Source organism: Salmo salar, chromosome ssa02, assembly GCF_905237065.1.
Source record: "Salmo salar chromosome ssa02, Ssal_v3.1, whole genome shotgun sequence".
Lineage (NCBI taxonomy): Eukaryota > Metazoa > Chordata > Actinopteri > Salmoniformes > Salmonidae > Salmo > Salmo salar.
The window spans coordinates 54466197-54609659 of record NC_059443.1 but is presented as its reverse complement, the minus strand read 5'-3'; the positions used below and the strand labels follow the sequence as shown (position 1 = coordinate 54609659).

The 143463-nt window shown below is 44.1% G+C and overlaps 7 protein-coding genes, 2 long non-coding RNA genes and 1 pseudogene across 13 annotated transcripts in view; 6 read left to right on the top strand and 4 right to left on the bottom strand.

Annotated features, from left to right (window-relative positions):
• The window catches only part of LOC106588356 (zinc finger protein 382), an 8908-nt gene extending 3686 nt beyond the window's left edge, over positions 1-5222 (top strand). Inside the window, exon 2 of the mRNA XM_014177249.2 lies at positions 3814-5222. Coding sequence (XP_014032724.1) covers positions 3814-4829 — 1016 coding nt within the window. The 3' untranslated portion in view covers positions 4830-5222. The remainder of the gene's footprint in view (positions 1-3813) is intronic.
• A 6673-nt stretch (positions 5223-11895) lies between these two features.
• On the top strand, positions 11896-16573 carry LOC106588359 (Krueppel homolog 1-like). Its single transcript, XM_014177262.2, has 2 exons — positions 11896-12183; positions 14273-16573. Exons 1-2 carry the CDS (start codon positions 12018-12020, stop codon positions 15223-15225), a joined length of 1119 nt encoding a protein of 372 aa, XP_014032737.2. The 5' UTR covers positions 11896-12017; the 3' UTR covers positions 15226-16573.
• Positions 16574-25319: 8746 nt separating this feature from the next.
• On the top strand, positions 25320-29020 carry LOC106588572 (zinc finger protein 613). The gene is made up of 2 exons (XM_014177715.2): positions 25320-25628; positions 27873-29020. Exons 1-2 carry the CDS (start codon positions 25463-25465, stop codon positions 28802-28804), a joined length of 1098 nt encoding a protein of 365 aa, XP_014033190.2. The 5' UTR covers positions 25320-25462; the 3' UTR covers positions 28805-29020.
• A 1013-nt stretch (positions 29021-30033) lies between these two features.
• Positions 30034-75571, bottom strand: LOC106588372 (nascent polypeptide-associated complex subunit alpha, muscle-specific form). The gene is made up of 6 exons (XM_014177285.2): positions 75170-75571; positions 58602-59329; positions 58214-58295; positions 39778-39935; positions 37069-39609; positions 30034-34267 (listed from the first exon to the last, which is right to left on the bottom strand). Exons 2-6 carry the CDS (start codon positions 59236-59238, stop codon positions 33315-33317), a joined length of 4371 nt encoding a protein of 1456 aa, XP_014032760.2. The 5' UTR covers positions 59239-59329; positions 75170-75571; the 3' UTR covers positions 30034-33314.
• Positions 75572-77678: 2107 nt separating this feature from the next.
• Positions 77679-101605, bottom strand: LOC106588379 (mucolipin-1). Of its 2 annotated transcripts, XM_045706086.1 has the most exons (15): positions 101324-101590; positions 101100-101135; positions 90020-90291; positions 89531-89698; positions 88916-89072; positions 88095-88176; positions 87646-87742; positions 85669-85768; positions 85036-85142; positions 84441-84590; positions 84149-84250; positions 83950-84072; positions 83294-83500; positions 82367-82497; positions 77679-82054 (listed from the first exon to the last, which is right to left on the bottom strand). In XM_045706086.1, the coding sequence occupies exons 2-15, from the start codon at positions 101101-101103 to the stop codon at positions 82018-82020; spliced, it is 1737 nt and encodes a 578-aa protein (XP_045562042.1). In that variant the 5' UTR covers positions 101104-101135; positions 101324-101590; the 3' UTR covers positions 77679-82017. The 2 variants fall into 2 exon arrangements, with proteins under 2 accessions (XP_045562042.1, XP_014032773.1); XM_014177298.2 differs by lacking the exon at positions 101100-101135 and having other exon boundaries at positions 101324-101605.
• A 1040-nt stretch (positions 101606-102645) lies between these two features.
• Positions 102646-104771, bottom strand: trappc5 (trafficking protein particle complex subunit 5). The gene is made up of 3 exons (XM_014177308.2): positions 104701-104771; positions 104037-104309; positions 102646-103800 (listed from the first exon to the last, which is right to left on the bottom strand). Exons 2-3 carry the CDS (start codon positions 104304-104306, stop codon positions 103504-103506), a joined length of 567 nt encoding a protein of 188 aa, XP_014032783.1. The 5' UTR covers positions 104307-104309; positions 104701-104771; the 3' UTR covers positions 102646-103503.
• Positions 104772-105828: 1057 nt separating this feature from the next.
• Positions 105829-108711, top strand: LOC106586547 (N-acetylmuramoyl-L-alanine amidase-like; annotated as a pseudogene).
• Positions 108712-110872: 2161 nt separating this feature from the next.
• LOC106588423 (uncharacterized) lies at positions 110873-111610 on the top strand. The gene is made up of 3 exons (XR_006761488.1): positions 110873-110924; positions 111124-111315; positions 111517-111610. It is a non-coding gene; the product is annotated as an uncharacterized lncRNA (long non-coding RNA).
• A 2070-nt stretch (positions 111611-113680) lies between these two features.
• LOC123729823 (uncharacterized) lies at positions 113681-116306 on the bottom strand. The gene is made up of 2 exons (XR_006761487.1): positions 116140-116306; positions 113681-115951 (listed from the first exon to the last, which is right to left on the bottom strand). It is a non-coding gene; the product is annotated as an uncharacterized lncRNA (long non-coding RNA).
• LOC106588395 (ras GTPase-activating protein nGAP) lies at positions 115769-132842 on the top strand. Of its 4 annotated transcripts, none has more exons than XM_045706015.1 (18): positions 115769-116393; positions 117617-117756; positions 117976-118054; positions 121746-121813; positions 121992-122077; positions 122169-122298; positions 122570-122668; positions 123413-124081; positions 124198-124342; positions 124465-124609; positions 124770-125006; positions 126733-126934; positions 130636-130727; positions 130872-131190; positions 131383-131493; positions 131632-131822; positions 131948-132032; positions 132182-132842. In XM_045706015.1, exons 1-18 carry the CDS (start codon positions 115769-115771, stop codon positions 132296-132298), a joined length of 3540 nt encoding a protein of 1179 aa, XP_045561971.1. In that variant the 3' UTR covers positions 132299-132842. The 4 variants fall into 4 exon arrangements, with proteins under 4 accessions (XP_045561971.1, XP_014032795.1, XP_014032815.1 ...); XM_014177320.2 differs by having other exon boundaries at positions 122166-122298; XM_014177340.2 differs by lacking the exons at positions 115769-116393; positions 117617-117756; positions 117976-118054 and adding an exon at positions 118414-118732.
• Positions 132843-143463: the final 10621 nt, after the last annotated feature.

Below are 143463 nucleotides of genomic sequence, written 5' to 3'. Positions count from 1 at the left end.
GAGGGCTTGTAGGCCTGTTGTAAGGCAGGTCCTCACCAGACATCACCGGCAACAACGTCACCTATGGGCACAAACCCACCGTCGCTGGACCAGACAGGACTGGCAGAAAGTGCTCTTCACTGACGAGTCGCGGTTTTGTCTCACCAGGGGTCGAATTCGCGTTTATCGTCGAAGGAATGAGCATTACACCAAGGCCTGTACTCTGGAGCGGGATCGATTTGGAGGAGGTGGAGGGTCCGTCATGGTCTGGGGCGGTGTGTCACAGCATCATAGGACTGAGCTTGTTGTCATTGCTGTGCGTTGCAGGGAAGACATCCTCTTCCCTCATGTGGTACCCTTCCTGCAGGCTCATCCTGACATGACCCTCCAGCATGACAATGCCACCAGCCATACTGCTCGTTCTGTGCGTGATTTCCTGCAAGACAGGAATGTCAGTGTTCTGCCATGGCCAGCAAATAGGCCGGATCTCAATCCTATTGAGCACGTCTGGGACCTGTTGGATCGGAGGGTGAGGATTCCCCTCAGAAATGTCCAGGAACTTGCAGGTGCCTTGGTGGAAGAGTGGGGTAACATCTCACAGCAAGAACTGGCAAATCTGGTGCAGTCCATGAGGAGGAGATACACTGCAGTACTTAATGCAGCTGGTGGCCACACCAGATACTGACTGTTACTTTTGATTTTGACCCCCCCTTTGTTCAGGGACACATTATTCCATTTCTGTTAGTCACATGTCTGTGGAACTTGTTCAGTTTATGTCTCAGTTGTTGAATCTTGTTATGTTCATACAAATATATCCACACATTAAGTTTGCTGAAAATAAACGCAGTTGACAGTGAGGACGTTTCTTTTTTTGCTGAGTTTAGTTAGAACTCTCAAACTGTTTCCATCAAAAAGAAAAGCAACAATTTAGATTGTAGATACTGCACCTTGCTTTTGCATTACCCATACAGTTGTTTAAGGTCATACAAAAGGCAGAGTGCAGTATCAACATAGGGGTCAGATCAGTGGTCATGGTTGATATGCAGAAAAAAATGAATTCATAATAAGATAATCCATCAATGCATTACCACTTACATTGCCTTCAGAAAGTATTCACACCTCTTGACTTTTTCCACATTTTCTTGTTACAAATTGGGATTAAAATTAATTTAATCTACAGTGGATGAAAAATTCAAAAAATATTTTTAAAGATAAAAATACAACTAATATATCTTCATTAGATAAGTATTCAACCCCCTGAGTTAATACATGTTAGAATCACCTTTGGCAGCTGAGTCTTTTTGGTAAAAACACCTGGATTGTACAATATTATTTGCACGTTATTCTTTTTAAAACTCCTCAAGCTCTGTCAAGTTGGTTGTTGATCATCGCAAGATGGCCATTTTCAAGTCTTGTCATAGATTTTCAAGCTGGTTTAAGTCAAAACTGTAACTAGGCCACTCAGGAGCAGTCAATGTCAACTTGGTAAGCAACTCCAGTGTATATTTGGCCTTGAGTTTTAGGTTATTGTCCTGCTGAAAGGTGAATTTGTCTTTAGAAGGCAGACTGAAGCGGGTTTTCCTCTAGGATTTTGCCTGTGCTCAGCTCTTCATTTATTTTTATCGTTAAAAAAACTCCCTAGTGCTTGCCGAAGAAGAGCATATCCAAAACATGATGCAGCCACCACCATCCTTGAAAATATTGTATGAAGAGTGGTACTCGGTGATGTGATGGATTTGCCCCAAACATACCGTGCCTTCAGAGAGTATTGATATATTCTCACCCATCTACACACACCCCATAATGACAAAGTGAAAACATGTTTTTACACAATTTTGCAAATTTATTGAAAATGAAATACAGACATTTCTCATTTACATAAGTATTCACACCCCTTTACTATGATGCTCCAAATTTGAGCTCAAGTGCATCCAATTTCCTTTGATTATTCTTGCGCTACAACTACAACTTGATTGGAGTGCACCTGTGGCCAATTTGTCACATCCAAATTGTTTGGATGTGATTAAGAAAGAAACACACCTGTCTATATAAGGTACCACAGTTGACAGTGTATGTCAGAGCAGAAACTACCATGAAGTCCAAGGAACTGTCTGTAGAGTTCTGAGATGTGATGAGGCATATAGCTGGGGAAGGGTATAAAACAATTTCTAGGGTGTTGAAAGTTTCCAAGAGCATAGTGGTCTCCATTGGGAAATTTAAAAAATATGGAACTACCCAGACTCTGCCTAGAGCTGGCCGCCTGACCAAACTGGGCAAGAAGGACCTTGTTCAGAGAGGTGACCAAGAGCCCAGTAACCACCCTGATAGAACTACAGAGTTTCTTGGCAGAGATGGGAGAACCTGCCAGAAGGACAACAGTCTCTATTGCACTTCACCAATCTGGGCTTCATGAGAGGGTGGCCAGAAGGAAGCCACTCCTGAGAGCATAAGGCAAAATATTATGTGGTCTGATCAGGCAAAATTGTTACTCTTTGGCCTGAATGCAAAGCACTATGTCTGGAGGAAACCAGGCACAGCTCATCACCTGTCTAACACCAACCCTACCATGAGGCATGGTGATGGCAGCATCATGCTTTGGGGATGCTTTTCAGTGAAAGGGACTGGGAGGCTAGTGAGGATAGAGGGAACAGTGAATAGAGACAAATACAGGCAAATCCTAGATGAGAACATGCTTCAGAGTGCAAACGACCTTTGACTGGGGGCCAAGATTTACATTCCAATAGGACAATGACCCAAAACATACAGCCAAAGCATTTCTGCAATGGATTCAGAATAAAAATGTAAAAGTCATTGAGTGGCCCAGCCAAAGCTCAAACTTGAATCCCATTGAAATTCTGTGGAAAGACTTGAAGATTGCTGTTCACTGCCACTCCATATCTAATTTAACAGAGCTTGACACTATCTGCGAGGAAGAATGGGAGAAAATTCACAAATTCAAAGCTGATATAGACATACCCAAGACGACTCAAAGCTGTAATCACTGCCAAAAGAGCTTCTACAAAGTATTGACTCGGGTGTGAATACTTATGTAAATGAGATTTCATTTTTAATAAATAATGTCTAAACATGTTTTCACTCTGTCATTATGGGTTATTGTGTGTAGATGGGTGAGATTCTTATTTATTTAATCCATTTACAATTCAGGCTGTAACATAACATTTGTAAAAAGTCAAGGGGTGTGAATACTTAATGAAGGCACTGTATCTACCTACACCATATTTGGCTGGGTAGAAAAATAAAACTCCAGGCATTTTTCTCAGTTTCACTGTTTGTGTAGTTAGTCCTCTTTGCCTTTATAGGGCAGTGTAAATATCTAGTTAAAACTCAAGTTGATGTTCAGTATCTTCTCCTTCAAGTCGAAACACAGCTTGCCCATAATGTTTGCACTACAGTGACAAATCAGGGATATACTGTAGCTTGAAAAATGTACCTCAATCCAGGGATGGAAGGTGTCGCTGATAATGATATAATTAGAAGATTGAAATGCTGCTTGCTAATGCTAAACCAGCCCATTGGATTCCACAACCCTTCCGGCAGCTGCTCACCCAAACACTAGGCGCCACCTCGAATCCAATGGCCTGCTTTAGCATTAGCGAGCCTTTATAGAACAGTTGTGTATGTATTTTTTACTGTGCATGATTTAAAAGTTGTCTGTCATGAAAAACTTATTGAAATAGCATGTTGCTTGGTATGTGCACTCAGGTATGTCTAAAGGCTGTAGATCTATATATCATAGAGATATATCATTCAGTTGTATCATTCAGTTCTATTTAATTCTGTGGTATACAAATAACCTCTGCACCTTCCCTCCAGACTCCTTGCAGCTCTCTCTCGCTGTTTCTGAAGAGAATGTTCCCCTTGAGCAGGAGTGGAGCCCCAGTCTGGGACAGGAGGACCCAGAGCCCACACAGATTAAACAGGAACAGGAGGAACTCAGGGCCAGTAAGGAGGAAGAGCAGCTTCAAGGGCAGGAGGCTAATATCATAGAGTTCAATTTACCTCATCTTTATTTGAAAAGTGATTGTGATCAGGAAAACCCTCTTCATTCCTTGACTCTTCCCCAAACCCAGACTGTGGAGAACAGAGACAGTGCCTCTAAACCAGTGGATCTCACACCTTTTGTCACTGTTACCCACCTGAAGAGTCTTGACATTCCCTGTGACACTCCAGATAATCAAAACAATGCCTACAGCTCAGCTGTAAGCAGTGACCCAGTAGGACTTGACAGCAGCCCACCATTGCATCCCAGCCCACCATTGGATTCCAACCCATCAATGGGGGAACACTGTTCCAAACCCAGCACCACGTCTAGAAAAACTCACCGCTGCTGTGATTGTGGTGAAATGTTTGCTCTGAAAGCTGACCTGCAGGGGCATGTGACTCTCGCCAAGAAGAGACCCAGTGAATGCCGCCTCTGCAAAAAACGCTACAACTCCACCTGTAAATTGAAGGCCCATGTCAGACTCTGTCACGTGGAGAAACCCTGCACCTGCCCCTTTTGTGGAAAGACCTTCAAACTCAAAGGAGATCTGTCCAGACATATGAGGATTCACACAGGAGAGAAACCATTTAGCTGTGGAGACTGTGGTAAGAGTTTCAATCAGAAGGGACACCTAACAGAACATATAAGGACTCACACAGGAGAGAAACCATTTAGCTGTGGTGACTGTGGGAAAAGCTTCATTCAGAAGGGGGACCTAAGGAGGCATGTACTGACTCACACCGGAGAGAAACCATTTAGCTGTAGAGGCTGTGGGAAAAGCTTCAATCGGAAGGGGAACCTGAACTTGCACATACTGACTCACACAGGAGAGAACGTCCACAAATAAAGAAACAAGTAAAGAAAACAGAATGAAAAATCAAAGAGGAAACTAATTAGGACAAAGACATCTTGTCTGAAGATGGACAACACTTTGGAAAAGCAAAGCAACTCTGGATCATTCATTCTCTGGATTTCAGATAAATAGATGTCATGAATTTACTTTTGTAAAATGTTCTATGTAAAAAAAAGTTTGATTTAATCTAACAGTACAGAGTAGTTTAAAACAATAACATGGTCTGCTGTTCAATGTCTCTTGATGTATTCACTTCATTATAAACAGGAAATCCTGGTCGTTTGTTTTAGGAATGTCTGGAAAATAGTCTGACAGATGTTATTGACATAAAAAAAAATGTATACTCCAATAAAATGTGTACTTGCATTTGTCCAATATCAATTTTCATCAATGTTGTATTAATGCTGCTCATTTATGATATTGATTTAATCTTGTATATATATATTTTTAAATACTGTTATTGTTCATGGTAGGAAACTACAGACTGATATATACGTTTTGTGTTCCCCTTCCTCATGAATGTGAGTAGGATTTGTGGAGCCATTGGAGGCTAAACTGATCCTAGACCTGGATGTCTAAGGGCAATGTCTGGACCTTTATAGCCAAGGACTGTGGCCATCACCAAACATAGCACAATCTGCAGCACTAACTGGAGATACTGTCCTCAGACATTGAAAATCTAGGGCTCGATTCTATCGTATCACTGAAGAGCCGTGGTATAGCGCAATTTAAATGTAAAGGTAATTTCCGATTGAGTCGACATATGCCGTTTTTTCTTACTGTCAATGCAATCACGCGACGGCAGCAATATTGCCTTTACATTTCAGTCGCGATTGAGTCGAGCCCCGAATTCCATAGGCCTATACCAAGATTCTGATCCCTTTCATGCACAGACCGAAATCTCACTAATTTACAATGCCTGGTTCTTCGTATATCTGAAAGGGGTAGGTGGTTTAAAAAAAAATACAGGGCTTTGGTCAATCCATATCACGGAAATGTAGCATTACAGCCTTACTTCAATTGAAAGACTATGTTAGCGGAGACTGCATTCATGGTAAACGCTGTTTATGTAGGCACAATCAGAAATGACCTTAACATTTCTACCGCGATACAGATTGAATAGAACCCCGTCATGATTCCTGCGTTATCAAAGACCATGTACTCAAAATACAGGTATCAGGTCTGTGTGAATGGTTCTCTGCGTTTCAGCAGGTAACTTAATTAACACTTCCATTGATTAACACCTCCCGAATTTGAAATGCAAACAGCCCACCATGGTTTAAACATTCCTCCCTGCCCCCAACCCTCCCAATTTGTCAGTTACCCACTGATATGTATACAATGGGTATAACTGCAAGAAAGTGGTAAATAGGGGGCTGTATGAAAAGGGGTCATATATTATTTTTACAGGTAATATACTACATCTTCTGTCTGAAATGAGTATTGTAGTGATAAGCTAAACCAAGACACATTTATATGGTAAGATTCAGTAATACTTGCAGCTCAACAGTATAGGTGCTGATGATGATGGTGGGGAGTCATGTGATGCTACGAAGAAAGGTGCTTGTCTGAAAGGAGCCTCCTGATAAAACCCTCCCAATTTAGTATAATTGTTTTTGAGGGGAAAGTTACAGTTGAAGTCAGAAGTTTCATACACCTTAGCCAAATAGATTTAAACTCAGCTTTCACAATTCCTGACATTTAATCCAAGTAAAAATTCCCTGTTTTAGGTCAGTTAGGATCACCACTTAATTTTAACAAAGTGAAATGTCGGAATAATAGCAGAGAGAATTATTCATTTCAGCTTTTATTTATTTCATCACATTCCCAGTGGGTCAGAAGTTTACATACACTCAATTAGAATTTGGTAGCATTGCCTTTCAATTGTTTAACTTGGGTCAAACGTGTCGGGTAGCCTTCCACAAGCTTCCCACAACAAGTTGGGTGAATTCTGGCCCATTCCTCCTCACAGAGCTGGTGTAACTGAGTCAGGTTTGTCGGCCTCCTTGCTCGCACACGCCTTTTCAGTTCTGCCCACAAATTTTCTATTGGATTGAGGTCAAGGCTTTGTGATGGCCACTCCAACACCTTGACTTTGTTGTCTTTAAGCCATTTTGTCATATGCTTTGGAAGTATGCTTGGGGTCATTGTCCATTTGGAAGACCCATTTGCGACCAAGCTTTAACTTCCTGACTGATGTCTTGAGATGTTGCTTCAATATATCCACATAATTTTCCTGCCTCATGATGCCATCTATTTTGTGAAGTGCACCAGTCCCCCCTGCAGCAAAAAACCCACACAACATGTTGCTGATATATATGAGAAAGGAGTGCGTATGTCCTATCAGGACCTGAAGGATAAATGTAATTTGCCAGATAAGGGAGATTTCTGGAAATACTTACAACTAAGGAGCTGCATGGGGTCTCTTATAAGTATTAACCTCCAGAGAGATGGAAACTTGTTAGAACACAATTGTTACCAGGAATATCACACTTTGCTTCAGTGTTTTATAAAAGAGTCTCATATGCACAATATGGAAATTATGAGAATGTAAGGTTGATTTGGCAGAGGAATCTTAATTGTGACATTGAGGAGGATGTATGGAAAAATATAGTTTACAATGTAGGGTGGTGTACCAGGGATATAAGGGGTACGTTTACACATAAGATTGTTCATAGGTACTACTGGACCCCAGTTAGATTATATAAAATGGGTTTATTGTTAAATAATTTATGCTGGAAATGCAAGGGTGAAGTAGGTACCTTTCTGCATGCTATATGGGGATGTCCCATGGTGCTCACGTTTTGGAAAGAGGTTTTTAAAAAGCTTGAAGAATGGGTGGGACAGCCTACCTCAGAGTCCCCACAGCTGTGCTTATTAGGGGATATACACCATTGACCAAAAGTTTTAGAACACCTACTCATTCAAGGGTTTTTCTTTATTTTGACTATTTTCTACATTGTAGAATAATAGTGAAGACATCCAAACTATAAAATAACACATATGGAATCATGTAGTAACCAAAAAAGTGTTAAACAAATCAAAATATGTTTTATATTTGAGATTCTTCAAATAGCCACTCTTTGCACTGATGACAGCATTGCACACTCTTGGCATTCTCTCAAAATTTCAGGAGAGGAAAGGGAAATTTAGTATGATATGGGAACACTTTTTGAATTATAATAAGGGACCGGAAGGTTCATCTTCCAACAGGACAATGTCTTAAGCACACAGCCAAGACAACGCAGGAGTGGCTTCGGGGCAAGCCTCTGAATGTCTTTGAGTGGCCAAGCCAGAACCCGGACTTGAACCCGATCGAACATCTCTGGAGGGACCTGAAAATAGCTGTACATCGACGCCATGCCGAAAAATCTCTCCAATTGGGTTTAGGAATGGGGAATATGATGGGAGGTATAGAACAATAAATTGTGGGTGGTCAATGAACCAGAGCAGCCCGGTGGAAACTCATGTTGTACCAGATGACAACATAGCTGGGCTGCTCTGGTCCAGCCCTTTGCTCGGCTGGAATGAGGATGCCATGTAGTGTGTCCAGGAATGTGATGAGAAGGGCAGTGTTGTAGGGACCAAGGTTGGCATGGTGATGGAGGATGCCTTGCTGGCTAACGGCTGTGCACATGGTGATATTCCCTCCACGCTGTCCAGGGACATTCACAATGGCACGGTGGCCAATAATGTTCCGTCCCTGTCTTTTGGCTAGGTTGAAGCTAGCCTCATCAATGTAAATATAAACGTGCTGAATTGCAGCGGCATCCAGCTCCAAGACTCTGAAACAGACAAGACAATATGTGACATAGACCTAGTAGACCTAGAGCAGTCAATAAGGTGAGGCACAATACACTGGATTACAGTACTGTAATGTGTCTATACAGTGCTGATATGATAGTAAATTCACAGTATAGTACTTACTTGCACATATTCATAATGCTGTTCTTTAACCGTCTCTGAGTTTCGCTCAAATGGCACCCTGTAGACCTGTTTCATCCGGATTCGGTTGCGCTGTAATACACGGTCCAATGTAGACAAGCCCACCTGGTGAATGTTATTGAGTATTGTGTTGTCTGCAATTATGTGGTTCTGGATTTCTCGTAGTCTAATGGTATTGTTTGCCACCACCATGTTCACAATAGCGGTCTCCTGTTCCGGTGTGAACAGCCGGTGTCTTCCACCATGGCCTGGCCAACTCTCAGTTCTGCAGAAGATCCACAAATATGATATGATTTGTTACAGTATGCTAAAATAATCTATTTTCTTTCCATATGAAAAGACATTTCTGTAACATTGGCCAACAATCACTGAGTAACATAGGCCTACTGATACAGTATCTCACAAAAGTGAGTACACCCCTCACATTTTTGTAAATATTTGAGTATATATCTTTTCATGTGACAACACTGAAGAAATGACACTTTGCTACAATGTAAAGTAGTGAGTGTACAGCTTGTATAACAGTGTAAATCTGCTGTCCCCTCAAAAATAACTCAAACAGCCATTAATGTCTTAACCGCTGGCAACAAAAGTGAGTACACCCCTAAGTGAAAATGTCCAAATTGGGCCCAATTAGCCATTTTCCCTCCCCGGTGTCATGTGACTCGTTAGTGTTACAAGGTCTCAGGTGTGAATGGGGAGCAGGTGTGGTAAATTTGGTGTCATCGCTCTCACACTCCCTCACACTGACTGGTCACTGGAAGTTCAACATGGCACCTCATGGCAAAGAACTCTCTGAGGATCTGAAAAAAATAGTTGTTGCTCTACATAAAGATGGCCTGGGCTATAAGAATATTGCCAAGACCCTGAAACTGAGCTGCAGCACGGTGGCCAAGACCATACAGCGGTTTAACAGGACAAGTTCCACTCAGAACAGGCCTCGCCATGGTCGACCAAAGAAGTTGAGTGCACGTGCTCAGTGTCATATCCAGAGGTTGTCTTTGGGAAATAGACGTATGAGTGCTGCCAGCATTGCTGCAGAGGTTGAAGGGGTGGGGGGGTCAGCCTGTCAGTGCTCAGACCATACGCCGCACACTGCATCAAATTGGTCTGCATGGCTGTCGTCCCAGAAGGAAGCCTCTTCTAAAGATGATGCACAAGAAAGCCCGCAAACAGTTTGCTGAAGACAAGCAGACTAAGGACGTGGATTACTGGAACCATGTCCTGTGGTCTGATGAGACCAAGATAAACTTATTTGGTTCAGATGGTGTCAAGCGTGTGTGGCGGCAACCAGGTGAGGAGTACAAAGACAAGTGTGTCTTGCTTACAGTCAAGCATGGTGGTGGGAGTGTCATGGTCTGGGGCTGCATGAGTGCTGCCAGCACTGGGGAGCTACAGTTCATTGAGGGAACCATGAATGCCAACATGTACTGTGACATACTGAAGCAGAGCATGATCCCCTCCCTTCGGAGACTGGGCCGCAGGGCAGTATTCCAACATGATAACGACCCCAAACACACCTCCAAGATGACCACTGCCTTGCTAAAGAAGCTGAGGGTAAAGGTGATGGACTGGCCAAGCATGTCTCCAGACCTAAACCCTATTGAGCATCTGTGGGGCATCCTCAAACGGAAGGTGGAGGAGTGCAAGGTCTCTAACATCCACCAGCTCCGTGATGTCGTCGTGGAGGAGTGGAAGAGGACTCCAGTGGCAACCTGTGAAGCTCTGGTGAACTCCATGCCCAAGAGGGTTAAGTGGAAAATGATGGTGGCCACACAAAATATTGACACTTTGGGCCCAATTTGGATATTTTCACTTAGGGGTGTACTCACTTTTATTAATGGCTGTGTGTTGTGTTATTTTGAGGGGACAGCAAATGTACACTGTTATACAAGCTGTACACTCACTACTTTACATTGTAGCAAAGTGTCATTTCTTCAGTGTTGTCACATGAAAAGATACTCAAATATTTAAAATGTGAGGGGTGTACTCACTTTTGTGAGATACTGTATGTCGGACTGCAGTATACATACATAAAGAGCATAGTGTAGATGGTAGGTAACTTACCGGTTGTCATTTCTGAATGTAAGGATGATAGATGCAACCGTGTAGCAGCTCAGGTTGGGCTGAACTCTCTGCCCAGCCTCCCTCATACTCCATCCATGGTTGAGCACATGGTCAACCAATGTGGCCCTGATCTCATCTGAAACAACTGTCCTTCCTCATCCTGTCCTTCCTCTCACTCCTTCACCTCTAGCTCTTGCTTCACCATTGACTTCCATTTTCCTCCAAAACAGGAGAGCTCATCTGTGGCCTTTTTATAGTGCTAAAGCTCTGATTTCTAAGCAAACAATTCAGCAACTAGTGTTTATACCTGTGAGGAGTGGGTGTTGCCAATTGGTGTATAGAGCTTGACATTGTGATTGGCGTTGCTTTCCAAAGGGACTAAAGAGATTTTCATTTTGAATGTTGTGCCTAATGTAGAGAACTGTGTGTAGTGTTTTGCAAAAAGTGTGATATAGAATTGAAAACTGAGTGTAAAGAACGAATTGTGCTTGCAATTTTGCATACTTGGTTTAGGGATTTGGTACATGAGTTTCGGGTTTCTGTGATAGCATTTCATGTTCCAATTTTACTGTGTTAACAATTGGGAAAAACTGTAATGCAGCTTATTCATGATTTTGTTAGAATTGTTTGGAAAGTAATGATATACACTTCACTCCTGATAAGTGCACTTTGAATAAGTGCAAACTCTGTTTTAAGTGCATTACAGTGATTTTTCAATAACATTCTTTATAATTGTTCATGATAACTGCATTCTCTGGTTTATTGCACACACTATCACATCAGTCCCTCCCAAGCCATTACAGTTGCCAGACGTTGCCTGTGTTACAATGTGTTGTCTTTCAGTTCATGCAATAAATGATCATAGATGACCATATTAGTTATTATAACTGCTTCCCCATTTGTAATTTCTCTCTTTCCATTATTACTGGTCTGAACCAAAGACTGGAAACTCTGTCTGTGTACCTTCTAGTAAACATCCATCCACATGGGGGTGGTGTGATGTGTTTACGGGCTCACCGCCGACTGATACAAACAGAAGAAGACAATACGGAAGTAAAACTGGGAGAGGGTTTGTTTTGTTTGTGGACAAAGCCATACCACATATTATAGGGGTTAGTTATCAGTGTATTTGCCATACTAGTTGAATACTCACCTCTCAGTCGCCTGAAAATGTCTACATTGCAGATGTTGCGCGTGTTCTTAAATGAACGTTTAACTGCGGCTGCTGTGGAGATTTTCGGGGCAGTTGAGAAAACGGTAGTCGAGTACCAGGAAGAGAATGATCGGCTACGGAGCCTGCTGCGGATTACACCGGACATAAACCTATGTAGAAAAGGTTCGTATGTAGATCTATAAATATCTAGCTACAATAATGTTTTATGAACAGCTAAGTTGTTTAGGCTAACAGGGATCACCATTTAATACTTTTTTAAATAGTTCAATGTAACGTTTATCGTGCACGATGAAAACGTTTGTCATGAAAAGCTTATTGAAATAGCATATAGCTCGGTATGCGTACACCGGCATGTCTAAAAGTTGGTTATATACAGTACCAGTCAAAAGTTTGGACACACCTACTCATTCATGGGTTTTTCATTATTTTTACGATTTTCTACATTGTAGAATAATAGTGAAGACATCAAAACTAAGAAATAACACATATGGAATCATTTAGTAACCAAAAAAGTGTTAAACAAATCAAAATATATTTGAGATTCTTCAGAGTAGCCACTCTTAGCCTTGATGACAGCGTTGCACACTCTTGGCATTCTCTCAACCAGCTTCACGAGGAATGCTTTTCCAAAAGTCTTGGAGTTCCCACATATGCTGAGCACTTGTTGGCTGCTTTTCCTTCACTCTGCGGTCCAACTCATCCCAAACCATCTCAATTGGGTTGAGGTTGGGTGATTGTGGAGGCCAGGTCATCTGATGCAGTGTAACCGATGTGAAATGGCTAGTTAGTTAGCGGTGGTGCGCGCTAATAGCGTTTCAATCAGTGACGTCACTCGCTCTGAGACTTGAAGTAGGGTTTCCCCTTGTGTTGCAAGGGCCGTGGCTTTTGTGGCGCGATGGGTAACGATGCTTCGTGGGGTGTCAGTTGTTGATGTGTGCAAGGGTCCCTGGTTCGAGCCCGGGTTGGGGCGAAGAGGGGGACGGAACCTACACTGTTACAGCAGCACTCCATCACTCTCCTTCTTGGTCATATAGCCCTTACACAGCCTGAGGGTGTGTTTTGGGTCATTGTCCTGTTGAAAATCAAATGATAGTCCCACTAAGCACAAACCAGATGGGATGGCGTATCGCTGCAGAATGCTCTGGTAGCCATGCTGGTTAAGTGTGCATTGAATTCTAAATAAATCACTGACCGTGTCACCAGCAAAGCACCATCACACCACCTCCTCCATGCTTCACGGTGGGAACCAGATAATGCCGAGATAATCGGTCCACCTACTCTGCGTCTCACAAAGACATGGCGTTTGGAACCAAAAATCTCAAATTTGGACTTATCAGACCAAAGGACAGTTTCCACTGGTCTAAAGTCCATTGCTCATGTTTCTTGGCCCAAGCAAGTCTTCTTCTTATTGGTGTCCTTTTAGTAGTGTTTTTTTTGCAGCAATTCGACTATGAAGGCCTGATTCACACAGTCTCCTCTGAACAGTTGATGTTGGGATGTGTCTGTTACTTGAACTCTGAAGCATTTGGGCTGCAATTTCTGAGGTGCAATTATCTCTAATGAACTTATCCTCTGCAGCAGAGGTAACTCTGGGTCTTCCTTTCCTGTGGCGGTCCTCATTAGAGCCAGTTTCATCATAGCGCTCGACGGTTTTTGCGACTGCATTTGATGAAACTTTCAAAGTTCTTGACATTTCCTGGATTGACTGACCTTTATGTCTTAAATTAATGATGGACTGTCATTTCTCTTTGCTTATTTGACCTGTTCTTGCCATAATTTGGACTTGGTCTTTTACCAAATAGGGCTATCTTCTGTATACCACCCTTACCTTGTCACAACACAACTGATTGGCTCAAATGCATTAAGAAGGAAAGAAATTCCACAAATTTAACAGGCACACCTGTTAATTGAAATGCATTCCAGGTGACTACCTCATGAAGCTGGTTGAGAGAATGCCAAGAGTGTGCAAAGTTGTCAAGGCAAAGGGTGGCTATTTGAAGAATCTCAAATATAAAATATATTTTGATTGGTTTAACACTTTTCTGGTTACTACATGATTCCATATGTGTTATTTTATAGTTTTGATGTCTTCACTATTATTCTACAATGTAGAAAATAGTCAAAATAAAGAAAAACCCTTGAATGAGTAGGTGTGTCCAAACTGTTGACTGGTACTGTATATCTTATAGAGATGAAGTGTTTTTAATTGTATGGTATAGATCATCTCTGCTCCTCTTCGCCTTCCCTCCAGAGTCCCTTCGGTTATCTGTTGCTGTCACCGAAGAGGAGGTTCCCCCTGAGCAGCAGCACTGTGAGCAGGAGTGGAGAACCAGTCTGCAGCAGGAGGACCTAGAACCCACACAAATTAAAGAGGAACAGGAGGAACTCTGGACCTGTCAGGAGGAAGAGCAGCTTCAAGGGCAGGAGGCTGATATCATAGTTTTCAAATTCCCTCCTCTTTGTGTGAAAAGCAAATGTGATCAGGAAAACCCACTTCAGTCCTTTACTCTTCCCCAAACCCAGACGGTGGAGAACAGAGACAGTAACTCTAAACCAGTGGATCTCCCACATTTTGACACTGTTACCCACCTAAAGGGTCTCGACATTCCCTGTGACCCTCCAGATAATCAAAACTATGCCTACAGCCACAGCACATCTGTAAGCAGTGACCCAGTAGGACTTAGGCTGCTGTCACCATTGCATCCCAGCCCACCATTGGATTACAACCCAACAATGAGGGAACACTGTTCCAAACCCAGCACCACGTCTAGAAAAACTCACCGCTGCTGTGACTGTGGTGAAACGTTTGCTCTGAAAGCTGACCTGCAGGGGCATGTGACTCTCACTAAGAAGAGACCCAGTGAATGCCGCCTCTGCCAAAAACGCTACAACTCCACCTGTAAATTGAAGGCCCATGTCAGACTCTGTCATGTGGAGAGACCCTGCACCTGCCCCTTTTGTGGAAAGACCTTCAAACTCAAAGGACATCTGTCCAGACATATGAGGATTCACACAGGAGAGAAACCATTTAGCTGTGGTGACTGTGGGAAAAGTTTCATTCAGAAGGGGGACCTAAGGAGGCATGTACTGACTCACACAGGAGAGAAACCATTTAGCTGTAGAGGCTGTGGGAAAAGCTTCAATCGGAAGGGGAACCTGAACTTGCACATACTGACTCACACAGGAGAGAACGTCCACAAATAAAGAAACTAATAAAGAAAACCGAATGAAAACACAAAGAGGAATCAAATTAGGACAAAGGCATTTTTTTAGAAGATGGACAACACTGGATCATTCATTCTCTGGGTTTCAGATAAATAGATGTTAATAGAACGTTTTACAAAAAAGTAAATTCATGACAAAAAAGTTTGATTTGATCGAACAGTACAGAGTAGTTCAACTCACAGGTCTGCTGTTTAGTCTCTTGATGTTTTCATGTCTTTTATAAACTGGAATTCCTGCTAGTTTGTTTTGGAATGTCTCCAGAATAGTCTGACTGATGCTATTGATACATAAAAAAATGGATACTTCCAGAAAATGTATCCTTGCATTTGTCCAATATTATTTTTGATACATCTTGTATTAATTCTCTTCATTTATGATATTGATTTAATCGTGTGTGTGTGTGTGTGTGTGTGTGTATGTATATTTTTTTATTTTTATATATATAAAACCTCTCGCTTCCCCTCTTCCTCTATGCTGCAAAAAGACAGTCTGGAATGACTGACTAAAACACGGGACAGATCAACTTTTTTTGGAAATGATTGGTGTTTGAATTTGTTGCTAAAATTCGGGACATGATTGTTTGGCTGCACGACGTGGATACAAAGGACCAACATGCAAGGCTGTCCCACACAATCACGGGAGGGGTGCTGCCTCACTCACACCTCCTATGGGGTTCTCGGAAGAACCTTTGGGAGCCATTTTCAGTGCCAAGAAACCTAAGGTTCTTCGAATAACTTTGAGAGTCTTAGAAGAACCCTTGTTGAACCCCTCATTTTTAGAGTGTTGCATGATCTAAATTTATACTGTTTTATGATGATAACATCTATCTTTTCATATTTGTGCAAATCTTTCGAAAACAGAAAATGGACACAATTCAATGGATCTGAATCAACAAAGGTATGTCAATTGGTATTGGAATGTTATGCAGATCCCATTTACCATCTTCCTTCCTTACCTTGTCAACAAATATACCATAGGCCTCTACATTATGGACAAGGTATATGTATGAAAACCATTAACAAAACAGCTTTTTTCATTCACATTCACCACAAAAACAGGTATGAATACTGTCGTGTGCATGTTTTGTTAATCATCTGTATAATTACTCTTTTTCACCCTCCCTACACCTCTGATCAATATAACAGGAAACCTGTTTGAGCACCATGCACTGCAAAATCATTCTGGAGAACATCAACACATTAACAACAACACGCCAGAGGATATACCCATTGGACTTGGGGTTCTGCTGTGAGTTTACCTCATATTTCGAAAAAAATTTTATTCTGCTTTGCCACTGAAATCATAATAAACACTGAGATCAAAAATATTGTGTTATTGTTAAGCGTATTATTATTAATAAGAATAATAATAACGGGAAGGGGGCGGGTAGTTCAAAAATGTACCCCAAACGGTTCTTCAAAAGGTTATTAGAGGATCCATTAAAAGGGGTTCTTTGAAGACCTTATAGGGGTTCCCCCACAGTTTCAATTTGAAGAACCCCTTAAGGATACTCCAGGAACCTTTTCCTTTTAGAATGTAGCGGACCGATATAGCCATATGTAGCGGGGGCAAAACAAATGAGCCAGCACCTTCCCAATACCTAATACTATGATGGTATGGGATGGGTAGTAGCTATATTGGTAGATTATATGTGTTGATGGAGACATTACTTTAAGCATTCAGGTGTAGCCTTATAGTTTGTGGGTGTATAAGAATCTATTCTAAACCACAATGTGAAGTAATGGCAATTGTTAAGATTAAAAAGATAGATTATTTAGCCTCTACTGTTAATGCCAACCAAACACCTAAATGTGGTATAGTTGATTTTACACGATAATGCAATAATGAAAAACCTCATCCTTATGGCCTAAAATGTCACAATTTTGTAACATGGCTGGTAATAATGGTAAGTGTCTGCATGCCATGGTATTCATTGCTAAAACATAGGCCTAAGTAACACAACTAGTCATGATTGCGAGTATAGTGTGTCTTAATAGTACGAGTAAACTTGTACTGTCTCATAATCCAGCCTCAAGACTAGAGAGAAAGAGAGAGGAAGCTAGATTTGGTTGGAGGGCCCCCCCACCAAGCAGGCACAAATGTTTAGTGGCCTCCCCTCTTGACAGCATAGAGAAAAATCTCACTTTTAAAGTTAATTTCCTGCAAGTCTACACAATTTGGGCATAGAGAAAAAGGTGCAGTTTGAAAGCACATTTTCTGCAGTTCTACACATTTCGCCATGGGTTGGAGAGAAAATGTTATTTAAAAAAATCATGCGATTCTATTTTGCCATGGGGTAGAGACATTTTTGCAGGGCACCACTATCATGTGACGGGCCATAACCAATGCAACCCTGGCCATTTTAATCGAATCCCCTCATGGTAAACTGTGGGAGGCAACCCCTCAGTCTAAACCAGTGTTATTCAAACTTTTTCAGCAGCGACCCCATTTTTCCACCAGAATTTCTGGGATCCCCTTTTTTTCCCCAAAAAAATTCTTGCGACCTCACCCCACTCTAACATTTTTTTTGTATTATCTTTCTCAAAAAAAAAACAATAATCTGTATGACTGTACTCTACCCTACCCCCCAAAAGGTGGCGTGTCACCAATTTAGAATTCCACCGATTTGGGCAAATTTGATGGGGGCTGGCGTCAAAAAATCTGAACTCATTTTGAGAGGCAGCAGTTGTTCCACCCCTCGATGTCTGGAGCTCAAAGACTAATAGTACGGTATGCGATTCCCGACGTTCACCAAAAAGAGCCGTTCAAAAAGAGCCTTTTGTTCGCCAACGACACACCACTAAAACTAAGTTAACTGAAAACACAGCTTTCAGCTCACTGGAAATGGACTCGCCCTCACTGATACAAATAGAAGACCAACTTGATTTTCTGGTTTGTTAATTTACCACCATTCTTTCCTCATTTACGAAGCTAGTATGCTAGCTGAATATCCAACTCACAGTTGACTAAACTACAACTAAACATGTCTAAACTACAGTTGCTGCATGTGTTCTTAAATGAGCGTTTAAAGGCGGCTGCTGTTGAGGTGTTCGGGGCAGTTGTGAAAACAGTAGCGTAGTATCAGGAGAATGATCTGCTACGGAGACTCCTGCGGATTACACCGGATATAAAATTAAGTAGAATAGGTTTGTACCGAAATATAGAGATGGAAAGACGGCTAAACGTTGTATTTGTTCCATTATGGTGTCTGTGACAGCGTGAGCAGCACCATTGAGGCTATCTAGATTTTAATGTAGTCAATTGGGGTTTTCTTTTGTGTTTGAAAAAAATCTGAAGCTAATGTTGATGGTTTACCGCGACGTGCAGTGTTGGAGTCCTGAAACCAAATTATATGTGTCATTCATTTGTGGCCACTAGATTGCTTTGATATAGCTTAAAGCCATTAACAAACCATTGCACCCAATTTGAAGAAGACAATGCTCTGATCATTGGCAGATCGCTCCCAACCCATAGGAATCCCCACTACTTTAAAATGGTGGAAGCCAGAAATACTGAAGGTATTTAGATGACGCGTTGCAGCGTTTTCCATAATAAAAAAAAAGGTAAATGCTCTGGTCTGTGTAAGTGGGCTATCCCCCTCTCGCATTAGCATGCTTTCTCCTAGACTGCTTCAGGCGCTTTGAGAAATTGCACAGACCTCAAACAGTGACATTTCTCCTAATCTACGAACTGAAAAGTTTGGGCTCATAATGCGCAGAACACATTTGGTTTGTTATAAAATTAGGCCAAAATGTACTACCATGACTGTGTGTGGGGGAAATCTGTAATATACGGACAAATCTTTTAGCTCTCCCGTAGGCACCAATGCAGTAATGGCTGGCTCTGGTCTACTTAGCCCCCACCCCCTTCAAGACTGTTGGAAAAGGATTCCAGGTGAAGCTGTTTGAGAGAATACCAAAAGTGTGCAAAGCTGTCATCAAGGCAAAGGGTGGCTACTTTGAAGAATCTAAAATATATTTTGATTGGTTTAACATGATTCCATATGTGTTATATCATAGTTTTGATGTCTTCACTATTATTCTACAATGTAGAAAATAGTACAAATTAGTATGTGTGTCCAACAAATAGCTTTTTATGTTTAGTTTATTGATAAGTAATTTAAAATACTTTTTAGATTCTAGTTCAAAATTTTTGATTTACAATTTCAGCTTACTTCTTCAATTCACTGACTTCTGTTTTTATTGACACTGATATTTAAAGACTGCACCTTCCCTCCAGACTCCCTGCAGCTCTCTCTCACTGTCTCTGAAAAAGAGGTTCCTGCTGAGCAGCAGCACTGTGAGCAGAAGTGGAGCCCCTGTCTGGGGCAGGAGGACCTAGAGCCCACACAGATTAAACAGGAAGAGGAGGAAGTCAAGACCAGTCAGGAGGAAGAGCAGCTTCAAGGACTCTTTGATCTCAAAGACTCCATATTCACTACTCCCTGTGTGAAAAGTGAATGTGATCAGGAGGTACTGTGACCTGTCTGAAGAGTCTAGACACTTCCTGTGACCCTCCAGATAAACAAAACAATGCCTCCAGCCACAGCTCAGCTGTAAGCAGCGACCCAGTAGGACCCACCAACCCATCAATCGGGGAACACCGTTCCAAACCCAGCACCACGTCTAGAAAAACGGACGGCTGCCATGACTGTAGTGAAACGTTTGCTCTGAAAGCTGACCTGCAGGGGCATGTGACTCTCGCCAAGAAGAGATCCAGCGTCTGCAAATAAAGCAACAACTCCACCTGTAAATAGAAGGCCCATGTCCAAATCCGTCACATGGAGAAATTCTGCACCTTCCCCTTTTGTGGCAAGACCTTCAAAGGAAATCTTTTCAGGCACATGATGATTCACACAGGAGAGAAACCATTTAGCTGTGGTGACTGAGGGAAAAGCTTCATTCAGAAGGGGGACCTAATGACGCATATACTGACTCACACAGGAGAGAAACCATTTAGCTGTGGTGACTGGGGGAAAAGCTTTAATCGGAGGGGGCAGCTGAAGGTGCACATACAGACTCACACAGGAGAGAAACAACATAGCTGCTTAGTCTGTGGTAAAATATTCATTCATAAGGCTTATCTAGTGAAACGTGGATAAGGTCCACAAAGGAAGAAAGAAAACAGGATGAAAACTGAAAGAAAGTGAAATAGGACAAATATATTCTATCAACAGATGGGAATAAAAAAGCAGGATGTGGACAACAGTCTTAGCGAAGCACCTCAGGACCATTCATGCTGTTCTCTTAAGATAAATGGATGTGTGATGAATTTACTTTTACAGAATATTTTATGTAAATAAAGTTTCATTTTATTTGAAGGGTGAGGTAATGATCAAACAGTAGTATGCAGTATTATGTGAATCTCACTGGTCTGCTGTTGAAAGTCTGTTGATGTTTTCACATTATTACCAAAAGGAATATCTGGTCGTTTGTTTTGGAATGTCTCTCAGGGTGATGAGAGAATGGTCTGGCTGATGTTATTGATACGTTAAAAATGTTCACACTTTCCAGAAAATATCTCCTTCCATCTGTCTTTTTGTCATAAATGTTGACCTAATGCTGCTCATTCAGGATATTGTTTGAGTCTTTATGGAAGTAATGATTCAAAGTCGATTCCTGATAAGTGCAATGTGAGTGAAAACTCTGTTTTAAGTGCACAACAGTGTTTGTCCAGTCCCATTTCAGTGACATTCTTTGTAATTGCTTATGATAAGCGCATTCTCTTTTTAAATGCATGTTTTCACATCAGTCCCAAGCCGTTGCAGTTGTCAGGAGTCGCCTGTGTTAAAATGTATTGTCTTTCAATTCAGTTCATGCAAAAAAGGATCATCCTATTACTAATTAAAACTGTTTCCCCAAATGAAGTTATCTATTTCTGGAGCTTGAAGTAAAACTTCATCCACATGGAGGTGCTGTGTATCACTGAAGCATTACTAGCATGCTAGCAGATACCCATATACTTGCGGTCATTGCGCTAACGCTAGTTAGCATTGGTTCGCGAAACTATCTCTAACTACCTCTAACAGAGACATAAAAATGGGGAAGTAGATGAAGGCCACAATCCCGAAATATACCTTTGAAGGTCGTTTCTGATTGAGCCCACTTAAAAATGTAATATACAAGATTACATCAATATCATAAATGAGCAACATTAAGACAAAATGTATAACAAATATTATTGGACAAATGCAAGGACACATTTTATTGGAGAATATATATTTTTATGTATCAATAACATCAGTCAGACTATTCTGGAGACATTCCAAAACAAACTAGCAGGAATTCCGGTTTATAAAGATGTGAAAACATCAAGAGACTAAACAGCAGACCTGTGAGTTGAACTACTCTGTACTGTTCGATCAAATCAAACTTTATTTACATAGAACGTTTTACAAAGTTCTATTTATCTGAAACCCAGAGAATGAATGATCCAGAGTTGCTTTGCTTTTCCAAAGTGTTGTCCATCTTCTAACAAGATGTCTTTGTCCTAATTAGTTTCCTCTTTGGGTTTTCATTCTGCTTTCTTTATTAGTTTCTTTATTTGTGGACGTTCTCTCCTGTGTGAGTCAGTATGTGCAAGTTCAGGTTCCCCTTCCGATTGAAGCTTTTCCCACAGTCACCACAGCTAAATGGTTTCTCTCCTGTGTGAATCCTCATATGTCTGGACAGATGTCCTTTGAGTTTGAAGGTCTTTCCACAAAAGGGGCAGGTGCAGGGTCTCTCCACATGACAGAGTCTGACATGGGCCTTCAATTTACAGGTGGAGTTGTAGCGTTTTTTGCAGAGGCGGCATTCACTGGGTCTCTTCTTGGTGAGAGTCACATGCCATTTCAGCATACCACCCTGCATCCCACTGCTGGCTTGCTTCTGAAGGTAAGCGTCCTGGCCAGTCCCTGGATGGGAGATCAGATGCTGCTGGAAGTGGTGTTGGAGGGCCAGTAGGAGGCACTCTTTCCTCTGGTCTAAATAAAATATCCCAATGTCCCAGGGTAGTGATTGGGGACATTGCCCTGTGTTATTATTATCCCAGCCACGAAATTGAAGGAAAACAGCGACACCACAGGAGGGTGGTGGCCCCTTAATTGGGGAGGACGGGCTTGTGGTAATGCCTGGAGCGGAATAGGTGGACGGGTATCCAAAACATCAAACACATGTTTTCCATGTGTTTGATGCCATTCCATTTGCTCTGTTCCAGGCATTATTATGAGCCATTCTCCCCTCAGCAGCCTCCACTGAGCGACACCTACCATCCCTGGATTGAGGTACGTTTTCAAGCTATATCCCTGGTTTGTCACTGCGGTGCTAACATTATGGGCAAACTGCGTTCCAATTTGAGAGAAAAGATACTGAACGTCAAGTTGAGTTTTGGCTAGATATTTATACTGCCCTACAAAGGCAAAGAGCAGTAACTACGCAAACAGTGAAACTGAGAAAAATGGCTTTAATGTTTTTTTGTTGTTACTGTCAAGCCAAATATGTTGTAGGTAGATAAGTGATAATGCACTGATGTACAATGCCTTCGGGAAAGTATTTACATTGGTATTCAGACCCTCTGCTATGAGTTTAGAAATTGAGCTCAGGTGCATCCTGTTTCCATTGATCATCCTTGAGATGTTTCTACAACTTGATTGGTGTCCACCTGTGGTAATTTCAATTGATTGGACATGATTTGGAAAGGCACACACCTGTCTATGTAAGGTCCCACAGTTGACAGTGCATGTCAGAGCAACAATTAAGCCATGAGGTCGAAGGAATTGTCCGTAGAGCGCCGAGACAGGATTGTGTTGAGGCACAGATCTGGAGAAGGGCAACCAGCTCTGCAGCACCAGCAATCAGGCCTTTATAGTAGAGTGGCCAGACGGAAGCCACTCCTCAATAAACGGCACATGACAGCCCGCTTGGAGTTTGCCAAAAGGCACCTAAAGACTCTCAGACCATGAGAAACAAGATTTTCTGGTCTGATAAAACTAAGACTGAACTCTTTGGCCTCGAATGCAAGCGTCACGTCTGGAGGAAACCTGGCACCATCCCTACGGTGAAGCATGGTGGTGGCAGCATCATGCTGTGGTGATGGTTTTCAGCGGCAGGGACTGGGAGACTTGTCAGGATCGAGGCAAAGATGAACGGAGCAAAGTACAGAGAGATCCTTGATGAAAACCTGCTCCAGAGCCCTCAGGACCTCATACTGGGGTGAAGGTTCGCCTTATAACAGGACAACGACCATAAGCACACAGCCAAGACAACGCAGGAGTGGCTTCGGGACAAATCTCTGAATGTCCTTGAGTGGCCCAACCAGAGCCCGGACTTGAACCCGATCGAACATCTCTGGAGAGACCTGAGATGCAACGCTCCCCATCCAACCTGACAGAGCTTATGAGGATCTGCAGAGAAGAATGGGAGAAACTCCCCAAATACAGCTGTGCCAAGCTTGTAGCATAATTCCCAAGAAGACTCAAGGTTGTAATCGCTGCCAAAGGTGCATCAACAAAGTACTGAGTAAAGGGTCTGAATACTTAAGTAAATGTAATATTTCATTAGATATATATTTTTTTATTAGCAAAAATTTCTAAAAACCTGGTTTTGTTTGTCATTATGGGGTATTGCGTGTATATTGATGAGGGAAAACGTTTTTTTTTTTAAATTAATTTTAGAATAGCCTGTAATGTAACAAAATGTTGAGAAAGTCAAGGGGTCTGAATACTTTCCAAAGGCATGGTATTATCTTATGCATCAGCAATAGCTTCATAATATCAAACCATGACCACTGATCTGACCTACAGTGAGCTCCAAAAGTATTAGGACAGTGACACATTCTTTGTTGTTTTGGATCTGTACTCCAGCACTTTGGATTTTAAATTATACAATGCCTATGGGGTTAACGTGCACACTGTCAGCTATAATTTGAGTGTATTTCCACCCATAGCAGGTGAACCTTTTTGAAATTACAACACTTTCTATACATTGTCCCCCATTTTAGGGGACCAAAAGTATTGGGACAAATTCACATGTATATTAAAGTAATCAAAAGTTTAGTATTTGGTCCCATATTCCTAGCACGCAATGATTACATCAAGCTTGAGACTCTACAAACTTGTTGGATGCATTTGCTGTTTGTTTTGGTTGTGTTTCTGATTATTTTGTGCCCAATAGAAATGAATAGTAAACAATGTATTGGGTCATTTAGAGTCACTGTTATTGTAAATAACAATATATGTTTCTAAACAGTTCTACATTAATGTGGATGCTACCATGATTATGGATAGTCCTGAATAATGATGGGTGAAAAGTTAGATGAACAAATATCATACCCCCAAGACATACTAACTTCTCACCATTACAATAACAGGGGAGGTTAGCATCTTTTGGGGCGGTATGATATTTGTACTTCTGTAACATTATTCATGGGTTCATTCAGGATTATCTTTAATCATGGTAGCATCCACGTCAATGTAGAAGTGTTTAGAACAACAAGTTCTCAGTCTCACTTCAGAATTAGATGTTCATCCATGCTTGTGAAATGTCATAGTAGGTTAAGCGTAGACATTAATTCTGAATTTTTAAGGAATGTTTAAGGTTAGGGTTATGGTTACCTTCAAGTAACCGAAACCTACTTGAAGGTAACAAGTGGTCGGTTTCCATGTCAGGTAAGGGTTAAGGTTTGGGATAGACTTAAAATGAAAATCTCAAAAACAACTTTGCTGGATTCGAACATGGCACCAGAAGCAGAAAACCTTACTTAAGAGTTAGCCACTGGTGCCAAAAATTGTTTTTGAGATTTTTGTTAATGCAACCATTGGCACCAGAGGAAGTTGCTTATGCCCATCTGCCATCCCCGTTCACAACACCCTAGCAGAACCGAAACCTACTTGAAGGTAACAAGTGGTCGGTTTCCACGTCACCTCCCGACGTCCTCAGACATGGGCTGATGTCGAATACTGACTTGTATCACAGGTGACCTGGCTGGTTTAGAAACATTATATTCTCTAGTAAGCATCCATCCACATGGGGGTGGTGTGATGCGTTTACGGGCTCACCACTGACTGATAGAAACAGAAGAAGACAATACGGAAGTAAAACTGGGAGAGGGTTTGTTTTGTTTGTGGCCAGTGGCCACCATTTTTCTTCGTGGACGAAGCCATACCGCAGACAATAGGGGTTAGTTATCAGTATATTTGGCTTTACTAGCTTAATACCCACCTTTCAGTCGACTGAAAATGTATACATTACAGATGTTGCATGTGTTCTTAAATGAACGTTTAACGGCGGCTGCTGTGGAGATTTTCGGGGCAGTAGAGAAAACGGTAGCGGAGTACCAGGAGGAGAATGATAATCTGCGGAGACTACTGCGGATAACACCGGACATAAACCTATGTAGAAAAGGTTCGCATTTAGATTTACAAATATCTAGCTGCACTTATTCTTGATGATAATTGTTTAGGCTAACCGTGATCACCATTTTGTGTATATATATATATATATATATATATATATATAAAAAACTTACCGTGCATGATGAAAAAGTTAAACGAAAATCTTATTGAAATAGAATATAGGTATCCGCACTCAGGCATGTCTAAAAGCTGTGTGTATATCTATGTATATACAGTACCAGTCAAAAGTTTGAACACACCTACTCATTCAAGGGTTTTTCTTTATTTTACTATTTTCTACATTGTAGAATAATAGTGAAGACATCAAAATGATGAAAAAACACATATGGAATCATGTAGTAACCAAAAAAGTGATAAACAAATCAACATTTATTTTATATTTGAGATTCTTCAAAGTTGCCACCCTTTGCTTTGATGACAGCTTTGCACACTCTAGGCATTCTCTCAACCAGCTTCATCTGGAATGTTTTTCCAACAGTCATGAAAGAGTTCCCACATTCCGAGTGTAACAGTGTAGGTTCCGTCCCAACCTGGGCTCGAACCAGGGACCCTTGCACACATCAACAACTGACACCCAAGAAGCATCGTTACCCATCGCGCCACAAAAGCCGCGGCCCTTGCAACGCAAGGGGAAACCCTACTTCCAAGTCTCAGAGCGAGTGACGTCACCAATTGAAACGCTATTAGTGCACACCACCGCTAACTAACTAGCCATTTCTCATCCGTTACACTCACCCCCCTTTTGACCTCCTCCTTTTCCGCAGCAACCAATGATCCGGGTCAACAGCATCAATGTAACAGTGTAGGTTCCGTCCCTCACCTTGCCCCAACCTGGGCTCGAACCAGGGACCCTTGCACACATCAACAACTGACACCCCACGAAGCATCGTTACCCATCGCGCCACAAAAGCCACGGCCCTTGCAATGCAAGGGGAAACCCTACTTCCAAGTCTCAGAGCGAGTGACGTCACCGATTGAAACGCTATTAGCGCGCACCACCGCTAACTAACTAGCCATTTCACATCCGTTACACTTAGCACTTGTTGGCTGCTTTTCCTTTAATCTGCGGTCCAACTCATCCCAAACCATCTCAATTGGGTTGAGGTTGGGTGACTGTGGAGGGCAGGTAATCTGATGCAGCACTCCATCACTCTCCTTCTTGGTCAAATAGTCCTTATACAGCCTGGAGGTGTGTTGGGTCATTGTCCTGCTGATAAACAAATGATAGTCCCACTAAGCGCAAACCAGATGGGATGGCGTATCGCTGCAGAATGCTGTGGTAGCCATGCTGGTTAAGTGTGCCTTGAATTCTAAATAAATCCCACACATGCAGAGATCATCCTTTCACCTACTCTGCGTCTCACAAAGACATGGCGGTTGGAACCAAAAGTCTCAAATTTGGACTCATAAGACCAAAGGACAGATTTCCACCGGTTTAATGGCCATTGCTCATGTTTCTTGGCTCAAGCAAGTCTCCTTCGTATTGGTGTCCTTTTAGTAGTGGTTTCTTTGAAGCAATTTGACCATGATGGCCTGATTCACACAGTCTCCTCTGAACAGTTGAGATGTGTCTGTTACTTGAACTCTGTAAAGCATTTATTTGGGCTGCAATTTCTGAGGCTGGTAACTCTTGGTCTTCTTTTCCTGTAGTGTTCCTCATGAGAGCCAGTTTCATCATGGCACTTAAAGAAACTTTCAAAGTTCTTGAAATGATCCATATTGACTGACCTTCATGTCATAAAGTAATAATGGACTGCCGTTTGTCTTTGCTTATTAGAGCTGTTCTTGCCATAATATGGACTTGGTCTTTTACCAAATAGGGTTATCTTCTGTATACCACCCCTACCTTGTCACAACACTACTGATTGGCTCAAACACATTAAGAAGGAAAGAAATTCCACAAATTAACTTTTAACAAGGCACATCTGTTAATTGAAATGTATTCCAGGTGACTACCTCATGAAGCTGGTTGAGAGAATGCCAAGAGTGTGCAAAGCTGTCAAGGCTTATATATTTTGATTTGTTTAATACTTTTTTGGTTATATTCTATGTGTTATTTTATATAGTTTTGATGTCTTCACTATTATTCTACAATGTAGAAAATAGTACAAATCAAAAACTCTGGATTGAGTAGGTGTGTCCAAACTTTTGACTGGTACTGTATATCATAGAGATGAAGTGTCATATTTATGTATATGGTATAGATCATCTCTGCTCCTCGCCTTTCCTTCAGAGTCCCTTCAGTCATCTCTTGCTGTCACCGAAGAGGAGGTTCCCCCTGAGCAGCAGCACTGTGAGCAGGAGTGGAGAACTAGTCTGCAGCAGGAGGACCTAGAACCCACACAAATTAAAGAGGAACAGGAGGAACTCTGGACCTGTCAGGAGGAAGAGCAGTTTCAAGGGCAGGAGGCTGATAGTGTGTTCAAATTCCCTCCTCTTTGTGTGAAAAGTAAATGTGATCAGGAAAACCCACTTCAGTCCTTTACTCTTCCCCAAACCCAGACGGTGGAGAACAGAGACAGTAACTCTAAACCAGTGGATCTCCCACATGTCACTGTTACCCACCTAAAGGGTCTCGACATTCCCTGTGACCCTCCAGATAATCAAAACAATGCCTACAGCCACAGCTCATCTGTAAGCAGTGACCCAGTAGGACTTAGGCTGCTGTCACCATTGCATCCCAGCCCACCATTGAATCCCAACCTATCAATGAGGGAACACTGTTGCAAACCCAGCACCACGTCTAGAAAAACTCACCGCTGCTGTGACTGTGGTGAAATGTTTGCTCTGAAAGCTGACTTGCAGGAGCATGTGACTTTCACCAAGAAGAGACCCAGCGAATGCCATCTCTGCCAACAACGCTACAACTCCACCTGTAAATTGAAGGCCCATGTCAGACTCTGTCATGTGGAGAAACCCTGCACCTGCCCCTTTTGTGGAAAGACCTTCAAACTCAAAGGACATCTGTCCAGACATATGAGGATTCACACAGGAGAGAAACCGTTTGGCTGTGGTGACTGTGGGAAAAGCTTCATTCAGAAGGGGGACCTAATGAGGCATATACTGACTCACACAGGAGAGAAACCATTTAGCTGTAGAGGCTGTGGGAAAAGCTTCAATCGGAAGGGGAACCTAACTGAACATATACGGACTTGCACATACTGACTTACACAGGAAAGAAAGTTCACACAAAGAAACAAATTAATTAGGACAAAGACATCTTGTCAGATGGACAACACTCTTTAGAAAAGCAACTCTGGATCATTCATTCTCTGGGTTTCAGATAAATAGATGTCATGAATTTACTTTTGCAAAACGTTCTATGTAAATAAAGTTTGATTTGATCCAACAGTAGATGAATTAAATTCATGGTCTGCTGTTCAACGTCTCTTGATGTATTCACGTCATTTTTAACAGGTATTCCTGGTAGTTTGTTCCGGAATGGTCTCGAGAATAGTCCTTGTATTCGTCAGAATTTTTCAATCTATAGACTGATGCGTTTCTCCTCCTCATGGTTATGAGTAGGATTTGTGGAGCCAGTGGAGGGTTAACTGATCCTAGACCTGTATATCTAAGGGAAATGTCTGGACCTTTATGGCACAGGACTGTGGACCCCCCCCCCTTGTCAGTTCCTCTTGGACCACTAAAATCAAGCATAGCACAAGTCTGCGCTAAATTGTGTTTAGATGTTTGTAAAAGACAGGAAGGGAGAACTATTTTAGTTTTTTTTCTCTGCACATTCAGATAATTCAGCATGGTGGAACAGGAACATTATCCTGTAGCCCTGGGAAAAACCTCTCAAACCTAGACCCAGATATGACTGTCTGGCAAGCAAGACTACTAAAGACATTCTGGGCTCCCGAGTGGCGCAGCGGTCTAAGGCACTGCAATTCAGTGCATGAGGCGTCACTAGTCTCTGGTTCGAATCCAGACTGTATCACATCCATCTGTGATTGGGAGTCCCATAGGGCGGCGCACAATTTGCCCAGCGTAGCCTGGTTTTAGCCGGGGTATGCACTCATTGTACATAAGAATGTTATGACTTGCCTAGTTAAAAGGTTAACATTTTTTAAACAGCATTATCCCCCTCTTGCCATTTCTTGACTGTAAATCTAAGCAATGTAACAAGACCATAACTATAATTCAATCCGTTGCATGGAAGATCCACGCTATAGCGCGATTCCAATTTAGCGGACATATGCAACATTGACCATGAATGCAGTCTCAGCAGATCTTCTGCGCTATGGATTGAATCTAGCCCCAAGGTGGGTATTTGGAAAGGAGAGCTGACTTTTTTCTACTTGCTATGGCCAACACTTACCCTGGGAGGGCAACAGGCCACCATTTTAAATAGGTAATGAGTTGGAAGTGGTAATAATGAAACAACAACAATGGCAAAAGAAAATCATTTTATTTTCTCTAAATAAAATGCATTGAAATATTGACAAACACATTAGTCCTTCACAAAGTCACAGAACCTCAAGGAATTACGTATTTAAACGAGCTGCCGTAATTTGAACTCCACAATGTCAAAATGCCAACCTCATTTCAACAAAAATAGACATGAATTAGAATGGGGTTTCCCTTCATTTTAAAATAAAATTACAGAACTTTACAAAAAGAGGGGAAGATTCCACATCTTTCAGTACTAGTGATTCCCAGACATGTCCATTGGGTGTGATAGTTCTGTAACTTGCATGATATTGTATTTTACTACAGTGTAATTTCTACACCAGCTAGACGTGCATGTTTGTAGACCATTTGATCAGTTACATAAAATACAAAAATGTACCAAAGCGTGTTCATGGAAGCATTGAACACGACCTATTCACTTCATATCCCCTGATAACTACTGAAAAGATCTTTAAGAAATGCAGGCAAAACATACAAACAAAAGAAAAAAAGGTCTACAAGTGTAGTGCTGACAGAAGTTCAAAGGTCACATCTTGGAATTTAAATAAACCATTACAGCTACAATCATTAACCTTCATTTTCTAAAACAAGATCTGCTTTAAATCTATAAATAATGTCACCTCTCATCTACTGTACTTTAAAATATTCTCTACAGTACAAAATAAAAATCCAGTGGGTTCACGTCATTGCAATAAATGATCTGAGCCTCCCCTTTCAGTAATACTATACACTAACAATATACAAAACACTACATTTAAAAACACGAGATAAAGTCCAGCTTTGACCGATGCCTTGTGCGAGTCGCTTTGGGATTTTGGAGTAGAAGTGGCAGAGCCCTCAAATCGGAATGTACCAAACTGCCTTAGAAAATGGCAGCCACTTGGCTACACATGGAAACGGCTTGAAAAAGACACTGGAGAATCTAGCTACCATTTCTCTAAAAAAATAATTTAAAAAAACAAAAAAAAGGCCCTTGCATGCTGTGCCTATGGTGGAAAAGGGTTTGATTTCCAGATACCTATAGTATCTACTAGCCCTGGCCTCACAGCAGAGTGGTTGTATCAACAGTCGAGTCCAACCCCATGGTATATGAAGGTGTGTCTCAGCGTTTACAGCTCTTCATCCCAACCCATTGTTGGGACAACCACCCGTTTCTGTCCATCCAGGATCGTTGCCCCACACAGTGGACTGTCCTTAGGGCTCAAAGTTCAACCACAATTACAAAATCCATGTTTCTGCTAAATAGATGACACTCCAGTTCGAAAATCAACTTCAGTGAGGCTTAATGCAAGTCCCCATTTGAACACAAGTACCCTAATAGTAAAGACAGTGTTTGACTCATGTCAGATCAGGTTTCAAACTGAAGGTACACGGCGCAATAAATCCATTTTCAAAACGCTCTAGAAATCCATATTATAGGCTTAATGGACATACTCATTTACTATATTCACAATCCACTGAGGTAATGCAAATTGTTGTCTTCACATGCAGTACCTTTCCACCCAGACACACACATATACACATCCACAAGGTTAACTCTGTACCACCATCCTTCAAATATAGTTCATGACTAACCCCAATATTAACCCGCAAAAACCCATGACTGGTCCCAAATCGGTTTGTGTCATCTTGGCAATCTGTTGGTGCTGACCATGTGCCCAACGCCTATGGTCTTCATCACACCAAACTACCATAGGAGTTGGGCAGATGGTCAGCACCAATAGATCTGGGACCAGGCTAGGACCCAGCAGCCTCACATAAGAACCGGTTATATCCCCAGAGTAATCTACTCAATAGTCTTTGTGTTTTCTTACACTCTGACCCTCTTCAATTACCTATTAATTTCTCCATTACCTCGTATCAATGTCATGACCACTCCCACCCCCATCATGACATCATCCGTAACCACAGAAACAAGACTAAACATGAGGAAAACCACCCAGGATATGGGGCCAAGTCTTCAGAACAAAAAGGTGAACGCTTCTGAAAAAAAATAAACTGATATTTCCGGTGGCCTTCATCGGAGTCAGCAGTAGCATGCAACAGAAACAATCCATTTCATTAGCACCCAGGTGTATTTCACTAAGCTGGATCACAAGATAGATCCTGCTTGGTGAAATACCACCCTGAAATGGTGGCATTCATCATAGAATAAGGTTATTTATCGACTCTAACAGATACGGCCAACCAGTGTTTTACCTCAGCTGGTGGAAGGCCTCTGGTTTGATGTCAGAGAAACACAGGAACTTGGCCCATAGAAATAGAATCCCTAGAAAGGCTAAAGGCCCTCAGCAATTGGAAGGGGGATCCTGTGACTGTTCTAGGGATTCTATTTCTATGATTTGCTGCTCTAGAGTAAATCAAGCAGTTTTGAAGCACAAAGCTAAGCAGGCATTGAGTGAGTGACAGGTTCAGGGTGATCATTATAGGGTACTGGTCTAGTCCAAGTGCAGTTTTTCCCCATCAGTAATTCAGACCAATAATCATAAACCAAGTCAGTAGTGCAACATCTTCAGTGTGAACTGAACCACCTAGGACCCCCCCCCCAATCAAAACATATTGCGTGTGTGAGGCTAGCTGGGGCGGCAGGTAGCCTAGTGGTTAGAGCGTTGGACTAGTAACCGAAAGGTTGCAAGATCGAATCCCTGAGCTGACAAGGTAAAAATCTGTCGTTCTGCCCCTGAACAGGGCAGTTAACCCACTGTTCCTAGGCCACCATTGTAAATAAGAATTTGTTCTTAACTGACTCGCCTAGTTGAATAAAAGGTTAAATAAATGTTAAAATCCAGTAGTTTTAGCTTCAGTAAAATGGACAATGGCTAACAAGTTGTCACTATTCTACCCAAATAGCTGTCCGAGAAGCCTCAGTGAACCAGTCTAATCAAGGTAGTAGCTCTCTGGGACTGCTGGTGTGTAACCTAACATAGTTTTGGCATGAGAGAGAGGTGTAAAATTCCAGTGTGATTCAGTCTGTGATTGATATGACCGTGGTGTCAGTGTCCTTTGCCACCCATTCAAAAGGTATCATGTTTGAAAATACAGAGGTGTAAGTTCAGTGTATCAAACAGTAGTGTTGTATTTTCAGTGCTGTTGAATGGTAAGGAGAGGTAAAAGTGGTGGTGTTACAGTGTAAGAGTCAAAGTAGTGTTGTGTACAGCAGTGATGTGACTGACAGACCTTGAATAATATTGTGGAGCAGTGTGTGCGACCATTTGTGGCGAGTCTTCACTGTGTGCACACACACACACACACTCTACATCCCTCAGTGGTGTGTCTCCAGCTCCACCACTGTCCACTCACCCTGGGGGGACTGGCCGGGGGCCTCCGGGGAGAAGCTGCTGACCGACGTGACCGTGGCTGAGGGAGGGGTAAGGGGGGGCAGCAGGTTGGGCCACAGGCTGGCCTCCAGGGGGCTCAAGGTGCCTCCGGGCAGCAGGAGCAGGGAGGAGCAGCCGTCGCCCGTCAGCAGCAAGGTCTGGTTGATCAGCTGCTGGACAATGTCAACTTTCTTCCCCCAGTCCAGGTCCAGGGGAGGGGGGCATTCTGGGGAGGCGTCCCGGGACTCTTCCTGCTCGGGGGAGTCTGGAGAGGGACTGAGAGTGGAGGTGGAGTTGCTATCAGCTCCGTCCTCATCCAATACCTCTCGACGGTCACTGTTACTGTCAACCTCTTTCTCCAGCGGGGCTTCTTCGCGTTGTTCGAGCTGGACATTAACCTCAATTTCCTTCCCCTCTTCGTCACTCTCCAGGGCTTCATAAATGGTATGGAGACCAGAAGAAGGCGAAAGCAGCACTGTTGCTTGACCTTTTTGGGGCTGTTGTTGCGGTGACGTCTGCTGTGCCTGCTCCTCCAGCTCCTGCTGCGCCTGCTCCTCCAGCTCCTGCTGCCACCGCATGATCTGCTGCCTCTGCTTCAGCTCCTCCCTCCTCAGCTTCTCCTCCTCCTGCTGCTCCGCCTCCTTTTTCTTCTTCTCCGTCTTCTTCCTCGCCTCGTCGTCCTTTTCTTCTTTGGGTTTTCCCTGCTGTTCTCTGCGTTGCTGCAGTTCTAGTAGTTGTTGCTGGTGCCGTTCCAGTCTGCGGAGCTGGGGGCTGGCCTGCAGGCGAGGGCTCCGGGGGGGCAGGTCAGCACAGGTCAGCCTGGGTGGGGTCAAGATGTCACAGTGGGGGTTGGGGTGGTGGTCGCGGCGGTAGTGTGGCTGGGGGAGCACGTTGAGCCCTGCGAGGAAACAGTGGAGATCACACCCGGTGGGAAGCGTGCGTTAGAAAGAGAGAAAGACAGACAAGTGAGAGGGAGCAGTGCAGTGTGGGTGAGAGCAGAGAACAGAGACTGTGGGTATTGTAGTCTACCAAGGAGACGTTAGTGGGAAGAGTTTAAGACTGAGTGATGTAGTGTTCTACACACACAGTAAATATGTAGCGTCGAGAGATTGTAATTTGCGTGTTTGTGGCTTGAAAAGTGATGTATTGTGTATCATCACAGGCAACTTACAACTATTATAGTGTACAGGTAACTGCCAAAATAAAGGAAATGCCAATGTCTTAATAGGGTGTTGGGCCACCACGAGCCAGAACGGCTTCAATGCACCTTGGCACAGATTCTACAAGTGTCTGGAACTCTATTGGATGGATGCCACACCATTCTTCCACCAGACATTCCATTTTCGGTGATGGCAGTGGAAAATCTCAGGCGCTGCTCCAAAATCGCCCATGTGTGTTTAACAGGGTTGAGATCTGGTGACAGACTGCCATGGCATATGGTTGACATTTTCATGCTCATCAAACCATTCAGTGACCACTCGTGTCCTGTGGGGAGCATTGTCATCCTATGGGGGCATAGCCATAGTAGCCAAAATAAAATGGCCAACCCAGCATATTTATACATGGCCCTAAGCATGATGGGATGTTAATTGCTTAATTAACTCAGGAACCACACCTGTGTGTAAGCACCTGCTTTAATATACTTTGCAACCCTCATTTACTCAAGTGTTTCCATTATTTTGGCAGTTTTTAGATTTGCATACATTTCTGGCATAGGGGCCGTTTGAACACTAAATTTACAATTGTAGCTGGGCCTAATGGTTTAGGATAGCCAAAGTGTGTCAATATGACTACTGAAACCAGGAACTACCTCCTCACTCACATGATATCATGGGCAAAGTGTGCAACACTGACAGCCTGAAAAGCAAAGCGTGTAAAAAGAGGTGGGGACAGGGGTGAAGTGAAGCAATGGGAGAACAGGAGAAATGATGACAGCAGGGAGAGGTGGGAGGGGCGTCCCATTGGCTGGGGAAGTTAAAGCAGAGGGCAAATATAGCAAACCATTTTCATTAACCTTTTCAAAATGTGACTTCCCAAAACAAAATATGCTGATAGTATTGTTTTGTGCAATAAAGCAGCCCAACTTCCTGTATATGCAGTAACTACCACCTATAGTCTTGTGAAATTAAAAGAAAAGTTTGTGAGCAACCAACCATTTCCTTCAGTCCCCGTCGGGAGCTGGTGAGTAAGTGAAACATGCAAGACAAGACCTTTCACCATGCATCAGTATACAGACAGCAGCACCACCACATATGAACTGGACTGCGTCTGAAATGCCACCATACTGCCTATATAGTACACTACTTTTTACCAGGGCCAGTGCATTATTTAGGGAATAGGGTGCCATTTCAGACCATGCCCTCAAACCAAACCAAAGCCAATGAGTGTCAGTCAGTGACATGCAAACAAGGCGTCCCAAGGGTAAAGTAGTTTAACAGTGAGGTTAAAAAAGGTGTGCGGTGGACATGCACTTGTAGATATAACAGAGATATCGCAAACAATGTAGAGGCCAGGCAGAACAGAAACATAAAAGGCAAAACACACATTACTAGAGGAAAAGAAACACTGGTGGGGATGCTCTTCTGTTCGGATGATGGTGAACCTTCTTGACGTTGCTTCTCAGTTCGTTTGGTGATGGAGGAATCCAGCAGACCAAGGAAGGGTCACTCCACCAGGTCTTACATAAGGGGGCGGGGGGGGGGGAGGAGTCACAGAGTGGAAGAGGAGCAGCTGAGGGGAGGTGGGAGTTTGATTGGCATACTCCAGATTGTCTCCGTTGAGCCCTATTCTGGATGGTGGGAGTAGGGTGAGGAGTGCATGTGTGTTTATAGGTATGTGAGGATGTAGGTATGAATGCTTCCCGGCTGGGAGACCATTAGTGCTTTTGAATCCATATGCCCCACGGGTATATAATGTCTCCCACATAAGGTTGACACAACCTTGACTCCCATGTTATAGGACTTAATGTATGTGATACAAAATGTGCCATCCAACTCCCCAATCCCCACTTGAATAAAACTGTCCGGGAGAGAGGAGTCATGTTAAATATCTAATCTTTATTTAAAGCTTGGTAACGGTAAATACTCCAAAAAGGACAAACGTAAGAAAGAGGGGGGGAGGGGCAGTCTAACCTTAAAGTGAAGAAGGAAAGGGGGAGTGCTTGGGGGAGACGAAGGACAGATGTCTGTTTCTTAATGATGGAAAACAGCAAGAAAATACAAAATCAACATTCATCAGCATTTTCTTGTTCAGTAAAAAGTATTGGATAAATACAATGTTTTACATTTCACTCCACATTTTATTTTGTTTCTTCTTGGTTTTCTTAAGAGCTGCGCCACAACAGCCCAAGTCAATGCAAATCAAACCATGCCAGTTCATGTTTCAGATCTGTTAATTAAAAAGAAAAACACACATTCTAATAGTAATAGTAGTAGCTATTGCACATACAGGAGTTAAGCCATATATATTCATAAGGTAATATCATACGAGGGAAGTGGCACTGCTGTATTAAAGTCTTTATTTCTTCCCTTCCCTATTTTTGCTCCGTTTTTTTTATTAACATTTTGATCACGTCCACCCCAGTTGCAGGTTGGGGACAAAATGATGACTAAAACAGCAAAGAGGGCTCTGGGGGGAGGGGTGGGTAAAAGGTGTGTTACTGGGTATGTAGGGAAGTGGGGGGGGGGGACTATACGTTACCTGTGAGAGAGTTCTCAGTGTTTTCACAGACAGTGGAGTAGTAGGGCGGTTGGGTGACACGGGGGCCCTCCCCGGGCTGCTGGGGGGCCACGAACAGCGCGGGGTCCAGGGGTTTCAGATCCCCCGTGTCCCCTAGCTCTGTCTCAAGCGTCCCACACAACATGTACTGCTGCTCCTCTGGGTTGGAGACTAGAAGGGAGTCTGCCGAGGCAGCCTGTTGCTGGGGCGGCGGCATGGTCAGCTCCTGGATGAGTGACGGGTCCTTGGCCTCCTCAGGCAGCTCCTCCAGGGAGAAGATGCCAGGGCTCTTGGCGCAGCTCTCAGCACAGCTCTCAGCCGTGGAGTGGTTATTGGAGTTGGTGTTGGACGCCGTCATGTCATAGGCGTAGGATGCCGCCGAGTTGGCAGACTGGGGGGTGTCTCCGCCCTCTTCTGCGCCTCCACTGGTCTCCTCCCCTTCCTCCAGGGCAGACAGGCAGCGCTGAGCGCCGGGCTTGCTGTCAAAGGTGGCAGTGTGGATGCACTGGCCCAGCTCGTCCAGCTGGGCCTCGCCCTCTGTGTCGCTGGCCTCATCCTCCGTGGTGGAGGACGACGAGGGGTTGGACGTGGGTGCTGTGGCGGGGTCCCATAGGACCTCGTTGGCTGGCAGGGTCTCTCCCACCTCCCCCTCTCTCTCCTCTCTCTCCAGGTGGATGCCCAGGTCCTCAAATTCAGGCTGGAGGGAGAGCACGGGGGCCAGGGCGGCAGGCAGGGTGTGGAGCTTCCCCCCCTCAGAGCGGGACTCCACCCCGGAGCTGCTGTTGTAGTCACAGAGCTCCTCTGGTGTGCTGGTCTCGCTGCTGCGGACAGCCAGCTCCGTAGGGCTTAGGGTGCTGGAGTGTGACATGCCGTGGCCGGAGGCAGCTATGGGGGACAGGGAGTGCAATGGGGCTAGGGTCTCTATCTCAAGTGGAGATGCAGGGGCAGGCTGGTGCGAGGGCTCATGTAGAGCTGGAACAAATGGTGTGGCAGCCAGTTGCAGCCAGGGCTGAGCGGAGTGCCGGGTGGGTGGCTCCATATCAGCCTGCCAGGGGTCTGAGGGGCTGGTAGGGGTCTGCAGGGGGGCAGCTGAGGCAGCCTGGAGGTGCGGCTGGGCCCAGGGGTCACAAAAGGAGTTGGGGTTGGGTTGGTCCCACTGGGCAGAAGGCAGCAGCGGGGCAGGCAGGGCTTGGTTCAGGTTGTCCAGTCTCTCATCCTCCGCAAAGTCATCCTCGTCTGCATTCCCGTAGCTCTCCAGCCCGCTCTCAGTCACCCCCTCACTGGCCATCTCCACATCATCATCCTCATCCTCGTCGCGCCTCACTCGTCTCGGGTCATCCGCCCGTTCAGAACCCACCTCCATGTCGCACACCCGGTCTCCGTCTTCATCGTAGTCATCAAAATCATTGGTCGGGATGTCGGGCACCTTCTCGAAGTCAGGCGAGCCGGCCGAGGCAGACATGCCCTCCATGTCGATGGCACCCTTCAGACTGGCGTCTCCTAGATCATCCATGCTCTCTGTGCCCTCCAGGACGCCCGGGGCGCTCAGCTCCGACGCCCCCTGCTGGCTGCAGCTCACCTCAGAGTCCAGCTCCGATAGCAGGGCGCCGCCTGCACGCCACCCTGAACCCGCAGGGCCGGCTGAGCCAGGCCTGGACTCTTCCGTGGGCTGGGAGCCGCTCATTTCTGACACAGACACCTGCTGGCTGCCCTCCCTCTCCTCGTCCTCTTCTTCATCCATGTTGAGCTGGGTTTTCTCTGAGGCATCCAGAGGGCTGGGTGTAGCCCTAGCCACTGCTGTGGGGATGTCCTGGTGTAAGGTCTGGTCTGGTGCTGGCTGTGTCGGGGCTGCTGGGACAGTCTCTGGTCGTTCAGACCTCTCCTCATGGGCAACAGTGACTAGTGAGTCCTGTGGTGGAGCAGGAGCCAGCCTGAGTGGGCTCTGTGGTGGAGATGGAGAAGTAGTATCCTGAGGAGTTGGGGCTGAAACCTCTTCTCTGGACTCCAGGGCCACTGCTGGCAAAGACACAGACACTGGTGCTGGGACTTCTGAAGCTGCCACTTCGGGCTCTGCTGCGGCTGTCATGGCGACTGTTGCCACGGCAGCTGCTGCAGTAGCAGCCACAGCTGCTGCAGCTGGTATGGCTGCAGACTTGGGAGCTCCAGGTCTGGCAGTGAAGGGCAGGACAGACTGGGTTGGTTTGGAGGCTCGTTTGACCGACTGGGGGGTGGTGCTGCCCACGGGCTTGTTGCTGGGGGAGGCAGGGGGGGTCTTGCCCTGGGGCTGACGTGTGGCAGGGGGCCGCGTGGTGGGAGGGGCTTTACGTGTGGGCAGGGGCTTGGGTTCCTGTGATTTAGGGCGGGCTGGCTTGGTGTCTGCCGCCTTGGTGGGATGGGGCCTTTTGGAGGCGGGCTCGGGTCTGGAGGCTGCAGTCGCTTTAGGGGGGTCAGGTTTGGTCGTTTTGGTAGTGGCGGATGTTACCGGCTTTCTGGCTGCGGTAGTGGTTGCTGGTCTGCTGACATCTGTAACAGAGCAGAAATTATTTAAACATGCATATCTCTTCAACTAAAAATATAAAAATGGTACCGTCAAGTTGATTATGAGATACATACAGGTGATGCTCATAAGACCAATCCAAATAGAATCAAGTGGGTTTCATTCATGGTACAAAACTTGTAAGGCATGTGCACCTTTCTTGGCAGGGCCTGTAGGTTTGGGTGCCTGCGCTGTGGTAATCCTGCCAGTAGAGGGGGCTGTGGTGCCGACTCTGGAAGCTGCAGGTCTGCTGGAGCCGGCAGCGGCTGGCTTGGATGCGCCCATCAACAGTCCAGTGTGACCAGTGGCAGGCCTGGGGAAGAACACACTATTTATTTAACCAGGTAGGTTATGGAGAACACATTCACATCTACAATAACCTGACCAAGAGGGCGCAATGATAGGCTCCCGAGTGGCGCAGCGCTCTAAGGCACTGCATCTCAGTGCTAGAGGCATCACTACAGACGCTGGTTCGATTCCAGGCTGTATCACAACCGGCCGTGATTGGGAGTCTCATAGGCCAGCGCACAATTGGCCCAGCGTCATCCAGGTTAGGGTTTGGCCGGGGTAGGCTGTCATTGTAAATAAGAATGTGTTAACTGACTTGCCTAGTTAAGAGGTAATTTTTTAAATAATTAAAATGATAAAATAACACTGACAGAGGGCTGCCTCGCTTCTAGGAAACTTTGCAGTATTTTGTTTATGTATCATTTCTTACATTGTTAGCCCAGAAAGATGTGTCTTACATACAGCCGGGAAGAACTATTGGATATCAGAGTGGAGGTAACTCACCAGCAATACAACCAGGTATACGACTTCCCCGAAGCAGATTCTTTGTTCGCACCCCGAAGGGCAATTGAACTGATTCCAGAGGCCGACCAAAAACACCGGCGGAGGAGAGGTACTCAGAGCAGTCTTCTAGTCTGATTTAGGAGGCACGCACACTACCCACCACTTCCGAGTATATTACTCGCTAATGTTCAGTCTCTGGATAATAAAGTTGACGAGCTCAGGGCGAGGGTGTCTTTCCAGAGAGACATCAGGGACTAACACTCCGTTTCACGGAAACATGGTTCTCTTAGAACATACTGTCCGAGTCGGTCCAGCCAGTTGGGTTCTCAGTTCATCACAGTCAGGAATACCTATCTCTCCGGGATGAAGGGCGGGGGTGTATGTGTCATAATTAACGACTCATGGTGTAAGTGTGGTAACATACTCAGGAACTCAAGTCCTTTTGTTCACCCGACCTAGAATACCTCAATCAAATGCCGATCGTATTATCTCCCAAGATAATTTTCTTCGGTTATAGTCACATTCGTGTATATCCCCCCTCAAGTCGATACCACAACAGCCCTCAATGAACTTTATGCAAACTGGAAACCACATATCCCGAGGCTGCATTTATTGTAGCTGGGATTTTAACAAAGCAAATTTGAGGAAACGGCTGCTGAAGTTCTATGAACATATCAACTGTAGTACTTGCACTGCTAAAATCTCAACCAACTTCTGGGATGCCTACCACACCCTCCTTTTGGCAAATCTGACCACGACTCCATTTTGCTCCTCCATTCCTATAGGCAGAAACTCAAACAGGAAGTAACCGTGCTAAGGACTACTCAACGCTGGTCTGACCAATTGGAATCCATGCTTCAAGATAGTTTTGATCACACGGACTGGGATATGTTCTGGGTACCTTCCAAGAATAATAGACAAATATACTGATACAGTGACTGAGTTTATCAGGAAGCATATAGGATATGTTGTACCCACTATTAAAACCTACCCTAACCAGAAACCGTGGATAGATGGTAACATTCGCGCAAAACTGAAAGCGCGAACCACCACATTTAACCATGGCAAGGTGACTGGGAATATGGTTGAATATAAGTGTAGTTATTCACTCTGCAAGGTAATCAAACAAGCTAAATATCAGTATAGAGATAAAGGGGAGTCGCAATTTAACAGCTCAGACACGAGACGTATGTGGCAGGGTCTACAGACAATCACAGACTACAAAAGGAAAACCAGTCAGTAACTTCGGACACTGACGTCTTGCCCCCGGACAAGCTAAACACCTTCACCCACTTTGAGGAGAACACAGTGCCAACGACGTGAGTAAGACATTTAAGCGCATTAACCCTCTCAAGGCTGCTGGCCCAGATGACATCTCTAGCCGCGTCCTCAGAGCATGCACAGACCAGCTAGCTGGTGTGTTTATGGACATATTCAATCTCTCCCTATCCCAGTCTGTTGTCCCCACTTGCTTCAACATGTCCACCATTGTTCCTGTTCCCAAGAAAGCAAAGGTAACTGAACTAAATGACTATCGCCCCGTAGCACTCGGGTCATTCTCATGAAACCATTAAAATACCATGGCAGTAATGATTTTAAATCTAAAAACATCCAAATTAGTAATATAACAAAATATAATAAAGATGTGTTCTCTACCTTGAACAGAGTAATTTCAACATAGGAATTAATTATTCTTGTATTTTATAGCATTTTCTGCTGAATTTCTCATTACCGCAATGCGTCCAGCTCTGTCTGAATGCATGTTATGTTGTAATTTAAATAGTAAAATGAAAGAAAAAAAATGGTGGTTCTACTAGATGTTTTCAAATGACAGATATTATTAACTGAATATTCATGTATAATAATAATAATTCAAAAATATTGGAAAATGAAGTGTCCATGACTGTTTACACAGAGAATTTTAAATAAAGTTTGATTTTGAATGAAGCAACACATCTGCCAGTACCTTCAAGATGGCTACCAGTTAAACAGATCTTTATATTTCTCCAGTTAAAAGTTAAACATTATTTTGTCAGACTGCATACACGACAGTATTGATTATCATTACCGATACAGATAGTTTTCAACATTTAGAAAAACGTAAATTTTTGAATCTATGAAAATATACTTCATTAATGATTAATTATGTACATCGAGTAAAAATTTGCTTAGTCATCATGTCTTCTCTATTGTTAGCAAAACATGTTAAGGTTCGTCATCCTCAGCCCTCACAACACCATTCTCACTTACCGCTGCAATTTAAGGCCAGTTGTGGTAGAGAACTTGTGTTTCGGTAATGAGAATTTAATCAGACTATATTTAAAAAAAATATATAATGAACTATTAATTTAAATATTATTTACTAATTGTTGATATTTTGCTTTTTGTCCTGTTTAATTGCAGACAGTCAGCAAGTGACAAATCAAGCTTTAGCGAAGGCTAGGCTGACAATTTAGAGGAAAAAGTTTACGTCAACCCGGAACTGCTGGAAGAGTACAGAAGGAAGGAGAGAGAGAGAGAGAGGTTAGGTGTTGGAGAGGTTACAGCAAGCGTAATTAGTATATATAGTCTACATACAGCCTATGCCCTCATACAGTGTCTATAGGAAGTCAATACCCTACAGTGTTAGGAAGTCTACACATGCGCGTGCACACATCCACCACACACACAATCAGTAAGCCATTTAGTTTATACTATAGGATGCCCACACAGTTTAAGTGTAAGCCATTCAGTCCCTACTGTAGGATGCACACACATGCACACTAAGCCATTCAGTCCCTTCTATAGGACACACACAGTCAGTAAGCCATTCAGTCTCTACTATAGGATGACGTGTACATAACAGTAAGACTTTTCCCATGTTTTGAGACATGCTCATTTCATGTCATGCTCATTTCTGACAAAGCAGCAGCATGAAGAAAAAACAGTGCCGGGAAAATTCAAAAAAGCTATTCCAGAAGAAAAACAGCTAAAAGCTGTGTTGGACATAACACCAAGTGAGGAAGATGATACCCTTCAACATGTTCAAGAAGCAAAATAAGAAGTTAATCAAAATCTTCAGAAGCCACAGCCTCCAAGAGAACAGCCATTCTCACCTCAGCAGGTAAATGTCCCTGCCATCAACGCATCTCCTAAAAGAAGAGAGGCGTCTCTACAGACACCAGGACCAATGAAGACATCTACCCCAAAGGAATCACCCAAAAAGAGGAACAGAAGAAGGAAAACACTATCACAATTGAGGTCAAAGTTGTGCTACACAGAAGAGAAGATGCTGGAGAGGACCAAAGAGATGATCTACCTAAAGAAAAAGACTGAAATGACTTGAGATGGTCAAGAGGAAGCAGGTAGTTGTCAACATGGAAGGCAGAGAGGTCCAGAAGAGAACATTACCCAATAACAGCCAGAGAAGACTAATGTGCACACTTGTTAGCCGCTTCCTTCATCAAGATGAAGACTCCACTGTAATAAATGGGAAATCCAGAGAAATTCTGACAGATATTCTGAGAGCCTTAATGGACACTATAGCAAATCTTCATAGAAGATGTCTGAGAATGCAAGGCACAACCTTTCCAAGGCTCAATTCTTTAAACTTAAACCATTTTGGATTGGCCAGCGAAGAGTCAGACAGAGAAACGTGCTTGCAAAAGGCCTGAAAACTTTGGCTTTAAGATTAAAAAAGCTGCACCAGCTTGGGGTCATAGAAACGCCATCCCCAAGAGACACTGTAGGCCAGTGTGTGTAGTGACGATGACATGTGCTGTTCTGTACGTGTTGTTTTTATGTGTTCTCCGTTTTTAGCCCATGTATGTTATGTACTTTTGAAGCACTGCAAATTAAATTGATTGAACTTGAATCCATGATTGTGCCAATATTATCTCATTTATTTTCTACATTACATTTTTGTTTTTAACCATACTTATCATTACCGAAATCAACCTCATTTCCAAAACCTATGTATCATTACCGCAACAGGTGTTAATTTAATGAAAGGAAAAATTGTAGTTTGCTTTTAAATGCAGGCTTGCCACAATTTTGAAAATATGTCAGGTTTCAATGAAATATAAAGTTGTAGATTGCGGAAGTTGCGGTTATGAGAGCAGTCAAAATTAAATAAAATGTTTAATTTAAAAATGTATATTATTTGAGTTAAGTAACTGTGCATGACTTATTTCATTTAAAAAAATGAAAATGTATTAGCTTTCCTAATGGTCTTGACGTTTTCAGACCATTGCGGTAATGAGATTAAGGACTTGTTTTGGAAAATATGTTCAAAAAGGTGTTAAAATGTCAGTAAATGTTTTTAAATGAATGCTCAAACACTTCAGACCTTGTTATTAATGCTTAAAAAGGACATTTATTGATGCAAGTCTACAAAGATTTCATATTTGAAATCTTTGAATCCAAGTTTGTGAGAGTCACCCACTCACTTCTGTCATCATGAAATGCATTGAGAGACTAGTCAAGGATCATATCACCTCCACCTTACTCATCACCCTAGACCCACTTCAGTTTGTTTACAGCCCCAATAAATACACAGATGATGCAATCGCCATCCCACTGCCCTATCCCATCTGGACAAGAGGAATACCTATGTAAGAATGCTGTTCATTGACTACAGCGCAACACCATAGTACCCTCCAAGCTCGAGGCCCTGGGTCTGAACCCCGCCCTGTGCAACTGGGTCTTGGACTTCCTGACAGGCTGCCCCCGGGTGGTGAGGGTAGGAAACAACACCTCCACTTCATTGATCCTCAACACTGGGGCCCCACAAGGGTGTGCTCAGCCCCCTCCTGTACTCCCTGTTCACCCATGAGTGCGTGGCCATGCCCGCCTCCAATTCAATCAAGTTTGCAGATGACACAACAGTAGTAGGCTTGATTACCAACAACAACGAGACAGCCTAAAGGGAGGTGGTGAGGGCTCTGGGAGTGTGGTGCCAGGAAAATAACCTCACAACGTCAACATAACAAATGAGATGATCGTGGACTTCAGGAAACAGTGAAGGGAGCACCCCCCAATCCACATCGATGGGACCGTAGTGGAGAAGGTGGAATGCTTCAAGTTCCTCGGTGTACACACACCACTGACAAACTGACATGATCCACCCACACACAGTGTGGTGAAGGCACAACAGTGCCTCTTCAACCTCAGGAGGCTGAAGAAATTTGGCTTGGCACCTAAACCCCTCAATTTTACAGATGCACAACTGAGAGCATCCTGTCAGGCTGCATCACTGCCTCGTACGGTAACTGCAGGGCTCTCCAGAGGGTGGTGCGGTCTGCACAACGCATCACCGGGGGCAAACTACCTACCCTCCAGGACACCTACGGCAACCGATGTCACAGCAAGGCAAAGAAGATCACATTAAAAGGGCCACAGCCTGTTCACCCCGCTACCTTCTAGAAGGCGTAGACAGTACAGGTGCCTCAAAGCAATAAGAATGTGTTCTTAACCGACTTGCCTAGTAAAAAATACAAAAAAGACAAAAAGCTTCCATCTCTCGGCCATCGGAATTAAATAGTCACCACTAGCGTGTCTCCGTCCAGTACCCTGCCCTGAACTTTGATCACTGTTACGAGCCGGCTACCACCAGGTACTCAACGCTGCACCTTAGAGACTGCTGCCCCATGTACAATAGTCATTGAACACTGATCACTTTAATAATGTTTACCCCACTTCATATGTAGATACTGTATTCTAGTCAAGGATCATCCTATAACTACTGCTCTACATTTTCTATTCATAATGTCTAGACACACACACACAAAATCATCATATACATTACAGATTGACATTGCCATTCTAATATCTCCATCTTAATTCCTTTCGGAGATTTGCGTGTATTAGGTATTACTGCACTGTTGGAGCTAGAAACAAGCATTTCACTACACCCGTGATAACATCAGCTGAATATGTGTATGCGACCAATAAAACTTGATTCGATTTTGACAACAGCAGACATGAGATTTTTAAGAGTAGTCTTGCCATACAATAAACAATAACAGACCCGTTTGCTTTAATGAAAACTGAGTTCAGAGAAGACCCTCAAGGGCTAAATGGACACCATCTGCTGTTCACAATGAATGAATGCCTACTTACATTGTACACAGTGTACAAACATATTTTGAGCCGTCCCTGCTTTTGCCCTCAGAACAGCCTCAATTATGTAGGGGCATCGACTCTCTCCGGTCTCCTCCCCTTCATCTACACTGACTGAAGTTGATTTAACAAGTGACATCAATGGGGGATAATAGCTTTCACCTGGTCAGGCTCATGGAAAGAGGTGTTCCTAATGTTTTGTGCACTCAGTGTAGGACTTTAGTTCAGTGCCATTCGATCAGCTGCCTAATGTCGGCTGATAGGCTTGGGACTTCTCTATGATCAATTCACTCTAAACCTGAAACTAATCAGTAGTGGTTATTCACCTGCTCAGTGCTCACCATACAGTAAGCTAGAACAGTCAAGGGCTGTCCTGCACTACATAAAAACAATTTCAAGAGGTAACAGAAAACCATTAACAAGGCCCATTCATTGTCTGCCTGCAACGCATTGCTTAGTCATTTTCTAATCCCAGTCTAGTGGGGGAAGAGGAAATGATACAGGGAATGATGGAGTGGGAAAGAGTGATTGTGGAAAAATAACAGGATGTGGGGGAGGGTCGCACTCAGAGGGTTGAGAGAAGTACTATTCCAAGGACAGAGAGGAGACTAATCGATGGGCTATTAAGCTCCCAGTCTACCCCTCAAATTTTAGAGGGTTAGAGGCAGACATGAGTCACTGATTCATTAAAACACTCCCTCTTAACAGTGGAGCTCAACCTTCCCAAGACTCCTGGGTCGTGTTCAGTGGGCACAAAACTGTACAGTAGGTAATATACTTGTCTAATAGAAGTCAGTTTCTAAATTACCCCTCTCCTGGCTGAGGTTATGGATTTGGAGGGTAAGCTGACCCTAGATCTGCCATTCGTTCACTTTAACAGGTGCCAGACAGCTGTGGAGAAGCCACAGGATCCAGACACGGCCTTCTCCAGAGCAAGGGCAGTGCCCATCCCCCTGCATACTGCTGAGTGAACTGAATGTTAAGTGTGTGTGTGTGTGTGTTTGTGTGCCCTTGTATTTAGGAGCACACTTGACCGATTATCCTTACGCTATGCAACATACAGAGCTACGCTTGGACACGTGATACTGGAGTGTGCAATCTACATGTACAGACTGGTGTGAGGCATTCACATTGACAGGCTTGTGCCATGAGTTGTAGCCCATGCTACAGAGCGCTACATTCAAAACAGTTGCTTAAAATGGGCAATTCATATGATTAGCCTAAGGCTATACTACACTATGCTGCCAGCGTTCTTCTGCACACAGAAGAACCAGGTGTAATGAAACAACGGCAGCACTGTATTTGTGCAAAAAAATATAAAAATAAAAAATCTAAATAAAATAATCGATGCTTTGCTTGTCATTTCTATAGAACAGATTCATACGTACACAGTGTCTAAAACAAAAAAAGTGATAGGAAACAGAGGAACTGACCGTTTTATGGCATTGTTGCGATTCAATCAATTACCCCAATATCCGTCATGCTGTTCTTTTGATTGGTTCGCCATGGTTTGGCCACAGCAGACAACACAGATTAATTCACAATGACAAAAACTTACGGTCGTACGAGGGGCCTGAAGCGGTCCGGACCGAGCATGCCTGGCCACAAACGCCTCTCCCACAAGAACGGCCATTTGTTTCCATTTGTTAGCGGGATCAAATAAAGGCTGCGAGACTCAAAAGGCCTTTAGGTTTGGCCATTATTATACTGTAATAGCGTGGGTCGATGGGACAGAGGGAGCAGGACATTGATTGTATGGTAAAGAGCAGCGAAACAAGAGGTCAAGCTGTACCTTCAGATGACATGGGGAATTAGTTGAAGACGGGCGGGGTGAGCCGCGTTGGACGAGACGGCGTTCAAAGGAAGAAAATAAGGTTGAGGGAAAGAAACTACAACCAGGTACGCAGTGATGAAACGAGCGAGCGACAGAACTAACATGATGGAAGAAAGAGGGAGAGAGTGGACAGCTAACTAAAAGCACATGGAAGCAGATTGCCTTCCTATCTGGGTCAGTTCCACGTAGGGAACGCGAAACGACAGGAGCACTAAATTAAGGTGGGGGAATGGAGAGTGAGAGATTGCTTCTGAAAGGAAGGAGGGAGAGATGGGAGGCGAGGCCAGTCATCTGTGCATGCAGCAGTAACCTCAAATAACCCTCCATCTCGTCTTCACAGAAAGACTCAGAACTGCCTGATCCTCAGGGAGGGAGTCAAGGAGGGATGTGAGTCAAAGCTCAGTGGAGTCCATACAGTATTAATTGCTTGGGTGGCACAGTAGTTCAGCGGCTTTGGTATATTTGTTGTGGCTAGCGTCAACAAGGGATTCAAAGCCAATACTTGGTTGATATGCCTTAGTGGTGCGATAGATTCACAGCCAGTTTAAGGATACAACACGACAGGTGTATCCAAGATAAAAATCGCCAACCTATGAAAGCTTTGCCATAAAAAGATGCTTCATTTCTACACTTCAAAATTATTAAATCATGCACGACACTCAAGCCCTTTTCTACAATAAAAATGTCCGCGTCCTCTGCTATTTAAAGAGTAATTCAATGGCAATTAAAAACGTATACATTTTATGTGATGACAATAATACAATAGGCTGTAACATTTGTTGGGTAAGAGCGAAAGTGTTGCCGGGATAGTTTCATTTGAGTCTCCCCCCCTCCCTCTTTTCACTGTCAGACACAGCCAGGCTCCCCTGGCACCGCAAGTTGACAGATTAAAAATGCAGTTTTAAATCAAGCAGAGAGAGAGAGCGAGCCCCAGAGGTATACTTTATCCCTGTTGGAGGATGGCCATCTTCCCTGTCAGTTTCTCCTCGCCCGCTTCTCTCCAGGGCCACCTTTCAGCAAATGGAACCTTGCCTCGGACAGTGCTCCGCTTGGCTAGTGAGCCTTTCAAAAAACAGCCCCCTCGTGCTGCTTATTGAGACAGAAGGCATTCCTGGGGGCTTGTGTTGGCCCACTGGCAATGAAACATCCCATTACCACAGGGAACAAGACCCAAATCAGCTTGTCTAGGTTTTCAATTAAGTAACTCTGCTGTGGAAACCTCTAGCAACTGATCCAGAGACAGCCCATTTACTGAGGCCTTGGGTACGATGCTATCATAATATGTGTAGGGCATCTGCGTTAAACAGTAACCATGCCCTGCCGAGCCTGTGGCCGAAACTGCATGGTTTCATCCCCAAAGGGGGTGAGAGGGGTTGGGACAGGAACATTGTGTGACTGCATTTCACAAGAACTAGTGAGACATTCAATTGTCTGCTTTTAGTTATTCAACAACTCTGTTATAATGCATGTTTGAGTCAGACTGCAAGTAAAAAGGTATCTGACCTGCATAGATTGTCATCTAATAGATCATATGAGGTGTAACTGCCATTTCATTACTGTGACCATTTTGATGGCATTCCCATATGGATGGCTCTCAACACACATTACCCCATCTTATACAACACCCTGGACTCCTCCCATTCTCAGAGAGAGTCTTCAGGCCCACCAAAATGACAGATGCCCTCACAGGGGAGGGAGGGGAGCAGCGGGAGGGTTTGGAGAGGGTGCTGGCTAAATTCCTGGTACTGTACATAAACAGAAGGGAGGAGTAAAGGAGGAGAGATGGAGGGATGGGCGGACAAAAACAAACCGCTTAAAACAAGGGCACTGTCTCCAGATAGAGAAAAGGAGAGAATACAGACACAGGGAATTAGAATCCCCTCCATCGCCATGGCACCCCCCTACTGTGGCCAGCCAGATAATCAAGCTGTCAGAAAGGCTAGTGACTGGTTGAAATCTTTAAAGAGACTTGTTATTAATGCCTAAAAAGGACATTTGTTGACAAGGTCTGAAGTGTTTGAGCATTAATTTAAAAACATTGACAATTTATCACCTTTTTGAACAGGTTTTCCAAAACAAGTCCTTAAAAATCTCATTACCGCAACAGTCTTAAAAAATTAAGACCATTAGGAAAGCTAACACATTTTTTAAAAATTAAGTCATGCACAGTTAATAAAAAAATATATATATATTTCAGTTTCAAGTAACATAATTTGATTGACTGATCTATCATTACCACAACACCTTCTGCAATCTACAACCTAATATTTTTTATATTTCATTGAAACCTGACATTTTCAAAATGATGTGGCAAGCCTGCAATTAAAAAAACAATTTTTCCTTTTATTAAATTAACATAAAATTAACACCTGTTGCGGTAATGATACATAGGTTTTGGAAATGAGGTTGATGATTTCGGTAATGATAATAAGTATACTAAGGCTGAGGTATGGTTAAAAACAAAATTTAAAAGTAGAAAATTTGATATTGGCACAATCATGGATTCAAGTTCAATCAATCTAATTTTGCAGCGCTTCAAAAGTACAACGAACATACGCTAAAAACAGAACGCACAAAAACACCACGTCGTCACTACACACACTGGCCTGTAGAGTGACCCAAGCTGGTGCAGCTTCTTTAACTTCAAGCCAAAGTTCAGGCCTTTTGCACGCACGTTTCTCTGACTCGTCGCTGGCAAATCCAAAATGGGTTAAGTTTAAAGAATTGAGCCTTGGAAAGGTTGTGCCTTGGATTACGCTTGTTGTAACCTCTCCAACACCTTTCCTTCTGCACTCTTCCAGCAGTTCTGGGTTGATGTAAACTTTCTCTAAATTATCAGCCTAGCCTTCACTAAAGCTTTCTTTTTGTCACTTGCTGTCTGCAACTAAACAGAACATAAAGCAAAATATCAACAGTTAGTAAATAATAATTAAATTAAGAGTTCATTATATATTTAAAAAAATAGTCTGATTAAATTCTCATTACTGAAACAAGTTCTCAACCGCAACTGGCCTTAAATTGCAGCGGTAAGTGAGAATGGTGTTGGCTGATAAGGAACATTAGTATGTTTTGCTAACAATAGAGAAGACATGATTACGAAGCAACTTTTTACTCAATGTACAGTTGAAGTCAGAAGTTTACATACACCTTAACCAAATACATTTAAACTCAGTTTCACAGTAAATTCATTAACTGATATTTAATCCTAGTAAAAATTCCCTATTTTAGGTCAGTTAGGATCACCACTTTATTAACAATGTGACATGTCAGAATAATAGTAGAGAGAATGATTCATTTCAGCTTTTATTTCTTTCATCACATTCCCAGTGGGTCAGAAGTTTACATATACGCTCAATTAGTATTTGGTAGCATTGCCTATTAAATTGTTTAACTTGGGTCAAACGTTTTGGGTAGCCTTCCACAAGCTTCCCACAATAAGTTGGGTGAATTTTGGCCCATTCCTCCTGACAGAGCTGGTGTAACTGAGTCAGGTTTGTAGGCCTCTTTGCTCGCACACGCTTTTTCAGTTCTACCCACAAATTTCTATAGCATTGAGGTCAGGGCTTTGTGATGGCCACGCCAATACCTTGACTTTGTTGTCCTTAAGCCATTTTGCCACAACTTTGGAAGTATGCTTGGTCATTTTCCATTTGGAAGACCAATTTGCGACCAAGCTTTAAATTCCTGACTGATGTCTTGAGATGTTGCTTCAATATATCCACATAATTTCTCTCACTCATGATGCCATCTATTTTGTGAAGTGCACCAGTCCCTCCTGCAGCAAAGCACCCCCACAACATGATCCTGCCACTCCCTCCAAACATAAAGATGGTCATTATGGCCAAACAGTTCTATTTGAGTCAATTGGAAGTGTACCTGTGGATGTATTTCAAGGCCTACCTTCAAACTCAGTGCCTCTTTGCTTGACATGGGAAAATCAAAAGAAAAAAAAAAAAAAATCTGCCAAAACTTTATTGCCAAACAGTTCTATTTTTGTTTCATCAGACCAGAGGACATTTCCCCAAAAAGTACAATCTTTGTCCCCAAAACGTAGTCTGGCTTTTTTATGGCGGTTTTGGAGCAGTGGCTTCTTCCTTGCTGAGCAGCCTTTCAGGTTATGTCGATATACGACTCGTTTTTCTGTGGATATAGATACTTTTGTACCCGTTTCCTCCGGCATCTTCACAAGGTCCTTTGCTGTTGTTCTGGGATTGATTTGCACTTTTCGCACCAAAGTACGTTCATCTCTAGGAGACAGAACGTGTCTCCTTCCTGAGCGGTATGACCGCTACGTTGTCCCATGGTGTTTATACTTGCGTACAATTGTTTGTACAGATGAATGTGGTACCTTAAGGCGTTTGGAAATTGCTCCCAAGGATGAACCAGACTTGGAGGTCTACAATTTTTTTTCTGAGGTCTTGGCTGATTTCTATTGATTTTCCCATGATGTCAAGCAAAGAGGCACTGAGTTTGAAGGTAGGCCTTGAAATACATCCACAGGTACACCTCCAATTGACTCAAATGTTGTCAATTAGCCTATCAGAAGCTTCTAAAGCCATGACATCATTTTCTGGAATTTTGCAAGCTGTTTAAAGGCAGTCAACTTAGTGTATGTAAACTTCTGACCCACTGGAATTGTGATACAGTGAATTATAAGTGAAATAATCTGTCTGTAAACAATTGTTGGAAAACTTACTTGTGTCATGCACACTGTTGATGTCCTAACCGACTTGCCAAAACTTTAACTGGAGAAATATAAAGAGATCTGTTTAACTGGTAGCCATCTTGAAGGTACTGGCAGATGTGTTGCTTCATTTCAAATTCTCTGTGTGTAAACAGCCATGGACACGTCATTTTTCATTATACAGGAATATTCAGTTAATAATTTCTGTCATTTGAAAACATCTAGTAGATCTTTCATTTTACTGTTTAAGTTACAACATAACATACATTCAGACAAAGCTGGACGCTTTGCAGTAATGACAATTTCAGCAGAAAATGCAATACAAGAATAATTAATTCCTATGTTGAAATTACTCTGCTCAAGGTAGAGAACATCTCTTTATTATGATAATTTGTTATATTACTAAATTACATGTTTTATATTTAAAATCATTACTGCCATGGTATTTTAAATGGTTTCATGAGAATGACCCAATAACACCACAATGTGAAATATTTGACTAGGCTACCTGTAAATATCCTCCTATCACATTTACCATTACTCTCCCGTGGGAATTCCACTAACGGTCCGTACGTAGCTGCTGCTCATGCCGTTTGCGCGAAAAGGTATAAATGGCAACAACAAAAAAAGGTCCATCGAGACACATACCAGGTCTACTGGTACTACCAGCAGTACTACACCTGTCGACGACACAAGTTGTTCCGCTTCCACGAGTACATCAAATGCTAGCATCAGTAATTCTACATGTTGTTAGCCCAGCTAGCATGGACACTGACTGTTGTGAATCTGATACAGCCGAAGAGCTACTGCCCCCGTACCCGGGAAAGCATTGAACAGACAGGGACGGACCATCGAAGGGGTGCAAATATGATGAGAAATACATTGATTTGGTGGTTCACTTATATTGGGAGTAGTGCCTTTCCAGAGCCACAGTGTGTTATGTGCAAAAGTACTCTCTCACAACTCGATGAAACCTTCACTCTTGCTCAGACATTTAGAAACAAAACATGCCAATTTGAAAAAATAAGCCACGGGAGTTTGAGTGAAAATTTGGATGACTTTCGAGTACTAAGACGTATAAAAGCAACAGATACCATTAATAAGAAGGGGCTAGAAGCGCCTTATATGGTGTGCTACCGAGTGGCTAGGACAGGCAAGCCCCATACTATTGTGGAGGACTTCATTCTTCCTGCTGCCGCGGATATGGCTGGGACAATGCTCGGGAAAAGGCCAACAAAACTATACAGACAATGCCTTCATCAAACAACACTTTCACAACGCATCAGTGACATGGCAGGAGATGTTGAAACAATTACTGCTTCGCATACAAGCCAGTGAATTATATGCGTTACAGCTGGATGAGTCAAAAGACATGGCGGGCCTGGCACAGCTCCTGGCGTTCGTCTGTTACGTTTATGGGGGGGGTCAATTAAGGAAGACATCCTCTTCTGCAAACCACTGGAAACCAGGACAACAGGAGAGGATATTTTTATAGTAGTGGACAGCTTTGTGACATCAAATGGACTTTGGTGGTCAATATGTGTTGGTATCTGTACTGATGGCGCAAAAGCCATGACAGGGAGATATAGTGGAATGGTAACGCGCGTGCAAGCAGTTGCTCCCGACGGCACCTGGGTACACTGCAGCATCCACCGAGAGGCTCTTGCTGCCAAGGGAATGCCTGACAGCTTGAAAGACGTTTTGAACACTACAGTGAAAATGGTTAACTTTGTTAAAGCAAGGCCCCTGAACTTGTGTATTTTCTGCACTATGCAATGATATGGGCAGAGACCATGTAACGCTTTTACAACATACAGAAGCGCGCTGGTCATCAAGGGGCAAAGTACCAATACTTTTTTAAAATTGAGAGACGAGCTTAGTTTTTTTACTGACCATCATTTTCACTTGCACGATGACGAGTTTCTCACACAACTGGCCTATCTGGGTGATGTTTGTTCTCGCCTGAATGATCTGAATCTAGTATTACAGGGACTCTCCGCAACTATATTCAACGTGCGGGACAAAATTGAGGCTAAGAAGTTGGCGCTCTTCTCTTTCTGCATTAAGGACAACAGGTCTTTCCATCATTGTATGATTTGTGTTCAAAGGAACAAGCTTACAATGTCAAATTTGATATAGCGAAGCACCTGAGTGGATGCACAATTACGCAGTTTACTTTCCCCGAAATGGAAATGTAATTTAATCAGAAGCCACTGCCAGATTTCTGGATAGGGCGGCACTCAGAGTTCCTTGTCTAGGCAAATCGCACTGTTAAGACACTGATGCCCTTTGCAACCACGTACCTATGTGAGAGTGGATTCTCGGCCCTCACTAGCATGAAAACTAAATACAGGCACAGACAAGACTGTGGGAAATGATTTAAGACTGAGACTCTCTCCAATACAACCCAACATTGCAGAGTTATGTGCATCCTTTCAAGCACACCCTTCTCATTAACCCGTGATGAGTTACAATTTTCGATAAACAAATAAAGTTGTAAGATAGCTAAATAAAGAGCAAAATTATTATTATTATTATTATTATTATTGCCCTGGTCCTATAAGAGCCATTTGTCATTTCCCACAAGCCGGGTTGTGACAAAAACCCTCTCATTCTTATGTTTAATAAATATATCATATAGTGTGAGTGTGGCAGGCTTACAATGATGGCAAAAAACACTTGAGTGCGCTGACCCTGGAGCTAGAGGGGGTACGCAGCTGGAGGTTGAATGTTTGAAGGGGTACGGGACTATAAAAAGTTCAGGAACCACTGCATTAGGGGATTGGTGAAATCATTCACCTAGGGTACATTCAGTAGGGAAAACCATAACAAAACATTTTGCAACAGAAAGAAAATGAGCGTTTGTTACTGGACAAGTTCACAATTTCAAAATGTTTTTGCCCTACTGAACACAACCCAGCAGTGTGTGTGCCAGAAGTGTGGCAGGCGAGACCAGGTGTTAAAACAGCTCTGCTACACCTCAAGGTACCAGCACATCTGCTAACTTAGTCCTTTTCCCTTTAATCCAACACCATAACTCACCTTGCCAGTTGCCACACTACCCAATCCCCTTGTTCTGAGGCTCCCATCCAATCTCACTCACCCTTGTTGCGACCCGTTCGCCTCTAATATATTGATATCTGCTTCTTACACAGTACAATTTATTTCACCCCTTAGGGCAATTAATGTGTATAGTTTAAGGAAACCCTATTTCTCTGACAATGTGTAACTATGGCAACGTACTATAGGCCATTCTTTCATCTCATTTTGTATTATGGGCCGTCTGATGTTTTTTTGTTGTTGCAATGGTGAAACGGAACAGTAATGTTATATTTATTCATTTTATATATGAGCCCCGTGCCACCTGCCCTGCTCACAGACTCATGACTAATGGAAGAGAGCAGCAGTCACAGCTATGGCTGGGAGAGGCCTGTTCACCAGCCCTGGCTCACCCAGGGAGGCAGGGACAGGGCCCAGCATGGATGGAGAGACAGTCTGGCTGCCACCGCTCCTGTCGTCAAACACAAACAGCATGCTCACACACACACACACACACACACACACACACACTTCTCCTGTCGTCAAACACACTGCTCCTATCGTCAAACACGCACTGTATGTTCACACACAGTGACCTGCTGTTTCTGCATGTCGTTAAAACAAATCCACACCATCCACCCCCCACATGCCTGACAAGTCATCACACACAGAAAAAAGCCTGATGTCACAGTGTTCCAAAACAAGTGGCATTCCCTCTGGGAAAGTCTTGTAACCACAATGCTGCAGCTGAAACCATCCCCACATCTGCATAATTCAGAGGATAAGGACACTGGGATACACGCATTAATAAGTGTCGACCGATGCAAAACTACATCTCCACAAGTTGAAGTGGTGCCAGTTTCAAGTCCAACACATACACCTGTTAAAACACCAGCTGAAATGAACAACTCGTACTTGTCCTTAGTCCGACTAAAGAGGGGGTGGTAAAGCGGCGTGTTCCCAGATTCAACTGGTTTGAGTCAGATCAACATTTCATCTCATATAATAAAAGCAGCGCATTAGGGAGGAAGTGGGAGAAGAGAAATCTAATTGAAACTAAGAGGTGAACAGTATGTCCTGTGGAAAACTAAGTGTGGATTAATCACGTAATTGGTCAGATGCTCGATTAAATTCTGGGTCCATACACATTAGGAGAAGATGGGTTTCGATCCATGGTCTAACAAAGAGCTCCACCCACTCTCTTCGCAAGTTACAGGCAAGTCTACGGGCCAAATGTCCCCTCCTGAAATTCAAAAAATGCAAACACCTACGAAATCTTGATTTGGCCAAAGCACTGCAACGAACGCTGCTCTTTATCTCATGCGCCGTTGTCTCGTAACAGATCTACAGTACCATTTATGTTTACATAGTCTGTCTACAAGAGATTAGGTGTGGAGCCATAATACTGTGTAGTGGGTATATCTCAATAGTCTAAAAGAACCTAATCTCCTCTCCATCAAGAGATGAGGTTGCCACTTTAGACCATTACAATTATTGAGACACACCCGTAGAGTTGCTAGAACATTCCAGTGAGTGTGAGAGTCAAGAGCCCCAGTGATTAACACCTGCCCTGGGGGGAGATAACCCATGTTATTCGTGCTCCTCTGTCTCAGGTATATTGCTGTTCGTGTGACTCAGAGTAGACTAGGGGTGCGTCCCAAATGGCACCGTATTCCCTATAGAGTGCACTAGTTTTGACCAGGACCCATAATGCTCTGGTCAACAGCAGCGCAAGATATAATATAGGGTGCCATTTGAGACAGTGGGAAACCTAATCCAATAACAGACCGGCAGGACCCACAATGGCCATTTTTCATCGACACTCCATTTCAGCTCCTCGCAAAACAATTCTGTCACTGATCCGATTTATCGAGTGATGCCTTTTGTGCGAGGCGGCTCCTCAGATCTTGGGTGATTGTATTGTGTGTTGTGTATGCGATGGGAGAGGTTCTTTTTTTAAAACTATAAACAGTACCTGGGTTCCCCCCCTCTTTTGGAGTTCATTCAAATGCGCACTTGCCGGCCACAAATGGCACTGCCCGGTAAATCACTTTGCATGCCCGGTACTGTTCACAAATGTCACGGGACTGTAAACCACTTTGCATGCCCGGTGGCGGTGCAGGCACGGGATAGGCTGCCTTACCTGGTTGTCTTGGAAACCAGTGTCCTATCGGGTTTGGCCGCAGCTGAAGTGCTGGAAGGCTTGGGGGCAGCATGTCTGGAAGCTAGAGGAGAGGGAGAGTGAATGAGAAAGTGCATGAAGAGAGAGATGGGGGAGGAAAAAGGTGGGATGAAGATGAGGGGTAGAAGTGAGGACTGGGATGAAGGATTGGTGTAGTAGGAGTTGAGAGCAAATGTGTCTGCAGCCAAGCACAGGTGGGTTTGTGTGAGCGCTAAAACACATTGGACAGTAACTAAAAGACTCAACATGGGACAAAGGAAAACAAAAGCTGTGTGTCTAACCAAAGCATGGTTAACAAGAAAATACTCGGCAGTATGTGTGTGAGTGTGTATAGTCTTTGGCTTCTCACCTGTGGTTTTGGGTCTGGCCCCAGCCCCAATAATGGGCCCAGCAGCTGGAGGTCTCCTCGTTGGAGTGCCAGGCCCCGTTGCCGCAGTCCGTGTAGTGTTGGTTGGCCTGGTAGCAGAGGTGGACCTGGGGACTCCGACAGCTACCTTAGTTTGGGTCTTGACAGTGGAAGCCACGGACCTCTTTGTGGCTGCAGCCGGTGCTCCAGCTATAGTGGTGGTTCTCTTTTTGTCCAAAGCGGCTTTCTTGGCCAGGTCACTGGCTGAGGACTTTAATCCATTGGCCATGTGGCTTGGGGACGTGCCCGGACGAGAGGTGCTGGGTCCTGATGCCGGACCCGTTGCGGTCTTGGTGCCAGCTGTGCCTGGCCGTGGTTTAGCCAAGCCCACCGTCTTAGCCTTGGGTTTGGGGTCAGCTGCTGCCTTGCCATTGGCCCCATTGACCTCCTTGGATGCAGGGGGTGCTGTGGGGTTTTCAGGCTGCGCCGTGGTGTTTTGGATGTCTTCGGGCTGTGATGGAGAAGACGGGGAAGTTGAAGGCGCTGGCTGGGTGGGAATCTCGTGAGTGGCCATCCCCTGGGCCGAGGGCTCGGCTCCTACGGCTTCTGTGGGCTCCATGGCAACCCCATCCGGTTTCATCCCTTGTAAGCCCGGCAACGGTCTCACTCACCGGATCACAAACACACTGAACCCGGAGTGGAACCAACGTCCTCTCAACAACCTCACAGATCTGGATGGGGGAGAAGAGCGATTCAGAAAATGTTGACGTTGAAATTGGTGTGAGAAAAAAAAAAAAACATGTTTATCATAGAACTACAAATACTGGTAGCAGAACTCAAGTATATTATCAGAATAGCCACATGAAATCATGCAGTCGTTGACTAGTATCATTTTAAAAACATTAAAACCAACCGAAATGCCATGAGGCACATGATCTCGCCGAAGAATTTGAAACTATTGGGGAAAAAAAAAAACGGAAGACAGCAGCCAGGGAAGCCAACATGATGATTTGTTTCTAAATTGCACAATCACTCACACTGTCTGATAGCAATACAATGTGAGGATCACAGAGACTGAGAACAGACACATTTACAATCCATGATTAAAATGGGTATTGTCAGAGTACTACAAAAGGTTTGACATGCAATAACAGAAAACAAAATGTCGAGAGAGCGAGAGTGAGAGAGAGAGAGAGTTGTGGATGGAGTGCTGAAAGACCACAAGGCCTTGCAATATCCTGACAGTCCACAGGAGAGAGAGTCTGGAAAACCAGGACCACATGTCCCATTGTTAGTGATTCTGTTGTTCGGTGCTGCCAGCCCAGATGCTGACCACGATGACAGCCAGCGATTATTAAGGAAAGTCATACGCTGGTTCTGGGAGGCCTCAAATGGACAATACTGTGCAAGACAAATTTAGAGCGTGGATGAACGTTGGGGTGGTGGGGGGGGGAGATCATTAGCCTTACTGGAGCCCCTCGAGGCTGCCTTCCCAAGCCAACATGGCCTCTCCTCCACTGCTGCTGATTTCTCTCATATACTCTACTTTCCACCACCCCTTCCTTTCCTATCACAAGCCCTCCCACCCACTCCTCCAGCTCTCCCTGTCCAACTGCCCCTCTACCCCAGCACCAACCGTTCATTTCTTTTCAGTATCCCCCCCCCCCCCTATATCTTTTCTTAGCCACTTGTTCCTCTTTCCGCTACTCTACCCCATAGATACGCTATGAGATCTGTTCTCAGTCAACAGATGGTCTGGGCAGAAATCAGTGTTTGGAGCTCAAACAGGCTTTGCAAGAGAGGAAGAAGAGAGCGCAAGAGTGTGAGAGAGGGGGGGGAAAGAGTGAAAGAGATGGAAAAGGAAGGAGAGCAAGAGAGGGAAAGGGAGAGAAGAATGGAAGAGGAAAGGACTGGGAGAGCACAGACCAAGAGAGACTAATGCAGAAGCCATCTGAAGGAGGTCGTCGTTAATAGTTTAACTGAAACTTCCATCAATGCAACTTTCTATAGAGGGGCTATTCAGTGGAGCAGACAGATAAACCTAAAGGCCAAGCAGAAACTCTCCACACAAACCTCAGTTTGCTACTTCTTCACTTACTTCAATGTTTAGAGGAATTTCTTTCCATCAAGACAGTTTGGCCTTGGCCTGTTTGTGAGCGACACGTGAGGCCTAACCGCACATTAGCCCAGTCAATTGGAAAGGCAAATGAACAAACAGACCACTTGTGGGGGACTCCTCCTCACCCCCTTTTCTCCTCTCTGCTGTTACATATCCACCAGCACAGAGCAAGGGAGGATAAAGGCGCCATGAGGAGAGGGGCCAAGCTTGCAGCCTTCAGTCAACTGAGCAGGGCTATGCCAGAGCTGCTAGCTAGTCTTACACATCTCTACATTATACATACATACATACATACATACATATTATATAAATAATAGCATACTTCAACTCTTGATGACCCAAGATGTTTTTGTGAAACAGAACTTGTTATCAATGACTTGGATGAATCAGGTTTGGATTATTGCCCAGGAGTTATAGGCCGGTAGTCGCAATCAATCACCTAGTACATTGAGCATTATCAATCTAATTTGGGAGAGGAAACATGGCTAAACTACATTTACTAAATTGGTCATCATCTCTTCACAATATCACAAGTTCAACTCAATACGCAGTGTTTCAAACAACGTGGCTAGTGCTACGGCTAGTGCTACGGCTAGTGCTACGGCTAGTGCTACACAAGGCATTTGGATGGGCTCTGACACCAACGTAGCGATGTAATGATGCGTTGGGGAGATAGCGGGATGAGGGACGACTGCCAGCTAAGTAAATCCAGCGGGCAGCGCCAGTGGGCCGAGCAGGAGTCGGATTAACGCGCCGTCGCTGTCCCGCGCATTCGGTGGACAGCAGCAGGGTAAAAAGGGGATGTTTTGGCCATGGGCAGAATGGGCACTGGCCTGGCTTTACTTGTGCCAATCTCTGGTCCAGCAAATGCCAGGGGCTGCTGACTTGACCACTAATGCCAGGGGCTTACCAAAGTGCAGCCTGTACCGCATTCCTTACCATGAACTGAGCTGACCTCTGGGTTGTGGAAGGTGGCATCACTAAAACCCTACACATGCATATCAAGGGCTTTGTTGAACTGTAGCAAGGCGATTAGTGAGGGTGTTAGAAACTCCTCTGCTTCAGAGCAGCTAGCTGTAGTTTGTCCTATTTGAAACTAAGATGCATGGCATCTTAAAACCACAATGTCCTTTCGACAAATTCTCTGGGAACTTCAGAGCAGCTTTCCATCCCTGGCTGAGTCTTGGCATAGATTTGCAATTGGAATGATTAAAAGGGGAACACCCCCCCCCCCCCAAAAAAAAAGATAGAATAAATTGCACGGCTGATAAAAATGCATGATGCCTTTCATATCTATGAAATAATGAGCCATTGTGCTCCCTTCCATTAATTTGCATAACAAATACCAGTGAAAAAAGGGCTAATACCATATTCAGGACACAGCATGCTTACTTTCCAGCTAGAGCGGCAGCTAATATCACAATTACCTCAATACCCTTGGCAACAATTACCATGTGTTGGAAGTATGCAAATTCATAAGCCGGTTGGAAATTGCTCCCGGGCCGCAGTCTGACAACACAGCGGCTGGGTATTAACTGACTAGATAGTGTCTGTGAAAACAAACTCTGCAAGTTGTTTGTTTCTCTCTGGGTGTGGGGTTAACGCGGCCATCGTAAGCTTGTTGGGGTGGGCTGTCTGGACGGAAGAAACTCGTTGCCCTCAGGCTCATCTTTGCATCCAACTATCCCCTCGCTTTCTTTCTAGCAGTTTAATTACAGCGGTTTGTCTGCAATCATCCTACAGTGCCTGCCATGTTTTAGCAGCGCAACAAAATGGGTCACTTATGATATCCCTTTAATACGAACAGAGGGGGATTTAGCTGTGTTGAGAGTGGGTTGGAAATGCAGTCGGACTACAGGGAGAACAAAAGAGAAGAAAATAGCAAGAAGGGTAGTGGATGGAGCAGGGTGGTGTTACTGATGACAGCGTAGTGTCATAACAGTCTTAACCACTGGTAAAAAAAAAAATGTATACATACATACATACACTCCTCTGCTAGCTCACAGAGGGAGGTGAACGGGAAGAGCGTGGAGGGGAAATATGAGGGGGTGCTTCAATGATAAATCCACCATAAAGGTTTGAGGTTGAGGCCCAGTGTCATGTGCTAGAATGCCTGGGGAGGGCTCGGGCCAGGGCGTCTGTCGGTGACCCGAGCCACCCCGTCCACATTCCAGCTCTGCCTGTCAGGCTCCTCAGGGAAGCAGCCTATAAACAGCTGTCAGAGGAAGGGTGTGTACGAATATATAAACTTAAAGAGTTGGTCCCATGTTTTATGAGCTGAAATAAAAGATTGCAGATATTTTCCATATGCACTAAGTTCAAATTTGTGCCAAAGATTATGTAGCATTTCTCCTTTGCCAAGATAATCCATCCACCTGACAGGTGTGGCATATAAAGAAGCTGATTAAACAGCATGATCATTATACAGTTGCACCTTGTGCTGGGACAATAAAAAGCCACTTAACTTCTCTAGGGTAGGGGGCAGTATTTTGACGTCCGGATGAAAGGCGAGCCCGTAGTAAACTGCCTGCTACTCAGGCTCAGAAGGTAGGATATGCATATTATTAGTAGATTTGGATAGAAAACACTGAAGTTTCTAAAACTGTTTGAATGATGTCTGAGTATAACAGAACTCATATGGCAGGCAAAAACCTGAGAAAAATCCAACCAGGAAGTGTGGAAATCTGAGGTTTGTAGTTTAAGTAATTGCCTATACAGTGACTTAGGGTTCATTTTGCACTTCCTAAGGCTGCCACTAGATGTCAACAGTCTTTAGAACGTTGTTTCATGCTTCTACTGTGACTGGGGAGAGAATAAGAGCTCCTGGAGTCAGATGACAGAACGACATGAGTTCAGTGGTGCGCAATCACGTGAGAGTTAGCTGTGTTCCTTTTCTTTTTTGAAGACATTGAAATTGTCTGGTTGGAATATTACTGAAGATTTATGATAAAAACATCCTAAAGATTGATGCTATACATCGTTTGACATGTTTCTACAAATGTAAATAGAACTTTTGTTTGTACTTTTCGTCGTGACATTTGACACGCTTCCTGCATTTGGAGTAGTGGACTAAACGCGCAAACAAAAAGGAGGTATTTGGACATAAATGGACTATCGAACAAAACAAACATTTATTGTGGAACTGGGATTCCTGGGAGTGCATTCTGATGAAAATCAAAGGTATGTGAATATTTATAATGTAATTTTTGTCATTTCTGTTGACTCCAAAATGGCGGGTAGCTGTATGGCTTTTTTGTGTGTGTGTATATATACATATATATATATATATATTAGCGCTGTACTCAGATTATTGCAAAATTTGCTTTCGCCGTAAAGCTTTTTTGAAATCTGACACAGCGGTTGCATTAAGGAGAAGTGCATCTATAATTCTTTGAATAACTTGAATATTTTATCAAGGTTTATGATGAGTATTTCTGTAAATTGATGTGCTCATTCACCGGAAGTTTTGGGAGGCCGCCCTGCTATTTCACTGGCTGTTGAATAGTGTGTCCCGCACGCTAGCGTCCCACATAACCCAGAGAGGTTAAAACATGCAGTTCTGTTACAAAATGCCACCGATGTCTCCAGTTGTTAGGGAGCATGCAATTGGCATGCTGAATGCAGGAATCGCCACCAGAGGTGTTACCAGAGCTTTGTTTGGGATGCTTTGGCTCGACAGCGTGTTCCAGTTCCTGCCAATTTCCAGCAACTTTGCACAGCCACTGAAGAGGTGGGAGACAACATTCCACAGGACACAATCAGCCTGATCAACTATGCGAAGGGGAGGTGTCGCGCTGCTTGAGCAAATGGTGGTCACACCAGATACTGACTGTTTCTGATTCACACCCCAATTCTTTTTTTTTAAAGGTATGTGTGGCCAGATGCATATCTGTATTCCCAATCATGTGAAATCCATAGATTAGGGCATAATTAATTACAAATTGACTGACTTATATAAACTGTAACTCAGTAAAATCTTTAAATTGCTTCATATATATATATATATATATATATATATATATATAAATAAAAGAAGCGAGAAAGGTCTACCACATCATGCATTCTTCTGATTCCACTGTGCTGTACAGAGTACTTGCATCATCTTTGACTACAAGACTGTGGACAATAGACCTCCATTTTAGACTGCACTGCCAAAGCAAACCCTGTGTCTGTGACCAACCGTCCCTGACTGCCCCTGTGCCTGACAGAGACAACCCAATTGAGCATTTAACAGTGTCTGCTAGCTAGACTAAACTGGGCCTGGACGATAGAGAATATGGTGTAACTGAGCTGTATAGCGCCATGGATGTTTGACAAAACAGGGGCCTCAGTCTCTGGCTATTCATTAATGGACTGCTGTCTGAGTGAGGCCTTGCAATGTGGATGCCTCCGAAGTACTGGGGCTCTGGCCAGAGGAAACACAGGCCTCATTCACAGTGTGTGGTGTGTATAAAGGGTATGACAGGAAAGGAGGGCGGATAATGAGGGAGAGAGAGTGGAGAGGCTTTAGAAAGACAGGAGTTTACAAGGACAAAAGAGTATTGGAGAATGAGGGGTTTATTAGGGAAGGAAGGGGGTTTCCAACATGGAACTTCTTTATTGGACCAGTTCCCTGCAGACAGGAAAGGGGCATTCACCAGTCAAAGTCAACAACTGACCAAGTTCACTAGAAGTTACAACAATGAATTTTGACCAAAGCAGATCCACACACACGGGTTGTGTTCATTAGGGAATGTCGTAGCAAAGCGTTTCGCAAAGGAAAATGAAAACTAGCATTTCTTATTGGTCAAGTTCAGGTTATCCCTCCCCTTTTCAGTCCATTTTCTTCCATTGAGTGCCTAATGAATACGACCCAAGGCAGTCATTAACCTACCAACTGCATGAGATTACACATCCTCCTAAATACTTCCTATCCACTGAGGGGGGGAATAATTGTTGAGCAGGGAAAGCCAGAACTTGCCTACCTAGACTGCCAGCTTGTCCAAAGAGGGAGCCAATATACACTGCTCAAAAAAATAAAGGGAACACTTAAACAACACAATGTAACTCCAAGTCAATCACACTTCTGTGAAATCAAACTGTCCACTCAGCAAGCAACACTGATTGACAATAAATTTCACATGCTGTTGTGCAAATGGAATAGACAACAGGTGGAAATTATAGGCAATTAGTAAGACACCCCCAATAAAGGAGTGGTTCTGCAGGTGGTGACCACAGACCACTTCTCAGTTCCTATGCTTCCTGGCTGATGTTTTGGTCACTTTTGAATGCTGGCGGTGCTTTCACTCTAGTGGTAGCATGAGACGGAGTCTACAACCCACACAAGTGGCTCAGGTAGTGCAGCTCATCCAGGATGGCACATCAATGCGAGCTGTGGCAAGAAGGTTTGCTGTGTCTGTCAGCGTAGTGTCCAGAGCATGGAGGCGCTACCAGGAGACAGGCCAGTACATCAGGAGACGTGGAGGAGGCCGTAGGAGGGCAACAACCCAGCAGCAGGACCGCTACCTCCGCCTTTGTGCAAGGAGGAGCAGGAGGAGCACTGCCAGAGCCCTGCAAAATGACCTCCAGCAGGCCACAAATGTGCATGTGTCAGCTCAAACGGTCAGAAACAGACTCCATGAGGGTGGTGTGAGGGCCCCACGTTCACAGGTGGGGGTTGTGCTTACAGCCCAACACCGTGCAGGACGTTTGGCATTTGCCAAAGAACACCAAGATTGGCAAATTCGCCACTGGCGCCCTGTGCTCTTCACAGATGAAAGCAGGTTCACACTGAGCACGTGACAGACGTGACAGAGTCTGGAGACGCCGTGGAGAACGTTCTGCTGCCTGCAACATCCTCCAGCATGACCGGTTTGGCGGTGGGTCAGTCATGGTGTGGGGTGGCATTTATTTGGGGGGCCGCACAGCCCTCCATGTGCTCGCCAGAGGTAGCCTGACTGCTATTAGGTACCGAGATGAGATCCTCAGACCCCTTGTGAGATCATATGCTGGTGCGGTTGGCCCTGGGTTCCTCCTAATGCAAGACAATGCAGACCTCATGTGGCTGGAGTGTGTCAGCAGTTCCTGCAAGAGGAAGGCATTGATGCTATGGACTGGCCCGGCCCGTTCCCCAGACCTGAATCCAATTGAGCACATCTGGGACATCATGTCTCGCTCCATCCACCAATGCCACGTTGCACCACAGACTGTCCAGGAGTTGGCGGATGCTTTAGTCCAGGTCTGGGAGGAGATCCCTCAGGAGACCATCCACCACCTCATCAGGAGCATGCCCAGGCGTTGTAGGGAGGTCATACAGGCACGTGGAGGCCACACACACTACTGAGCCTCATTTTGACTTGTTTTAAAGGACATTACATCAAAGTTGGATCAGCCTGTAGTGTGGTTTTCCACTTTAATTTTGAGTATGACTCCAAATCCAGACCTCCATGGGTTGATAAATTGGATTTCCATTGATTATTTGTGTGTGTTTGTTGTCAGCACATTCAACTATGTAAAGAAAAAAGTATTTAATAAGATTATTTCATTCATTCAGATCTAGGATGTGTTATTTTAGTGTTCCCTTTATTTTTTTGAGCAGTGTATTTAGTAAGAGGGGAAGTTGAATGAACTCTTAGGATTGGTGGTGGAAGAGCGGAGGATGGGGTGAAGTGTGTGTGGAGAGAGAGCTTAAGACTGTTGCTTTGTCTGCCCGTATAAGGCAGTGTTGCAGAGTTCTGCCGCATCACCACAGAACACTCAGAAAACATGGCACGCAGAGATCCAATCTCCTGATGAAATCCACCAACAACACAGTCATTACTCACAGCATGATGACAGGAGAGGCTCTGCTGAGCATATGAGCCCAGCTCGGTTCTCAGCCCAGTTGCATGGCTGTCTCAGTCAGTCCCGACTAAATGAAAGATGCTCCCTAACGCACTGCTGTTGTCGTAGACCTAGGAGTCGCCTGCTCTCAGTTTTGAAAATCAACAAAGGCAAGCCAGGCAGGTCACTAGTGAGTCGGTATTCGACGTCCACCCATGTCTGAGGACGTCGGGAGATGTAGAAATCGGCCACTAGGGGCAACAGTGCTTGAAAAGACTGCCTGAAATTTCAGCCTGTTGTGGTGGGATGGAGTTTGGGCCTGCCTGGTGACATCAGAAAATTTGTTAATAGACCAATAGCTCTTTGCTAAGAAGCCACCTGTTAAAAAAAGATATAATTTTTTTGAAAACGTAATTGTTACCCAGAAATTATTTGATATAGATTTTTTTTTTTAAAAGGCTGCATTGGACCTTTAATAGGCCTAAATTACATTGGGCAAACTTGTGCAAAGTGCAGCATGAGATTATGATAAGATCCTATATGTAGGCTGCAGCGGCCGAGTGGTTGTACGAGGCTCTATATAGGCTAGTAGGCAGGGTATAAGAAGGGTAGGGGCCTTAAGTGGCAAGGTGTGTGAGAGAGTGATGTCCTCGGCAGACCCAACTGCGGGGCGGGTTGTTCACGTCACAACACTAACCACAACTGTCGCATTCTTACACACACACACAGACACACAGACACACAGACACACGAGGCAGGAAACCACACACAAAAAACACAGCTCTACTCCAAAAGAATTCATTCTGGGACACAGGGAGGGAACATTCTTTCACAGTCCCTGCTGGCGTCTGATAATAACAAAAAAAAAGGCTATGGTTGCCGATCCGACTTTTCCAGGATCTTTAGTCTGCTGCACTCAAAAGATCCAGAGCTTCTGCATATGTGAATATTCTCTACTTTAGGTGCAGAGAACAGGCTACTCAGTGGAATGGTGCTCGTTTAATAAAGTTAGATCAAAGCTGAATCAGTGTCTGCAAGATTACAAGGATCACAGTATTCTACAGAACCGAATAGAATAGCATAAAACTACAGTAAGACAAAAACACCACGCATTCAACATGATATGTCGTCAAGTTTTACCAGTGAAACATCCATGCAGCATCATTCTATAGTAACCATTTGAGCTCAATCAGCTTAAATGGGGGATATGCATTCAGATTTTCTTCAGTTATACAGTGTTGTTTCGAAGTAGCCTACAGTGCTGTTTAGAATGATGGAGCCAACTAATTTTAGAGCAGATTGTGTTAAACTGTAGCATAGCCTACCTGTGTATTTTGCCTAGAGGCGCGAGCTGTTGACTAACTTTATACTACTTTGCCATTATATTTGGTTCCGTTACGTAGATCGTGCAGACGTCGATCCAACTTTATTAAACGAGCACCATGACCATTTGCCCAATGACTGTATGCGTCGCCTGAGTAACCGGTTCTCTGCGCGTAGAATATATACACACTCAGAAGCTTTTAGTGCTGTGCGACTAAAGATGCTGAAAAAGCCAGAGCCGCAGCCACTCCGTAACAAAAACAGACCATGGTGGACGACACACTACTGTGGGCTCTCCCAGGGAAGCTATGCACCGCTGACTTCCCAGGCTTGCCCTATGGTGGCAGGCTTTTCAGTGACCTGAGGGTGATGGCAGGGTGCTGATCTCCTATGAGGCATCTCAACAGGAGCAACTCTCCCATAGAGAATAGCTTGCTGACCTTTACCCTTCCGTTTAACCAGAACCACTGGCACAATGGACTCAGAGTGGAATGGAATTACTCAGTGGTAATATGAGCTCATACCAACCTGAAAAGCCACCACTACTAATTAAAGCCCATGGCATCTCATCTGGCAGTACACTGAAGAGGTTGCACTCGTTTTAGTTGGAGACAGAATTGAAGCATAAAACCGATGTCAATAAATCGAATATCAAAAATGACCTATGAAATCCCTCCATGGCTAATCAAAAGCGAACACAAGATCCCCTACCCATTAGTAAACCCTTTAACTGCTGCTCTCCATCTGTCACAAGCTCCCTGCACTCCGAGTCAGTGAGTAACCACAGCAAGGTCTCCACTTGGGCTGCTCTGCTCAATTAGCCATGAGAGCAGTTAGCTGTAAACTCAGACAAAACTCAAGGAACATTGTTATGATCCTAGTCAGATATGACTGTACTGCGCAGCAGAGCACAAGCAAATGGCTCAGCTTCAAAACGGTAGTGGTCAATTTAGTGATAGCCCTGTCCGTATCCTAGTTATTGATGAATAAACAGGCCCTAACACGATGTGTAATGTCGGGGCCCGTCGGGCAGCGGAGCTCTACCCCATCAAGCGCCCTCTTCCTGCATCACCCCACCCTTCACTGGGTGTCCCCTGCACTGTGGTTGGATAGTGGGACTTCTGGAAGCCAGGCCCCATGTATAGTTGACACACCACAGAGCTTGTTAACGCTAGACAGACTTGTATGACGTGTCTGCACAGCCCTACCTCCGTGGATGACTGATGAGGCTGGGGAGAACCCCTTTTGGAGACACCAGGGCATAAGGCCCTTTTGCCAACTTGGGTAGACCATAGATATACGGAGAAAACAAAAAGACGCTTCTAAGCTATTCTATGGATCAGTAGTGGACTGCAGTCTGTGTATGCTCCAGTCCAGCTTCTGTGAATAAACCCTATCCTGGTCTAATGAAAGACCACTATTAGTTGATTGCTTGGCTGAAGTATGTGTCCTGCATTGGAACAAAATCCTGCAAGCGCTGCAGCCCTCCCGGATCAGAGCCGTTGCCCCCGACATACAGGCTGGACACTAAGCATTGGCTTAGCCATGCTAAACAATTCATGAGCTGGACTGTGTACTCAAACCACATGTTAAGGTTAATTCATTCCATAGGGGGGCATGGAGAATGTGCTAACTGACGTTAAAAGCGCTCGATAACGGGATGAGGATAAGGCTGTGGCGAGTCACGCTACAGGCTAAGTGGATAGTTAGTGTAGCCAATTAGCCTTGGGGGAATCAGATGGGATGGGCTAGCCTAGCCTAGCAAGTTGGTGTTAAGGGAAATCATAAGACAATGAGGTAACCTAGTCATTTAGCCTGGGGGGAATGAGAAGGGAATGGACTCGCGGCTAGCCTAGCCACTAGCCTACGTGCTGCAGGCAGTCAGAACAATCTGGATAAAAGTGGACCAGGTTCAAAGCAGCACTGAGCCAGGTTTGGTCTGGGGGTCTCTTCAGGACAAGGCATGAATGGGGCTGAATGTTCCCGCAGGGTGGGAGATGGCAGAGGGGAGGTGGGTGTGCTGGTTGTCAGTGGGTAATCTGAGGATTAAAAGGTAACAGACAGGTCTCATTGTCTGCCCCTGTGCCCACTGAGCCCCCTTTGGCCTGGGGCATAGAGGGGCGTATGGATTAGCTCAGCCGAGGCAGGGGGACAGGGGTAGCAGCTGGCACGCTTGGTTTTGGCCAAAATCCCACGAGAACAACCACAGAACAACCAGACCTGGGACACCAGGGCTCTAAATTCATAATTCCTTGAGTCCTCGCATCTTCTCAAAACCCATTAGAGAAGGTCTGAGGGGTTTGCGAAGGGGATGGGTTGCGGGGAATCACTGAAACACTCATTGAGAAGAAGCCATGACAGACCAGGGACACCAGGCTTTGGAGGGATGGGGAGGGTGACAGTGGGATCCTCTCTGGGGATCAGGAAGAAAGTCAATAGTGGAAAGTAGCTGTGCTCTGTGTCACTGCTGCCGCAGGGCCAGATCAGTTACCAGGGCTATGAGCAGCCAGGGTGAGCCCAGGCCAGATGGACTGATACCATCGGGCCTGCCTGGCTGCCATGCACTTGGGCACACACACACACACCATGGCTCTATTACTGAACACACAGACCTGGGTTACTCATGGGTCAAGAGGCAGACCAGAGGAAAACAGGATATGTGTAACCAGCCATGACACACACACACAGCAAGGGCCATCATACACAGACCTCAAACCTTGGGGTCAACACCTAACCACAAATCAAACCTTGTCCCAAAGCACACCATTAAAACAAACCAGATATGGCTGAAGTATATCGGGAGGGATGCAGCGTGGATAGATTTGAATGAAGCCTCACAGGAAAAATATGAAATAAGTGGACTTAATTGTTCTTTGAGCAGGCATCTCAAGGCCAGATCAGAACAGAGGATCTGACCAAATACGATTCCTGAATGTGCTGAACACTTTGGATCGTAGCAGAGCACAGAGCCACATTTCGCAATGCCAGATGGCCAGAGTCTAAAAGCAGTGTGTGTCCATTGCTTCGTGGCTAATAAAGTGAACGCTGAATACCAAGGCACAGACCCCCACAGCGGCAAGCGCTACAGCAGCACAACCAACCACAGCCTTCCATGGGACAGCCGGCAGCAGCCCTTCCAGACTGGAGACCGTGTCTGAGCCCCAAATAGCACCCTTCTCCCTGTATTTGGGACGGACTTACTGAGACACCATAGAAACCAGTGAGAGAACGCATGATGAAACCTACTGTAATTGTATTCACAGGACGTGTGACGTATGTAACGCAGCAAATTGAGGGATTTTATGGCTGTTGATAGGGTAGATGATGGCTAGTGAGCAGGTGTGTGTAATTAGGTACTATTTCATCTGCTCACTATGCAGGGCAAAGAAAATGGATTTGAGTCCAGTGACCTTGATATCCATTGGGTATCATCTCGGCAGCTGTTGCATTGATGCTTTCGCACGGCCCCAACAATAACCAGAGCAAATACAGGAGCAGTAGCAACCATTACAAGTGGAAAGCCACGAGTCAACAGCACACCTTTGTGACTCCCAAGACTATTATTTAAGTGAATTTGTTGAAGGCACCCAGCAAAATAACAGATACTGACCTGCGGAGTTTCACGGCTGTATCCAATTTAAGCAGCGGCCCGGTCACGCCAACCAATGCAACGCCAACCACCTGTGTTTCTGTGAGAGTCTTCCCAAAAATAGGCAACTGCAGCTGCCCCATAGGGCACCATGTTGACTAACAAGGGAGTGTACACTACAGGAGAGGAACCGTTTCAAGTGCACTTACATTCCAAGACTAGTTGGGTGCCAATCATGTTACATGACTCTCGTCAAGAGAACGTTAGTTCTACGAGAGTCAGAGGCTGATCTAAGGTCTGTTTTTTTTCTCAATAAATACAGCGATAAGGATGATTTTAGGGTTGGTAATACCGAGCCTAAACCTACACTTAGGGTAGTCTCGTCAACCCGACCATAGGCAACAGTAGTGACGAGGGTATTTTCTGGCATAGACAAACTACGTCACTACTTTATCGGCTTGAATAAAGATCACGCAGGTTATTTTTACATTACATTACATTACATTTTTAAATGAGTGCATTTCGCAAGAGGCTAGTTTGCATCAACTACCTGCAAAACCACTGCAAAGATTTTGCCGGCAAACGTTGGTTTTTAATTGCAACGTTCTGTTATGTCCACCCCACGATTTGTTGGGAGTGTCCCCTGAATCCCCCCTCCCCCCATTGACGTAGTGTGAAGTAGTTCCTCTACGCCAAAAGAGCCCATAATTGAAACCAGACTAGTCACTGACTGCCAACTTCTAGTCTATTTAGATCGGACACTGCAGAGGTTTAGGAGGAGGGCAGAGGAAGTGGCAACGTACAGGGAAAGTGGTATTATCTTAAACAGGGGTGTCAAAGTCATTTTTCCCCTGGGGCCGCATTTGGTCTTCAACAAGGTCCGGCAGGACGCACTGAATTTATTTCTAAACATTGTCCTCTATCCATCGTTTCTGGAATTTTCAATGCACCCTGACATGCATTATTAACGAGATGGACACATTCAAGAAACTGTTTGAATGTAGGTCCATTATAATTGACAGTTGATTTGGTTTTAGTCATTTCAAAGTATATTTAAAAAAATGTATTATACCACCCGCGGGCCAGATTGGACCCCCCCCCTCCCCTCCTGGACTGTATGTTTGACACCCCTGGTCTTGTGAACTTGCCAGAAGCTCAGGCTGCCATAGGCTTCAGTGAGAGAGATGGTTTCACACCCCTGCAGTGATAATTCACACTCAGAGTGTTGCCTGAGAGGTCACTGCTGAGAGGGGACACATTCCCCACTCAGGGTGGGGGAGAGGGTGTCACTGTCAAACCCCTTGCAGCAACACAACTGCTCAGTCACTGCTGAAATGGATAACACACCCCTACAACAAAACCCCAAAACAAGAACACATTCACCACATTAGCAAATATGCCTTGAAAAGGAAGAGTCATGTCTCCTTTAAGAAATCAAATGACAATTTAACATTTAACCGTTTTCAGATTGAAAGAAAGCACTTGATCACTGATAAAAAAGGCATGTTATGCTTTACAGAACAATCGATGACAAGAGCAGATATGACCAGACTGATGCTGTTTGACAGACTTTTGAAATCTGATTAAGAATCAGTCATTTGATAGACTTCTGTTGACACCCAATCAGTGACATTGAGATGGGGCAGGTGGGATAGCATTGCCTAGCATGTGTAAAGCATGTGCCCCATTACGGATTATGTAACATGTATTTGGAGCCAAAACCCAGATGGCGTTCTGACATTGCCATCTGATCTCTCCCTCTAGCACTGCCCAGTCTCAGTCTGTGGTCATGGATGATATCTCTGGATGTGTAGGTGCGAGTATGAAATCAGACAGCGGTGTGAACAGATTTTGGTGAGCAGTATAATCTTGCAGACATCTCCAGACCTGGAGGCGCGCGCGAGCCAGACCGACACTCCCGTTTTCACTGACGTGCTGCTGGTGTAAAAAGGAACTCAAAAAATCTTATTGTGATAGAGAAGCATATAGGCCTGCCCATCACAATTCCCCCTATCAATTGTGCTCACATGAGATTTTCAGCAGGATGTTAACGGTTTGTATAATGCGAGATTGATTCAGCAATATAACCAACAATGAAATTATTTAGACTAATGTTCTTTCATAGCGACACATGTAAAGGATGCACTGTCGATTGCTAGCCGTTCACACCTTGCTCTCCATTAGAAAACGCAGTTTCATAGCAGAGTTTACTGGTGAGCCACAGAGAATTGAGCAAAGGCCAAATCTCAGGACACAATCATGAACAGTAAATTAACCCCGGGTTTTGCAGTAGCCATTCGGGGCCCTCTCTTTCTCAGAACAATGGGAGTCTGAGTTGGGGGCATTAATAGGGGGGAAGTTTGGTGCCGAGGTTAGTCAATAAACTGATTAAATTAACATACAACTTAGGCTACGCATACAGTTGTGTGTCCAGTCACCTCATGCTCCTTGACACGGCTATTTTAGGGAAAGGAAACCACCACATCCTTGTTGAAACCACCGCCCAAACAGTTCACCGACGTTGTAGGCGTCACATCAACTCCAGTTTGAAAACATGGGCTTTCAACAACGAACGTTTGATCGGTGTCATTTCGTCAGCTTTGTTTGGATAACGTAGCGGGCATTGTTTAACGAGAAAGCAGCATGAATTAGTAGAAATATAATAAAAAGACACCGAAATGGAAACAATGTATCCTAGAAATTGCTTATTGCGAGACGTTTGTATCAATTCCCACTCACCGTAAGAATGTCGAGGCACGCTTCGCAGCGTTTCCCCCTAAATTCTTTCAGGTACAGTCGTAGGCTACTTCCTCGCTGGCTGGACAAAAACAGACCAAATGTGTCGATGAAGAGGTTATAAATGTAGAGGACAAACAATCAAAAGTGCAACTGGCTCCCTTCACTGCCAAGCTTCACAATGAAGCTGTAGATGCAACTGACTTGTTCAAACGGCGTGCATCCCTCTTTAGTAACGTTCTTGGGACCGCAGAAGCTCACTCTCGAGATGAGGAATCGAATGAGTGGCGTTACCACATAGTCGAGCGAGGGTGAAATTGCAGGAGAAGCATGCCCCCCCTCACAAAAAAAATTCGATTTATCCAGCTAGGAACCAATGAAGAACCATGGCCTGAGGTTTATTTAAAAAATATGGATGATGTCATATGCTAAACCACTGCCCCTCCTTTTATTTTCTGTGTGCGAGAGTGTCTGGCCCCAATGCCCCATCCCTCACCCATTCTCTGTGTATGAAGTTCCAAAATCCAGCTTCATGGCTAATATTTAAACTACTGCAGGCCTACACTGGATGCCTGTAAGGCCAAACAAATAGGCTAAACTACCTAACTATGTATACACAGTATTCTGTAAAGGTTTCAGTTGGTTAAAAAAATCGATTTGAATGCAATTGATAGTTTCTTGATATCAATGAAGAATAGGCATATTTATTCAACTGAGAAAGGCATTGTTCACAATCCTGGTCTGGTTGTCTTATTTATTAGCATCATTTCACTGTCTGATGAAAACCTTGTAACTCAGTTTTTGCAAAGCAATAACTCCATGTGCTCTGAACATTTCATAACTCTAGGACCAACAACATTTACCCCAAATAGCGTCGGAAATGTCATAATTGTATGTTCGTTAATGGGAAAATATGGTCATTTTATCAATTTCCTGAAAAGTTTATGTTCTGGAGATGAGGTGCATTTGCTGATGGTGCTTATGAAGACATACAGCCTCAGCTACTTTGCTGCATGGCACTGACTGCCCACAATGGGAGTGGCAGCTTGCTTCTGTTCCCTCAGTTGCAGCTGCTGGCTTTACAATAGGAATCAATGAAAAGACGGGGAACATAAAAAGACTGTGAAATTGACAGAAATAGACTGAATCGGGCCAAGAAATCTGACAACTAGTTTGTTATACAGCAAGACGGCAAAGAAGAACGAATGAAAGAGGAGGCTTTGGGCAAAGAAAAGTCCCAACTCACAGTGCCAGGAGAGGAGAGGGTTAGACTGGAAACAGACGTGATGCATTCACTCTGGACTAGAGTGATGTGAAATATGTAGACATAGGGATCCTCACCATTCAAACTGCCTTTCTTACAGTGTGTGTGTGTGTGTCTGTCTGTGTCTGGGGAAGCGAGTGACTCATACAGTGCGTCTGACCCCTCTGTCTGTCTCAGCTATTCGCAGGGCTCTGGCAATTGTTACATCTGCAGCCTGTCAGCCTTTACTATCGTCGAGGGCCAATTGCAGAGACTGGGGAACCGAGAGCCTCTCCCTGACCCTGTAGCTTTTATAGTGTGTGTGTGTATATATATATATATATATATTCGGCTGCAAACTAAGATCCTTAAATTGGGTTGTTAGTAAAACCACAAAATCCAGTTAGTTCCTGGTTCTGCCCACCCACCCCAATGCTCTGTAATGTTGTCCTATAAGGGTGTGGCTCAGTATTGGTTTCTATGGGAAAGCCTGTGGCAATGGAACAGAGATTAATTGTTAAACCAAAGTGGTTTCTTTCATCCCACTATTTGACTTGTCTTCCAGTGAGTTCTTGTTGTTTCACCCATCTGCCAAAACAACACCAACCCCGGACATACTTTGTGTATGCAGCTCCAGGTACAGCTGTATACGCTGCCCATGGCACAGAGCAAAACAACCATGCAAGCCCACACACATACAGAGAGGCTAACAGACAGAGAGAAAAACAGACCAGCACACACACGTATACTCATGCTGAAGAAAAGGGTCATGGTGGTCAATTTCTGGCCTGGGTACGAAGTATTTAGTCCACCAAGACAACAACTATCATAGAAGCCTAGTGTGTAACCCCTTTACTACAGTAGCTTCTCTCGGTCATCGTTGTTCGGCAGTCTGGAAACGTGAGGCCACCTTTGACACACTGGAACACAATATCAAACGACAAATGAAATACTACAGAAATAACAATGCCACAGACACCAAACCCATTGAAACTTTAGATTGTAGACCATTACCTCAGTGTAGTCATTATGTATTGAGGGCACCATGCAACAACAACAAGCATATCCTCAGGTCATTACAGGTCTCTAGTGCAAAAGGCATATTTCTATGAAAATAACCTGTATGAATAAAGGTTAAATGGAAAAACAATATGGGGGTGTAGTGAGATCCCCAATGGGCTGGACAATTCTCTTCTCATCACTCATCTTGAAAAAAAAGTATACTTAAAAACTTGGGAATCAATCAATCCACCATCATTAACACAAGGGAAAAATCAAATGATTTATTATTGAAATATTGAGAAAAAATGAATTGGTACAATTTAAGGCCAAGTAGCAAACAATAATGCAGGCACTAGGGATGAAGGTGTGAGCATGCGGGTCTGGCAGAGGAGTTGTAGTCGTCGTCGTGTTTGTTTGTTTGTTTGTTTGTTTGTATTTGGTGTGGAAAAAAGAAAAACAATAAAAACCCATCGCCAGCATCAAGTGGACATACACAGTGGACACACCCAGTAGACTACTAGAGTGCAAAAACAAAGTGTGCGTCACTGAGATGGGCATGGGCTAAAGGATGGGCAGCCAGGACAGTACGTAATGGATGATGATATTAGGTTTAGTGGGCTGGAAGGAATGATGTGCTGCATCAGCTGCCAAAGGCTGCTTAGGAAAGGTACGTTACTAGGCAGTGGAGGCTACTGAGGGGAGGACGGCTCGTAAAAATGTCTGGAACAGAGCGAATGGAATGGCATCAAAAATAATGTCCGGAACAGAGAAAATGGAATGGCATCAAAAACATGGAAACCATGTGTTTGTTACCATTCCACTAATTCCGCTCCAGACATTACCACGAGCCCGTTCTCCCCAATTAAACTTCTTCAGGATCGGTGTCCTGTCCACGGGACAGTTGAGCTAACGTAGGTTAATGCGATTAGCATGAGGTTGTAAGTAACAAGAACATTTCCCAGGACATATCTTATATTGGCAGAAAGCTTACATTCTTGTTAATCTAACTGCACTGTCCAATTTACAGTAGCTATTACAGTGAAAGAATACCATGCTATTGTTTGAGGAGTGCACAATTTTCAACATGAAGTTATTCATAAACAAATTAGCCACATTTGGGCAGTCTTGATACAACATTTTGAACAGAAATGCAATGGTTCATTTGATCAGTCTAAAACTTTGCACATACACTGCTGCCATATAGTGGCCAAAATCTAAATTGCACATGGGCTGGAATAATACATTATGGCCTTTATATTGCATTTCAAAAGATGGTACAAAAAAAAATATAAACGAACAGTTGGTTTCTTTCTTTGTATTATCTTTTACCAGATCTATTGTGTTATATTCTCCTACATTCCTTTCACATTTCCTGAAACTTCAAAGTGTTTCCTTTCAAATGGTACCAAGAATATGCATATCCTTGCTTCAGGGCCTGAGCTACAGGCAGTTAGATTTGGGTATGTCATTTTAGGCGAAAATTGAAAAAAAGGGGCGGGGTTTTTAAGGTGCCACCAACTTCCTGTGTTGCCAGGATATGGGCACAAGTGTTCTATTTAAGGAGAGCTACCATCGCCGTTTTGATATGTGGACTGTGACGAATTTGTGCATATTGAATGTTACATGAATTGTGTAAATGTATCTATGGTATTTGTTGTACTATAATACATTTTGTCTTCGGTGGTATTAGATCCCAATTGTCTCGCTCTACCTAATAAACCGATCTTGGATGTAAGGTGGTCTATTCTCCTCCTTTAGGATGTTATTTTCCGAGTCTGAGGGGTGCAAACGCCCTCACTCCCCCTTCTGTTAACTTCAGGTAATTACATCCTGAGGTACACTCATGATTTTCCTTCACACACTTTATACTGTAAGCTTGACTATGGGCTTGAGTTTCATGCAAACAATATATAACCCAAACATTAACAAAGCAGACAATTTGACCAGCTTTGTTTGGATCAAAATCAAGTGGTGAAGAAACCAAAGTATGGCTGCGTCCTGATTCTTTACCCTTTTTAAAAAGCTTTGCACTTGCACACTTCCCGTCATGGATTTAACAAGATGAAATTCTCTCTAGCCAACGATTAAACCAATCCATTGCTTTTAAAGCCATTGATGTGTGCAAATGCAGACTTCGGGAGAAAGGTGGAGAATCGGGATGCAGCCCAAAGCAATTGCCACCACCACCTCCTCCGAAGTATTTCCAGCCACGTGAACAAACAGGCATTTAATCAGCAGTGGTTTGGCATCATACTAAGTGTGGCACAGAGATCCAACACACTCAAAATAATGTTCAAGTAAGATTAACATAAAAAAAAAAAGATTACACAATGAACTGTATACATGTCTACAGACTGCTCGGACATCTAAGTGTCTAATACTACAATATACAAACGCAAGGCCAAAAACAAATCCTGTTTGTGTACTGCTTAGTTAAGAACATACATTTAATTTAAATGTACTATATGACCATTAATATAAGAGCTACATGACTCCTCACTAACCGACAGACAGGCTACGGCCCAGTACCATTTCAGCCCCTAGCCACTTCTCGTAGCCTCCAGCCCTTTGGTGTTCTCAGAGCCTAAAGAACAGATATGGTGAAAGCTCTGCTTTTAGCCTATTTCGGAGGTTATATTCCCATATAACTTTGCCTACACCTTGGTTCTTTGGAATCTATCAACGCCAAAAGGTTCACTTTTAGACGAAGTAGCTGGGACCGAAATGGAAGCAGGCCTATAACCTATTATAAAAAAACTTTTTTCCCCCCTCCTCCTTCAATAGTGATTGGAGTACAAAGCTCAATGCATGACCACTTTCTGGAGCCCGAACCTGAAGACCAAACTCCCCTTAGGCGTTTCTCTCTAGATACATAAAACAACCCAACATTTAAAAAAACTAAATAATTTAAACTTTCACAAGGACAAAGCAATTGGTTGGTTTTTAAACTAGACATCATTATGAGACATAAAACAGAATGGGAACAAAACATATGTAAGAGCATTCTTCTGGGTCAACATCACAAGCATTACTGCAGTGCTCGCAAATACCCCAATCCCTCTGGCCTCGTTTAGCTGTCCTGCCTGCTCGTTATCCTCTCCTCGTTACTCGCAGGCAGTCTTTGTTCTTTAGACCAGTCGGATACAATTTGCAGTTCTCCATCCATATTGTCCATGACTGGAGCATAAGCCTTTAAAAATTCACAAAAAAAAATGGATGAACTCTCCATTTTCCAATCATGTAGTTTCCTCATTTAAAAGGAAGTTACATTCAGGTCAGGCAAAATTGGACAGTCACATTTCCATTGCGACCGGAATGTTCTGCCGTGGTGGGTCTTTGTGAGACTCGGGAGTGGACTCGACTACTTCCCTACGGGCCTCTTTTTCAAATGAACTCTGACGAAGCAGTGTTCCGCACGTAGCGATAAAAAGCATCGTTTGTGCATCGTGAACAGGACATGTACAGTGTACAACTTGACACGTACAAATCAACAAATGGCACTGGCGTTTACCCTGTGTGCCGCGTCATCGGATTAACACCTACTGAAACTACTGGCACTGTAGGTGTGCTTGAGATGATGCACTGCATCTCTTTCTGTGTCCAACTTAAACTATAGAACAATTCTATGGATATTGTTCCTGGAGACGAGAACCAGCACCTGGGTGTGAGTACTGGTTTTTTAATTGATCGGTCTTAAAACGCTGAAATACTATGGCTGCGTTTAGACAGGCAGCTCAATTCTCATCTTATTTTTACCAATCAAATCAACTCTGAAAAATATCTGATGTGAAAGGTCAAAAGGCCAATTAGTGTGTGGGGGGGGGAATCAGAATTGGGCTGCCTGTCTAAACACAGCCTATTTGGCAGGAGATTTGTACACCGGAGCAAAGATTAAGGTCATTGAGTGAGCCATTGGGTCCAGGCGCAGTGCAGGGTTTAAGTTCAATTTACTTGTACTGAGTTCAGCGGTGGTGACCACAAAGCGCTGTGGCCAAGCCAGCCTTGCTCTCAGCAGTTCTTGATGGGCTTGCGCCTCATGACAGGGCAATGACGTTCTTGCATGAGTCATGTGAATTGGACTTAAGTGCTCTCTCCTTAGGGACAGTGGAAGTGCTACTCCAGAGCAGTCTCTGGCCTAGTATGAAGTATGCATGTCATTGTCATCCCCTTCATATATAACCACAACTTCTGACATAAAAAAACATGCTTTGTCCAGTTCTTGTCTCTTGTGCAGCTTACTGAACACCTAAAAATGTATGTAAAACAATTAAAAGCAGCTAAATGTGCTAACAAGACATTCCACATTGCACTATGGCTATCAGCAAGTATGGATTGTGCGTAAATCCCAATTTTGGCAAAATACTGTTGTTTTCTTTCTGTGTGGGGAACGTGGTGTTGCGCTGTATGTTACTGTGCAACATCCCTATAACATTCACACAACGCAAGTGGTCTTGACAATGAATCCAGTCAAAAAGGATTAGGCTTTCAGCTCATAGTCCTGGCTCATGCCTGACCCAGATTTGATGGTAAAGACAATGAAAATCTGGACGCAGTGCGGCGCTCCGGACCAGCAGAAAGCGCTGTAGGTCCAGACACCACAGCCCAGTCAGTTCACCAAAAGGACATCCTCGTATGTTGTCGTTCTGAGGGAAGAAACAAAACACTTAACACGATAGCGCATACACATGTAGAAAAACAAACGTCTCTCAACCATGATAGAAAGGATAACAGTGAATGCATCTGTTATTGTCTGGTCATTGAAGTGGCCTCTACTGCTGATCATTCTACAGGGGAACATCCAACCCCATCAAGGCTAGTTGGAGCCATCACCATCAACTTACACCCGTCTGACTCCTTCAGATCTGCAAAGACTGAAGCGGTTAGGAGCTGGAGTGTGGATTCTGAACCCGGCCTTGACCTCTACCTTCAGTCTTGACCTGTGCCCTATGACCCACCTGTCACAGCAGCAGAAGAAGGAGCAGGGCGAGGTCTCGAGGCCCCGGAACATCCCCGAGCTGGGCGTGTCAGTGCACTCTGCGATGAAGGCGTGCAGGTCCGTAATGTGGTAGGGCTCCTGGGTTTGGTGCTGGAGGGACAGGAGAGGAGACATGCATCCATGTTTAGGTTACTCACTTCTGCATCTCAAATGGCACCCTATTCCCTATGTAGTGCACTACCATTGACCAGGGCACTACCTAGGGAATAGGGAGCCATTTGGGACACAACCACCGTGTGTACCGTGATCGGTTGGCTTTCACTAGGTTTTGTTGTTTGGAATTGGCTTCTGTTTGTACCGCTCGATATGAGCAGTGAACATGAATGTTCTTTATGAGGAATGCAACTCTAAATATGAATCTACATCCCACAAAATGTATTGTGTAAACCCAGCTATATGCCTCAACTCCAAATGAAAGTAAAAGACAAGCAGCAAATAAGAAATTATACAATGCTTATCTTTTACATTCATTTGTATTAGAGTCTGTTTAAAAGGGACACTTTGGGATCCTAGAGTCAGATGAACTTGTGGATACCATTTTTATGTCTATGCGTGCAGTTTGAAGGAAGTTGCTAACTAGAGTTAGCGCAATTGCTAAATAGCATTAGAGCAATGACTGGAAGTCCAGGGTAACTGCAAGCATGCTAGTAGATACTATTGTCTTCCAGTCATATTGCGGTAACGCAATATGGGAAACTACCTCTAACTTCCTTCATAGATAAAGGGCTATAAAGTCTCATTACTCTTGGCTGTACCTTGATCTCTGAAAATGCACATCGTTGAAGAACATTTTCAAATTAAATCACACTGCGGATGATGTTTTACTGTATTTTTTACACAGATCTGTGCTCTTTTGCCTGACGAAAATGTTGCCCTTTGATGTTACCTTGATGGTTTCGTACGCGCCGGTGATGAGGGCGATGAAGAGCGACAGTACCATGTAGATGAAGAGGGAGATGAAGGTGTACAGGTAGACCTGGCTGAACACCCACACCAGCGTGCTGCTCTCCTGCATCTCCGAGAAAGTCACAAACATGTCGTCGCCGTTGATCAGCGAGAACAGGCACTCTGACACCATGGAGAGAGAGCGGAACTGACAGAGGGCGAGAGAGAGGGAAACAGTTCAATTACATTTCATGTATTTCATAGCAGCTTACTGAATTGAATACGATAGGGAGAGAGACTGTTAAATTACACAAACAACCATGTGACTTAATATGACCTTCTCACTATATTGGTTCAAAATTATTCAGGATTCAGTACACATTTATTTTTTTACAAAATAAATCCCTTATGGCCATCTTACTGGCAAGGGCCAGTAAATATTGAACTATAATAATAGACAAATCACATGTTAATAACACAGTACGTCATTATTGTGCAAAATCCCAAAATGCACCATTGTGCATCATCACTGAAGCATATGGGGTGTCCCCCTCCAGATTCACTGTTTCCTTTTCAATCTATTTGCCGACCCGCTCCGTTATTGGCCTTCTTCTGTTAGCATGTCTGCCTGTGCTTCAAAATGGTGGCTGTCTGTACCTTGACGTGATAGGGCCCCAGCACGATCCAGCCGCAGAAGCAGTAGCCCAGGTAGATGACAGCCACACAGCTGCAGAACCGGATCACGTTGGGGAACGCAGCTCGCAAGGTCACAATCAGGATCTGAGAGGGAGAGCCAGGAGAGTGGTTGAATCACTGTCATCGTTAGTGTGTGTGTCTCTGTGTGTAGGCAACTTACATTGTACTTCTGGAAGAAGCTGAGGTAGCGAATGACTCCGACCCACACCAACAAGGTGGAAGTCCCCAACAGAATGCCACACTCATCATACGATGACAAATTCTGTATGGAGAGATATTCAACTCATAAATACCTCATGAGCTTAGCACAACAATCTTTATCATAACCCAAACAGATACTTTTTTGAGTGCCGATTTCAAATAATTTTTTTGCATTTTCCTCTGGGAAAAATAAAAGGTGTTCTATTCTACTCTGAGCAGTAGAGGAAAAAGTCCCCTAGAGGGGGACTGACCTTGGATTCGATGCCAATCTTGATGATGCTGCCGATGACAGTGAGGACGTCACTGATGATGAGCAGGATGTACCAGCCGTTGATGAATTCCATCCTTTCGTCCCAGCTTACTTTCCGGCCCAGGTTAGTCTTGAAGAACTCGACAAACTCCTGTTACACAGAGAGAGAGAGAGGAATGTGGGTGGCCCTACTGGAAAGACGAGTATTCACACCTTCTCAGATTTTGTGTTGCAGAACATTACTCTAAGAATGGAATCACTTCACAGAATACCAATCACCTCCCATCAATTAAAAAAAAAGAAATATATATTTTCTCCCCTTCTTCCACCCCACTCCCCAACCCTATAACAAGCAAACACATGCATCTACAGTTTGTTCTCCGATAATATATGCCATTTAGCAAACACTTTTCTCCAAAGTGACTTACAGCATGCATGCATACATTTTACGTATGAGTGGTCCCGGGGATCGAACCCATTATCCTGGCGTTGCAAGAGCCATGCTCTACCAACTGAGCTATAGAGGACCACCAGATTGGATGTTCCCCCTTTTCACCACTTTCTCTCTTCCTGCCCTCCACCTCCCAGTGACTTACGGCCTGTAGTATGATGCCGCGGAGTATGGAGCGGCCACACAGCAGCAGGGACAGTATACAAACGATCACCACCACCACGTCAAACGTTAGCCGCGTGTAGTTCTCCGCTGAGAGGGAGGGAAGGAAAGAGAGGAGTTAGTGGCTTTCATCAAGTAGAAGCATAGGAGTGAATACTTACTTCCACTTAAGTTAAACTTTCATGTTGACATCAATGCATGACCAAGTGAAAATTCTTATGAGGCATCTATAATGTCTTATGAGGTCAAATGAAGATGGTGAAAGGGGAGATTGCTTAGTGTTTACATAGTGTTTGTTTGTGGTAGAAGTTGTACCGGTTAATTTCTGTCTGGTCATTCTGTGTGTAGGTTTGTATTGACCCATGCAAATATAAATATATTTTGCCAACTCTCTTACCAGGTCTCCTCAACAAAAAAAAAATTATACAAAAAAAAAAGAGTTTACTACCTCGAGATTCTCCTGGGTTGTAATAATTAGGGCACACCGTATAAAAATATTTAGCAATGGAAGCAGTTCGGGTAGTCCCTACGTTTCAGTCCATTTCTCCTGTTTAGTGCTAAATTAATATTACCCTGGTGAAATAAATGTTTAATAAAAACAAAACGTCTATCTCACCGTGGCCTGAAACACTGGGGTCTTTACACTCCTTTATAAAAGCCTGGTTTTCCAGACTGATCCTCACTTTACCACTGTGAGCCTTGTTGTCCAGGACAATCTGTAGAATCCGATGGAAAGAACCACAGATCAGACATTCATACAGGTACCAGTAGCACTTGCTGTAAACGTTGGCAACAAAATGAAACATAAAAAAGTGGTGGACTCGTCAAGGGATAATTAACTCAGAAAAAATAAAAAAATAAAAATAAAAGTCCCTTTTTCAGGACCCGGTCTTTCAAAGATAATTTGTAAAAATCCAAATAACTTCACAGATCTTCATTGTAAAGGGTTTAAACACTGTTTCCCATGCTTGCTCAATGACCCATAAACAATTAATGAACATGCACCTTTGGAACGGGGGGCCAGCACAGGAAAAAAAAAAAAAAAAATGTATGAAATTGTATGAAATGTATGCATTCACTACTGTAAGTCGCTCTGGATAAGAGCGTCTGCTAAATGACTAAAATGTAAATGTAAATGGAACGGTCGTTAAGACATTAACAGATTACAGATGGTAGGATATTAAGGTCACAGTTATGAAAACTTAGGACACTAAAGAGGCCTTTCTACTGTCTGAAAAACCCCAAAAGAAAGATGCCCAGGGTCCCTGCTCGTCTGTGTGAACGTGCCTTAGGCATGCTGCAAGGAGGCATGAGGATTGCAGATGTGACCAGGGCAATAAATTGCAATGTCCGTACTGTGAGACGCCTAAGACAGCGCTACAGTGAAACGGGACGAACAGCTGATCGTCCTCGCAGTGGCAGACCACGTGTAACAACAACTGCACAGGATCGGTACAGCCGAACATCACGCAACAACAACTGCCTGAGTTACACAAGGAACGCACAATCCCTCCATCAGTGCTCAGACTGTCCGCAATAGGCTGAGAGAGGCTGGACTGAGGGCTTGTAGGCCTGTTGTAAGGCAGGTCCTCACCAGACACCACTGGCAACAATGTCGCCTATAGGCACAAACCCACCGTCGCTGGACAAGACAGGACTGGCAAAAAGTGCTCTTCACTGACGAGTCACGGTTGTGTCTCACCAGGGGTGATGGTCAGATTTGCGTTTATCGGCGAAGGAATGAGCGTTAGACGAAGGCCTGTACTCTGGAGCGGGATCGATTTGGAGGTGGAGGGTCCGTCATGGTCTGGGGCGGTGTGTCACAGCATCATTGGACTGTGCTTGTTGTCATTGCAGGCAATCTCAACGCTGTGCGTTACAGGGAAGACATCCTCCTCCCTCATGTGGTACCCTTCCTGCAGGCTCATCCTGACATGACCCTCCAGCATGACAATGCCACCAGCCATACTAGAGTTCTGTGTGTGATTTCCTGCAAGACAGGAATGTCAGGGTTCTGCCATGGCCAGTGAAGAATCCGGATCTCAATCCCATTGAGCACATCTGGTACCTGTTGGATTGGAGGGTGAGGGCTAGGGCCATTCCCCTCAGAAATGTCCGGTAACTTGCAGGTGCCTTGGTGGAAGAGTGAGGTAACATCTCACAGCAAGAACTGGCAACTCTGATGCAGTCCATGAGGAGGAGATGCACTGCAGTACTTTCTGCAGCTGGTGGCCACACCAGATACTGACTTTTGATTTTGACCCCCCTCCCCTTTGTTCAGGGACACATTATTAAATTTATGTTAGTTACATGTCTGTGGAACTTGTTCAGTTTGTGTCTCAGTTGTTGAATCTTATGTTCATACAAATATTTACACATGTTAAGTTTGCGGAAAATAAACGCAGTTGACAGTGAGAGGACATTTCCTTTTTTGCTGAGTTTATAACAAACAGGTCATAGCTTACCTATAATATACAGGCAATGAAAAGGTTTCCACAGCAACTACTACACACTAAACAGGTTACAATGAGCCACAGACTGGGTAGGACCATTTGCAGGAAGTGGTGGGGGAGGGAAGGGGGGTGGGACTCACCGTTATGAAGAAGGTGTAACAGTCAGGAATCTCGTTGTTGATGATGGTCTGAATGTTGATGGCCTTTAGTTGGAACTGTATCGTCACGTTTATGAGTCTAGACAACAAAGAGTGAAAAGAAAAAAAACAAGAGGGATATCAGGGTTGTGTCAAAGTGAAAGCAAAGAAGAGTTTTCAAACATTTTGCAACACAAAACAAAAATGTATGTTTCTTATTGGACAAGTACAGGTAGACCCTCCCCTTTTTTTGTTAGTTTTCCGTTTGGCGTCTAATGAAGATATCCCAAGGCTATAGGTAGTGTGTAAACAGTTTGGATGTGTGTGAGAGCGATACAAATGAACAGTTAGATACCACAAAGATGGATGTCCCATCTATCTTAGTTGTAGACCGACAAAAAACATGAGAGCCCGAAGTCATTTGAAAAGACATTTGAAAAATGAAGCCTTACTTGTGGAACTTGAGGGTAAAGTTCTTGTAGTCACTGCCGAAAGGCGCTCGAGGGACTGACAGAGGGTTAACCCCCACACAATCTAGTAACAGGACAGAGAGAGAAGTTAGTCATTTCAGGGGCTGTTAATGTTTTTCCTTATCCAAATAGAATTACACTGAAATAGACCATTACACTGAAATAAATGTCTGATCTAGTAGTTATATATCTATGGTTATTCTGTTCTGGTGATCATGTCAAGAGTCAAAGGGCAGGCCATTTCAATACCAGGTGATTTCTGTTGTTCAATGTGTTTTCCCTTTAGTCAGTAGTATTGTCCCAAGTGTCAGCTCATATAAGGAAGTGGGGCTTCCTACTACTTTCACATGATTGGGGAACAATACAGTATTTACACATGTTTAGTCAATACAAATTATACAGTTACAATGGATTGTTACTGAAAAGATGACATGGTACTGGAAATAAGCAGCTTAGCAACTCTTTGGGTAGGAAATGAAATAACTTAACTTCAGGCTAGACAAGGCGGGGGCATAGAGCACTGGTGAATCATCAAACTTGGCCCTGTAAAGCCACAAGTCGTGCAGGCTTTTGTTCAAATCCGGCACAAAACTCACCCTTTTTCAACCAGTCAACTAATCATCAAAAGCATGATAAGCCAAATCAGGTGTTTTAATGCTGGAACAGAACTACATTTAAGCTGAGTCCCAAATGGCACCACATTCCCACTCCATAGGGTGCCATTTGGGAAGCGCCAACACTGTGTAGCTCTAGTACCAGGGTTGGTGACCACTGGCATAATGCAAGAAAGTAGATCTATGTACCTGTGATAACATGAGGGTCAATGTTGAAGGTATCATTGGCGGGATCGATGCTGCCCTTCTTGTAGTACTGCTGGCAGAGAGAGAGGGCACTCCCGTTCACCCCGACCCCATAGACGTACGCATAGCGTCCCACCGTGGTCTCGGGTAGCACCAAATACTGTGAGGGAGGAGGAAGGGTACGAAGATGGAGAATAAGGCCCTGCTCTAATATTTAAAAAATAATTCATCCCCCTTTCCTCCCTAATTTGAGGTAATCAGTGTTCTGTATGAGGATTTGATTAGTGAACGTTTCTACACTACCTCTTTCGCCAATCAAACTCGCTCAGATCTGTGATTACTTCAAAATGATGCAGGAAGGAAAGGATACATTCTAAATACTCAAACAGGGCCTAAGAGTTGGAGACTTTTAGTTGAAAGTAGAGGATGAAATTATGAAGGGGGCGAGATGTGGTACTTCTTTGCGCTGCATGTTTACATACCAGTCTGTATGACGGGTCATGTACATTAGGCACCAAACGGAGAGATTCTGAAACCCTCATTAACATTTTCCTTTTAAATACATTTTCTGTTGCATGCCCGAATGAACATGACCCAGGTGTCGTTAGTGACTGTTACCTGGTCTACGGCGTAGAAGATGTGTTCGTAGACGTCGCTCTGTCTGTACACGGCCAACGTGTCGTCGGAGCCCTCGTCATAGTCCTTCAAGAAGATGTGCTTAAAGGACATGGTGTTCTCCTCCTTGAACGTCACCACCATCTGGTTGCTGAGGCCAAAGAACACCAGCTGATGGACGGAGGGAGGGAAGTAGGGATTCAGGTGTTTTATTGAAAGAAAGTGACTGTTCACAACTATAACATAACCCTTTTTGCTCTTAGGGAAATTATAGAAGTTATTGTTGTAAAGATTGTCGGTCCATATTTAAAAACATCCGATGCACAGACATCCTATCCACCAATAGGAACGGTGCATATGAAACAAGGTGTCAGTTGTTATGGACTTCAGGATTGTTGGTCCTGCCATAAAACCCGAGCTTTGCCATGAGGGCGTTTAAAATGTGTTGTGCATACACTCAAAGTGCATATGAAACTAAATGTGTGTAGTTACCTGCACCGTGACAATGATAATCTTGAGCAGCTGCAGGCCCAGTTTGAAGGGCTTGCGGCCCTTGGCGTGGAACTTGTCACAGGGGCTCATGAAGAAGTACTTGAGCTTCCTGCGCAGGGCCTCCTCTTCCTGCTCTGCCCCCAGCCAACCCCCCGCCGTTGCCGTGGGCAACCGGGGGTTGCCATGGCTGTGTCTGTGGTGAACATGCTTGTCGCTGCTGTCGCTGGAGCCGTAGCCGTGAGGAGACACAGAGGAAACCAACCTCTCCTTCTCTGGAGAGACAGATAGAGAGCGAGGGAAGAAAAAAAACATGTTAGCAGCGATAGAAGGATAGTGAGAGTGACTAATATGGCCTATCAAAGAAACAGCAATGTAATCTGCAATAGGGCGCCACAATGACACTCTATATTAGTGCCATTTCCTCTGTGAGCACCGACACGGTTTTCCCAGTGTATGTGGTTTTGAACCGTTGACACCGTTTCTTACTGATGAATAGGCTACGTGTCGTAATGTTACCCTTCAGTGAGTGACAGCTCTTGTACTAGCTTGGGCAGCTTTCATTCATTACATTTCCTAATCTCCCTCGCCTCATATAGTCATCCTTCATCACGTCTCTATCTAGTAAAACCCTGGGAGGTGACACAGGCCAGCTTATTAAAACAACAGCCAGATCAGAGACCCTGGGCTGGGCCGGGCGAGACAGACAGCCTCCCTGGAGGAAGAGAAGCGGGTGACTGGTGTGCTATAGCTGGCGGCTCCGCCACTCAAGGCTGACAGAAACACACCACTGGAGATGGCTGGAAGACACAGAAAGACTCCAGGGATGGTCGGGCTAATGCTACGCTAATACACCCGTCTGACTTGGTAGTAATTTATCAGAGGAGCAGAGCTTCGAGGTGCGATGCTACACATTTTGATTGTCGTTGATAACATAAACCATAAAGGTGTAGTAAAAACCTATATCACTGCACAGTCAGTGGAGACCGCTGGTGAAAGCTTAATTCAACCTCAGAGTTGACCAAACAAACATGTGACAATAACAGACTTGGAAGGAAAATCTGGACTATATAGTTAGTGGGTAAAAGAGCTAGTTCAGCAGTAATGGAGAAAAAGGAAGTTGAACTTGGAAATTAACTGCTGTCAACTCTTGGGTCACCTCACATCTGGTAAACAGGATGTGAGTTTACCAGAACTCGAAGACCCAGACATGAAGACACAAAATCTGGTCTGACGGAAGTAGAAGAGATTATCATTGATGTGTGTGTGTGTGTGTGTGTGTGTGTGTGTGTGTGTGTGGCAAGGGTGATCAATGTTTACCTATAGTAAGCCATCCACAATAATCACCTGCATATGTAACGATCTTTAGTTCGGCCAAGTGAATGAGAGAAGCCTATCTAGCGGGGGGTGACCTACCTACATTATATCAACTTGCACACACAGAACCTTGTAAAGGTCAAACACTCACAGACATGACAGCAGTTGCGTGACTCATCCTGTCAAAAACAATTCAGACCTGTGCTGAAAGAATTTCACTTTGTAACATTTCGTGCCAGCAATAGGAGCCCAAGTCAAGAAATTGACAGATCTTGATGGGGCATTCGTCAAAACAAAATTGCAGATGATGTCGGCTTGTTGCCGAGCCGCACTAAGAGATAGAGTCAATCAAACTGAATAAATCCGCTGAAAGATCCTGCTGTTCCGGTTCAGGGCAGTCAATGGTGTGTTAGAGAAGGCTTAATAGACAGCCCTGCACCTTGTCCGTCAGTCATAGTCAGCACTGTGACCATCAGTCTGCCAGCATCTCTATCACTACAACAGATCAGCAGCTATCAGTCTGCACTGGGCCACCCAGGGAGAGCAGGCTACACTATGTAACCTCATTGGAACCAGTAAACAAGCAAAGCTGCTCCTCGTCTCTGTCAACTCTTAACTCTCTTGGACTATTTCCATTTCCTCCTGTGGCAAGAGGACATGGTTATGAGGTGGACTTTTTGTTATTGTTATTTTTTTTACTTTACTGTTTCTTAGTCTCAAAATGATTTACTTGCACTTTATAGAACGCTACATTGTAGCTGGTCCAATCAGATAACCTGGCACATGTTAGCCCTATGGTAGCCTCACCAGCTGACAGTGATTATTTCCTGTAACAAATTCTGCATCAGCCTATAAAAGATCTTGGATATAAAGTCTAACAACATTTGTTTAAAAATATATCAACCCTGGACACCAGAGGGATATTTAAACCTATAAATTCAAGGTTTACTTTTGTTCCATTGGTGTGTAACAATGTTATGTTCCAATATTGCATTGATGCATCTTTGACTAGTACTAACAGACAAAATGTTCAAGTTTTCCAGTTTTTGCTTATTACCATTGCTTCCATGTGGCACACACTGCTAAAGTGGTTGACTCTAAATCGATAATACACTTTAACCATGGGTTCGAGCCCCCCCTCGCATCAAGCTTTTTTGCTGTGGAAATCTTTTTTTATAAATAAACTGTCCTTGATGCAAAACACATGTGACGAAGTGCATGATTATAATAATAAGGGCTGTCTCCGAAATGTTTTATTTCTTTAAATAAAAAAATTGGTCGACCAAGAGTAATCTGTTCTTTCGACCAATCGATTGGTCGAAATTTTAAAACGTGTATCTTTCCATACGTTTTAATAAAATTAACTTTATGTAGGCTACTGAGCTTGTCTGACGCTTTAAGCACTGCAATTAAAAATGAAGACACACAAATTACTAAAGAGGGAGCCAGAGATCAATATAGCCTAACCAGAAAAAAAAAGAGAAAAAAACAGTTCTAGACCATCCTCCTCCTGCTGCCCGCTGCTGCTGGCCCTCGCAGATTCTGCCATTATGCTCCTGAAGTTGCCAGTAATAGGCTACACCAGCGGTCAGCAACCTTTCCCATTTGGAGTGCCAAGTTATCCTACCATTTCTACTAATCTGCATGCCAGTTATGATTTTCATATGCACATTTTTGTGGAACAGTTTAATTTCATTTTTAATAAATAACTCCATATCTCAAAATCAATGTCATGTGGTTAATCAAAATTCTAAATGAAAATTATGCAAATCTAAAAGTAACTTCTATTGCCAATATGTAAAAATAGCCTACATAAAGCCAACAATTAAAACATTGCAGACCGCAGGTAGAAAATATCCTGATGGAAGTAAATATCCTATAAATCAAATTGGCTACAAATTGGCTTGCAACAGTGTACTAAATATTCTGGGTCCTCAGAGTTTCCTGCCAGTGAGCTTCAAACAGACAGACACAGCTGAAGGCCATTTTGAAAAAGGGATAAGAAGTAATTAGGTAGGCCTATTTTATGATGTTTCCACAGGATCAGAGCATGGCATTTTTTCCCCTTTCATGCTGAGAAATATCAAAAAGGGAGAGAGCTGGAAAGATTTGACAAATAGGCTACGTTGAGGAACAATTGTCACGCTCAATGGATGTAAAAAAAATTAAATTCTTGTTTACTTGCTGTTTGAGGCAAAGAAAAAATTACTTTGAGAAGCTCCACAGTGATGGTAACATTTTACATTTTACATTTTAGTCATTTAGCAGACGCTCTTATCCAGAGCGACTTACAAATTGGTGCATTCACCTATAATATCCAGTGGAACAACCACTTTACAATAGTGCATCTAAATCTTTTAAGGGGGGGGTTAGAAGGATTACTTTATCCGATCCCAGGTATTCCTTGAAGAGGTGGGGTTTCAGGTGTCTCCGGAAGGTGGTGTTTGACTCCGCTGTCCTGGCGTCGTGGTAAGTTAAAACAATCAGAATTGACTACTCGTAAATGGAATGAAATAAACCCAAACTTTTTTCCCTCACAAGCGTAGCCTAGGTTGTGCGTTCTGCAAACAACGTGTCCACTACTGCATTAAAAGAAATGACAATAACCAAACAAGCATTGTAGATCAGAAATTATGGGAATTAATGGTAAATGTACTACTGGTGATACTGGTGTTTTTACCTTTATTTAACTAGGCAAGTCAGTTAAGAACAAATTCTTATTTACAATGACGGCCTAGGACCAGTGGGTTACCTGCCTTGTTCAGGGGCAGAACAACAGATTTTTACATTGTCAGCTCGGCGATTCGATCTAGCAACCTTTCGGTTACTGGCCCAACGCTCTAACCACTAGGCTACCTGCTAACGTGTGCCATCCCCGCAGCCTCAAAATTGGATTAGTCCACTCAGACTGGCTTGAATCAGACGCGTCTCTTCTGCCATAATTTGTTTTTAAATATTTGCCACTGCTCGACCAAACAATCACCCAGTCGACTAAATGGTGTCAGCCCTAACAGTAATGCACAGAAAACGTTGTACATGTAAGTGTTGCCTACATAAGAAATTAAGTGATGTTTTTGATCTAACAGTAACGTTAAACTACAGTGTATTCGAAAAGTATTCAGACCCTTTGACTTTTTCCACATTACAGCCTTATTCTAAAATGAATTGAATTGTATTGTTCCCTCAATCTACACACAGTACCCCATAATAACAAAGCAAAAGCAGGTTTATTGAATTTTTTGCAAAATATAAAATAAAAACATTTAAAATGTCACATTTACACAAGTATTCAGACCCTTCACTCAGTACTTTGTTGAAGCACCTTTGGCAGCGATTACAGCCCAGAGTCTTCTTGGGTATGATGCTACAAGGTTGGCACACCTGTATTTGGGGAGTTTCTCCCCTTCTTCTCCGCAGATCCTCTCAAGTTCTGTCAGGTTGGATGAGGAGCGTCACTGCACAGCTATTTTCAAGGCCCCTCCAGAGATCTTAGATTGGGTTCAAGTCCGAGCTCTGGCTGGGCCACTCAAGGACATTCAGAGACTTGTCCCGAAGCCACTCTTGCATTGTCTTGGCTGTGTGCTTAAGACATTGTCCTGTTGGAAGGTGAACCGTCGCCCAGTTTGAGGTCCTGAGTGCTCTGGAGCAGATTCTCTCTGTACTTTGCTCTGTTCATCTTTCCCACGATCCTGACTAGTCTCCAAGTCCCTGCCGCTGAAAAACATCCCCACAGCATGATGCTGCCACCACCATGCTTCACCGTAGGGATGGTGCCAGGTTTCCTCCAGACGTGACACTTGGCATTCAGGCCAAAGAGTTCAATCTTGGTTTCATCAGACCAGAGAATCTTGTTTCTCATGGTCTGAGGTACATTTTGGCAAACTCCAAGCAGGCTGTAATGTGCCTTTTACTGAGGAGTGGCTTCCGTGTGGCCTCTCTACCACAAAGGCCTGATTAGTGGAGTGCTGCAGAGATGGTTGTCCTTCTGGAAGGTTCTCCTATCTCCACAGAGGAACTCTAGAGCTCTGTCAAAGTGACCATCTGGTTCTTGGTCACCTCCCTGACCAAGACCCTTCTCCCCTTGATTGCTCAGTTTGGCCAGGCAGCTCTAGGAAGAGTGTTGGTGGTTCCAAACATCTTCCAGTTAAGAATGTTGGAGGCCAATGTGTTCTTGGAGACCTTCAATGCTGCAGAAATGTTCTGGTACCCGTCCTCAGATCTGTGCCTCCACACAATCCTGTCTCGGGGTTCTACAGACAAATCCTTCGAACTCATGGCTTGGTTTTTGCTCTGACAACTGTGGGACCTTAGACAGGTGTGTGCCTTTCCAAATCATGTCCAATCAATTCTATTTACCACAGGTGGATGCCGCCAGTTTTCGCTTTGTCATTATGGGGCACTGTGTTTAGATTGATGAGGATTTTTTTAAAATTTAATCCATTTTAGCATAAGGCTGTAACGTAACAAAATGTGGAAAAATTCAAGGGGTCTGAACACTTTCCGAATGCACTGTACGCTATTATAGTCGGTATGTTAGGCCAATGTAGAATAGTAATGAATCATTAAGTGATCTTGAGAGACATTGTTTTAGCTTTTATGGATTTCGTTTTAAACAAGCACCATTCTGAGAATTAGCGAAGTATGGCTCTGGTGCACTCCAGCAGATCTACGCCCCTGTATTGCAGTAGCCTATAAGTCAGGCTGCAAGAGGGGCTCCAAGAAGCTCCTCATTAAATATATTTAGAATCTTCATTTCTAATGTTTTAGCCGAACCTCTCGCCAACATACAATTTTTAAATAAATACCTGTAATTCACAAGGAATTTTCAAAGGAAAAATGTATACCTCAACTGGGATTTGAACATCGCAAACCGCAAAAATGACCAGAAACCTGGCTCGCAACACTGTGGGCTATTTGTCCACTTTAACTTTTGTACGTGTTTTTGTAACTTTGATTAGCGGATGGTGCCGTGTGACTTCTGTTAAAGGACACTCATGAAAAAGTGTTCGGTCACGTCAGAGAGGAAGAGGCAAAGCGAGAGGGTTTACGCCGCGCAAAATCTGTACACATAAGCAGATCATTAATATTTAAGCAAGTGAGGAGTTTTTGTATGAGGGGGAAAATAAGAACGTTGAATTTAGTCAAGACATTTTTTTATTGCAATTTAGATACATGAGGCTTATTTGATCTAACAGAAGATTCATAATGCTTACAGGTTACTCATAGAAGTGTGATGCACATGACATTCCGGCAACTTTGAGAAAAAAAACACTTTATATCGGTGTTGTTAAGGTTGCACATTTTGGGGAATATTCAGAGGTGGAAAGTTTGTGGTAATTAATGGGAATATATGCAAATTAATATTAATACCATTTAAATGTAGATGTTTTTTTCATTGGCTATATTTACCATATCATATGGAGACAGAAACATCAACCTTTTACCTTATCATAAGTAGACATAATTGCAAATGATGAAATCCTTCCAATAGAAAAAAATTATAAATATTTGAATTTTTATTAAATGAGTTGACTCTTCACATGGGATGATTTCACTGAACAACAAAAGAAATGGAATATTGAATGATCCAATGATCCATTGCATCTCCCAAAAACATTTAACATACATCTGTAAAATGATAGTCTAGACACTAAAGCTTAGGTTGTCTTCCTCTCAGGCTTCCATGTCGTCGCCCTGGACCTCCTCAATGTCCACCTCTTTAACATCAGACTGAGGCCTCATCTTCACTGTCACTTTCCAACCTTGTTGAGGATGGCTCGTTGTCAGGCTCAAAAAGCCTCATATTTGCCCAGATGACCACCAATTTTTCAACCCTTGTATTGTTCAGCCTGTTGCGTGCTTTGGTGTGTGTGTTCCCAAACAAGGACCAGTTGCGCTCTGAGACGGCTGATGTTGGTGGGATTTGGAGGATGATGGAGGCAACAGGAGAAAGAGCCTCAGATCCACAAAGTCCCTTCCACCAGGTGGCTGATGAGACATGTTGGCACGACTTGCATATTGCATCCACATCCCAAAGCCCTTGCTTGACTTCCAAGAACCTTAGCCTCATCCAGGCCAAGGTGGCGAGACACGGTAGTGATGACACCATAGGCCTTGTTGATCTCTGCACCAGACAGGATGTTCTTGCCAGCATACTTGGGGTCCAACTTGTATGCTGCAGCATGTATGGGTTTCAGGCAGAAGTCTTCACGCTTTTTGATGTGTTTTAAAACTGCAGTTTCCTCTGCTTGGAGCAACAGTGAAGTGGGAAGGGCAGTACGGATTTCTTCTCTTACATCTGCAAGCAGAGTGTGAACATCAGACAGGATGGCATTGTCTCTCTCAATCCATGCAATAGCTACTGCTTTAGGTTTCAGGAGTTGCAGGCTGCTTACCACTCTCTCCCAAAATACATCATCCAGGAGGATCCTCTTGATGGGGCTGTCCATATCGGCAGACTGTAATATGGACATTTCTTGGAGACTCCTTTCCCTCCAGGAGACTGTCAAACATGATGACAACACCACACCAACGGGTGTTGCTGGGCAGCTTCAATGTGGTGCTCTTATTCTTCTCACTTTGCTTGGTGAGGTAGATTGCTGCTGTAACTTGATGACCCTTCACATACCTAACCATTTCCTCGGCTCTCTTGTAGAGTATATCCATTGTTTTTAGTGCCATGATGTCCTTGAGGTGAAGATTCAATGCATGAACAACAATGGGTGTGATGTGAGGGTAGGACTCTTCCACTTTAGACCAAGCAGCCTTCATGTTCGCAGCATTGTCTGTCACCAGTGCAAAAACCTTCTGTGGTCCAAGGTCATTGATGACAGCCTTCAGCTTATCTGCAATGTAGAGACCGGTGTGTCTGTTGTCCCTTGTGTCTGTGCTCTTGTAGAATAATGGTTGATGGGTGGAGATTATGTAGTTAATTATTCCTTGCCAATGAACATTCTACCACCCATCAGAGATGATTGCAATGCAGTCAGCTTTCTCTATGATTTGCTTGACCTTGACTTGAACTCTGCATCCAGACAATGAGTAGATAAAGCATGCCTGGTTGGAGGGGTGTATGCTGGGCGAAGAACATTCAGAAATCTATTCCAATACACATTGCATGTGAGCGTCAGAGGTGAACCAGTTGCATACACAGCTCGAACAAGACATTCCATCAGCATCTCTGACTACGTTCCTCCATTGAGTCAAAAAAAACTTCTGATTCCAGGACCATGAGCTGTTGCTATCGATAAGGTGTCTGATTCATCATTTTCACCTCAAATAGAAGTAGAGGGACTTTTGTCAGAGGTTGCTTGTTGTGAGCACTGAGAGAACATTATGCACTTGGCCAGATGATTCTGCATCTTTGTTGCATTCTTCACATATGATTTGCAAATGTACACAGCTTTACCATCTACATTAGTTGCAGTGAAATGTCTCCACACATCATATAGGGCAGTTGCATTTTCCTGTAAAGATTAGAAAAAAATGAGTAATAAAAACAACAAATACAATTCCATGTACAGATAAATAGTTAGATTAAACAACTCCTTTGTAAGATAAATGTTTTAAAATTAAACATGTATGGAAACAGGTGAATTAACACCCCTCAGTTAGCAGGCTCAAGCAAGCTAAAACCCACATGGTAACAAAAACTAACTAGCAGAAATTGTTAACAAGTTAGAAATTATTTAAACACACTTTGCTGTAAGCTGCTATTTACTGGTTAACAAAAAATTGTGTTTGTCATATAAAATATATTCACCCCACCCAGTATTATAATCAAATCTTACCAGAAGGTATGTAGTCCTTGGCTCAGACAGTGTAGTAGTGTGGGCTCAATAGCATCTCATCAGTGAGAATCAGCTGTACATGTGATGGAAGAGTGCACTGCACATGTGATGGATGAATGCACTGTGCATGCAGAGGGTTGAAATTCCATTGAATTAGGGATAGTTTAATCAAAATATGCCGCAAGACCTAGAATTGCCTTATGTGTATCCCACAAAAAAGGTTCACTGTTATAAGCTAACTCTTTTGATGAATATAAGCAAAATCCCCCAAATTCCAGGGCTTAACATCCCATGGAAAAAGTCCAACCATTTGCAACCCACAAATTAAGTACTGTAAACAATGAGTCAAAAGTATACTACGGCATGAGAAAAAAAAAAAGTACTGACTGCTTACAAGAAAATTTCTAAACCCCTGACCCACACACAGTGAAGTGCAGAAGTGAAAGCCTATGTCCACAGTCATATGGGCACCGTAGACTACGACATGTGAGAGGAAGTTAAGAAACTAGATGTTGGGTGGTTATCACAGAGTATGGTAGATGGAGAACCTGGGTCTGGTTTAAAATGTAGCAGACATGCTATGGTGGTAGGAGGGAGCAAGAGTAGTCAGTCTTCGGAGTCCTGGAGGGGGCTCATGAAACAGTTTGTTTCTTTCAGCTTCCAACGCTCTAGAATTTTAACGGAATCCTTGGGACGTCCAACTAATAATTTAAAATGGTTGTGGTAGGGGCTAGTGTTTAGGGTAGAGGCGTCCCAGGGATCCCGGATAGCACTATCCCTGGAATTTAGGAAAAATTGCTTGAATCAAGACTCATGAGAATTGAAGTACAGCATTGAATGCAATGGCGGGATAGAATAGAACAAATTCAAGGCTACAATTTTCCTTGCTGAAAGTGGCCATCAGGTATAATTTCCTACCCCAAACTTTACAAGTGCAAACTGTTATTAGCGAATTCTGTCAGCATCAGGTCAACATAAAGCGAACTCTTTGCCTATTTCATCCAGAATGTCTGTGGGTGAGAGTGGGGTATGTTGAGCCAAAGGGTACGTTTGCCAACCCTTGTTTCTAGGAAACCATACACAAAATGTATAATTTGACCAAATATTTAGGGAGAAGTCATGATTTCATTGAGTCTGTGGAGGAAGAAACCACATGGAAAGTGGTAAGCAAGTTAGGTCCAACAATTCAAATGAATTTATTGTGCTAGAGGTTTCATGATGCTTGCATATAAACCAAAGCAGATCATTTAAAGATTGTTCTATAGATCACTTGGGGTCTCTATTAGCGTCAACACGAGGCTCTAAACCTAGCATGAAAGTACATCCTTGTAGTTATGTTTGCTTGTAGTTCTGTTTGGGGTAAGTTGAGCCAGTGGCAATGGGGTAAGTTGAGCCAATGGCAAGTTAATCAAATTGAAGTGTTTTCTTCCTAGGTGTAATGCAATACATTATTGCTAGGATATGAGGCAACACCAGGGCCTGGCTTATATTAAAAGTGTTTAAAATATACAGTGTTTGTTAGGTGATAATACTGTGTTAAAAGATGAGTAAAATGATTAAAAGACAAAGGGATTGTGATTGTTTTGTGTTTGGGAAATATGGACATGGTTTGAAAAAGGTAGTGATAATATGTAGGCGGCTCAACTTACCGTGTGAATGGATAGCATAACGTCACTAGTTTCTATTGGAAATACGACATCATTCAGGATTCAGGAATAGCATACACACAAAGACTCATATTGCACACATCAAAGCTGCGTGACTTGCCCAGAAACAGCGATCACATGATTAAAACCAAAACATATTGTGGATAACTGACTAAATATGGTGGATGGTTTTGTACACATTTATGCAATAACGCTTCTTCCAGTCAGTGTTTGGAAAGATTGTAACAAAACATTATTGATGCTGCTGCGTCAACCTCATACAATGTTACCGTGTTGCACAATGTTACTATGTTATACAATGTTACTTACGCATTTATTCACGATTAATCACCATTCAATTTGTACCTAGAATGAGATGTATGTTTTATGGAGATGATTGGCATGACAGCCCACTGTAGAGCTACGTTACACAAGTCGAATATACTCAGGGCCCTCCTTTCAATGGAAGGCATGCAACAATATAACCATTTAAAAACACGCAAAGTAACATGTCAGAAAATTCGTGAAAATGACTTGTAAACAACTCAACATACCTGAACTGGCGCCGCCTTGGTTGCAACTGCCGCTTGCTGTAGCCATGTAAACGTTTTGAAACTAATAAATAAATATGCGACATAAAATCTGAACCGTCTCAGAATAAACAATGGCAAATAAAAGCTGTTATAAAACGCGACTATATTGTTGGCGTGAAGTTAACTGTCCCGGGAAGATAGCCATGAGGACGACGTTTTTCAGTGTGTTCTGTAATTACCGTACAGGTTCAACACCGGGACAAGACATAACTCACTTCCTCAGACGAGATCACGTGACTCATGTGTCATCATGTGACGGTGGCGCTTGTTCTCGTCTCAATTCGAAGGGCTTTATTGGCATGGGGAACATGTTCACAGTGCAAAAGCAAGCGAAATAGATAATAAAACAAAAGTGAAATAAACAATAAAAAAATGAACAGTTAAACTTTAGACTCATAAAAGTTCAAACAGAATAAATATATTTCAAATGTCGTATTATGTCTATATACAGTGTTGTAACGATGTGCAAATAGTTCTTGTACAAAAGGGAAAATATATCAACATGGGTTGTATTTACAATGGTGTTTGTTCTTCAGCGGTTGCCCTTTTCTTGTGGCAACAGGTCACAAATCTTGCTGCTGTGGTATTTCACCCAATAGATATGGGAGTTTATCAAAATTGGATTTGTTTTCAATTTTTTGTGGGTCTGTGTAATCTGAGGAAATTATGTGTCTCTAATATGGTCATACATTTGGCATGAGGTTAGGAAGGGCAGGTTAGGAAGCCTGTCTTCTCTTTAGAGCCAGGTCTGCCTACAGCAGCCTTCCTCAATAGCAAGGCTATGTTCACTGAGTCTTTACATAGTCAAAGCTTTCCTTTATTTTGGGTCAGATTTTGGGTCAGTCACAGTGGGTAGGTATTCTGCCACTGTTTAGGGCCAAATAGCGTTCTAGTTGGCTCAGTTTTTTTGGTTATTTCTTTCCAATGTGTCAAGTTATCTTTTTGTTTTCCCATGACTTGGTTGGGTCTAATTGTGTTGCTGTCCTGGGGCTCTGTTTGTGTTTGTGAACAGAGCCCCAGGACCAGCTTGCTTAGGGGACTCTTCTCCAGGTTCATCTCTCTGTAGGTTTCTTTCTCCCACTTCAACTTTACAATTTCTTTGCAGCCTCCGGCCAACATTTAATTGCAGACAATAGTAAAACACATACCAAGCACAACATCTAATTATGTATAACTTGAGACCTGTTATTGACACAATTATTTATTCTCATGGAATTTCTGGTCCATATGGCAAATTTAAACATTACATTTCTTGGTAATTTCAATTATATACAAAGGCATTATTTCAGGTATTACAGTATTTATTTCAATTTTGACAAAGCAATATACAAGCACCAAATAAGTTGTGGACATTAAAGCAGCCACACATATATTTACAATGACACAAGGATTCGTCAGGTCTAAATGGGGAGCATTGTAACATTTCCCACCCATAAGACATTACAAATAAGACTGAAGTGCATATCATTGTACAGTGCTAGATAATTCTGTTCAATCAGGGGATTCCATTTTACAAAAATGACATCTTGCTGAACAATCAGTCCAGGATAAAGCGCATTCAATTGTGACCCTTTCTGTTTTTTCATCAGTGAACTACTAGCACATCAGTGAGCTGCTCAATCCACACTCCTCGCTTTCCATACTGTTACTCCTCCCTTTCATCTCCCTTTAGAGTAGGTCCTTTAAAATAATGAATACCGTACTATCAACTAGCTTCCTTTCCTTGGTCTATGTCATTGTCCTCACTGATTCAAATGCACCGAATAAGTAAAATAATTAGTAAAGCTAACGTTTCTGAATAAAATCTGTGTACTTTCTGCAAATGCCATAAAGTTAATTTACGTATAATGTCGTAGTTATAGTGGGTTAGTCATAGTAGGGAAGTTCTGTAACTATGTACACAAATTTATGCATCGTTGTAAAAACTGGCTCCACCCACGTAGCAATATTCAAGTACGTATGTTGACCTTGCCAACAGATAGGGAAGTTAAAGTGAGTACTTTCTTCGTTCTCCCACATCTGTCAGGACAATAAAATGAATAGGAAAGGAAGCACTATACATTATACAGCCAATAGGGTATACAGTACATCCCTTGTACATCTCAGTTCACACTACCTACTACCTCTGAACTCTATCTATCCTATCTGCCCTCCAGTGCCTTGTCTCGGGCGATGACGGCCTCATCAAACTTGATCATGAGAGTGGTGCCCTTGTGCCAGTGCACAGTGACCTTGGCAGGGAAGCCGCTGTGTGTTAGAATGGCCTCCACCACACCCCCGGTGAAAGCGGCACAGTTGAGCGTGCTGTTCTCTTTGGGCACCGAGATGAAGGCGTTGATCAGGGGCTCTTTCTCAATGATATAGTAGGTCTTGTCGTCGTCGTTGGCCTGCTCCAGCTTGTCCGCTTCCTTGCCGAACAGGGCCCTCCACACCGACACCTGGGGAATCGAGGGGGAACGGAAGGCAGAGAAAGGTGAAGGTTTGTTTGTGTTTATGCTTATGTCAGAGGCCAGGTCTGTTGAAGTGGAGGTCAAGTCTGAGGCTATATTTGTATTACATTATAGCCTAATGTTATGTTAATGTTAGTATAATGTCAAACATTGGTTGTTATTACACTAATGAAAAAGTCTAGTGTGTGAATCACACACAATGTGCAAAGTTCTCTTGGTCATACCTTGATGAAGAGCAGTATGTTCAAGACTTTGGTTTCCCTTTTTCCATTCTTCTCTCTCAACACCAGCACATCCAGCAGGCTGGCCCCCACGCCTTGACCCAAGTCTGCCAAGCGTGCCTGCAGCTCGGACACAGAGTACACCCGACTCTGGCAGTATTGCACCATTTCAGAGAAGAGTAGGGCGAATGCGCTCACGCTGACCTCAGTCTTGGGCCTGGTGAGCGAGCGCTCTAGAATCGCAGACTTGCCCCTGGTGAAGCGAGTCTCCATTTTCTACACGGGAAGGTGAGGAGAGTGAGTGATTGTCAACAACATCAGAATACTGGTGTATAATAAAATATCAGCGAATGACTGTTGGTGCTTTCAAGACAACTGGGAACTCTGGGGAAAAAAAGAGGTCAAATCATGACATAATCTTCAAGTCGTAACTCCTGAAGGATGCCGGAGTTGGATGACAGTTCAAATGATTTTTCCCAGTCATCTATTTCAACACACCAGCAAACGTGCTACTACGGTTAGATACTCTTGAACAGAATATGAATAAAAACAAGGATTATTTCGTTCAATGAACACACATTGTGGAAAGCTGACTCTAAAACATGCACAAAGAAGAAATAAACATAGCAAATACAATAATAAAATGATTCAAATTAATCTTTCTCACCAATTTCTGTTGTTGTTCTTAACAGAACAATTGGCAAACAACACGTTTTACTTCCTGTTCCGGGGGATACGTCACAGTGACAGATAATGATATTAATGATGAAATATCTTCCGTTTAAACATTATGGTATTGATACAATTATTTAAAATATTACAGTTTTCATAAATCACTATTTTAAATAGATTTTTTTAAACCTATACAAATTATAAGAATATAGCTAATTATCATCCAGTAGAGGCCACTATTGTCCAATTTATCCACTGGTAATGGCTGGCTTTCTTAATGTCACAAAAGGAAAATTAATATAGGGGCCAAAATTCACCTCATACACTGAGAATAAGAGGGTTGGGGATGGAAAAAACACACAAAAACAAACAGACATTGGCTGCTATTCTCAATGCAGCAGTCACTGAAGTGTAATAGACTTTGTTCCCCTTTACTCCCAACCACCAAAACCTCATAAGCCAATGAACACCACCTGCCATGGGACGCTAGTGTCATGAGTCAGGAACGTTACTGTCATCTGAAAAAGCATACATGCCCTGATTATAGTGTCTGCCTACTACATTGGCTTGTTTTTTGGGAATTTGTTAAGTGTCATTTCCAATAAGGTTACTGGGCTTCCCTGACATTGACGGCCCCTCTCCTCTATGCATCGTGGAACACATTTACCAGACTTCACCATCTGTGTGTGTCTGTGTATATGTGTGTGTAATTACATCCATATGTGTGAAAGGAAATACTGTGATGACTAATACAAACCAGCATATCTTCAGCACTTCTCTTGTCTCTTTACGCCTGATCTCGTCACAAGCTTGAAAGGGCCTTATTTGTTTTCTGATGACAAACTTTGACTTTGAGTAAGAACCAATCAATATTTGGAGAGTTATTTCATCTATTGGGACACCACATTACAAACACATTAATTCCCCGAAGTGGGAAGTGAAACCAGCTTTAGGTACTTGAAACAAAGCCTTATTGAGCACCTGGACATTCTGCTTGTGGTTTGTCATGAGTGGTTATGGTTTGTCATAACAGAGTGTTGGACTGTAAGAGATAAGAAGATCTGGGGATTGTTTGTGGGTTTAGTTTAGCCTCTGGATCTGGTGTGATACAGCTGCACTCAGAATGACTACAGTGATTCTATGGCTCTTCATTGTGGCTGGAACGTGCTACAGCGTTCTCTGTTCAGGTAACCTGTGTTAATGGACTGAAATTACATGTTTATTTGGGTTCATATGTCTGAAAGTGTGGCTGCCATACTGTGTTGTCCGTACACATCTTCATTGGCAACATATGCTTCTATCGTTAAACTGAGAGCTCAAATGAACACAAAAAGTCACTAGTATTTAACTGGTGTACGATACATTAAATACCCCAAGATATTATGAATATGAGTATGAATGAAGCCCCAGGTGAATGTTTGCACTGAGTCTGTTGTGGCATGAACGAAAAACATTTGTTTTAGTTTCAGAGGACCACCTGCGGGACATGGGCAGTTTCATCAGTGCCGTTGAGCAGGCTGAGGACTCTTACCCAGACCTGTCCCCACTAGCCCTGGTGAGGACCCACTCGCCCTGCACTTCCTGGGGGCCTCCAACAACATCAGCCACACCCACACTTCTGTGTTCGACACTACTCTCTTTGGCTTCTTCGACAAAGCCATCCACCGTTTTGTGACGGACTGTGGTGAGGAGAGAGGGGTCGTTCTGACCCAAGATGGCACCACAGTGGCCATTGCTCCCATGCTTCTAGGCATCGAGGTGGGTCTGAAAGCTAAGCTGGAGGGCACCCCTCCTCTGGGCATGTTTCCCCTCACCTTGGCCAAAAACCTAGGGTTGTCGTTCCTTAGCCTCCAGGACTTTCCACCCGCTCTGCGTCTGGGGCCGGACGGCTGCTGGGACAACGTGACCCACCCCAAGGTGTTCCAGCTGTTGTGGGTGCCCACCCTGGCCAGCGATGCCCTCATCAAAGGGGGAATTGATGGGTCCATCTTGGGCATGGATCTTGCCACCCTGGCCCCCTCTGAACAGCCTGGTAAACTCAGCAAGGTGCTGAAGGGTTACTACAACCATGTCCTGGAGGGGCAAGACCTGGGGATTGTATCCAGCCACATCGGCCCCAAGCGCAGGGAGATTGCCCAAGCCCTGCTGGGCACCCTGGACAACCAGAGGCAGGTGATGGAGACCCCATACCTGGTGTGGAGGCTGGAGGACAATCAGTGGATAGCCAAGGATACAGGGGTGGAAAAAGCAGTGAGAGACGGAATGCTGGAATTTGTCCACAGGTACTGGGGTGAGTCTCAGGATGGGGGAGAGGGAATCATTTACCCCTGTAATTATGACATTGTAGGGGATGAATGGCTATTCATTTGAAGTCTACAGAAAATTGGTCTGTAAATATGAAGAGTATATAGGTGACCTTTGACCCCCTCATCCATTCACAGATATTAACAAACCCTTTATACTAAGCTTCATAGATGGAGACAAGTGTCCTGTACAATTACTGAAGCAGTCATATTATAGTGTAATGAACACGATGGGAGACAGAGAGCTGGTTTCAAGCGCAGGGTGCAGCAGGTGTTTATTGTAAAGGACACAGGAGGAGGCAGGTAGCTGGGTCTAGGGGCAGGCAGAAAGTCATACACAGGGGGTCCAAAAGGGCAACAGTACAGGCAGGGAAAAGGCTGGTAACGTCGTCCAGGAGATCAGACAATAGGTTGATAACAGGAAATCCAATAGACTAAAGTACAGGTAAGGAAGAGGCAAAAGGCATCGTTTGTGAGGCAGGCAAAAACTATGAGGATTAAATTACGGGAAAAACAGTGCTCTGAACAGAAGTGTGTCACAAAACAAACAACACATAACGATGGGGTGCAAAGAACTGAACTAAATAGTGTGTGATAATGACATACAGGTGTGTGAACAGGTGATCCGAATTCAGGTGATTGGGATCTGGAGAGTGAGCTGCGTTCACGAGGATCTATGTGTTTGAGAGTGTGAGTTGGAAGCAGACGTTACACATAGCAAATCTTGACATGATGTTACACGGTATAACTTGAAGCAATATGTAATGACAAGAGGCTATAACAGGAATCAGGGTTGTGAGATCATTTGTTTTATCACTCCAACTCCTAAATGCATGTCCCCCTCAGCTTTGTGGTGGGTTCTGACGGGTACATCTACGAGGGGCGAGGCTGGCATCACCTTGGCACCCACACCAGGGGACAGAACTGTTACAGTTACGGCGTGGCCTTCATTGGCAACTACTCCTCCTCTCTGCCCTCGTGCCACACCCTGGATCTGGTGCACCAACACCTGGCCAAGTGTGCAGTGGACGGCGGGTGCCTGCAGGCCAACTTCACCCTCCACGGGCACCGGCAGCTGGTGGACACCTCCTGTCCAGGAGATGCACTCTACTCAGAGATCAGGGGCTGGGAGCACTTTGGGGTGAGAGACTGTTCAGTATTATAGGCTACTATACTGTTAGTCAATGTCAAATGTATCCGTTTAATACATACACAATCAAAAGGTCATCACAGTTGCGCCAGAACACTATTCAGTCATAATACAATTGTGCCCTTTTTCATACATTAGACATTAGTGATAAACACCAACATTAAGCTGTTTGTGCACTGTTGATATTGATGCTGCTGACACGTTTTCATCCGGTGTTATCTTGATCACTCATTACAGCAATCTTTTACAGGAAACCAGCTCATCAAAAAAGGACCAATGAAGAAGACAAGCATGTAAAAATCAGTGTGGAATAAAAACAGTTTTGTCAAAATGTTTCATCGGATTGTATGGGGGTATCAGTTTGTTATGTCCATGATAATAGTGTGTTTTAGAGTTATAACAGCGTATAACACTTACCCTTATGGTTGTCACTGCTTCACATTACAGTATTGTAACACAACAGAGAGACATGTGTACTGACCAAAAATATAAAAGCAACATGTAAAGTCCCATGTTTCATGAGCTGAAATAAAATATCCCAGAGATTTTCCATACGCACAAAAAAACGTATTTCTCTCCAATATATTGCAGAAACGTGTTTACATTCCTGTTAGTGAGCATTTCTCCTTTGCCGAGATAATCCATCCACCTGACAGGTGTGGCATATCAAGAAGCTGATTAAACAGCATGATCATTACACAGGTGCACTTTGTCCTTGGGACAATAAAAAGCCACTCTAAAATGTGCAACTTTGTCACACAACAAAATACCTCAGATGTCTCAAGTTGAGGGAGTGTGTGATTGGCATGCTGACTGCAGGAATGTCCACTAGAGCTGTTATCAGATAATTGAATGTAAATGTATCTACCATAAGCCACCTCCAACGTCGTTTTAGAGAATTTGGCAGTACGTCAATCGGCCTCACAACTGCAGACCACATGTAACCACGTCAGCCCAGGACCTGCACATCTGACTTCTTCACCAGTGGGATCGTCTGAGACCAGCCACCCGGACAGCTGATGAAACTGAGGAGTATTTCTGTCTGTAATAAAGCCCCTTTGTGGGGGAAAAACTAATTTGGCTGGGCCTGGTTCCCATTTGGCTGGGCCTGGCTCCCCAGTGGGTGGGCCTATGCCCAGTCATGTGAAATCCATAGATTAGGGCCTAATTTATTTAAATGGACTGATTTCCTTATATGAACTTATAACTCGGTAAAATCGTTGAAATTGTAGCATGTTGCATTTATATTTGTGATCAGTAGAGCTGCATCTGCCGAGAGAGAGAGAGACAGTGACACTGTTTAATCAACACTGATTTAGCTATTTTCATACACTTTCAATGTATTAAAAGTACAGTATAATGTCAAATATCCAACACTGGTCATTGTTGATACCTAAGCATACTGTAAATAGTATTGATTAATTCTGTAATGAATTTAATATAGCCTACTTTAAATAGCCTGTCGTCTTAAATTTTTTAAGCGATTTTTTTAACCAACACATTTTAATACTGTATTGCATGTTTTATGTATTTCTCTAACCCTTTTGTATGCGAATTGCCAATGCCAATAAACCATCATAAATAACGTTTTTTTCCAGTGACATTGCGTAAAAATTTTAGAGGATCTGTATTCATTAGGGAGAAATAGGATTGGTCCGGGGCAAATGAAACAACAGGATAAATAAATGTGCTCATAAATTTACGCACGCTGTGCGCAATAAGGAACGTGTCACCATAGAAATGGAATCTAGATTATAATTCTATGTGCGTCACAATGTCCAATAACATACATTTTAATTCCTAATTCTATGTGTATTACTCAGAGGTTAAATTATTCACAATCACAACCGACCTACAGTATATCGATAGCAAACGCGAATTCTTCATTCAAGTCAATCAAAAAATATATATATATTTGTTCCTGTTCTCAGTAAGGTAAGTAGGTCTTCCCATAATGAGAAGGACCGATATTGCACGCATTCGACGTTTTAGAAAAATAACGTTACTTGGATCATATCGAATCTATTAGCTATACAACCAATTTATCGATCATCTAAGATGACTTGCTTCCTCATCATAATTAAGGTCTCATTAATCTCATCTGCACTTTCATTGTTTATATTGCATGTTGTTGTTCTATGTAAGGTATAATGTATATTCCTCCCATTTAGATAACTTTTTCCAGCATTCATTTGAAAAAGACAGATGTACTGCTGTAGACATCTGGTATTGGGTTCTGTGCTCATTAACCCTAGCTCTTTCTGCAGAGCTTTGGCCAACAAAAACAAATGATCAAAAAGGCCTCATCACTCTCCATGGAGGAGCAGTTAGTTTGTGCCATGAACCAATTCATATCACTCTCTACTTGCCACATTCTAACTGGTTTAGTCACTAATTGAAGACTCTATTGCAGAAAATGCTCAAAGGGCAATTCTGTAAGTGGAAAGCCCATGGAAGGCTCCCACTGGCCCTCCCGCTGAGACCAATGAAGGCCTGGCTCCTGGCAGGGAAAAGAGTCTTCTTGGCGTGAGTACAGTGTTCTCAGACTATTTTTTAATTGTACGAAACGTTAAACTCAAGTTACCAAATTAAGTATATTACATCATTAGACAAGGTTAAATGATAACCTGAATGTATCAAAATATATTAGATGACAGCAATAGTTTGATAGTGTAGACAGACATAGACTGATACATTTCTATATTCACATGAAGGCGTGAGACAGAGATATGGAAGAGATGGAGGAAGGTCTGTGTAGCTGAATTGGTAAGGACTATGTAGAGCAAACAGTACACCCACTGTAAAGCATTTAAGATATCAGCAAGCTCGTTTTTGTACCCAAAGAGAAAAACAGTAGCTATCAGTTCAAATTAATCATTTTTCCCATCATTTCAATGATGGACCAGTGTCCAGTCTCACTTGATACATCAACGGTCTGTTAATTACATATTATGTTGTTACATAGACTTGGGATGCAGAGAGGGGCCTGGAGACAGAGATAGTTCTCTTGGTCAGTTGCCAGAGAGTTCAGGATGAATTAAGGATGTCCGATGTCATCGTGGACACGGCGCCCAACGGAGCCATCCAGCTTCTGAAAGAGAAATGTTGGAAGTTGAACTTCTTGCATCTAAAGGATGAGACATGCCAGGCCACTGAGGTAAGACATACGAGCCATCTGCAATGCCAATATTGTTTCTTTAAAATAACATGTCAAGCATCTTTGTCATTTCTGTGTATAATATGGTGTTCGAAGTTGGTCAATATTACATCGGAGTTCCTATCAACTTTGGATGTATTTGGTGTGTTGTCTTTGTGAAATAGCTATAGGATAGTTATGTATCTCTCTGTCCATTTACAGCTCACTGAGCTGTATGGACATTCTGAGACCTCTTCAAAGGAAACTCTAATTGACGAGAAAAGTCCAAAGACCAAGTGCCCGGCCAGTGTCGCTGGGGCTGCTGACATTGACAACACCAATGAGGAGGCTTCAGAGGAGTCTCCAAATAAAAATGTGGTGGACATTCAGGCTGAGCCACTGGACCTGGTCAGTGTGGAGAAAGAGGCTGCTGGAGATGGAAATGTCCTCAGCAAGGTGGTGAAGCCCAAAGGGTGGCTGAAGGAGGGCTGCAAAGATCAGCTAACCCCCAAAATCTATGTTATGATTGCGGAACTCCCAAAGGTAAGGAACTAGACGCCTGTTTCGTAAATGAAAGGTCAAGTGTCTTTGCAAGTTGGGTGTATCAGAGTTGTCTCAAACTGGACAATATTACAAAAAACCTGCTATAATCTTTGACTTTGGATGTCTGTGGTATGTTTTGTGAAAAAGGAATGATATCTGTTTTGTTCTTACTCTTTCATTGCTCTGCATTGTCTGCTTAGTCCTATTTCGGATCCACTGAGAGCTTTCCTGAGATGTGTAGCAGAGGTCCTGAGGTGTGCAGTGGAGTGCCCGAGGTTAGTAGCAGAGGTCCTGAGGTGACCACCAGAGGTCCACGGGTCTGCAGTAGAGGTCCAAAGGTATGCAGTGGAGTGCCTGAGGTGTCAAATGCAGTGGGAGAGGTGTCAAGTGACACAACGACGACAGAGGCTGCTGAAGACCTTCTGGACACTGGAAATGTCCTCAGCAAGGTGGTGAACCCCAAAGGGTGGCTGAAGCAGGACTGGGAAGATCATCTGACCAGAGACTTCAATGATATGATTGCAAAACTCCCAAAGGTAAGGAACAAGAGGCCTGTTTTGTAAATGAAAGGTCAATCGTCTTCGTAAGTGGGCTGCATCAGGGTTGTCTCAAACTGGACAATATTATAAATTAGCTACTATAATCTTTGACTTTGTTTTTCTTACTCTTTCATTACTGCATTGTCTGTTTAGTCCTATTTCAGATCCATTGAGAGCCTTCCTGAGGTGTGCAGCAGAGGTCCTGAGGCGTCAAACGCAGTGGAAGAGGTGTGCAGTGACACAATGAAGATAGAGGCTGCTGGAAATCTTCTGAAAACTGGAAATGGCCTAAGCAAGGTGGTGCTCCTATCCACTGAGAGCCATCCTGAGGTGTGCATTAGAGTGCCTGAGGTGTTCGGTGGAAGTCCAGAGGTATGCAGAGGAGTGCCTGAAGTGTACAGTGGAGATCCTGAGGTGTGCGGTGAGGTGCCTGAGGCGCCAAACGCAGTGGAAGAGGTGTCCAGTGACACAAAGACAGAGGCTGCTGAAGACCTTCAGGACACTGAAAATGTCCTCAGCAAGGTGGTGAACCCCAAAGGGTGTTTGAATGAGGACTGGGAAAATCAGCTGACCCGAGACTTCAATGATATGATTGCAAAACTCCCAAAGGTAAGGAACAAGAGGCCTGTTTCGTAAATGAAAGGTCAAGTGTCTTTGTAAGTGGGGTGTATCAGGGTTGTCTGAAACTGGACAATATTATAAATTAGCTACTATAATCTTTGACTTTGAATGTCTGTGGTATGTTTTGTGAAACAGCTAAAGGACATATGCGTTGTTCTTACTCTTTCACTGCTCTGCGTTGTCTGTTAAGTCCTATTTTGGATCCAACGAGAGCCTTCCTGAGGTGTGCAGCGGAGTGCCTGAGGTGTCGAACGCAGTGGAAGAGGTGCGCAGTGGCAAAAAGAAGCAGAAGAAACATGTCGTTCTACGATTCCTCCGACGTGTGTGGAAGTTATTCACATGCACCAACAGGCTCCCCAAAGAGGAGTGACTGAAGCACACACACAACTCCGGGCCACACTTTGCCTCAGCGACTGAATTTCTCCACCATCTCCCCCTTTCCTTCCAGCTGCCTATTTTTAATAATAAATATAAAGGGGATCTGAACCCCAACAAAAAAACTGTTTTCATTAGTGTTTTTCATATAACTTAGTATAGTATGAAGAATGCTTGAAATCATTTTTGTACTAATTCATTATCCAGACTATTAAGCTGTTTGAGAAGTACTTATTAAGTGCGTATTAATCACAGTATTACTGCATTACACACTAGTAAATATGTACAAAATCATTTGAGACACTTTGTAAGTTTGTGGTTGAATGGCTCTACTGTGGGCTATTTTCCTCATCAAAACCAAATCAAAACTTTATTTACATAGCACATTTCTTATAGATGATGCATTTCAAAGTGCTTAGCAAATCAAATAAAAATGAGACTAATTAAAATAGTAAAATGATAACAGTGGACATGAGACTAATGCATTAAAATACATTAAAATAAATAAGATATATACAATGGGATAAAATAGATAGGACTAAGCAAAAGTACGGCTTAAAAGTAGCTCTTCTAAATGTATACAGTTTCTGAGGCCCTCAGATCCTCCGGCAGGCTGTTCCAAAGGCCAGGACCATGGTGGCTGAAGGCAGCCTCACCAAACGTTTTGGTTCTCACCTTTGGAACAACTAAAAGACCCATGACAGAAGATCTGAGGTACCGACCAGGCACATACAGTATCTTAAAAGCATGTTAGACATGTATTCAGGTGCAGGGCCACATAGTGTGTTTAAAATCAATTATAAAACTACAGGCAACCAATGCAGGGACTTTAAAATAGGTGTTACAGTATGTTAAATAATATATCCTGACGACAGTTCAGTTATATTGGTATAATAGTGCCCTCCAGTGTTTCTGAGTAAAGGTTTAGATAAATTATACTTGTAGTGGTGGGGCTTTGACAAAGCTATTGGAAGTTGTTAGTATGTCTTCTAAGTCCGTTGTAGGTTGCATAAGGAGACAGTTCAAAGAGAATCCACAACTCAAAGGAGAATACTTTGAAAATGGTTCTCTGATCTGGCACTGATCAGAGAGAACTGTAATGAGGAACCCTGTTTTCACCTATCCAATGGTGTTGGATCAGAATTCTTGGCTGCCTGTCCAATTCAAACTCACAGTCATCATCTCATGAAACACGCGTTGACCAGTGTGTGAGATTGAAATATTTAACAGGTGCATGTGTCACAACTGTGCAGCATCAACACAGGAAGTGGTTTAGAGTCTATCGAACCTGTTTGGCTGGCAGGAAGTGCTGCTGGTTTAGACGGGAAACTGAGCCCAGCAGCCACTGAACACAAACAACCACATGTATCTGTGTCAGACGACCCACAGATGGTGATGATGTTCTATTAAATATCATTCAATAAATATTCTACATCTTGTTGTCGTTAATGTATGAACTTCAGGGTTGATCCGAATAGTTGATAGAACTGGTGAATGGGACAGGCCCCAAGACAGAGTTGTGAAATGGATGTCTCAGCTTCCCATTATTACTATAGCATCAGATCATATGTCTCAATCAATGTTTTACATTTTTTTTAAAAGAGGAAGGTGTGAAGAAATAAGAGCCGTCTGTGTAAAGGAAGGTACAGATGCAAACAATTCATATCTAGGCTAAATGAACAAATCAGAACAAAGCATGTATTTACATTTCATATACAAAGAAAGAGTAGGCAAGTGGGTAGAACATTTGAAGACGTCCCCTGTTCCTTTCTGGCGCTTTCAAAATGATTGAGCGAACTGACACACTTCCTGTGAGGTGGAGGACAACTTCAGACTTAACAACAGTTTTAGTTACCTAAACCATACACGTGAAGAGGTCCTGAGGATTTTATGAAGAGATGTCTTCCATGCAGCGGAGGAATTTAACAATACTCTGTTCAGGACAAGGGCCAGTAAGGCATTAAGAACATTACAGAGGGTGTGGGAGGATTTGAGAGAAAGTAAAAAGAGAACTCTTGGATAGGATGTCAAGGGGAAGAAGGGGAGAGGTGAGAGAGCAGAGAGACCAGTCAGAATACTATAATACATGAAAAAAAAAACAGAGTTAGTGACACTGTGAAAGGAAGCAACCGTTGAGTGTGGGAGGTTGAGGGCGTGAAGACTCACAGCAAAGGAACTACACACGAAGCAGTCAGACAGATGTTGCCGGATGACATTTTGGAACACAGAAATAAAAAAAAGAATCAAGAAAGAAAAACAAGTGATGTCCAGATTATTAGTCATCCTAAGTGATTACATTTTGAGGGGACCTTAAGTAAGGAGGTAAAGACGATTTATTCCATTCTTGAAAACAGTGAGAGGAGCAAGCTAAAAAAAAGATACTCACAAAAACCAAGATGAAAATGGGCACAAACCAGGAGGCTGAATCTGAGCCAGAAGCTAAACCGATTGCAGAGGAGACGGGACCCACAGAGGAGGAGAAGGAGACACCTGCTGAGCATCCTCAAGACGCCCCTCCTCCTGAGGACGTCGACCCTCTCAACACCTACAAGTGGCACACTGGAGCCAAGGCAGCAACCCTTGACGGGACGAGAGGAGAGGGTGGAGCCACAGCATCAACAACAATAGAGAAGATGGAGAAGACCTCCACCACCAAATGGAGTAATAAGATGCAGAACTGGCGGAAAGCCCTGAGCGAGGATCCCGGAGAAAGAGCCTCAACCGTTGGACGAGGAGGGGAGACCCCCAGGCTGGAGAAGAACCCTACCTCCAGGAAGAACCCCTTCAGAAGGGTCCAGTCTGAGCCTCCAGGGTCGCTGTTCACTACCCAGTCCCCCTCCTCTTCAGCCCAGGCAACATCGGGACCGGGGGCAAGCGCAGAGGCACCGGAACCACCTCCCGGGGACACGCCACAGAAAGGGGGCGGAGGGGCACTGTTCAGGAAGTACATACGCACCGTCTCGCAGAAGCTCAAGAGGCCCCGGCTGCTGAGCAGAAACAGCACCCCGGCCCTTCTACAAGGTGAAGGCGCAGAATGCACACCATAAGCGGATTGCCTAGTTATCTGAATGCACACCTAGCGCCACACATGACAATACCATGCTCTTTCTTCTGTTTTTTAAGACGTCCTACATCGCTGTATGTCAACCATTTTGAGTACAGTTTTCAATTCTAGGTTTGAATTTGTATAGTTTAGTTAGTCTCTCGATTTTAGTGTAGTTTAGATTTTCCGTAATTTTTCCTTCAGTGAAATGCTGAAATCTGGTGTTGTATACATGGCATTTAGTGTGTGTCTAAGAACCCATGATGAGGTAGACATGGTTAGTAAGCATTTTACACTTTAAAGAAGCAAGTTTGCATAAAACCAAAAGCATTATACTCAACCATACAGTCAGAGACCATTTTGAGTGGACTTTTCAGTCAGTCTATTCGTCTTGGAGACTGGAATAAACCTGAAGATACAGATTAAAAAACCTACAGTACATTTACGTCATTTAGCAGACGCTCTTATCCAGAGCAACTTACAGTAGTGAATGCATACATTTCATGCATTTTTATTTATTTATTTATTTTTGTACTGGCCCCCCATGGGAATCGAACCCACAACCCTGGCGTTGCACACACCATGCTGGCGTTGCAAACACCATGCTCTACCAACTGAGCCAGAGGGAAGACTATGTGACAGTGGGTGATATGATTTAGGAGAAGTTAATATAGCCATACTTAGATTAGAAAACAAATTGACACAGGATGCGCGAGAGTTGTGGTTCGTCATCGATGGGGAGCGAGGAGGGGCGGAGAAGATAGCATCAAAACAACAACTACAAACTAGAAATGGGAGTGGCCATGTGCACTGTGTCAGATAACGACATCATGCCATAATTACTCCGAATGAAAAACATCCAGGTGCTAGCGTGTGCACTCAATTACCCCCCCCCCCCCACCAGAATGACTAGTGCTGGTTCCCTTAGACTATACTGTAATTAGGAAAACTCAATTTCAGACACAGAGATAGAGTATTGTTAAAATAACTGTGTCCAATCACAGAGGCATGACTAGGGTTATCAAAATGAGTCAAATTAGTGGCATCTATTGTAGACCATGTCATACAACTGTAGTTAGTTGTGTCACACAGACAGTTCAAATAAAAAGGCCAGGATTTCAAGTGACTATTGGAGTGATTTGGTCCATCCCATTCTGTACTGATCTAGTGTGCTGTTGTCATGGTGTGTGTGTGTGTATAGATGCGGGTGGGAGTGGGCTTGCAGCTGCGTCCCTAGAGCTAGCCAGGCTGTCATGGGCCCCTCCCCAGGACGTCCCCGTTTGGGACATCAACAACTGTGTCCTGGAGGACGGACAGATCCTCATCACCCCGGAGGAAGAGGTACACGACACAGACCAACAACAACACTTAGCAATGCACTTCCATTATTAAACAATATGGAGTCAACACAACCTTGAAGCATCGCATTTAACAGTTAGTACTATTACTGGGAGCACTGCACTCTCAATGGAAACTCACACTTGACTGTATGAAGTTGATAGTCATGGTTTCTCTCTAGGTTATTATGTGAGTGTGCATCTCTTCTACTCCCTCTCTCAGCCAATGATGTGGACCCGGAACCGAGTCAGCAGCTGCCTGTCAAACCTCAGCATGCAGAACCTGGCAGATGTCAACATGGGTCAGTACTCCAATACTGCCTCATGATTTTAGACAGTAGGAGTGTTTCATATGAATAGGGTTCTTGGAACTGTGATCAATACCTTGATTTCTCTAATAGCTTTCCCAAACGTCAACATCAGAGACACAAAGGAGATACAACGGTGAAGTCCATTTTCCCATCAAAATGGTTGATCCTCAGAAATACAGACTGAGCAAGACTGAGTCAGGGATGTCTTTGCATGGATAACATCCATTCGGGAGCATCACAACCACTAGAGAGTCTAGCAGAGTAACGGTAGAGCAGGCACAGAGGAAATAGCTGACGTGATTATGCTTGCGAGTGGCTTTCAAATTGTTTCCTCAAACCTTTTGGGGGTAGATACCATCACATCTGTATGTTCCAGAAGACCAGTCAGGGCTGATTGAGAAGAAGCAGTGTCTGTAGCGTGGCTTCTCTCATTCATGTTACTTTTATTAGTATTAGCTTGTGGACTTAGTCTGGCTATATAATATTAGATATTGATTAGTTCTATGTGATGCCTACATTGGCGAGGCCCATTTGGTGAAGAGAGGAGAACCATGAGAGGTGAAACAGTGTTCACTCTTAAGTGTGATTAGGTGAAGCGGGTTCGACAGATCTCTCGCCCTCTCTCAATGATGGGATTTAGACGCTGGATTGCATGTGGAGGCACATTGGGTAAGCAAAGGATTAGATAGAAGTTCATTTGTACGGTCACAATTACTATTGATTCAGACAAATATTTTACTTGATTATGTCTATGAAAGGAGAATATCAACAAAGGTCCATTTTTAACGAATGCTCTGAAGAAAAGTGATGTACTGTATGATGGCTTTAGTTACTGCCGTAGGTAAATGTATTCTTTTAGCCAAAAAAGTGTCTCAATGGGCCTCCGGGGGTGGCGCAGTGGTCTAAGGCACTGCATCGCAGTGCTAGCTGTGCCACCAGAGATTCTGGGTTCGAGCCCAGGCTCTGTCGCACCTGGCCGTGACCAGGAGGTCCATGGGGCAACGTACAATTGGCCCAGCGTCGTCTGGGTTAGGGAGGGTTTGGCCGGCAGGGATATCCTTGTCTCATCGCGCACTAGCGACTCCTATGGCGGGCCGGGCGCAGTGCACGCTGACACGGTCGCCAGGTGTACGGTGTTTCCTCCGACACATTGGTGCGGCTGGCTTCCGGGTTGGATGTGCATTGTGTCAAGAAGCAGTGCGGCTAGGTTAGGTTGGGTTGTTCCTTGCCCGAGTCTGTACGGGAGATGCAGTGATGAGACAAGACTGTAACTACCAATTGGGGAGAAAAAAGGGGTAATAAAAAAAAAGTGTCTCAATGTGTTGTTTTATTGACTTGGAGTGACAGCACGGCTGATTTTCTGCTCTGCAGTGGTACTCAGGGTTTTAGTAGTCTCTAAACTAAGTTAATCAATGTCTGAAATGAAGGCTGCACTTACAAGGTTCCTTCCACTAGATAAAAGCAATATCCGGTGTGACTGTCAGAACACTTATCAATGGTTGACTCATTCTGACACTGAGCCTAGTCATCCCTCAACCTTCTTACGTTAGACATTTCTTACTGTTGGAGAGACTTAAGCTAAAGTGGTTATCAATAGGATTTCAAAGACAGTGCATTAATGTTCCGTTATACAGTACATGTACTGTTCTAGATTAGTTATTCAAATTCAGTCTGAATAATCTTCAGCCTTGCGGCCTCATCCATTTGAGCAGTTATTTGTTCAGTCTTCAGAGGAAATGCAGAGAGGGGGAAATGACTACACTTCCCCTGGTGGTTTCAGAGGACTGCAATTTAGATTGGGGAGATTAGATCAGCCACTGGTTGTCTCTCCACAATGGTTTCCAAATAAACAGGGAAATGTACACACATACAGTGAGGGAAAAAAGTATTTGATCCCCTGCTGATTTTGTACGATTGCCCACTGACAAAGAAAGGATCAGTCTATAATTTTTATGGTAGGTTTATTTGAACAGTGAGAGACAGAATAACAACAAAAAAAAACTGAAAAACGCATGTCAAAAATGTTATGAATTGATTTGCATTTTAATGAGGGAAATAAGTATTTGACCCCCTCTCAATCAGAAAGATTTCTGGCTCCCAGGTGTCTTTTAAACAGGTAACGAGCTGAGATTAGGAGCACACTCTTAAAGGGAGTGCTCCTAATCTCAATTTGTTACCTGTATAAAAGACACCTGTCCACAGAAGCAATCAATCAATCAATCAGATTCCAAACTCTTCACCATGGCCAAGACCAAAGAGCTCTCCAAGGATGTCAGGGACAAGATTGTAGACCTACACAAGGCTGGAATGGGCTACAAGACCATCGCCAAGCAGCTTGGTGAGAAGGTGACAACATTTGGTGCGATTATTCGCAAATGGAAGAAACACAAAAGAACTGTCAATCTCCCTCGGCCTGGGGTTCCATGCAAGATCTCACCTCGTGGAGTTGCAATGATCATGAGAATGGTGAGGAATCAGCCCAGAACGACACGGGAGGATCTTGTCAATGATCTCAAGGCAGCTGGGACCATAGTCACCAAGAAAACAATTGGTAACACACTACGCCGTGAAGGACTGAAATCCTGCAGCACCTGCAAGGTCCCCCTGCTCAAGAAAGTACATATACATGCCCGTCTGAAGTTTGCCAATGAACATCTGAATGATTCAGAGGACAACTGGGTGAAAGTGTTGTGGTCAGATGAGACCAAAAGGAAGCTCTTTGGCATCAACTCAACGTGTTTGGAGGAGGAGGAATGCTGTCTATGACCCCAAGAACACCATCCCCACCGTCAAACATGGAGGTGGAAACATTATGCTTTGGGGGTGTTTTTCTGCTACCGGGACAGGACAACTTCACCGCATCAAAGGGACGATGGATGGGGCCATGTACCGTCAAATCTTCGGTGAGAACCTCCTTCCCTCAGCCAGGGCATTGAAAATGGGTCGTGGATGGGTATTCCAGCATGACAATGACCCAAAACAAACGGCCAAGGCAACAAAGGAGTGGCTCAAGAAGAAGCACATTAAGGTCCTGGAGTGGCCTAGCCAGTCTCCAGACCTTAATCCCATAGAAAATCTGTGGAGGGAGCTGAAGGTTCGAGTTGCCAAACGTCAGCCTCGAAACCTTAATGACTTGGAGAACATCTGCAAAGAGGAGTGGGACAAAATCCCTCCTGAGATGTGTGTAAACCTGGTGGCCAACTACAAGAAACGTCTGACCTCTGTGATTGCCAACAAGGGTTTTGCCACCAAGTACTAAGTCATGTTTTGCAGAGGGGTCAAATACTTATTTCCCTCATTAAAATGCAAATCAATTTATAACATTTTTGACATGCATTTTTAAATTTTTAGTTGTTGTTATTCTCACTGTTCAAATAAACCTACCATTAAAATTATAGACTGATCATTTCTTTGTCAGTGGGCAAACGTACAAAATCAGCAGGGGATCAAATACTTTTTTCCCTCACTGTACATATGTAAGACGTGAGTGATATGTAACAAGATATACAGTATGTCTCCATATGAAGCAACAATAACAGAGACAACCCACAATGCCCACTTCCTGCCCGAGACGCTCTGATAAAATGTTGCCATTTTTTTCAAGGGAGGGGAGGGATCATGTCAAGCCAAAACTGTGTTTACATGTTTACATGCTAACTGTGTGTATCTCTTGGACCTACAGAATGCAGCCCCGACCACATGGCCCCCACTGGAGGCCCCAGACTGAAGGGCCAAGATGGAGGAGTGAGGGTGAGCACTACATACTCCACAGATAAAATACTGTTATTACATGATTCATAACAGCTCTGGATTTCCTGAGGATTCTGTATGACTCAGGGCCTGCTAATCAGTATGCCCCTGGAGATGAATTGAACCCATCTCTCCCTCCCCCCTCTTTAATTGTCTTCTTCCTGCCCTCTGTCTCAAGGGGCTGATCAAGCGGCGTTTCTATGGTGGAGCCATGCGAAAGAGCAATACCCAGTTAAACACCATTGGGTTGAACAAAGGGAGCAGGTATGTGGTCAGTCTCATAGTGCTCTTGGTGTGTAAGGCAGGCTGTTCCTCATTGACTCCTCTCGTCTCCTCCTCCCTGTCTGTTCAGCAGGCTCCATGGCTCACGGGAGTCCGTGTCCATCCCAGTCAGCGCTGCAGGAAACCTGGATCTGAGCGCAGACACCAGTACGGTCATCAGGCCTGTACACAGCTCCATCCTGGGGGAGAAGTACTGCTTTGAGGTAGAGCGGACCTTTGACCTGTAACACCTGCATTGCTTGCTGTTTGGGGTTTTAGGCTGGGTTTATGTACAGCATTTTGTGACATCAGCTGATGTAAGAAGGGCTTTATGAATAAATTTGATTGAAATTTGATTGAACATCTATACTCGTCCCATGTCTTAAAGTGATTTGACCAGGTTCATGTTAAATACTGCCCAATATCATCTTTGCTTCACTCTGTCCTGTCATGTATTGACTGCTGGCAATTTCCACCTTCATATTGATGTCCTAGGTGATAAACTCAGAGAACAACCACTGTTTTGGGTGCACCTCAGCTGCTGAGCGAGACCGCTGGATAGAGGACCTGAGACGGGCTGCTCAGCCCAATAAGGTAAAGAAACTATTTAAAAACATTCATCTTCAATACCAATTAAAGGAGAAGATTAATTTGGTTGTAAAAAATATTTTATTTCTTTATGTAAATGGAATGTTATAGAAGGATCCAGACACGTTTGCAATTGCACTTGTTTTTGAGAAAATGATCCCAAACAGCAAATAATTTCCTCATCCTAGTTGTATATTATGGGGGCCCGAAAAAAAAAACAAAGGCTTCAAAAACACCCAAATACGTCCTTTTAGAAACAGCAAATCTCTCAGTGTAGTGATGCAGGTCTTTAAATGTTGTACACATGAAATTGTCACTCCAAAGTTGATCCGCAACGTTATATTCCCTTTTGTGTGACTCAAGTGGTTTCTCCTATCCAGCTGTTCCATTCTTCATGTAGCCTGCTTCTACAGGTAACTGCCAACATAAATTGTCTTAATAGGGCGTTGGGCCACCACGAGCCGCCAGAACAGCTTCAATGCGCCTTGGCATAGATTCTACAAGTGTCTGGAACATGCTTTCAATATACAGTACTTTGTATCCCTCATAAGTGTTTTTACTTTATTTTGGCAGTTACTTATAGAATGGAGAGGAACCACTGGAGTCACAAAATGGAATATTACAAAAGAAATTGATATTTTTGTACAAAGGAAAACATATCCTTTAATGTATGCCACATTGCCATGATATCCTAGGAATCCATATCGTATACTCACTGATTGATGTTCTAACGTGTTCTGTCTCCGTTAGGACAACTGTGAGCGGACAGAGAACTCCCTCAGTCTATGGGTGAACGAGGCCAAGGACTTGCTCCCCAAGAGGCGATACTACTGCGAGCTGCACCTGGACGGCACCCTGTTCGCCCGCACCAGTAGCCGAGCCGTGGGCAAGTCTTCCCATCACTCCAGCTTGGTTGGTGATGGATCCTCTGGTGGGGTGCTCGGGGGCAGCGGCGGGGTGGTCGGAGGCTGCCAGCTGTTCTGGGGAGAGTTTTTTGAGCTGGACAACTTGCCGTCGGTCTCCCAGATCACCCTGCACCTCTTCCGCGATGAGGAGCCCAAGAAGAAGCGTCATTCCCGGGATGAGTCCACCCTGCATCCCCTTGGCAGTGTGGCCATATCCCTGGCCGACATCCGTGGAAGGGCCTTCCAGGAGAAGTGGCACCCGATTATTCCCTACAAGGCGTCTGGTGCCGGAGGGACGAAGGAGCAACTGGGGCCCCAAGCGTCGCTCCGTGTCAAGGCCCGCTTTCAGAACCTGCAGGTGCTGCCCATCGAGAGGTATAAGGAGTTTGCAGAGTTTGTGACAGTGGACTATGTGGGCATGTGCAGGAACCTGCAGCCACTGCTGTCAGTCAGGGAGAAGGAGGAACTAGCCGGGGCACTGGTCCACGTCTTGCAAAGCATTGGCAAGGCCAAGGTAAGCAAAACAAAGGGATGACCGGTGCTTCATGATAAGCATTTAAAGTAGACCTTTACAATAGTCAGCTAGTCATAACTTGCTAAAAGCGCTTATTCTGTGTGTTTATGTTCCAGGAGTTCCTTATCGAGTTGGGTAGTGCAGAGGTGGAGCGCCTTGGGGAGAAAGAGGCATTGATCTTCAGGGAGAACACGCTGGCCACCAAGGCCATTGATGAGTACATGAAGCTGGTGGGCCAGAAGTACCTCATCGACACCCTGGGTAAGGAATATCTGTGGAAGTACAATTTTTCGCCCTGGGTAACAGTGGATCTGTTTTAACACTTTTTTAGACCTTCCTCTTAGAAACTGTTATGGAAAACTGTGCCATTGCTCTTCTTACAGGGGACTTCATCACTCGACTGTATGCCTCAGTAGAGAGCTGTGAAGTAGACCCTCTCAAATGCCCCGCCTCTGAGCTGTCAAACAACCAGCGGCACCTGAAGGAGAGCTGTGAGGAGGCAGTGCAGAAAATCACTGAGATGCACGGGTGAGGGACAAATAGACCTGATGGGAAACAATATATAAAGATAGAAAATGGGGAGAGCAGTCTTAGCCAGAAGAATGCTATCAAATGAATGCTGATTCAGATTCACTCACAGGAAATACTAGGCTGCAATTGACCGCTCTTGCCACCGTTTACCTCACAGGTCTTTCCCTGAAGAGCTGAACAGGATCTTCTCCAGCTGGGTGGAGCTGTGCGAGAAGCAGGGACGACCTGAAATTGGCCAGCGCCTCATCTCTGCCTCGCTATTCCTCCGTTTTCTGTGTCCCGCCATCCTCAGCCCCTCCCTGTTTGGTCTGACACAGCCCTATCCAGAGCCGGCCACCCTGCGCACCCTCACCTTCACCGCCAAGGTCATCCAGAACCTGGCCAACTTCACCCTGTGAGTGCGTGGGGCTTCATCTCTGTCTGCACCCCATCATAATTCATCCATGTATCCATGGATACCAACCTTAGAGATGAGCTACTAGATACATTACATAATATACCCACAAAACATCTGACACAATGATGGAAATATTAAAGTTGACACTCATTTTAATTCTTCAAACTTTGTGGTCCAAGTCAAGAATTTTTGTAAAAAAATGTATTTCACCTTTATTTAACCAGGTAAGCTAGTTGAGAACAAGTTCTCATTTACAACTTCGACCTGGCCAAGATAAAGCAAAGCAGTGCGACAGAAACAACAACACAGAGTTACACATGGAATAAACAAGCGTACAGTCAATAACACAATAGAAAAGAATTAAGTCTATATACAGTGTGTGCAAATGGCATGAGGTAAGGCAATAAATAGGCCACAGTAGCAAAGTAATTACAATTTAGCAGATTAACACTGGAGTGATAGATGAGCAGATGATGGTGTGTAAGTAGTGATACTGGTGTGCAAAAGCGCAGCAAAGTAAATAAAAACAATATGGGGATGAGGTAGGTAGATTGGGTGGGCTATTTACAGATGGACTATGTACAGCTGCAGCGATCGGTTAGCTGCTCAGATAGCTGATGTTTAAAGTTAGTGAGGGAAATGTAAGTCTTCAACTTCAACGATTTTTGCAATTCGTTTAAGTCACTGGCAGCAGAGAACTGGAAGAAAAGGCGGCCAAAGTAGGTGTTGGCTTTGGGAATGACCAGTGAGATATACCTGCTGGAGTGGGTGCTAAGGGTGGGTGTTGTTATCGTGACCAGTGAGCTGAGATAAGGCGGAGCTTTACCTAGCATAGACTTATAGATGACCTGGAGCCAGTGGGTCTGGCGACGAATATGTAGCGAGGGCCAGCTGACTAGAGCATACAGGTCGCAGTGGTGGGTGGTATAAGGCGCTTTGTTAACAAAACGGATGGCACTGTGATAGACTACATCCAATTTGCTGAGTAGAGTATTGGAAGCTATTTTGTAGATGACATCGCCGAAGTTGAGGATTGGTAGGATAGTCAGTTTTACTAGGGTAAGTTTGGCGGCGTGAGTGAAGGAGGCTTTGTTGCGAAATAGAAAGCTAGATTCTAGATTTGATTTTGGATTGGAGATGTTTGATATGAGTCTGGAAGGAGAGTTTACAGTCTAGCCAGACACCTAGGTACTTGTAGTTGTCCACGTATTCTAGGTCAGAACCGTCCAGAGTAGTGATGCTAGTCGGGCGGGTGCGGGCAGCGAACGGTTGAAAAGCATGCATTTGGTTTTGCTAGCGTTTAAGAGCAGTTGGAGGCCACAGAAGGAGTGTTGTATGGCATTGAAGCTTGTTTGGAGGTTAGTTAACACAGTGTCCAAAGAAGGGCCAGATGTATACAGAATGGTGTCGTCTGCGTAGAGGTGGATCAGGGAATCACTCGCAGCAAGAGCGACATCGTTGATATATACAGAGAAAAGAGTCGGTCCGAGAATTGAACCCTGTGGTACCCCCATAGAGACTGCCAGAGGTCCGGACAACAGGCCCTCCGATTTTACACACTGAACTCTGTCTGCGAAGTAGTTGGTGAACCAGGCGAGGTAGTCATTTGAGAAACCAAGGCTATTGAGTCTCCCGATAAGAATAAACATCTTCTCTCCATATTCCCAAACCAGGCGTTCCCTCCTCCAACACTAACCCATTCCCCATCCTCTTCCATTAACAGGTTTGGTGAGAAGGAGGAGTACATGCTGTTCATGAATGACTTCCTGCAGCAGCACTGGGAGAGGATGAGGTGCTTCCTTCAGACAGTGTCCAGCCCAGACATAGAGATCCCAATGACATCCTTCGATGGCTATGTTGACTTGCCTCTGCGTCTGGCTGTCCTACACAGCCTGCTGGTCGACATAATTTCCCCAATGAAGCAGGTAGGCATAAATCAACTGAATCAAAGGCAAGTGTTATGCTATGACATTCTTGTACTCCTGCTACCAGTCACTTTTCAGCCCTGTTTACATGTATATCCGCCTATCGCGCCTACACTGACACTCTTGCTGTAACGAAGACGCAGGGAGTTAGGAAACAAGTGCAGTGTGAGTTTAATGATAACAAAACATGGAACAAGAAGCATCTAACAAGGAAATATAAACCATACTACCTGATGACTGACAGAAAGAGTGCTAGATAAATGGTAAGTAATCAAGGTAGTAATGAAGTCCAGGTGTGACTGACAACGCTGGCCAGGGTGACGGCCCCAAGGGCGAGGAGCGGGCTCATCCAGAAGGTGAGACTGTACTCCGCAGAGGTCTGGGCACCTTGCAGGAGTTGGAGTAGTTACCCTCCGGTGGATGGTCGAAGACCGCCCTTAACAGAGCCATGAACCCCTCGTAGGAACCCAGCTCCTCCTCTCCTCTCTCCCTGATGGCCATAGCCCACTCCAACGCCCGCCCAGTCAGCAGAGAAGTGACCGTGGCAACCTTGGACCTCTCAGTGGTAGGGGCTCCCGTCTGATGAGCGAAATAGAGGGAGCACTGGAGTAGGAAACCATGGCATTTGGATGGCATCCCATCTTATTTGTCCAGGAGGGACAGTTGGGCATAGCTATCCTGAGCAGACTGCTGGGTAGCCTGGGAGACTGGCTTGCCAGGATGAATCATGGTAGAAGGCCCTCCGTTATTTGAAAGTGAATCCTCTCGGGTGGTGTTGAGGTGGTGGAGGACTCGGAGGACCATAGTTCACCCAGTTGCGCCAGCTGATCGTGGTGTTGATGGAGTACAAAACAAGAGAAGAGAAGCGTCTAACAAGGAAACATAAACAATACTACTTGATGACTGACATAAACAGAGTGTTAGATAAATGGTAAGTAATCAAGGTAGTAATGAAGGGGCGCAGGTGTGCGTAATGATGGGCAGCCAGGACCGGTGGTTAGTAAACCAGCGATGTCGAGCACGGAATGGGGGAGAGGGAGTAGACCTGACACTTGCGTGCACACACACACACGCACACCCACCCACCCACCTCCACTTATGCTGCTGCCACTGTTTACTATTATTATTTATCCTGCTACCAGTCACATTCTCATAATCCCTGCCTATAAGTACATATCTACCTCAAATACTCCAGTATCACTGCACATTGTAAAATCTCTTATTTTATCAGTTGTACTATAGTTTCTACCAGCATGCCATGTGTTCCACCAGAGGAAGAAAAAAAAAATACTCGAGACCCCCTTTACTCCACACTCAGAGACGCGTACAAAGCTATCCCTTACTCTCAATTTTGCAAATCTGACAATAATTATATCCTCCTGATTCCTGCATAAAAGCAACAACTCAAGCAGAAAGTATCAGTGACTCGCTCAATACAGAAGTGGTCAGATGATGCGGATGCTAAGCAACAGGACTGTTTTGCTAGCACAGACTGGAATATGTTTTGGGATTCATCTGATGGCATTGTGGAGTATACCACATCAGTCACTGGCTGACGGTTGTCGGATATGGCAGGGCTTGCAAACTACAAAGGGAAACCCAGCCGTGAGCTGCCCAGTGACGCGAGCCTACCAGACGAGCTAAATGTCTTCTGTGCTCACTTCAAAGCTAGCAACACTGACCATGTTCCAGACGACTGTGTCACACCTTCTCCGTAGTGAATGTCGTTAAGACCTTAAAACAGGTCAACATTCACAAGGCCGCAGGGCCAGACGGATTACAAGAATGCGTTTTCAGAGCATGCGCTGACAAACTGGCAAGTGTTTTCACTGGCATTTTCAACCTCTCCCTGACCAAGTCTGTAATATATACATGTTTCAAGCAGACCACCATAGTCCCTGTTCCCAAGAACGCCAAGGTAACCTACCTAAATGACTACCGCTCCGTAGTACTCACGTCTGTAGCTATGGTGTTTTAAAAAGCGTTCAACACCATAGTGCCCTCAAAGCTCATGATTAAGCTAAGGACCCTGGGACTAAACACATCCCTCTGCAACTGGATCCTGGACTTCCTGACAGGCCACCTGTCAGGAAGGGTAGGCAACAACACATCTGCCACGCTGATCCTCAACACGCAAGCTCCTCAGGAATGGGTGCTTAGTCCCCTCATGTACTCCCTGTTCACACACGACTGCATGGGCACGCACACACACACACACACACACACACACACACACACACACACACACACACACACACACACACACACACACACACACACACACACACACACACACACACACACACACACACACACACACAATCATTAAGATTGCTGACAAGACAACGGTGGTAGGCCTGATCTCCGAAAATGATGAGACAGCCTATAGGGAGGAGGTTAGAGACCTGGCTGTGTGTTGCCAGGACAACAACCTCTCCCTCAACGTGATCAAGACAAAGGAGCTGATCGTGGACTACAGGAAAAGGAGGGCCAAGAACAACCCCATTCACACCGACGGGGCTGTAGTGAAGCAGTTTGTAAGCTATCATGGTCCAAGCACACCAAGACAGTCGTGAAGAGGGCACGACAAAGCCTATTCCCCCTCAGGAGACGAAAAGATTTGGCATGGGTCCTCAGATCCTCAAAAAGTTCTACAGCTGCACCATTGAGAGCATCCTGACTGGTTGCATCACCGCTTGGTATGGCAACTGATCGTCATCCGACAGCAAGGTGCTACATAGGGTAGAGTGTACAGCCCAGTGCATCACTGGGGCCAAGCTTCCTGCCATCCAGGACCTAAAAACTGTCAAAGACTCCAGCCACCCAAGTCATAGACTGTGCTCTCTGCTACTGCACGGCAACTCTAGGTCTAAAAGGCCCCTTCACAGCTTCTACCCCCAAGCCATAAGACTGCTAAACAGTTAATCAAATAACTACTCTGACTATTTGCATTGACCCCCTTTTTTACGCTGCTGCTACGCGCAGTTTATTATCTATGCATTGTCACTTTACCCCTACTTACATGTACATTAGCTCAGCCTGTACACCCGCACATTTACTCTGTACCGGTACCCCCTGGATAAAGCCTCGTCATTGTTATTTTATTGTGTTACTTTTTATTTTTATTATTTTTGTAGCAAATATTTCCTTACTCACTTAAAAACTATTGTTGGTTAAGGGCTTGTAAGTAATGTAAGGATCTATGTATAGCTGGTGCAGAGGAGTCAGGCACAGGACAGCAGAGATGAGTAAATAAAAGTAACTTTACTCAAAGTCATCAACATACAAGAGAATACCAAGCCCACAATACAACAAACACTCACAACCAAACATGGGGAACAGATAAATAATAAACAGGTAATTGGGTGGGTGAAACCAGTTGTGTAAGACATAGGCAAAACAAATGGAAAATGAAAATTGGATTGGCGGTGGCTAGAAGGCCGGTGACGTTAACCGCTGCCCGAACAAGGAGAGGGACCGACTTCGGCGGAAGTCGTGACATCTACACCTGTTGTATTTGGAGCATGTGACAAATACAGTTTGATTTGATATTGAATACTGCAGTGTTGGGTAGTGCTTGCAAAATAAGCATTTCGCTGTATGTGACAAATGTGACAAACAAAACTTTAAACGAAGCTGAAACCTCCCATGGTAAGGTTTAGTGGTAGCTAACATGCTGTTCGTTCATATTTCTTCCTCAGGACACCATAGACAAATTGCACCCACTGCCTTCAATCCTGAACCAGATTACAGAATCTCTGGGCCCAGATGCTCTACAGATTACTGTTAGCAGGTGAGGTTGCCGAGTGCACTTCTGCATGTGCACCCTATGTGTATTGCACATAAGCATTTTTGTAGACCTACTTGTGTGCGTACATAGTTTCACAATCTTTTTTACGTCTCGCTTTATTGTCGTGATTTTTATTTTTCACAACAGCAACATTGGTCATTCCAAGCCGACCTACGTGCCCCCTAAAGACGTGGGCAAGTACAGCCCTCTGCACAACTCCCTGCTCCAGCTGCCTGTGGATGGGAAGGGCGGCCAGCGGAAAGAAAGCTTTCAGGGGGTCAAGCGAGACAGGATGAGTGCCAGAGAGAGGAAGCCAGTATCCAGGACCCAGAGTGCTCCGCACAGACCGCCGGGGATCCCTAAACAGCAACTGAGGAGACAGAGCAGCACTGAAAATCTGCCACTGGAGGACCAAGAGGCAGAGCAGGAAGCCAACCCTCCACTTGATATTTCATCACCACAGAACGTGAGTTTGGAAATCTTGGCCATATGGTTTCAATTGTCAACATTCAGACATTCTATTTTATGTTGACATTATCCTCTTGAAGTACATGGTTCATAGTCATAACCTTGCATTGCCATGTGGTTGTTCTGTTGAGAGTCGATGGGTGGGAGGAGTAATTGAATCTCATGAAAGCATCCCCTCTTCTTGTGTCAGAGCGATAGTGTAAAGGCTCCTCCTGCTCCAGTGCCTTGGATCAAAGTGTCCCAGAACAAGGAGACATACGAGAGGAAGGTAGAGAATGAAGAGATCAGCCTACTGGACAGGGTGGGTTCACCTTCATATTATTTATCATCCAGTAATGCTGCTCCTTCCTCTTTCGCATTGATTACTTCAGCTCATCAAAGAAATACTGCAATGATGAAATTGCTTGATCGCCATGATGTTGATTTGTGATTTAACCAGTATGCACAGGAGCTGTCGGAGCTCCGCCTGGGGGTGGAGCAGGTGACAGAGCGCGAGTTGGAGATGGCCAAGCGGCTGGAGGACTTCATTGTCCAAAGTCAAGATCAGAATGCAGTCTTGTCGGCTGAGGTTAACGAACTGCGTGATCTTCTGGCTGTCCGTGAGGAACAGCTCGCCAGCGCCACTTTCAGGTGAGACAGTGGAGTAGGAGGGACAGATCGAAATGTCATAAAATTACATTCACAACCTTTCAAATGAATGAGAGTTTATTTGGTTTGAAGATGAACTAAAATGCAATTGTTAATCGGCGTCATAGGCTGGGGGTTATCGAGGAGGAGAGGGAGGAGGATGAGAGGAAGCTGAACGTCGCCGTGGCAGCAGCTGAGCGAATGAACGTACTGGTAAGACTGGAGATATCTACCACAATCATTAAGATAAAGATGAGTCATGACGAGTGTTTAGGCTACATATTAATTTTCATTTCTCTTACCTGGTAACATGACTTGAAAAACAAAACTAAATGTAGCCGTTTGTTGCTGTGTGTTCTCAGGAGGAGCAGTTTGCAGACCTGCTGAAGGACAGGCACCAGCTCAGTGGAGACTACACCGGTGACCAGAGCAACACACAGTACCCTGGGATCGGGGCCAATCATGTCAACAGCATCTGAAGTCAGGCTGGCAGCACAGAGTTGTAATATAGACATATGCCTAGCTTAGTCCCCATAGCTTTCACGTTCTTCCAAATACAAAACCCCCCAGAATTATGTTGTTTTGCCTGAAGGGTGGCTTACTTTCAGAAATTCAGACACTGTATGATGATTTTCTCATGATAAAACTGAGTAAATATATGCATGAATCTTAACCTGTGAACTAAAAAGTCATAGGTATGCTAAACATGTTTAACATTGCACTTACTGTGTACACTGTACTTGAAATATTTGTGGAACATTAGTTGATTTGACAGGAACAGACTGATCTAATTTGAGTGTAGAAACCTAAACATCAATAATAGCCTACGGCAAGAACAATTTCCCTCTGCAGTTTAACAAAATGAATGTAAGGATACCACACCTCGATATGTAATTAAATACATCGTTGTCCTCTTTTGATTCGCCACTTCTTAGAATGTTGACCATTTTCCATCCATTTTGAATGCAGATTTACAATTTCTGTGAACTTAATTAAAAACTCGAATAAACAATGTACCATTCAGTGTTTGTGTGAACTTGTGTTGTGTGTGACAATGTGGTCTACGTGGTAAGAATTACTAAATTACTGTTGCTAAATAACAAAATAAACTGATGAGAATGTCCATGTAAGGAGTCAGAGAATAGTTCAATTGGTTTATTGGAGAGTATGTGCAGGTATACGCCGTATACCCACTTTTATACGGGCATTGTGTATACTCACTTCTTAATCCCCACTGATGCGTATCAAAGTAGTGTAGTGGAGGTATACGCTGTATCTATTAATAAGGCTGATGAAACAGATCAGAATGTCTAAATTAAAATGTTGATATAGTATTATTTCTTCACATTTTAAGCGCAGCAATGTACACCTGGCAGTAGGCATACGGACAAATGTTCCAAAATGCAATTTGCGGGAAAACGCGTTCTAAAATCGCACCGCACCTGTAAGCGGTGTCATGGACAGAGACGAAATATATGTTCGAAATTTATGAAGAAAAGGGTTCTAAAGATGCAACAACTATCATGGGTTGCTAATATGACTAGGATAATGTCTTTTGCCACTAGACAATTAAATAAAGTTCATTTGAAAAACCAATAGAACAGGAGACTGCATATGAGGAAGTCTTAAATTAAGTCTAACCATGTTTCTATGGTGGGATTTTGGCTATAGGCTACTTTGAAGCAAGTTAAGACATGCCTCTTAATATGAAGTAAAATGTCCAGGTTTCAAACAATTAAGGAACAGGAAAAATATAGCGATGCTAATGATAGGCCTAACCGTCTTCTGGTAAAGAGATCTTCTGTTGAATCTGACAATTAATCTTGATGGTTGTACAGTCGCCTCAAATAAAACTGTGAAGGACCTCGGCGTTACTCTGGGTCCTGATCTCTCTTTTGACGAACAAATCAACACTGTTTCAAGGACAGCTTTTTTCCATCTACATAACATTGCAAAAATCCGAAACTTTCTGTCCAAAAATGATGCAGAAAAATGAATCCATGCTGTTTCAATATGCTTTGTGTTGTAGTCACGACAGACAAAGATATACAGTATAGTTAAGCAAACTTTACAAGGCATGTTGTCAACCAGCACATTAATAAAGTAAGTAACAACTGGTTTCTGTTTCCTGTGTAACATCAATATGAGTAACATCAATATAGCTACATGTTCTCTTTTTTTTCTACAACAAAGGCAGACTCCATCTAACTTTGGCTTGTAGTCCATGTCTGCAATAAACTGGAATGTGAACTGAATGTTTGTTTACTGTCTCTGACTGTCCATTAATTATTATTATTTTTACCTTCACACAAAGTCTTTCAGGTGTATAGGTCTTCAGATGGCCCTACCAAACCTTATGTGGGGAGTGTTGATTACATCAGGAGGTGCTTGACCTGAGATGTTTGGATCTTCTTGTTGAGGTGCAGCGTCCACCTCTAGGTTGTGTTCAGCACCCTGCTGGGCATCAGCTGGTGCTCTGTTTACTGGCTTTGTGACAGGCTCCTCAACAGTGGGAAATCCTCCTCTATTTCTCTGCTCTTCCTCAGGTGTCGCCTGTTCCTCCTGAAGACTTGTCCCCGTTCTGTCTTCACCTCGTAGGACCTTTGCTCCACAGGTCTGACTACTGTGGCCCTCTGCCACCACTGTTTCTGTCCTATGAGTGGCTGAACTCTCACCCTGTCATCTCGTTGCAGCTCTGTGAGATCCTTAGCAGAGGTGTCGTAGTACTTTGCCTGTTTCTGCATGGCCAGGTATGGGTCAGCACCTGCTCTCTTTGCTTTTGCCATCAGTCTTTTTGCTGTTTTCACTGCCGATTCCACTTTCCCATTACTTTGCGGGTATCCTGGAGACAATGTTTTGTGTGTAAAGTCCCAAGCCTTGCTGAAACTTCTGAACTCGTCTGAAGAGTACTGGGAACCATTGTCTGAGTAAAGGATGTCAGGTATCCCACAGCGTGCAATGTGTGTCTTCGGTTTTCGAATGACCGTTTTCAACTGTGTGTTCTCCAAATGGTCCACTTCCCAGAAGTTGGAGAGATAATCAACTGTGACCATGTAGTCTCTGTCGTTGAACTAGAACAGGGCAGTCCCTATTTCTTCCCAGGGACACTTTGGTGCTTCATGTGGCCTCAACGTTTCTTTCTGCTGCCTCATACCCCATGCAGTGCAGGTGCTACATTGTGCCATGTATGTTCTCAGCTGTGCATTCATGCCTGGCCTCGTAGACACACTCGCAAGCTCTTCCCTTTGTTCCTATGTGTGAGGAATGGATTCTCTGCATTATCTCTGACCTGAGGGCAGTAGGCACAACGACTGAAGATAACTCCATTTTGCACACTCAGCTCATATCTGTTGTGAAAATACATGGCTACTTCTAAGGGTACATGTCCTTTCACTTCAGGCCACCCCTGCAGGATCACATTTTTCAGTGTCTGGAGCTCCCGGTCCAGCTCAGTGGCTCACTGGATGTGCTTTAGTCTCTCGCTTGACACAGGGAGGTAGTGTATCATATTGATTGATTCCACTTCGACCTCCACAGGGCCTCTGTTGTCTTGTTCTGTGAGGTACGCCCTGCTCAGGGAGTTGGTCAGCACCACATGTTTTCCCGGAACGTATCGGAGACTGACCTCGTAGTTTTGGAGTCTCATGAGCATGCATTGTAGTCTTTTTGGTGCGCTGAGGAGAGGCTTTGTCATGATGCTCTCTAGAGGCTTGTGATCTGACTGCACTTCCACAGTTCGTCCATATGTGAATTGGTGGAACCTCTCCATGCCAAACACCACTGCAAGCAGCTCCTTCTCTATCTGTGCATACCCTTTTTCAGTCTCTGTCAGGGCTCTGCTGGCGTATGCTATTGGTTGTCCTCCCTGCATCAAGGCTGCTCCTAACCCACACTCTGAAGCATTACACTGTAGTACAAGCTGCTCTGTTGGGTTGTAGTATTTCAGCACAGGGTCTGTGCAATGGTATCCCTGATTTTATTGAAAGCCTGCTCATGTCTCTCTGACCACTCCCACAGTGAGTCCTTGTGTATTAGCTGTCACAGTGGTTCGCAGAGCTCCATGGCGTGGCTGCAGAACTTGGCTAGGTAGTTTACCATGCTCAGGAAGCGCTGCACCCCCTGCACATCTGTAGGCCTAGGCATCTGTTTGATGGCTGTCACTTTTCCTGGGTCCACTTTCAACCCCTCTGATGTTAGCAGGTGGCCAGGGTAGGGCACTTCTTTCAGCCTGAGATGCAGCTTCTCCGGATTCAGCTTGATATTGAGCTTCCTGTAACTGTCCAAGAGCATTTTCAGGTTTTTGTCATGGTCCAGAGTCGCTGCTTCATCGTTGTCTCCTTCTCCCACAATCAGGATGTAATCTGCAATGATTTTGACTCCTGGAAGACCTTCCATTGCCTGGTTCAACTTCCTCTGAAAGATCTCTGGGGCTGGACTGAACGCGTGCTCTGTTCAGATCTGGCAGCACATCTTCAATAGTGGGAAGTGGGTAATGGATCATCTTGTTGAGAGGTTTCGGATCAATACACACTCATAGTTTTCCAGACGGTTTCTTCACTACGATCAGGTTGCTAATCCAATCTGCTTTTTTCCCCAACTGCTTTTATCATCCTTCTTTTCTCTAGACCACTGAGCTCCTCAATGAGTGGTTTATATAGTACTACTGGCACTCTTCTCTTTGGCAGCTGGACGGGCTCCACTCGCTCATTAACTTCCAGCTTCAATTTGCCGGGTAAGCATCCATCTCCCTGGAATACATCAGAGACCTCCTGTTTGTTCTTTAGTCCAAGATCCTGTCGTTTTCTCGATGGCCAGGATGTCGTGATGCTGCACAGTAATCAACTCCATTGCCTGGATAGCCTTACTGCCTAGAATGGGCCTGTGCACATTCTTGTTGACTACGATGAACTCAACTCGGTAGGTTTTCTTATTGCGTGGATTGATCACTTTAAGTGTGCACTTCCCCAGTGGTGTCAGAGTAATCTTGTTATACATCACCAATAACTGACTGCAGGGCTCTAGGTTACTGGCTTTTATGAGGATAACATTACATCTAGCACCACAATCCAACTGAAATTTGACTTTTTGTTGACCAGCATGGTTGCAAAGAGAGCTGCATTGGGGTCTGTGGTTTTCTCTTGCACCACGTTGATGCTCTCTGACTTTGGCCCTAGTGTGATGCAGAGAACATCCTCACCGTTCTCTGAGTCAACTAACGCATTTTCCATTGCCAGGACTCTTTCTCTTGCTGATCCCTGCACTTTTGCAAACCTTAGAGAAGTGATTGTTTCTTTTTCCACAGGATTTACTTTTTTGTCCATATGCAGGGCATTTTTCCTTTTTTCTCTCATGTGTCCGTCCACAGTATCTGCATTGTATAATGCTCTGTCCCTCTGTAGGGTCTCCTCTCCCTCTCAGTCTCTCTTTCTGTGTTACTGCATGCACTGCTACAGGGCCCTGCACATTTATGACTTTAGCTCTCTGTCTGGACAGTTCTGCAGCTCTTCCAATAATCTGTATGCATTTCTCTAAACTGAGATCAGTCTCTGAGTAAGCACTCTCTTAAGTGTGTGTCACACGTGCCACACACAATCCTGTCCCTGATAAGAGAGTCTGTGATTACTGCAAAGTTGCAGGTGGCCACTAGAGTCCTCAATTCAGTGAGATATTTGTCTAAACTCTCATCTTGGCCCTGACTTCGCATGAAAAAATTATATCTCTCAATTTTTTCATTTTTCTTGGGATCACAAAATGCATCCAGTGCTGCAATTACTTCCTCAGAGAGATTGTCTTTTGTACTGCCCACCCATAGGGTCTCACAAATCTCTCTGCCTTTTTCCCCAATGAGATAATTTTTACTTTATAATCCTCAGGTTTTTCGCTCATTGTAAGAGCCATGTACAAATGTAATTACTTTTTCCATCTTTTCCAGGTCAGTGCTAAATTACAATCATCAAAGTCTATTTTCCCCAGAGGTTTCAGTGCATTTTCCATAGCGATTTATTTGTAGAATGGAATGTTTTTTTTTAACCCCCTTTTTTCATGGTATCCAATTGGCAGTAGTTACAGTCTTGTCTCATCGCTGCAACTCCCGTACGGACTCGGGAGAGGCGAAGGTCGAGAGCCATGCGTCCTCCGAAACACAACCCAACCTAGCCGCACTGCTTCTTGACACAACGCACATCCAACCCGGAAGCCAGCTGCACCAATGTGTCGGAGGAAACACCGTATACCTGGTGACCTGGTCAGTGTACACTGCGCCCGGCCCGCCACAGGAGTCGCTAGTGCGCGATGAGACAAGGATATCCCTGCCGGCCAAACCCTCCCTAACCCGGACGATGCTGGGCCAATTGTGCATCGCCCCATGGACCTCGCGGTCGCAGCCGGCTGCGACAGAGCCTGGGCTCGAACCCAGAATCTCTGGTGGCACAGAAATGCGATGCAGTGCCACTGCGCCACCCAGGAGGCCCTAGAATGGAATGTTAGGTACTTACGAATCTGCTTGTATCTAATAGCCAGCTAGCTTTTAGCATAGAGTCACTTACGATTGCCAGCACTTTTTCAAACTGCCGCCTGGGATGTATTCTTCATTTACATCGATGAGATCCAGGTTCTTTTGAGTACCGCTGTCATTATGTTTCAATATGCTTTGTGTTGTAGTCACGACAGACAAAGATATATAGTTAAGCAAACTTTACTAGGCATGTTGTCAACCAGCACATTAATAAAGTAAGTAACAACTGGTTTCCGTTTCCTGTGTAACATCAATATGAGTAACATCAATATTGCTACACATGCTTTTGTCACTTACAGGTTAGACTACTGCAATGCTCTACTTTCCGGCTACCCGGATAAAGCACTAAATAAACTTCAGTTAGTGCTAAACATGGCTGCTACAATCTTGACTAGAACCACAAATGTGATCATATTACTCCAGTGCTAGCCTTTCTACACTGGCTTCCTGTTAAGGCAAGGGCTGATTTCAAAGTTTTACTGCTAACCTACAAAGCATTACATGGGCTTGCTCCTACCCATCTTTCCGATTTGGTCCTACTGTACATACCTACACGTACACTACGGTCACAAGATGTAGGCCTCCTTACTGTCCCTAGAATTTCTAAGCAAACAGCTGGAGGCAGGGCTTTCTCCTATAAAGCTCAATTTTTATGGAATGGTCTGCCTATCGATGTGAGAGACGCAGACTCGGTCTCAACCTTTAAGTCTTTATTGAAGACTCATCTCTTCAGTAGGTCCTATGATTGAGTGTAGTCTGGCCCAGGAGTGTGAAGGTGAACGGAAAGGCAATGGAGCAACGAACCGCCCTTGCTGTCTCTGCCTGGCCAGTTCCCCTCTCTCCACTGGGATTCTCTGCCTCTAACCCTATTACAGGGGCTGAGTCACTGGCTTACTGGTGCTCTTCCATGCCATCCCTAGGAGGGGTTCATCACTTGAGTGGGTTGAGTCACTGACGTGATCTTCCTGTCCGGGTTGGAGCCCCCCCTTGGGTTATGCCGTGGGGGAGATCTTTGTGGGCTATACTCGGCCTTGTCTCAGGATGGTAAGTTGGTGGTTGAAGATATCCCTTTAGTGATGTGGGGGCTGTGCTTTGGCAAAGTGGGTGGGGTTATATCCTGCCTATATCGTCGGACAAGGCCACAGTGTCTCCCGACCCCTCCTGTCTCAACCTCCAGTATTTATGCTGCAGTAGTTTATGTGTCGGGGTGCTAGGGTCAGTCTGTTATATCTGGAGTGTTTCACCTCTCTTATTCGGTGTCCTGTGTGAATTTAAGTATGCTCTCTCTAATTCTGTCTTTCTTTCTCTCTCTCGGGGGACCTGAGCCCTAGGACCATGCCTCAGGATTACCTGGCCTGATGACTCCTTGCTGTCCCCAGTCCACCTGGTCGTGCTGCTGCTCCAGTTTGAACTGTTCTGCCTGTGGCTATGGAACCCTGACCTGTTCACTGGACGTGCTACCTGCTGTCCCAGACCTGCTGTTTTCAACTCTCTAGAGACAGCATGAATGGTAGAGATACTCTGAATGATAGGCTATGAAAAGCCAACTCCTGAGGTGCTGACCTGTTGAACCCTCGACAACCACTGTGATTATTATTATTATTTGACCCTACTGGTCATCTATGAACATTTGAACATCTTGGCCATGTTCTGTTATAATCTCCACCCGGCACAGCCAGAAGAGGACAGGCCACCCCTCATAGCCTGGTTCCTCTCTAGGTTTCTTCCTAGGTTCTGGCCTGTCTAGGGAGTTTTTCCTAGCCACCGTGCTTCTACTCCTGCATTGCTTGCTGTATGGGGATGGGTTTCTGTACAGCACTTTGTGACATCAGCTGATGTAAGAAGGGCTTTATAAATACATTTGATTGATTGATGGAACGGCTTTCCCAAAAACCTTCTCAATTAAATTTTAAAGGGGAACACTAACAACAAGGCAGACACTAACAACAATCCTTTGGGAAAAAATGAAAGAACTGATCAGACACAAATGACTGTGGAAGGACCACCAGAGGGCAGGCTGGGCTCACGGATAGTAGCACAACAAGAGAGAGGATGGAACCAGCAAGAAGGGAGGAAGATAAACTATCTCTGGAGAATGGCTACGGAGAGAGAGGTGCTATCCAAGAAGATCCATTAAGACGGTGATGAATATGTGATTGTTGTTATAGTTTGAAGATAATCGTAATGTGATCCTGTGTCATCTAAAGAAGAAGATGTATGTTGTTCCTTTGGAGATTCTCATTGACTGTGTTGGAGTGTTTGTATTGTCAGAAATACCTCAATAGAGAACTGTGTTGAATCAAGAAAACCTACTCTGGACTCGTTTATTCCACCTTTCCGCTTTAGAGTGACACCAAATGACTTGGTCCGCTCACATTGGTGGAGAATGCGGGCACTAGGTGGACGAGTGACACAAGGATAAGTGAGTAAATCAAGATTCTTCCAGTAGACACAGAGGAACCATTCAAGAACGATGGACAACGCCCTACTACAACAGTTGATCACGGCACAGCAGACAACCATAGAACTCCTGCAACGACAGCTGAGTGGGCGAGAAGAACCTAGAGTGAAGCCTAGAGCGGCTGCTCACGCCATCTTACCTCGTCTCTCCAAGGAGGATGATATCGAGGCCTTCCTCATGACCTTCGAAATGACGGCCACCTTGGAAGAGTGGCTGCCCACAGAATGGGCGAGCGCATTAGCCCCTCTTTTGACTGGGGTGGCCCAGGAAGCCTATTTTGACCTGGATTCCCGCGAAGCTGAGGACTATGGGCGACTAAAAACCAAGATCCTGTTCCGGTACCAGCTGACTGCCAGAGATAGAGCTGTAAAGTTCCATCAGTGGACCTATATGACTGACCAACCGATCCGTGCCCAGATCTTCGCTCTAATACGACTGATGAAACAGTGGCTGGAACCCGGAAAGGGAGTAGGACATGTAATAGAGACCCTCGTTGTGGACAAGATATTGAGGGAATTACCCAGTGACTTAAAAAGGGTTGTGGGTCAAACCAACCCGTTGTCAGCTGACGACATAGTCCAGGCGGTGGAAACATACCGATCTACAGGGGAGTTGTTAAAAGGGGACAAGAAGGAACGGAAGGATTCTACAAATCCCGTACCACGACTCGCCCCGGCACGTCCGCCACCGAAACCTCCATACCCCCTCCGGAGGTGGGAGAAGTCATCCCCCACACAGCAGGGTCGGTGTTATAAATGTCAGTCTCCAGACCATTATGCCTCACAATGTCCTAGCAAGGACGAGTCCATGGTCACGGAGTCATCGCTGCCCATCCCCACGCATCCCGGTTCGAGAGAGCATGATCAACACTGTTGGTTAACAGAAATAGCCCCGGCCCCAGAGATTCCGGTTCGAGTAGAAGGACAAGATGTGGTAGCCATTCTCGACTCGGGAAGTATGGTTACGTTAGTAGAGGAACGGATGGTGACCTCAGCAACACTGCTACCAGACAAAGTAGCCGTGTCCTGTATCCATGGAGACACCCACTATTACCCCACCATGAATCTGTCTATTCTCATTCCGAAAGGAAGGTGTACAGTCAGGGCAGGGAAAGTACCCCAGCTGAAGGTGCCATTATTGATAGGGAGAGACTGTCCTCTATATAAAGAGCTGCGGCAGATGACGTTATGCATGGGAAGAAGAGGGACAGGAAAGAAGAAAAAAAACAAATCCAAGCCCGAGTTAGTAGTCCTACAAGGAGACGTAGCCTCGTCCTTGTCCTCTGGAGCAGAGGAAGAAATAGAGACCCAACGTTTACGACAGATATTCCAGGAAACCACCGATGAAGACACCTGCGAAGGGTTATACACGACGCAGGAAGGAAGGAGCAACCAGGCGCTAAGAGATATATTTGAAGCCCCATCCGAGGAGGGAACCTGGAAGGGATTCTCCTCAGTCACCCCTGGAGGGGATGGGGAACAACCTCCACACCCCTCTACCGAGGTCGACCTGCCCCAGGAATTAAAGGGACAGTTCGGCACCTCGCAGCATATAGACCCAGACCTAAGGGAGGCCATGAGGAAGGTGAAGGTGATCGACGGGAGGAACGTCGACGGATCAGGTGAGCCCCCTCTTCCTTACTATGCAATCAGGCGGGGTCTCTTATATTGGGTCGTGCAACGAAGGGGGGAAATCCAGGAATTACTAATGGTGCCTAGACCATACAGGGATACAGTCCTACAGTTAGCCCATTCCCACGTCCTAGGAGGACACCTGGCACGGGACAAGACTATCGACAGAACCATGCAGTGATTCTATTGGCCCCGTGTCACCCGGGATGTGGCCAGGTATTGTAGGACGTGTGATCAATGTCAGAGTACAGCTCCACGGCCACACCTACGTAACCCTTTGATTCCTCTCCCCATCATAGAGACTCCCTTTGAACGCATAGCTATGGATCTCGTGGGACCCCTCCCAAAATCTGCCAGAGGACACGAGTACATCCTAGTGGTCGTAGATTACGCTACCAAGTTCCCAGAGGCCATACCCTTGCGTAACATGTCGTCCAAGGGAATTGCCAAGGAATTGTTCATGATGTTCTCTCGGGTAGGCCTTCCCAATACGATCCTAACCGATCAGGGAACCCCGTTCATGTCCCGGTTGATGAAGGACTTGTGTCGGTTATATCAGGTTCAACAGATACGTACAAGCATATTCCACCCTCAAACAGACGGGTTGTGCGAACGCTTGAACAAAACGATTAAAAGCATGTTGAGAAGAGTGGTGTCCAGAGACGGGAAAAACTGGGACATGCTTCTCCCACACTTAATGTTTGCCCTGCGAGAAGTACCCCAGGTGTCCACTGGATTCTCCCCGTTTGAATTGCTCTACGGCAGACCCTGTCGAGGGATCCTCGACTTAGCCAAGGAGACCTGGGAGACCCAACCATGTCCCTTTCGATCCACAATAGAACACGTTACCCTGATGAGAGACCGCCTGTCGGCAGTGTGGACCATAGTAAAGGAGCATATGGAGAAGGCGCAAAGGACCCAAGGCTGGGCCTACGATAAGTCCGCGACATCCCGTGAGTTCTCCGTGGGAGATAAAGTGATGGTGCTCGTGCCCACAGCTGAACACCGCTTGCTGGCGCAGTGGAGGGGGCCCTACGA

Excerpts from the sequence above, each read along its gene's own strand:
- LOC106588395 (XM_014177320.2), top strand. The coding sequence starts at position 115,769 with ATGAAAATGGGCACAAACCAGGAGGCTGAATCTGAGCCAGAAGCTAAA. Across the intron at positions 116,394-117,616 it reads CACCCCGGCCCTTCTACAAG|ATGCGGGTGGGAGTGGGCTT; the intron begins GTGAAGGCGCAG and ends GTGTGTGTATAG. Across the intron at positions 122,078-122,165 it reads GGGTTGAACAAAGGGAGCAG|CAGGCTCCATGGCTCACGGG; the intron begins GTATGTGGTCAG and ends CTGTCTGTTCAG.
- LOC106588372 (XM_014177285.2), bottom strand. The coding sequence starts at position 59,238 with ATGAAACCGGATGGGGTTGCCATGGAGCCCACAGAAGCCGTAGGAGCC. Across the intron at positions 39,936-58,213 it reads CTGGTTTCCAAGACAACCAG|GCCTGCCACTGGTCACACTG; the intron begins GTAAGGCAGCCT and ends GTTCTTCCCCAG. Across the intron at positions 34,268-37,068 it reads CACTGAGAACTCTCTCACAG|GGCTCAACGTGCTCCCCCAG; the intron begins GTAACGTATAGT and ends GTTTCCTCGCAG.
- trappc5 (XM_014177308.2), bottom strand. The coding sequence starts at position 104,306 with ATGGAGACTCGCTTCACCAGGGGCAAGTCTGCGATTCTAGAGCGCTCG. Across the intron at positions 103,801-104,036 it reads ACATACTGCTCTTCATCAAG|GTGTCGGTGTGGAGGGCCCT; the intron begins GTATGACCAAGA and ends TCGATTCCCCAG.
- LOC106588359 (XM_014177262.2), top strand. The coding sequence starts at position 12,018 with ATGTCTACATTGCAGATGTTGCGCGTGTTCTTAAATGAACGTTTAACT. Across the intron at positions 12,184-14,272 it reads CATAAACCTATGTAGAAAAG|AGTCCCTTCGGTTATCTGTT; the intron begins GTTCGTATGTAG and ends CCTTCCCTCCAG.
- LOC106588572 (XM_014177715.2), top strand. The coding sequence starts at position 25,463 with ATGTATACATTACAGATGTTGCATGTGTTCTTAAATGAACGTTTAACG. Across the intron at positions 25,629-27,872 it reads CATAAACCTATGTAGAAAAG|AGTCCCTTCAGTCATCTCTT; the intron begins GTTCGCATTTAG and ends CCTTTCCTTCAG.
- LOC106588379 (XM_014177298.2), bottom strand. The coding sequence starts at position 101,369 with ATGGCTACAGCAAGCGGCAGTTGCAACCAAGGCGGCGCCAGTTCAG. Across the intron at positions 84,251-84,440 it reads AGATTGGCATCGAATCCAAG|AATTTGTCATCGTATGATGA; the intron begins GTCAGTCCCCCT and ends CTCTCCATACAG. Across the intron at positions 82,055-82,366 it reads TTCTTCTGCTGCTGTGACAG|AACGACAACATACGAGGATG; the intron begins GTGGGTCATAGG and ends TTCTTCCCTCAG.